This window comes from Thalia democratica, chromosome 8 (genome assembly GCF_965202585.1).
Source record: "Thalia democratica chromosome 8, ktThaDemo2.hap1.1, whole genome shotgun sequence".
In the NCBI taxonomy this organism is placed as follows: Eukaryota; Metazoa; Chordata; class Thaliacea; order Salpida; family Salpidae; genus Thalia; species Thalia democratica.
The window spans coordinates 6,311,792-6,455,970 of NC_139172.1; the positions used below are offsets into that span (position 1 = coordinate 6,311,792).

Here is a 144,179-nt window from a genome sequence, read left to right on the forward strand (position 1 = left end):
TTACATAGCCTTTTTGAACCACAATCATTTGTACCTAATTTGATTCTTTTTTGTTCTGTCCAACCTGAAAGTCTGTCGGCAGCTACAAAATAATACCACCCTTTGAACGGAAAATAATCACAAACAATTGATTTAAAAGGAACTTTTGAAATCAATGGTTCATTAGGAGGTAGGTGAGGTTTGCTTTGGGATTTGTGCGGTTTTCGTCGCCATCCAGTGTGTAAAAATACATTTTTCTGTCTCTGTACCTCCTTTTTCTTCTTTACGTTTTTACGCTCGAACATATTTTTACTACGACCTCGGATGCAAAAGCTATCAGAATTTTGTGTAGACAATCCACCAACCAGAAGTGCATTTGACTCATCAGCATTATTTTGGTGACTTTGATAAACTTTTTTACGGGACTTTATCCAGCATTGTTTACAGGCAGAACACTTAATATACTTCTTATTTTTACTGCTCCAAACAAATTTAAAAGTTGATTTACTACATATGCTACAAGCTATTTTACCACTTGGTTTTTGTGTGGTTTTCTTTAAGGATTTGTATGAGAAAACTGAGGCTGTAACAGCGGGTTTTGACATTGCATCACGTGCCATCTCTTTTCCTTCAATAAAATCGATTGTCTCATTTACATTTTTCTCATCTAGATTTTCCCATCCTAACACCTCTTTACGGATATCTTCATCGGCTAAACCTGTTACTATGAAATTTTTTAGGATTATGTCTGTAAAATCTAACATTTGATTACAGCCATCCTTTGGACATTTACATGTGTACGAGCATGTACTGGCTTTTCCCTTTAAACGGGCAGCAAATGATCTAGTGTTTTCAGTCAAAGCCTGTCTTGCACTAAGAAAGTCTGATCGTCGTACAACAACTGAAACAGGAATAACTGCAAGCTGCTTGATCATCCTTAAAAGCTCTTGCTCACTTAAATTTACTATATCTTCATGTCCCTTCAGAATAGTATCGCCTAGATCTTCCTCACAGCACTGATACAGTTGACGACGTTTTTCTACCTCTGTCATCTCCATGCTAATATGTTCCAACCCTCTTCATTGCAGTCTGTCCCTATTCGAGGACGGTCCATCTTTGGAGGTTTTGGTTTTGAAGAATTTGCATTAAAGTGAACATTGTTGTGAATGATAAGCAAAGAGGTAACTACAGAAGCATCGACATATGTGCAACTCTTAAGAGGGCATTTAATCACAGGCATTGTTGATTCAATTCAGCTAGATTTTATCATAAAAAAATATATCTTTCTTGGTTGAGTTTATTTACAAACTAATTACAAGAATGATAAAGTCTGTAATACAAAACATAAATAAAACTAGGTAAATACTTATACATTTTTCTCAGATAAGGGATACTACTTAGAGATTTGCAAACAGGAGGGGTAAATCTTCTTAGAAACTTACGATTTTCAACAGTTAAGCGACCAGATCCATCAACATTGACAACATATTGATGGCAGTCCTTCACTACCACTCCACTTTTCCCCCACTTCCATGGTAAATTTATCGTTTTATCGCCTTTGTAGATAAAATCTGGGGGGAGATGTATAAGTATTTACCTAGTTTTAACTATGTTTTGTATCACAGACTTTATCATTCTTGTAACAAGTTTGTAAATAAACTCAACAAAGAAAATTATTTTTATTTAATTATCAAAATTTAATTAACACACTGTTATTTTGCTAGCCTTTTTTTAGATACCTTGTTATGTTAGTATTAGATAAACAAAAAAAAATTATTTATTTATTCCTAAACAAGTACACTGTAAGTAACATTTACTTCCTACAATAATAAACAAAACTATAATGAATTTTACAGTTTAAAAATCTTAAATTTTTAAATTCTAATAACTATTAAGTAAACTTTGTACCGCAACAACTATATTAAGTTTATGTACTCTGGCCTAAATGTCTAGAAACATTGTAAATTTCCATTCAATAATTTCTGATGTAACTATTTATCAAGTGCTGTGATCAAGTGTTAGCATTTAAAACCGTAAAAGATTAATCAAACAAGCTGTTCAACAGCTAGACTAAAATATTATTTTTGAAAAGTTTTAATAAAAGCAAATATTAAAACTACTGTGTTACTAGCTGTTTTCAAAAATGTTGATTGTAATTTAGTATACATTTGTAAAAAACAATTATGTCGCTCGCTTTAAAAAGAATTAAAAAAGTATTAGGTATTTAGAAAAAAGTTCACATTATTTCCTTATAAATAAAAATGGTAAGAACCATTAAAAAAAAATCAGTCACAGTCTTTTACAACCACTTAGAATAGATCTTTCGTTTATTAAAAAACAAACATTTTCAATTCTGTAGAAAACAAAAAAATATACTAGCAACTAGAGAAAATTAAGTACGTAAATTAAATATTTTTAGCAAGCTTTAAAATAAAACTAAAAACTACCATATTATTAAAATACTGAATTTCATACTATTACTTTAAAATTAATGGAACACTTATATTTGAGATTAGTCAGTAAAATTTGATATAATTTTTAAATTTGAGAAACTGAAAAAAAGACACTTTGGAAAATTATTTTTGTTTACTGTAACTAAGAAAAACTATTTCTATAAACAACAAACAATTAAAATATTCTCTAGTATTGTACTTGATAAAAAAAAAAATATTTTTTTGATGACATTTTCAATTTTTTATCTTTAAAACTATTCCTTAAAAACACTGTTTAAATTAATTTTTGCCTTAGTTTTTTTAATCCACCATTGTTCTGTGTAATCTAAATTAGTTCTTATAGGGCTTTCTAAAAACTGGACTGTGTAGGCATTTTCTATCTTTTCTGGTATATAGTTTTTGTGAAATTTATTATAATGTATAATTAGAGCAAATTGATCTTTTATTTCATGGTTTAGTTCAGTTTTATTGTTTTTCCATATGTTTCTGTGGGCATTCCACCTCTTAGTAAAGCTATTCATAGTCTGTCCAATGTATAAATTTTTGCATATGTTGCATGTAGCTGCATAAATTCCATAATTTTTGCAATTTAATTGTTGTTTAATTTTCATATTTTGTATTGTTTTGTTATTACTTATCATACTTTTATTATAGTTTCCAAAATTTCCACACAAAGCACACTTTCCACATTCAGCTGTTTTGTTGTTTTCTGTTTTTGTAAAATTATTTTCGTTTATTAATATATTTCTCAGTGTTTTTGGTCTCTTATAAGTTAATCTTAATAATTCTGTACTGTAACATTGTTCATTTTTGCTAAAATTTATAAATTGTTTAAAGCTGGTTGCCCAAGTCACTTTTTCATTTTGTTCTGATTTTTTTATGTTATTTGTACTAGGATCTTTATTACATACTTCATCTAATTCATTAAAGGTATTATTTATTAATTTTTTACTGAAACTTGATCTACTGCATTTAATTTTTAAGTTAATTAGTGCCTTTTCATAATCTTCTGTTTTTTCATTTAATTTTTTAAGTCTATTAGCTTCTGATAAAATTATTCCTCTAAAAACGTGTGTTGGATGGTAAGAATTGCCATTTAAAAATTTTGCTAATTTTGCTGTGGGTTTGGTGTGGTTTACTGTTTTAAATCCGTTTATTTCTGAGCTATTTATAATATGTAAAATATCTAAAAATTCCAGTTGTTTTCCTTCTTCTGTATTTGAGATTTTTTTAAATTGTAAATTTAGATCATGAGATTGAAATTTTTTGGTGAGTTCATCTTGAATAAAAATAGCTTTATCTGCTGGGCACAAAAAAATAATGCAACATATGCAAAAATTTATACATTGGACAGACTATGAATAGCTTTACTAAGAGGTGGAATGCCCACAGAAACATATGGAAAAACAATAAAACTGAACTAAACCATGAAATAAAAGATCAATTTGCTCTAATTATACATTATAATAAATTTCACAAAAACTATATACCAGAAAAGATAGAAAATGCCTACACAGTCCAGTTTTTAGAAAGCCCTATAAGAACTAATTTAGATTACACAGAACAATGGTGGATTAAAAAAACTAAGGCAAAAATTAATTTAAACAGTGTTTTTAAGGAATAGTTTTAAAGATAAAAAATTGAAAATGTCATCAAAAAAATATTTTTTTTTTATCAAGTACAATACTAGAGAATATTTTAATTGTTTGTTGTTTATAGAAATAGTTTTTCTTAGTTACAGTAAACAAAAATAATTTTCCAAAGTGTCTTTTTTTCAGTTTCTCAAATTTAAAAATTATATCAAATTTTACTGACTAATCTCAAATATAAGTGTTCCATTAATTTTAAAGTAATAGTATGAAATTCAGTATTTTAATAATATGGTAGTTTTTAGTTTTATTTTAAAGCTTGCTAAAAATATTTAATTTACGTACTTAATTTTCTCTAGTTGCTAGTATATTTTTTTGTTTTCTACAGAATTGAAAATGTTTGTTTTTTAATAAACGAAAGATCTATTCTAAGTGGTTGTAAAAGACTGTGACTGATTTTTTTTTAATGGTTCTTACCATTTTTATTTATGTTTATCTAAAATTCAATCCTGTCCGGTCTTTAAAATCAAAAGAGGAAGACTACCTTCATCCCATTTTAATTATTTCCTTATATTATACTTTAAAGGCTAAATTTACCAGTTTTCGGGTTTTACTAAAAAATGCAATTCCTCTATATTTACAAAACTAATTAACTTATGTAAGTTTTTTTTTACTTATTTTATAAAACATTCTATTTTTTCTCGACTTTTTATGTGTTTAACATTTTTAGCTTCTTGTTTTCTATCACGTATATTGATCATATGTAACAACTGCTACTAATAAATTACCAAAAACATATACTTAACATTATTTTTAGTATCTTAACAGCACAATTAAAAATACTAATCAACTTTTGAAATAAAACTAAAAAAACTTTTTCTAAAAACTATTTACTACATACTCCTCTAAATCAGACCTATTTTATATACTCAAAGTTATAGAAAGTATTTTTGATGCACTTTTTTATTTCGCTGTTAAAATAGGCCTAATAAAGTTTAATGTTAATAAAAACACTTTTAATCACTTTTTATTTCTAATTAGAACAAAACAGAGGCGTTCTATGCTTTTTAAAATGGTTTAGTGCAATTTTATACCTGTTAAAAATTAGTGTATAATCAATTTTATCTTTTAAAATGAAACACATTTTAAAATGATGTAAGTATTTACTCAAATTTTTATGCATTTGTTTAATATAATTAAAGCTAGTTAATTGAGGCCATAGGTATAAAAAATTAATTGAAAAAATACTTTAGTTGTGGTGTACGACTCGATAACCGAAAGGTTCCTTTGTACACCAGGTCCTTAGATTAAACTTTTTGAGCGCTTTTTTATCGTTCAATAAACAATAATAAAAAAACAATAGTTTAGTCATTTAGTTTATAAAAGTCGTAGGCAACATACGGCCCGCTAATGTTTACAAAAATCCATACCGTAAAAGTAAAATTGCGGCCTGCGAGTATGTAAACATGTCCTGCGTAACAAAGTTTTGAAACCTACCGTGAATATTCTTGGAGTTACGAGTTAGTAATGCTCAATCTTCCTTCCCGGATCTCAGCACTCAACATGCCTTTAGATGTGTCTTTTGATAGATTTAAGCATCCTCCCTTCTTTTCATTTAATTTAAGCATTTTAGCTGTCCATATCGTCTGAAAGAAACATTGTATTATATAACAAACAATTAACATTTAACTCTTTTCACTAAATAGATAATAACAAAAATCACAGTTTTTTTTTCTGTAGAACAACTTAAGGAGCTAACAGACATTAAACTTATTTAACATACTTTTGCAAAAGTTTTGTAACCAAAGAGGAGTTTAGTAAATGTACTTCCTGCTTTAAGTTGTATTCTTTTTTTCGTATACAAAAAAACTTTTATCCAGATGGGATATTGAGTCTTCAAACTCCAATCTTAAAACTGGGCTAATAGACAAAATATCCCACCTAGATACAGTCGTATACAGATTTTATTGCTTCTGTTTGAGAAGTCGTCATAGGTCGTCTATGTTATTAAAAGTTTTATAAAGTACTGTTACATTATTAAACGTAATAGTAGTAGTGTTTTAAAAAAAATCATACTTTTTAAAGCACAGCTAGTAACAAAGATAAAGTTCAGTAATGACAGACACTTTTTTAGAATTAATATACAATTGATTTTTCAATAATGAAACTATTATTCTACCTATGTTTACAGAGATGAACTAACTAAAATGAACGAAAAATGTTAATAGTGTGAAAAATGACTTTTTCAGGGTTTATTAGTATATACTTATTAAATTATATATCGAAAATATGATGTTAGTAACTTTAAATACTAACTTTTCTATTAGGTACAATTTTTTTTAGCTTTTTAAAAATACTTTTAATCAAACACCTAAAACTCAGTAGAACTGCCTTATTAATTTTAAGTTTTAATTTTTCAAAAGCAATTTTGACAAAAAGTAGTTTAAATTTTTACAGTTTTTAGTTAATTTACTAACAAGTCAAAATGCCAAAAAAAACCTCTCGGGCGATTTTAGTAGGTTTGGTGGGAGTAGGGGATGATACTTTTAAATTCAAGGCAATAAGGGGCGATAACTAACTTTTACTAGATACTCTAGGGTTAAAACAAGTTCTGAAGATTATTTGACGAGAAATAAAAACCTTTACAATATTTTCCGGGGTTTCTTAAAAAGAGGGCGATTGTTTTTTGTATCTTTCTGAAAATAAGTTTGTTGAAACCCTGGTTTAAATAATAAGTATTATAGAACCCCTACATGACACGTTTTTTTGCTATAAGACTTAATACTTTTATATCTTATACAAAAATGTGAAATATAACTACAACTGATTGTAGCAGTTTAATCAAAATAATTCGGTAACGATTTATACATGAGCTTGTATAAAATACAAATCATTATAGATATATTAACAAAAACTAAAATAAATGCGTCATATACCTTTATTACAAGCTGAGTTAGAACAGCTTATTTAATTGAACTACATCAAGTGATTGGAAAACCGAATGACTTGATTAAAGTGAGAATGAACTTCTGTTTGTTTTAGAAAACATATTAAACAAAAAAAAAATTGTATTACACGAGCTCTTGTCATAATCTTTTTGTATACTATTTTTAAATAACAAAATTTTCAAGTGGAAATTTGTCGTAGAGAAATTAAAAAAAGTTTCAAAAGCGTTTTCGTGTTTTATATAAACTTTTTGTGCCTAGTAAAACTTAAAAAAAAACTGTTTTCCTTTAAATTAATAAGTTTACTTTTGTTTTAATGCTCTACTTATATTAGTGGAAAACTAAAAAAAAAAGTAATCAAAACTAAAATATGAATAGCAAGTTGTTATCATATAAACGTATAAGTTACGATAAAAAAAAAAAAGAAATAAGTTGAGACAGTTTATAACTCAATTTAAAATTATTTTTTGTTTCAAACGCCGTACAGATTGCAGTAAACTTAATCAGTCTTTAAGAATTTTATAAGAACTTTTTATTAAGAATAATTCATGCTTTAAACTTATAGTAATAATAAAAAACTCGCATTTTTGTTTGCATAATATTTTATTAGTATATTTTGAAAATGTAATGTATTTAAATTTGAATTTTCAATTTTATAGATTTATCTTCATTCAATTGCTTGTTTTCCTGATTTCTTTTTTGTTTTAAAATGATAGAAAGGTTGTCAGCAGCACGACTCAATTTCGACATCTAATTTCAAGACGATATTTTGTCTTCTGTTTTTTTGTTCTGTTGTTTAGTTTAAGACGATGTTTTGTCTGATTTCAAGACGATGTTTTGTTTTTTGTTGTTTTTTGTTGTTATTTAGTTGAAGACGATGTTTTGTCTTCTGTTGTTTTATTCTGATGTTTAATTTAAGACGATGTTTTGTCTTCTGTTGTTTTGTTCTGCTGTTTAGTTGAAGACGATATTTTGTCTTCTGTTGTTTTGTTCTGCTGTTTACTTCAAAACGATGTTTTGTCTTCTGTTATTTTGTTCTGATGTTTAGTTCTAGACGATTTTTTGTCTGATTTCAAGACGATTTTTTGTCTTCTGTTGTTTTGTTCTGCTGTTTACTTCAAGACGTTGTTTTGTTCTGCTGTTATTTTGTTCTGCTGTTTACTTCAAGACGATGTTTTGTCTGATTTCAAGACGATTTTTTGTCTTCTGTTGTTTTGATCTGCTGTTTAGTTCAAGACGATGTTTTGTCTTCTGTTGTTTTGTTCTGCTGTTTTGTTCAAGACGATGTTTTGTCTTATGTTGTTTTGTTCTGCTGTTTAGTTCAAGACGATGTTTTGTCTTCTGTTGTTTTGTTCTGTTGTTTAGTTCAAGACGATGTTTTGTCTTCTGTTGTATTTTGTTGTTGATTACTTCAAGACGATGTTTTGTCTTCTGTTGTTTTGTTCTGTTGTTTATTTCAAGACGATGTTTTGTCTTCTGTTGTTTTGTTCTGCTGTTTAGTTCAAGACGACGTTTTGTCTTCTATTGTTTTGTTTTGCTGTTTAGTTCAAGACGATGTTTTGTCTTCTGTTGTTTAGTTCTGCTGTTTAGTTCAAGACGATGTTTTGTCTGATTTTAAGACGATGTTTTGTCTTCTGTTGTTTTGTTCTGATGTTTAGTTTAAGACGATGTTTTGTCTGATTTTAAGACGATGTTTTGTCTTCTGTTGTTTTGTTCTGCTGTTTAGTTCAAGACGATGTTTTGTCTGATTTCAAGACGATGTTTTGTTTTCTGTTGTTTTGTTCTGCTGTTTAGTTCAAGACGATGTTTTGTCTTCTGTTGTTTTGTTCTGTTGTTTACTTCAAGACGATGTTTTGTCTGATTTCAAGACGATGTTTTGTCTTCTGTTGTTTTTTGTTGCTGTTTAGTTCAAGACGATGTTTTGTCTTCTGTTGTTTTGTTCTGCTGTTTACTTCAAGACGATGACATATTTCTTTGATGTTGTTGAAAACACATAAAAAAAGACAACATAAAACATGCAATTTTTTCTTTGGATTTTACCATTTCTTTAGAAGGCGTTCTGTAATAACATTATCATATATATTTTATTGGCTTTATAGTTTGTTAAAAAAAACTTTTAATCCATTTTAAAACATTTTTTACACAACAAATTACTTACAACTTTACGAAGTCTTTTGTTGTGTAACTTTAATTAATTAAAAGTTAAATTATCAAATACTTAAATATAAGTTTGTTTCATTAACTAACAAAATTAATAAAAAACTTACTCAAGCAGCCTGCTTCTTTCATTCGAACCTGAAAAAAATAATGTAACAATAAAAACAAAGAATGCATCAAAAACACATGTAAAATTTTGTTTTAGTTTTAACTTGATAATATTTTTCAATCCAATTTTTGAATAAATATTCATTATTTTAAATTTTAATTAAGTTAACTTCTTTTTTTTTTAATATTTTAAACAAAAACAGTTTTAAGCTTTTATTACTGTTGCCTTTATGTACTTTTATGCAAGATTTACTTAAAACTTGTTTTTAGAAAATTTCGGTTTTAAAAAGCAGTACGTTTTTTTGTAAACAATTGATAGTTTTATATAAATTTATATTTTAATTGCTTAAGCTCTATATTAAGTATGCTGCAAATCTTTTAAGCTTTTTTTTATAAGTTAGTCTGATAGATCAATACAATAACAGTTTTAAAGTACATAAATATACTTAATTAACTTCTTTTTTTTAATATATGCAGAAAAAAATAAACAGCTAGAAAAGCAACGGTTTCGATTTGTTGGATTTTAAATAAAAATTACTTTTTTATTATTTAAAGTTTTAGCTAAGTCTTAATAAACTACAAATAGTTTTGTTTTAAACTTACTAGCTCCTTTCCAAAACTAATATTTTCTTCAAAAAGCGTTTTATTTCTTCTTTTTGATTCGTATAATTCAAAATACAATTTTTTACTTCGTTTATGTTCTCTAAAGTTCCAGTCTTTGAGACTAAAGTTTTAAAAACTTCAATTAAATTCACTAAATTTACAGTTTTAAGTTATAACTTAAAAAATAAGATTACATGTTATTTTCTGTTTACATGTTTTTATTTTCAATTTAATTTTCAAATAAATCAGATTATTAAAATATTATTTATTTAAATTAGTTGAACTCACCGTATAATTTTCCATTTCTTTCTTTGAAGCTTAGATTCCTTTTCTTCTAGTTCCACTTTAGCATTTTTAAGCATCTCAACATTATTCTCTTGTTCTTTTGAAAGTTCATCTGCAGTTTTTGTTAACTCATTTGTCTTCTTTTGTTCTTCTTCGTATTGCGCTCTGTTAATTATTTTAATTTTTTTAATTTTTATGTTTTTATTAATGAGTAATGCAAGCACTTTGTTCGACTATTGGTTTCTAAACTTTTCTCACATGACACAAACTTTTGATTATTTTATATATTTGTAGTATAAACAAACCTGGTGTTTTCCAATTCTCCTTTTATTATTTCATTTTCTTCAACATTTTCCTTCAATTGACCCTTGATGACATTTAACTTCTCTTCCAAATCTTCTTTTTCTCTCACCACCTCCCTTTTTTCAACAATGACACGTATGTGATTCTTCAACAGAGAGCTACTTTCATTTTTCAAACTCAAGATTATCTCGTCTTTATTTTGATTGCTGTCTTTTAAGGCAGCTTTCTCTTTTCTCAACATAGCTAGTTCGTCAACCATTTTCATGTATTCCGAAACCTAATCGGTTTTATTTGTAAAAGTGCAGCTACAGTTGCTTTTCAAGCAAATAGTCGCGTCAATTTTATACAAACTTGCTATCAACTTTATCATACAAAGACTAAACATATGTTTATTATGTAATCAAGAATTTTATTCAACTAAATATCGAATGTCGTCAAAGTATCTTGCGTTTGAAAACATATATATCCTTTTTTATATTATGTTTTACTAAATTATCAAAGACTTATATGAAGTAAAAACTCACATCAATTACAACTTGGTGTCCATAAGCAAAATTCATTGTTGAAGCGAAACACGGATTCATCTTTCAATAAGTTTTGTTAAAGTATTTTTATCTAGCTATAACAAATTCGGATTATTAAATTAATATTTTTGAAATTTTTTAAAATGAATTTTAGATGTTTGTTATGACGTACGTAACTTAGAATATATTTTTATAAAAATGTTAGATTTTAGAAAAATATCAAAAACTATCTATTTGAAGTTAAGTTTTGCATGAAAGTTATAAAAATACTGCAATTTTAATTACCAAATTGCAAAATGCAGTGAAATCCGCTGAGCAGCGAAATTATTTTTAGCATAAAAATGTTTTGTACATATAATCAGTTTTTTACAATTGACTAGAATAAGGGATGATTTTTAGAAATAAAATTGCTGGCCGTACTTGTTAGAGAAGTCTTAACGGACAGGGTACTGTTGAAAAGTTCTATATAGATTATTAAATTATAAGTAAAATTGCTAAGATATAATGATTTAGTTAACACTACCAAGTAACAAAAACTAGGTATACTATCAAAATCCACCCGCGTTTAAAATCCCCCGATCAAAATCCACCCGATCAAATTTCCACCCAAGTTACAATCAACCCGATCAAAAACCTCCCGAGTCAAAATCCACCTGGTCAAAATCAACCCGAGTCAAAATCCACCCGATCAAAATCTACCCGATCAAAATCAACCCGAGTCAAAATCCACCCGAGTCGAAACATTCACCTTGCTTTTATTTTTTTTTTTTGAATCAAAAACCATTTTAATAATTCCCCTCCCACCCCCTAAATACCATTCTCAAACAAACCTCATCTGTAGGAACAACTGGCACTTACTAAATTCTTATTTTTGTGTCCTTTATAAAACGACTTGAGAATAAAGAACTGTACTACAGGTGCAGATTTAACTTACTATGTGATGTTTTTGGAGTTGTTATTTAGTATTTTTGCTTGTCATATGGAATTTTTGACAAAAATATTTTTGTTTTCTTGATTACTGAATATATTTATAAATAAGTACAGCCGGCAAGCAACTTTTAAAGAAGTTTAATTTTTAATAAAAATATAACTAAAAGAGCTAATAAAAATTATGTTGAAACTTTTAAGTAACTAATGGATGTCCAATGAAAAATAATTTTGTACGATCCCAATCACAATCACACGACAATCAATTAAGTTTTACTGTTTTTTTAGTTATAAAAATTTAGAATTTATAATTATTTTAAAGTAATTTTCAAAAAAATACGTTACACAATAAGATTTTTATAAAAACTGTGTGCTACAAGTGAAAGCTACCACTTTTACTACAAGTTAATCCATTTAATCCAGGGGTCGGCAAACGGTCGGCCCTCGAGCATCGAGAATTTTTTTAAATTTAAATGGAATGCGGCCCGCAAAATAAAAAGCTGCAGCCCGCGTGAAGCATGTAAGTATGGCCCTCGAGCATGTACATTTGGCCTGCCAAACTAAACTATATTTTAATCTAAACTCATTTCTTTGTTTTGGTTTTGGCTTTATTTTTGCAGCCTTTTTGAGTTCCTTTTGTTTCTTGGTATTTATTTTGTAAAATTTTATTGCAATTAATTGATTTTTTAAATGGATTGAAAGTTCCAAGCTTACCAGATATTGTTATGTTTTGAAGAATAATTCTTTAAAACACTGTTTTATACCTTTTTGAAGTAATGCTACTGGTCTTGGTAAATCTGTTAACAAACGTTTGTTTGTTTTAACTTAACGTTTCATAATCGAGTAGTTTTAGTTAATCAAATAGAATAAAATTTACAAATCTGCTTTTCTTGTTCCATCAACCAGTAGTTAAGTAACTAATGTTGATTCTATTTTTCTTTCCTAAAGAAAGGGGTCGGCTGAAGTTATAAGGTTTAAGTTCTTATTCATAACATTATGCAATTATGCAAATGAGGTAAGTGATAATACAGCAGATTATTAAGAACATCAACTATACCATTATTCATAATCCACCTTACCCAAATATATAAAAATAAATTAATAAAAAAGTGTTATTACTTAAAGCTTGAAATAGAAATGAGTTAAATATCATCTAATCAGAACTTCTAAAAACATTAAATTTATTATTTTAAACCTTACAACTTGTAGTTACAAGTACAAGCATTGTTACTACAGTTTATAAACTTTGATAAATTATTTTTAATTCCCCTTTACGTTTACGTGACTCCCCTTTAGGCTGTTACGCTATAAAAATCAAAATTTGGGTTAAAAGAGGTTTATGCTAAGCTAGCAGCTATTGTGGAAAATAGCTCATTGTTTAACAAATTTTCCGCGTTTCAGCTACATTTGGCTTCTATGATTCAAAAGTGACCTTAGATCTGCAGCGGACGCTAAAGAAAGGTATAAAAAGTGTTATAGCTCAAAAAATAACTTAAAAATTTTAGAAAATATTTCCTTTACTGCAAGGTTAACATAAATAAAGAAACCTGAGTACTTTATATCATGCTAGTAGGACTAATAGTATAATATCCTCTTCTGGACAAGACATTAAACTGTATCCGTGGTGCATGACTCGATGACTGAAAGGTTTTTCTTACACTTTCTTTTTAAACCAAACTTTTCGAGCGCTTTTTTTCCGTTTAATAAACAATAATAATGTAAGCAAATCTCTAAAAGTCACTCAAGCATGATGTTTTAAGTTAGAATAAATAATTTTGTATACAAGATCAATTATTTTAATTTTGGTAGTTTATACATTTTGTTTTCAATAAATGTTTGTTTGTAAAATATGTTTTGAAGTTTTTGGCGATACTCTCATCGCAATAGTGGCAACTATGCTTACCAAGTTAAATTGAGTTATTTGGATTTGATTCTGAATTGGATTTCTTTAGATGAAAATTTTGAATAATTTAGATAAGAAATGGTAAATTAATAGTTTAAAAAATGTCTTGGTAATAGTTTAATGAAATAATATACTTTTTAATGGTAAGTTTGAAAAAGATCTTTTGTTAAAAGAGTCAAAAATAATGAAAATATTATAGATCGTATAAATTAAAAAAAAAGTAGTACAAACTATTTAACTACATATATGCTTCAGTTTATAAAAAAAAAATGTTAAAGATATTTAATGTTTCCAAAATTACTCAGCTACATTTTAGTCAAATTGGGCAAAATCTACAGAACCTTTTAAAGAGTATATAACATGCTCTTTAAACTTCATATCTACTATTTAACAAGTTATCCATAAATGTATATGTAAGCTGAAACTGACCTAAATTTAACTTCTAATACTTTATTTAAACACATATAAATTCCAATATATTCTAATTTTATGTCTATAAAAACATTAAATTTTTGAATACTCTGTTATAAGGACTTATAAAAGTTACAAAGAAACTGAAAAACAAAGTTATCTTACAAGGAAGCAAAACTAAAAAAGATTATATAAACAAATTGGAGATCTTAATAAAGTTTAAATAAATATTATAAAGTATAATTAAACTTTAATACCACATTTTACTTGAATATGCAAAAGTAAGTGTAGTCCGAGGACGTAGGGATCCTAATGACAGTTCTGAAAATTTTCTAAATTAAACATTGCAAAGTCGAAGCCCAGTGGTTGACACATATACAACATCAACTTAATTTGAAAGATAATTAAAATATATGAAAGCAAATTTCAAATTATTTGTCTAGATCAGGGTTTCCCAAAGTGGGCCACGAGCAGCAAAGGGGGAAGAGGGGGACCATGAGCAGTAAAGGAGCCACAGGGGGGCCATGAGGCCATAACTTGAAACTTACACTAGATATTCTTGAGCTGCAGACAAAGAGCAAAAACAAAGGTCTTTGGTGTTTTTTATCGTATTTAATGAGTAATCTTGTTGAAGGGGGCCATTGCTTTTTCAATTTCTTTAAAGGGGGCCATTTGCAAAAAAGTTTTTGAAACCCTGGTCTAGATCTTAACAGAAGTCTCCTCATTAATGAAAAAGTTTACAAGATTATTTTCTTTAGTTTTATTTAAGTTGTCCCACTCTCAAGCTAACTGAGTCTAGTTTATTTTTTTTTAGTCTAAAAAGATTTGATTTTTTTTTGCATAACTCAGACTAGTCTTTATAAGTTTTAAGTCCTTATAACTGTTGTTCCTAAAAGTTATGTCTTTTTCTTCAAATTAAATCAGTATAATTTATTGAACCACAAAAAACGCTTTAAGTATTTGGTTCTAGGACCTGGTGCAATGAAAAAACATTTTGGTTATTGAGTCACACGCCACAGATACCTTTTAACGTCTTGTCTAGGATCTCTTCTTGATAGTAAGTGCCTTTGTTCTAATTTTTTTTTATAGTTTTTCAGCATAATTAACAGTAAACATTTATTTTTTTGTGTATACTTAATTTTTTTGTAATTCTATGATAAACTAATGGTGGCCTTTTTGCTTTAAATTGGTTTTAAAACGCTTGTTGAGGCAGGGGTTAGCACTCTTTTATAAGCTACAGACAATTTTCTCTAAGGAAGTTGTTTGCTGTTCACACTTGATAAAAACATGTCTTCCATAGGGCACATTTATTCAAAATAGTTGTATAAGTTTTATAGTAGTCAAATATAAAACACTACTCAAACCACAGTGTAGTAAAATAAGCAACTTTAAAGCACTTTTAATTACTTGTTTTTCAATTATAAGCCTAATTGTAAGTTTATACCAGATTAAGGCCATAAGAGGGGGAAGCCATGTTTTTTTACAAGTTGATCATATTTTATAGAGTTTTTTAAGCTTCAAGATGCTTTTTATCATTTTGAAAACTCAAATTAGTTTTTGAGATATGTCTAGTCAAAGTTGGGCCCCATAGTAGATTCCCTATATGAAGGGAAAACTAATAAAACAAAAAAAGACTATTTTATTTAAAATCTATCTCCTACATTTTTCAAGCAATCTTCTTCAAACTTTCACAGTCTAATCTTTATACAATAACAAAAAAAAACTTTACTTTAGACATTCAGAAATTTTTAGTAAAAGTATATATAAATAAAAAAGACTTTTATTTTTTTTTTTCTTAAATTTCAATTTTTTTTAAACAGTTTTTTATCAATTTTTAAAATTTATAAGAAGCGTTTTTTTCTTTTAATATAAGGAACACTTACTGAAAATTTGAACACTATTGCTTGAAAAATGAAGGAGGAGATAGATTTTTAGTGATTTTTAAAGTTTCTGATAAAATTAACCTAAAAAATTGTATGGTCAATTTGTTTGTATCAAAAACTTTTTACATAAAATAAAATATCTCATAAGTAAATGATATTTTTGAATTCTATAAAAACTGGCTTATAGTTCGTTTTTTTAAGCTTCATATAAAAGCCAAAGTTACTTTTTGTAAAAAAAAAAGTGTTGAACCCCCCTATGGCCTTAATTTCCCTTGAATAAGTATGTATTTGTTCAAAAGTACATTTTGGGCTTCAAAATTTTTGTTTGATTGGCTGCATTTGTGCTTGAACTTCTGTTTGCCAACTTAAGTCCAAGGCCTGCAACTGTTACTGATTTCAAGATTGAAGAAGTATTTTGTTAATACATTATCTCACCTCACCAACAACTTAACATTTCTTACCCCTAACCACATTAATTCTTGGGTAAGGTTTAGGATAAAGGTGTACTACGTGCAGCCAACAGTATAAATGACTGGTTTGCCAATATTTGCAAAGTTTAAGTAAAATCCTACCCCAATCATATAAATATGGCTTGCTTAACCAAATTTTGAAATTTACGTTAGATATTCTGGGATTTGAAATAAAGACCAAAAAATGATCTTAATTACTATTTACAGAGATTTTAAACTTACACTAGATAAAATAAAAAAGGTCACATAGAATAAATGTTTGAAATAAATTGGATAATCGAGTTGTTTTGATAAATTAGACAAATTACAGGTTTATTCAAAAGTATTGAATTCCAGGGTTTTCCATATTTAGCCATGGACGAAAAACTTTGCCCACTTCTAGTATATAAAAAAAAAAGTCATTTATAAACAGGATGGCCCACTTAACCTCAAATCCTGAAGTAACTCAATAACCTAGTATTTGAAAACTTAAGTAAAAAACTATCTTGAAAAACTTAGAATTTGATACGTTTTGAAAATACCTAGACTTTCAAACAGTTCTACATGTAAAATAGAAAAATTTAGGCTAGATAGGAAAAAAACAAATAAATAATTTACTAAAAGAAATTTTTAGAATAACATTGCAGTATCCTTTCAGTAGCTTAATATAGTTTTTTAAATCAGGGTGGCCACTAATCCCAGAATCCTTAAAAATAAACTGGAATTTTAGAAACTAGATAAAAATTTAAATATTTTACCCATTTATAACTATTATCTGTAGAAAATATCTTATTTTAATGAAAACATGTATACACCTACTTTATTCTATGCTTCTATTCTCTCATTACAGTAATTATTTTTTTACAGAACCCAGTTGAAGTGTGTTGATTTGTTAACACACAGAAACATATGTTGGTAGAATAAAGGAAGATTACTGTATAATTTGTTTTTATTTATATTCCAGTGAAGTTACTTCACTAGGATCTTTTGTTAGCAAACAATTAAACCTATATTTTGAACAGTTAAATTAGTTTTCATCATCAAATTTTTTTTTAATTAAACACATTTAAAGTAGCTTTACAGTATCTTTTTAATGTTCTTGTACCGTTTTAACACAGTTATTTACTTTAAACTTAATTTTAGACTAAAAAAGACCAAAAAACGTGTACTTTCAAGAACCCAGAAAAAAATTCTCAAAAGTCAGTGGCCACCCTCTGTATTATAATTCTCAATACATATGGTGGGAAGAACTTATGCTGCCAGAAAGCTGAAAGCAGAGCTGTTAGAATTCCAGAAATAAAGTGTTCTTAAAACAGGGTTGCCACTTTACCTGGAAAAACCTTGAAAAACCTGGAATTTGACAATTTAGGAAAAATAACCTGGAAAAACCTGAAATTTGAGAAATTTTGAAAAATCATGGAAAAACCTGGAAATTTGATCATAAAACCTGGAAAAACCTGGAATTTTTGATAATTTTAACATTATCAGTAGTAAAATTTTGATTTGACACAAAAAATCTATCATATAAATAAGATTTTTTTATCATCATCAAAAAATTTTTTATTAAAAACTCAATTAAAGTAACTTCACAGTATCTTTTCAATGTTTTTATACTATTTTATACAGTTTCTTATATAGAAATTAACCTAAAACCAAAAATAAACCCAAAAATGTGTACTTTTAAAAACCTGGAAGAAACTTGGAAAACCTGGAAAAAAATTTGAAAAAACAAGTGGCAACCCTGTTAAAACCAAATGAATATTTGCTTCTATTTAAGTAAAATTTTAAAAATATATAGTTGGCCTTTTTTTTTTGCTATATAATACTTTTTATAAAACATAGAAATTTTGAATACTGTTTAAGATACAGTCACTTTACTTGTACTATAAGTCTCTGATCAGAGTTAGCTTTTAACTGAATACTCAGGGACTTGAAATTTTGAAATTTAGTTAAAAGCATCTGAAAAGTTATACTTATAGAATAAATCTGGAAAAACCTGATGTTTAAGACTATGTAAGAAGTAGCTATTACAAAAGAAATAAATATTATAGATAATAAAAAAGTAGTTTACTTTTTACAGTTTTTTTATTGCTTATAATTTTTTATTGCATTACAGTCATGTACCATTATATTATGTTTTCAATATATTATCATTCAAGGTTTTTTTTCTTAAATTTATTCTTAAAAAAGAAAAGATAGATTTTACTTTTAAATAGAAGAAAATCAGAAAACCTTGAAAATGTTTCTATAAATCCAGTGTACAAAGAATAACTTATTAGTTAAGAATTTTATATAAATTTTGAAAAGTTTACTATTATTTCCTTCATTTCTTAAGCAATTAACCTCCAGTTTTCAGAATTGTAATCTTTGCAAAATAAAAAAGGTTTTAATTACAAAAAATATTTAGACAATCACTTTCTGACCAAAAAATATTCTTCTTTATTAAGTTGAGATTATACTGAAAAAAATTGACACTGATTTTTAAAACTATAGGAAACATTTTTAGTAAAACTTTTTTAAAAACTTTTTAGTTTATTCATTCAATAATGAACGTACTGAGCTCTCTAAATTTAAACCCTTATATTTAAAAAATTAACTAGAACTTAACTTCAGCAAAAAAAAAAAGTGTTAACTAACATGAAGATCTGTAAAATGAGATCAAGTAGTGAAAAAAAAGTCCTTAACTTATATAACCATGCAATGAAAAACCAAAAGTTTTCAGCCTAAAAAGCCATCGGTAAATCAATTTAGTTAAGGGCATAATAGGGGGTGTACTTTGTTTTTTACATGTTAATCTTATTTAGTGAATTTTATCCTAGCATGTTATAGTTACTAAAATAGATCAATATATTTAGTTTTTGATATATTAGCAATTAAGTTGTGAGTTAAATAGATTCTTTATAGAAGGCACAAACCAAAAACACAAAAGAGACTATTTCACTAAATTTATAGCTTCTCCTTCATTTTTAACAAGGTTAAAAAAAAAAATTACCAAGCCTATTTATTACTAATAATTAAAACTTTTTATTTTTATTTTTTTAATAATTTTTTTTTAAACCACAAATTATTATTTTTTGTGTTTTTGTTGTTATTATTTTTTAAATTCTAACATTGAAAGATTTTTTTATTTTACAAAAACTGATGAACTACAGCTTGCATTGGAATAGCACACATTTTAAATAGCAATTCAGTAATTTTTGTAATTTTAGTAAAAATACATTTTTATTGTAAGTTTTAATCTTTAAATAACATTGATTAAAATCAGTAAACTTAGATAAAAATTAAAAAACAAAATATAAGAAAAAAAATTGTCTTTTGCTTGACTAATATTATTTAAATTATCTTTCTTAAACATTGAAATACCAACAGCCAACAATCACAACACTCAAAACTTATTTAAATTAGATTAAATATATAAAGTAACCTTCATTATAAGTCAGCAATATTATAAATGAATTTATAAATTATAAATAAATATTTGTTTTTTTAGTTTCATCTTTTGCAGTCTTCTCATTCCAGAGGTTTTCTTTGTATTCTGCTGTTTTAGCATTAAAACATGCATTAATAGTTAAAACTATAAACAATTCTTAAAAAATTTAGTATTTATTTTAGTATCTTGTCTTAATATTGTTTCAGGCATTTTCATTACTCTCTCATTTGATCTTGATATAGTTAAAAATGAATATTTTTTAAATACTAAAAACTTTCTAACTTGTTTTAATAAACTGATTATATTTCTTAACTTTAGTTAATCAATTTTTGATTTTTTTTTTAAGTTTACTATAACACAAAAACTATTATATTTCAAAAAAAAACAACAAAGTTTTTATTTTATACTCATACTTTAATTTTATATTTTAAGTTGCAGAAATAGGGTAATTAAAACATTAATTCTCTTTTATGGTTCTGAATTTGTTGATTTTTACACAAAAGTGCACAAATTTTATCCTGAGTAATTTTTTTGTAGCTTATTAATTTAAAAAAAATAAAGTTTGTTAAAGTTTTTGACTAGTTTAAACTTTTTTATAATATTCAATATTGAATAATAACTGATATTTAAAAAAATTGTACAAATAACTAAATTATTAAAATGTTGAGTACATACTATTAAATTTAGATACCAAGTGACCTAAATTTACCCTAAAGTTATTTAATATGTAAATCTTATACATAATTGTGTAAGAAAAGTATTAAGAAAGTTCATTTCCTATATTAATTTTGATAGGTCTTTAAAGTAAAATTTTTAATTGATTTAATTATACTCAATTTGTATAGTATCAAACTAAACTACACAAACATTGAGAACATCTGTAAGTATATTTTGTGAATATTTATTTAGTATGTTTTTGACCTAATAATCTGCCCTGTGACTACACTTAAAAGTTTTTAAAAAAACATAAGTATTAGTTTTTTATTTCATAAAAATAAATTTAATCATGCTTAATGACAACTAGTCCTCTTTAAGATTATTTTGAAGCTAAAATTTAAGGCTGTTCATAACTAAGTTGAATAATTGTTATCCAACAAAAGTATTTACACAACAGATTTATATATAACTTAAATTTTTATAATTTTAGTAACTACAAGCTATTAGCTATAGTTGATATGAACGAAATTTTAAATAAGCTGTCATCATGGTCAATTTAAAAAACATTTATAATGTTACTAAGATTTTTTTATTTTTAAAGCAAGAAATGACAAAACTTGAGGATTTTTTTAAAACCTGTCTAGAAGAGTATTTACTGCAAATATAAACTTAGCTATATTGTAGTTATTTTTTAAGTTTTAGAATTATTATATAGTTTTTAAACTTTGCTAAAAGATTTGTAAAATTATACTATAGTTGTATTTTTTACCTACTTAGTTTGCTTTCTTTTTAACGAATGTATTAGATGTTCATTCTACCAGAATTTGATAAATTTACTTAAACAGGTTAAACTAATAAACAGCGTTTAAGTTTTTAAAGCATTTAGTTGCACTTTAACTTAAAAAATGTCAAGAGACGTGCACCTCATAAATCCAAATGAAGTCGGCAAGCTGACAAAAGTTCCAGTTGTTTCAGCAACTAGCAGCTCAATAAAACAGTTCAATTTGAAAGATGGCAAAACTGAAGATAAAGTGAATGGCACTTCCTCACTTCCCCTTCGCTTTGTGAAGAAAATGGATTCTAAACTGCCATCAAATCAGACCAGGAATATAATACAATTTGTTAAAACTGACGTAAGTGGTTCATTTAATGCTGTAATATATAGAATTACACATTAAACATTTTCTTGCATTCTTTAAGAACTTGAAGATAAAACAATGTAAATTGAATTTTAAAAGTTGAGTTGTTTTGTTAGGCCCACTATTAAATATATAATTTTGTATTATAATGTTTTTATATTGTATCAACAAATTTTTCTATACTTACTTTTTATTTGTTAAAAAAAATTGTTGATGTTTGCAAACAAAACTGGTTTTGTTTACAATAATTTTTTTATGAATAGAGTGATCCAATTTAAAACTTTCAAGTAGAAAATACTCTCAAAGTTTTACATTATACTGTAAGTATTAGTTATATATTGTCAACTAAAAAAATAGTCATACTCAATATTATTTTAAATTGCTGTAAAAAAATTAATTCCAATAAACTTATGTTCTTTAAAGCTAATAAAAGCATAACAATTAGTTTTGTAACATATAGAAGTATAATAATAACTAAATTTGTTATAACTTTATTTTATAAAGTATTTAAAATTTTTACAGGGTTCTCAACCAAGTATTATTCAAATAAGCCCAGTTAAAAAACGTGAGTTTAAGTCTTTTTTATTAATTGTACCGTGAACTGTTGCTTACACAGTGTTTTTGACAGAAAAAGTTTTGATATTAGTTACGGTTTTAATTGAAATAAAAATTCTGTTTAAAAGCTTGATTATAAAAATTAAATTATTTGTATAAAATTTTATTTGCTTATTGTAGAAAAGTATTGTAAAGTTACCTCCCAGACAGTTAATACATTTGAATGTTTTTTTTTGTGGTAACATTTTAATTTCTTCCTTTTAGAAAACAATTTTATCGAGATACAACAAAGATTACCAAATGCAAAAAATCTTAAATTTGGGGAAAAAGTGAAATTACCAAAAAATACTTCAATTTTTCCTTCAATGAATAATTATTCAGTAAGTATTTTGCTTGTTCAAAACTTTTTAAAAGGTTTTTTTTTTAAATATTTTATGACACCGACAAAACAAATTATGTTAGAAGTTTGTAAAAAGTCCGTAATTAACTGCACTGGTTGCTATTAGTATAAGTAGCATGAGAATACCTTGATTCGACAAAAAATATATTGAATATAGATTGGTTTTAAAAATTGTTTTACTTATAAAAAAAGTTAAATAGTTTTATGCTTACCATGCATTATCTTTGTTTATTATTGTGCTAGTACTTAAGTGTAATGATAATAATATCAGTAATTTTTATAGCAAATAAGAACTACGAAACTACAATTTCACTATTTTTTAGTGCTTTGAGATTATATTTAGAACAAGCAACTTTTTTTAATGCAAAGATGTGGACTTTTTATTTTTACAACCTGCTAGTTGAAAAAAAATACTGTTTATTTCATTCTCATAAAATAAAAAGCTGATATTTTTATTTTGTTTTTTCTAAACAAAGGTAAACAACTTAATGCTAGACTGGTTATCATATTTATCAAACCTTTTGTGTTATTAAAAGTAAAACAAAGGTTTTCTAAACAAAAAAATATACTTACATTTTAATAAAAACTTTAAAAATGTTAAGTGTTTTCATAGTTTAGAATTTTTGATATATTATATTTTAAAGTTTAAAAATTTTAAGTATTCTGATCATAAAAGAAAAAAAAGGTATGTTGTTTTCAACTATGAAACTTTTAATGAGCTTCTTTACTTGTTAATTTTTAACTTTACTTTGGCCATCTAACAGTTTTACTTTTTTTTTAAAGTAATACATTAATAGTTCAGCTTAAATTGTTTATTCCTTGAAAGCTAAAAAAAATAAAACTTTATTAATGTTATATCTAACATAACTTTTTAATTAATTTTAATAAGTTTTCTATAAGTTTGACATAGCAATAACAGAAAAAAGATATCTAAAGGGTTTAAATCTAAAATCGTGTATTTAAAATGTTATGTACATTATGTACTCATATGTTTTTGACTTAAAAAACAGCTGTCCACCAAAATAGTCCTTGTTTTTAGATTAATATATTTAATAAAAAATCACTACTACTAAATTTGTTTACAAATGTTAATTGAAAAAATAATTAACCTAAAACTAAAAGCTAAATATATCTCTAAAGAGCTATTACAAAATCTTAGCAAGTTTGTTTCTAAAACTACAATTTTAGTTGAATAAATTCGTGTTGACTTGTTGTTTGAAAATATTCCGAGTAATCGTAGTTTTATAAGTAAAGGCAGTTTTAATAGTAATTTTTTGTATGAGTTAGACCGTATAAGTGTATCTACAAAAGTAATACCTTTGTTAAATTAAGACTCCGTCCATTAGTGATATAAATCAAATTGTATATCAAACAGTGTAATTTCCAGTATTTCATCGAATTGTCAAAAACAGGGCAAACCGACGCCGACGATAATGATCGCGTCGCCGAAGCAGCAGAACTCCCAGTTCAAGCAGAAGCCCATCCAGGCGTCGCCGAAGCAGCCGCAAGCCTTGTTCGTTCCAAACAGCCAGCTCAACACCAACCAGTACACCAGCTTCAACATGAAGAACAACCAGCACCCGTCGATGGTGGTCCACACCCCCAGCAACCACTTCCCGCAAACTTCCCCTCTCCGGCCCACCCCCTACAAACCTTCGCCCAGGTGGAACGCTGCCAGGTAATAAAAAAAAATTAATATTTTTTACCATTAAAATTTGTATGATCGAGTGTAATTTTTTTATTTGGCAAAATATGTTTTTGTAAATAGTTTCACAAATTAAAAACTTTCAAAAACGTACCTTTATTTTTTGTAATAATGATTTTAAAAATAAAAATATTGTTTGTATGATACTACAATAAACTTATTAAAAGTATCTTTTGTCTTTTCAGTCCAAATAGAAACAAACGACCTTCTTCTGTGAACAATCTTCAAATGGTAGAAAGGTGAAGTTTTGTAGATATTTTTTTAGTTATTTGATTTTACACTTTTTAAGACTTTTTTGTTTTATTTTTACTAATTAATAATTTGAGTTATTAATTCTATTCTATCTATGTACACAGAAGTTGTCTTATAACAGTATAAAAGCATTAGTTAAAATAAAATTTAAATAATTCAACTTATGGAATGTCATTTAAAAAACAATTTTTTTTTCAATTAATTTTAACAACATCAAATTGATATTATTCGTCAAATATAGACATTGAAAAAAGTGATTATTTCAGCAAATATATTCAGATATAACTCTATCAAAAGCATTTTATAAAAAGTAACAAGTCAGCTTAATGGAAACCAATACTTACATTAAAACTATTCGTTGAATACATCTTTTATATTAAACTTCATTCCAGCAAGCGCAGAAGAACGCCCATCAACGGTGAGAAATCGGGGAAGGGTTTGAGGCACTTCGCGCAGCTGGTATGCGAGAAAGTCAAGCAGAAGGTGACGACCACGTACAACGAGGTTGCAGACGAACTCGTGTCAGATTACGCTGAGAGGCAGAAACTACACAATCCTGAACAAGTTGGTTGATTGGTTGTTCTATCCAATATATAAATTTTTGTGTATTGCTAAAATAAGAGTTGTAGCACTACTTTGAAATGACTAATGAGTACTAGTTGGATGAGTACGTAGTAAACTTAAGCTTTAGAGACATATAGTTTTTATTTAAGCATATTAGTATATATATCATAGTTATTGAACTTACAATAACTCTTTATCAACCTATTAAATAAATAGATAAAGTATTGAAAATGACGATAAAAATGAATAGTTAAGTAGCGTCTATAAAAAACTAGTTATGCACAGTTTTCAATGTTTTTTCTTATTTCAATTAGTTATTTTATCCAATGTCTAGTAAGTTTGTTTACATTAACTATTTTTAGTTCTTGTTTGATTTAATTATATTTTAAGTTTGTGTATTTTGTTTAAAAAATACTTTCTGTTTAAAAGGTTTACTTCATGTTATTGGTTTTTCTTAAACCTTATGTAAAAGCGAAATATCTCTTATTTTTAAATTGATTTTAATTTTTTTTTGTAGCATAACCACCACGCCTTTAACAATTATATAAGCAGTTTTAGATAGCTACGATAGAAATAATTCTACTTGTTTGATCATTAAAAAGTTGGTGCAAATGAAAGAAAATTAAAGTTTAAGTGACGTTTTCAAGTTGCAAATTAAAATAATTAATTTCTATTATCTTGCATTATTTGAACCTCCGGTTTAAACTTGTTACTTACTTGTTTTTATCCATTAATAGCTTTTTTAATTCACTTTGCCCTTATTAGTTTAAAAAACATATTTTACTTTAATGGTAATAAACTGAATAAATCGTAATATTCAGTCAGCATAATACTTTATTGAAAAAAAATATTATAAACATTTAGGTAAACTATTAAATTTTCATCCTTATAATGTTTTACATAGACTTTTCATCTTATTTTTTGATTTTTTTAGAAAAAGAGACTTCAATTTTGAAATTTTCAAAGTTTTAGAGGATCAAAAAAAAATTCTTTAACGTTTGATATTTTTTATTTTTTGTCAGAAGAACAAACATGAGTATTTTTATACTTTACTAAATAGGTTTATATAAAACGTAAAACTCTATCTAGGTGGGTTCAACTCACTATTTTAACGACTTATTTTAGTCTACTCACACTTAGCAGATATATTTCTTTAAATTAATGTTTTGATTGTTACATTAAAAAATAAAGAAATAGCTCTTATTCAGTTGAAATAAAGTATTTTACAGTAGTTTTAAAATTATTCAACTTTTGTGTTTATTTTTAAATTTTATAGTATTAAAAACTTTCTAAAATAATTTATGTCTATTTTTTTGTGTAATTTTCAATGTAATATTAGTTGGAAATTTAAAAACAAGGTTTTACTGAACTTATTTGATTAGTTTGAATATTTTATTGTACTTATTTTTTTTTTATAATTGTGTTTTTATCATCATGATATTAAGCTCTTTTAGTATATAATTGAAGTAAAATTAAGTTATAAAATTAAATTATATTTTGTATTATATTTACAATTATAGTGTGGATTGAGTGCGAAATATAATAAACAAATAAGTTTAATTGTGTTTACATTTTCTAAGTAAAATTAAGTATTTTAACCATATCATTACTAAAACCTATGCAAGATGAATTGAATTTAAATTTTAATAAATGATATTATTTGTATGTAAGACACTATTAAAATGATAGAGTTACATAGAAATATTTTGACACCAATCAGATTTAAAACTAAATTAATTAATATAAAACTGTAAAAGGCTCAGTAGTCAGTACACTAGTTTTTCTGTGAGGCACTTATGTAAGTGGACTCAAAGTTGTTGTCACGACAACTACTCGGCTACTGTATTGTTTTCAGCAACGTATTTTGCACAAAACAAAAACTTTTCTAAGTAGTTATAAAACTAGCAAGATTTCAATCTTAAAAGTTTTCCTGTGTAATATTTATAATAGCTTTTGAAATATCAAAACTATCCAATTTTCTTTCCTTAGAAAAACTTGTAATTAATGTTTGTTTACACTACTTGACCTATTTAAAAATCTTACCTAATATATTAATTTCAAGTGTTTTTGACGATTTGTAGTTCACCTAGTATCATGCTATTTTCGATACTCCTAGTTTAATTTTTTTGTATGTGTAATATTTATCATTTAATTGCATTTTTTTTCATGAGATTAGTAGTTTAACTTTTGTATATTCAAAGTACAATATATATGCCTTTTGTTAGATTATTTGGTCAAACAATACAACAAACTTTGAAATAATTTTTTTTTAATACATTTCAAAGAAAGTCTGTGTATCTTCAGTTATTAAAAAATGTTATAATACTTGATCAAACAAAACAACAATCTTTGTTATGAAATACTTCAGAAAATACATTGAAAGCCTGTGTAAAATTATACAAATATTACAGAACTACGATCAGAAGAACATCAGGCGTCGTGTGTACGATGCGCTGAACGTGTTGATGGCGATGAACATCATTTACAAGGACAAAAAGGACATCCACTGGGTCGGACTGCCCACCAATTCGGCTCAAGAAGTTCAAGCTTTGCAGGTAAATGTTAAATCTTCGGTAAATAAAACTGATTTTTTAACTTTTTAGTTTATTTTTGCTGTTCATGGTATTTAAAAATTTTAAGACACTTGCTTTTAGTAAAATTAGTGTAAAAGCAGGGTTGCTACAAAGTCAGGAAAAGAAAACAAATACAAAAGTCAGGAAAAATGGGGGTTTTTGAAAAAAAGTCAGGAAATTTGATATAAACATGCTCTTAATAGGAAAGTTTGTCATCAATAAAAACTCCATTTTCTTATGTTTTTCTAGAGATTTTGACTGATGAGAACAGGTAGGAATACTACTTCAAAGCTCTTTTTTTAGAATAAACTTAGAGTCACTGAATCTTTTATCTGAAGCTATATAAAGTTTTTTAAATTGAGCAGTGTTATATTAGCTGATTCAAAAGTGATTGAATAATGTTAATGTTTTTGTAAAAAAATTTGCTTTTGCAATTTTACTTGAGTTGAATTTTTAGAACGAATTAAAATATTTTTTTAATATATTTTTAAATTGATTTTAACTAAGAATTAGATTTGGAAAAGTCATAGTTTTTTTAGCTCAAGCTGTGGCAACCCTGTATGAGTATTTAAGGCTTATATTTATTTTTATTTTACTTTGAAAAGTTAATGTTGAACAACTATTAATACTGATTATACCATAAAAATTCCAAAAAAAAACCACTTAGATATATATTTGTTAAATTTAGTTGTGTTTATCAACAGAGTGAAAAAATAAGAAGAGAACAAAGCATTGCAAAGAAAACAAACCAACTACAAGAGCTAATAATACAAGTTAGAAACTTTATAAACTAGTCCTTCATGTTTTAATGATCTTTTCTTTCATTTTATCAAGACTTGAAAGTTACAATGACTATGATATTTAGTTAACAGATAAGACTTAGCATGAACGCGACAAAAATTTTTCATTACCTAAGTCATTTGTTCAAAAATTATTTAACACACAGTTCTCTTTTCAAACTAAAAGTTAATTTAATCCAAACACAGCAAATAGCGTTCAGGAGCCTGGTGGAACGAAACAAGAAATTGGAGGATGTTAGCGGCCCGCCTAACGACAATTCTTCCATACAACTACCCTTTATAATTGTCAATACGAGCAAGAAAACTGTCATCGACTGCTCCATATCTAATGACAAGTTGGTTGTTAATTTTTATTTTGTGATTTAGGGTTCACGGATTCGAAGTAGCGTGCCGACCACTGGTTTAAAGTACAACAGTTTTTAAATACCTTTATCAAAAGTAAGTTTTATACATTAAAAAATATTGTACTGGTAAAAAACGTTAAAATAAATAAAATATTTAGAATTATATTTAGTTTAATTGGTCTCAAACAGAAGGTTTGTATTTAACTAATCATCAATAAGCATTTCTAACATCTTAAATTTATATTTTAAGAACTGTAATTGTATTAAAGTTATAAAAGCGCATTCAGGTTATCTATAAACTATAAAAAATATATAAATACCAAATATAAAATTATGCTTGCAATTCTTAAAAAGTTATCAAGTATTCGAAAGAGAATTTTATTTGAAGAACTCTTGTTAGTGTAGTTTGTAAGTTTTTTAATTTTATTTAATAGTCAAAAAATACAGTTACTTTAAAAAAAAAGACATTTTAAAAATTACTTCAAGAAATATGATAGATTTGTAATTTACATAAATTTTAGTGTTATGTTTTAATAATAAACAAAATAAAACAGTTAAATAAATGTTTTTATCAATTTAGTTTTAGGTTATAATTTAAATTCATCTAATATATATATTAAAAATTTTTAGGCTAATATAAATGACACTATCATACAATGCAGGTACGAGTATTTGTTCAATTTCAACAACACGTTTGAAATACACGATGATATAGAAGTGCTGAAACGAATGGGGATGGCGTACAACTTGGATTCACCTTCCAAATGCTCAGTTGAAGATTTGAAGCAGGCCGTCAAGCTCGTACCATCCAACCTAAAACCTTATCTTGAAGGTTTTTTTTTGAATATTTTTTTGTTGAAACTAGTCACATATTTCACGACAGAACTTATAAATGATAAATCTTGAATATCTTGAAGGTTTTAATGTCTTTGATAGATGATATTTTTACTGTTTTGAGTATTTTTCTTGTTGAAACTAATCACATGTTTTAAGTTCATGACAGAATTTATAGTTGTTAAAGTTACAACAAAACCTTTATTTTTAACAATAGTTAAATCCATGGTTTTATTTTTTAATAATATAAAAATTTGCTCCTCTAAAAAGTAGGTTCTTAAATATTTTATACAATTAGACAGAAGTATGACGTACCAATTGTTTAACAATGGCATTTCAATATATCTTTAAAAAATCCTAGTTTTGAAATTTATATATAAACTATGTTGCTGATTTTATAACATGAAAAAGTAAAGGAACATTTCGTTCAGACAAATAAAACTTCTCTACACACGTGAAAATATTGTTATGTTATAATTTATTTTAAATAAATATAAGTGTCTTGCTCAAGACTCTTTTTATCGAAATTCTTTTTTATACTGCAGGAATGGCTGGTTTTCGAATTCCGGATCCAATTCCAGAAAATGGACAAGCATTTCCTAATAGATTCAGGTTTGGCTAAAATAATATTTATTTTGTTACTTACATAATCCAAAATAAGGACCGATTATTTTCATTTCAGCATAATATGATATAATCAGTACGGTTCAGTTTTTTTTTAACTAATTTTCAATTTTTACTTAAAACAAGCTTGAGAAAATTTTAGTATAAGTAAAAGAAAGTATTATTTGAGCTTACGTACGTGAATAGATAACTTGAAATTTTTAAGTTAAATTTGAATATTAAGTTTTGGAAATTGTTTTAATACGAGTTTATTGTCACAATTTTTTAAACGAATTTTTATTTTAGCTTAACATTTGGATGATGATCACACATATAATTTATTTATTTTTTTTTTATTATCAAATTGTGCAAAGCAGTTTGATTGATTTTATTTATATTTCAGCACGTGACAAAATGGCAAATGTCTACAAGTTTGTCAATAAAAATTGTTAATCTAAACATTCAATTTAAATAAACTAATATTTCAGCATAAAACTAAATAAGTAAAATTTTCAGGTCGGAGAAAGAAGAGCAGGCGGTGAAGCGAGAAACTTACAGTGACGTCACACCCAAGTTGGACGCGACCGACCGCGAAGTTGCCATGGTGACCACCAACGTCATGCAACGTCACGTGTCTTCCAGGTCCTCATCCGCCATGACGTCACTCAATGACGTCATGGACGACGGGTCGACTATGACGTCATCGATCTCCATGTCGTCAGAGGAATCGTTGCCGGGCAACCAAGGTGTGGCCAGCCCCAACGAGGTCGGAGAGGAAAACAAAATTGCATGATTTAAAAAAAAATAAGAGCAAATTAACTGTAGTTTTAATTGAAAAAACAAAGAAAAATTTTTTAATAGTTTTATTTCCAACGAGAACTTGAAACTATTAAGTGTGTGTGTTTTAATTTTTGCTTATGTTTAAAATGTAGTTTTGAAAAATATTTGCCGTTTTTAACTAGTAATTATAAAAAATAAAAAATATTCTCTGTTTAAATCTAATTAACAAAGTTAAACTTTAAGTAAGTCTTCAACTTTTCAATTCTTTAACTCAAACAGTAAATGTAGTTAAGTGTAACAAAAATGATTTGAAATACTGACAAGTATTTAAGCAAAGTATTATTTTCCGCTAGGGGGTGTGAGTTTTTTTTGTGTTCAGTTTGTATTCGCGCGCTATTATATGAGAGTTTTTTTTTTCTTCTCGCGTTTTCCTCGCTATTATACTCAGGATTTTAAACTTTTGAATTGTGTGCACGTTTTAATATTATTGCGCAGTTAGACATTTCATGCTTTAGAAGATCAAAATGTAAGAAGTATATTTTAAGTTTAGTTTTACTAATTGCGATTTTTTTACTGTTTAAGTGTGGTATTAGATTAATGCTAATAATAACAAGTTAATTCCACTAATCAAAAAATAAGAATTTCCTAGTAACGTTATACAATTAGTTTTCACTGATATATAATAAATAACTTTTATAAAGTTTATAATTGAATTCCTTAAAGTTTTCTTTCTTTTTTTTTTTGAGATAATTTAGGTTTTTTTTAAAGTCCCGATTCTAAAATACTTCGATATTGTGTAAAGTGCTTAAACTTTTAAACTATTATATACTCTAGTGCCTATTTCTATTTGAATAAATTTGATTAAACTTATACTTCTTTCTTTTATAAATCTATTTTTATTAAATAAAACATTAATAAAGTTTTTTAAGTGCAAAAAAAAAATGTTGGTATTTAACAGTTGAAAGTTTATTGGTTTATAAAACCTTTAATATTTGCTTGAATACATTTTTAAGCAAATCTAATTTCTACAGTGTTTTAAATGTTACTTAATTGTGTAGTCTAGCATTGCTACAATTACATTTTTGTGGTGTTTTGTTGCCGCAAATATTCTTTGTAAGTAACTACAAACAATTGAGCTTTTTATAGGCTTAATTAAACCTTTTAAAAAGAAATTTGTAAGCAAATTACTAAACTTAACGGAAAAAATTCGAAGATAGTTAAGCTACATATATATAAAATTTATGTTAAACTGCAGAAAATCATTGCATTGTTAAAAAGCTAATATTTTTTACAACATTTGATGAGATTGTTGCAAATAAGATTATAATTAATAAGCTGTAATAAACTCCCTTGAGAATATTTAAACAATTATAAGTTTTCGTTTTATGCTTGTTCTTATATTTATTTGAGTAAACTATTTCTGATTAGTTACTTTCGGTCATCAACTATTTTCTGCTTTAAAAAATAGATATAAATTTATTTTAAACAAGACAAAAAGAGTTTTTTGTTTTACAAGTTTGGAAAGCTAATTCATACATAGAAACAAATTAAAACTTTACGAACTAAAACTAATCAGACTTAAAAATTAAATAAGTTGGTATAATTCTTTGGTTTATAAGTATAGTAAAAATATTAATTTACAATCTTGGTCAACTAATATATTTCAACAATAATCAATTATTCGGACTTACTCAAAACTATCGTTCCTACATTTTAAATAACTTAACTTATATAACAAACAGCTTAAACTATTATAAAACTAGCTTCTTTTACTAAGAATATTAATAACATGAAACAGTTTTAATGTTTTTATCTTTTTTAAACTATGCTTCTTCTATATAAAGTATTATACATTAAAATGTTTATAAAGTTTTTTTCATTTTTTTTTAAATGCTATTGCTAAGTTTAATAAAGCAATAACTTTTAAGCACTGTGCGAAAGGTTAACTTTTATAAGAATCGGTCAATCAAAAAAAAACTCTTTGCGTACATTAAGAAGCAGCATTATCGCAAAAAAAACTTTTGTTATAAAAAATCTTCAGCTGTTGCTTTAAAAAATAAGACAAAAAATCTGCCTGGTTGGATTTAACTCGATATTTCAAACCTTGACCTATAATTTACTTATAAAATTTGATTTCCTTAGTTACTGGCTACTATTTTGAATTTATTACTTACATATTTATTGAAGTAAAAATCGCATACGAACTTCGATTTTACCTCATTAAATAACAGAATATAAATAATATACCAGGAAACCGTAAAGATAAGTAATCCCTAAAGCTTAGAAATTGGTTTGAAACATGAAAACAGAAGTGATTTTTGTTTCGTTATCAAAATTAAATAGTTTACATAAACAAATAATCGAAATTTTAGTTTAAAAATTGTAGAATAAAAAGTCAAACTTATAGAAAGGTTATCGCATATTTTCTGGATAAATTTGAAACCTATTACATGCATAGGTGCAATGTTTAGATGTTATGTTGTTCTGTTTTTAGAATAGTTAAGAACAGAGTTTTCTTTTTAAGCAATTTTAACAAATCAGGGAATAGAGTATGTTTGAATATAAATTGCAAAATTAGGGTCAAATTTAAAGATTTTTTCCACAAATGTTACCAAAACATAATCTTAGTATTCTACTTTCATTTCCTTAGGACACATTACAAAAACAAACATTTTTTTTAGTTAAACTAATACAGTTTTATAGTTTATTGAACGACAGAAAAAAAGACGCTCAAAGTATTTGGTTCTAGGACCTGGTGCACAAAGAACCTTTTGGTTATCGAGTCGCAAACCACGGATACCTTTTAACGTCTTTTCCAGGACTAAATCATTATAAAAGTTTTTAACAAAATAAATGAACAACTAGGTTCCACTTTAGCTAATATTCTTATGGAATATATTGACCACAAAGTAATACCTAAACTCATAACCAAGTATACTAACATTTAAGTTAAGTTAGGTATATAAGGTATATAAATGATACTATATAACAAAACTAGCTTCTTTTACTAAAAATTATTTGTAATTATTTGAAACAGTTTCAATCTTTTTTAAACTATGCTTGTTTCTAAATAAAATGAACGATTTGAAGTTTGTTACATACTTTTTTAAATGCTTCTGCTAAGTTTAAAAACTCTACAGCATAAGAGCTTTTGAGCACCATCAAAAATTTATTTTGTAATGATAAAGTAAACCAAAAATAATCTTCGTGTTCCACAGAATAAAAAATTTTACTATAAATTAACATAACAGTTTATTTATAAAAAATGAATAAAGTATATAGTGGCTTACACACCATTAAAAAAATAATTTTGTAAACTTTTATCAAAAAAAGCTTTAGCTGCTACTATTTAGCTAAAAGCCAAAAAAAAAATCAGCTTGGTTTGTAAATTAAACCCGATATTTACAATGTATAACTATTGACCTATAATTTACTTGAAAACTTTGATTTCCTGAGTTATTGGCTACTATTTTTAATTTATTACATATTTATTGAAGTCATGCTCAAAATCGCATACAAACTTCGAAAATATCAGTAAATAACAGAGTATAAATAAAATGAAAACCAAGAAACTGTTAAGAGTAATAATCCCATAAGCTTAGAAATGATTTTTACTCACAAAAAAACTAATTTTTAAGTCGTAATAGAAATAAAATAATTTAAAGATAATCGGTTTTTTTTTTTAATTTTTAATATGAATTAAAAAAAAAAAAAAAACTATCACACAATTTTACGTACATTTAAAACATGTTACAATCGTTAGTGCAATGTTTCGATTTTTTGTAAGTCTGTTGTAGAATAGTAAAAACAGTGTTGTCCTTTCAAGTAGTTTTAACATATAATTGGGAAATATATGTCTAAATATAAAATTGCAAAATTTGGTTAAAACTAAACTTTAATAATGTAACTAAACTGCAAAAATGTTGCCAAAATATTAGCTTAGTATAATCTTTTTATTTCCTCGTTTTTAACACGTTCAAAAAGAAATTTTACTTAATTAAACTAATAAAGCATTATATCTTTATTTTACAAAATTGATCAAGAACTAGGTTCCACTTTAGCTAATATTGTTGTTGGATATATTGAACACAAAGTAATACCTAAACTCATAACTAAAAATTCTAACATTTCATTTGAGAAATATAAATTTTTGCTTCATGTATGTTTAGTTATAACAACTAATAAAAAGAAAAAATCACTTATATTCGAACGACTAAATTAAGTACACAACTACATAAAGTTCACTAAAGAATGTGAAGCAATCAATCAGTTAGCTTTCCTTGGTGTTTTAGTCAAAAAGAGAAGGATAAATTAAAACAAAATTTACAGAAAACTAACTTTTACAAACATTAACTTAAACCTCATTACCTTTATAGCAAGCGAGGAAAAGTTAGTTTCATTAACATTTTATACAGTATAGCACACAAAATTTATTAAACATAGTTTTTAATTGACGAATAAAACAATATAAAAGTAATTCTCAAACTCAGCTAGTACATTGAAACGCTAGTGAATAGAGTAATAAAATAAGAGCTAATTTAGTCCAATAAAGTCAAAGCTTTTGTTCCGAAAAATGCCAAATATTACCGAGACTATTGTTTATTGAGGCTGATTCTAAATTTATTAAGAAAAATATAATATATATAACTAGCAGAACTTACTTTTCATTTAATCCCAGAGTTCTGTTCACTTCCGAGCCAATCTTTTTCGACCGGTAAAAGACCCAATGACACTAGAAGAAAAAAAAATGTTGTCTACAAGTTTAAATGTCACTATAAAAGTAGCTAAATTAGGCAAACTTCCAGACATCTGAAGTAAAGAATAAAAAAGTATGTGCAAAAGTGTATAACCCGTTCATTGGTGATAGAAAGAAAAACTGTCTATTACTCAGAAATGACATTCTATAGTTGAACACCTAGTGAACAATCCTATTCGTGAAAATAATTAGAATTTTTTTTTTCTTCTCGCGTTTTCCTCGCTATTATACTCAGGATTTTAAATTTTTGAATTGTGTGCACGTTTCAATATTATTGCGCAGTTAGACATTTCATGCTTTAGAAGATCAAAATGTAAGAAGTATATTTTAAGTTTAGTTTTACTAATTGCGATTTTTTTACTGTTTAAGTGTGGTATTAGATTAATGCTAATAATAACAAGTTAATTCCACTAATCAAAAAATAAAAATTTCCTAGTAACGTTAAACAATTAGTTTTCACTGATATATAATGAATAACTTTTATAAAGTTTATAATTGAATTCCTTAAAGTTTTCTTTCCTTTTTTTTGAGATAATTTAGGTTTTTTTAAAGTCCCGATTCAAAAATACTTCGATATTGTGTAAAGTGCTTAAACTTTTAAACTATTATATACTCTAGTGCCTATTTCTATTTGAATAAATTTGATTAAACTCATACTTCTTTCTTTTATAAATCTATTTTTATTAAATAAAACATTAATAAAGTTTTTTAAGTGCAAAAAAAAAAATGTTGGTATTTAACAGTTGAAAGTTTATTGGTTTATAAAACTTTTGTTATTTGCTTGAATACATTTTTAAGCAAATCTAATTTCTACAATGTTTTAAATGTTACTTAATTGTGTAGTCTAGCACTTACATTTTTGTGGTGTTTTGTTGCCGCAAATATTCTTTGTAAGTAACTACAAACAATTGAGCTTTTTATAGGCTTAATTAAACCTTTTAAAAAGAAATTTGTAAGCAAATAACTAAACTTAAAAGAAAAAAATTCGAAGAAAGTTAAGCTACATTTATATAAAATTTATGTTAAACAGTAGAAAATTGTTGCATTGTTAAAAAGTTAATATTTATTAACTTAATAAGTTTTTTGAACAACATTTGATGAGACTGTTAGCAAATAAGATTATAATCAAACAAGCTGTAATAAACTCCCTTGAGAACGTTTTAACAATTAAAAGTTTTCTTATTATACTTGTTTTATTTATTTGATATTTCAGTCATCAGCTACTTTCTGCTTTAAAAAATAGATGTAAATTTATTTTAAATAATACAATAAGTGTTTTTTTTTTAATATGATTTGTACAAGTTTGGAAAGCTATTTCATAAACAGAAACAAATTACAACTTCACTAACTAAAACTAATCAGACTTTAAAGTTAAATAAGTTGGTATAATTCTTTGGTTTACATGTAAAGTAAAAGTCTTAATTTACAATCTTGGTCAACTAATATATTTCAACGATAATCAATTAATCGGACTTACCCAAAACTAATGTTCCTACATTTTAGATAACTTAACTTATATAACACACAGCTTATACTATTATAAAACTAGCTTCTTTTACTAAGAATTTTAATAACTTAAAACAGTTTTAATGTCTTTATCTTTTTCAAACTATGCTTCTTCTAAATAAAGTGTTATACATTAAAAAAGTTTACAAAGTTTGTTTCAATTTTTTTTAAATGCTACTGCTAAGTTTAATAACTTGTAAGCACCATCTGTGCGAAAGGTTTCTTTTATAAGAATCGGTCAAATCAAAAAAATCTTTGCGTGCATTAAGAAGCAGCATTATCGCAAAACAAAAAACTTTTGTTATAAAAAAGCTTCTGCTGTTACTTTAAAAAAAAAGACAAAAAATTTGCCTGGTTGGATTTAACTCAATATTTACAAACACTTGACCTATAATTCACTTATAAAATATGATTTCCTGAGAAAATGGCTACTATTTTTGAATTTATTACTAACATATTTTTTGGAGTCCTACTCAAAATCGCATACGAACTTCGATTTTACCTTATTAAATAACAATATAAATAATATACCAGGAAACCGTAAAGATGAGTAATCCCTAAAGTTTAGAAAATATTTTTACTCACAAAATGTAGAAGTAATTTTTGTGTCGTAATCAAAATAAAATAATTTACACACCAACACAAATAACCAAAATTTTAATTTAAAAAAATTATAGAATAAAAAGTCAAACTTATATAAAAAAGTTATCGAAAAGGTTAAACTTATAGAAAGGAAATACTTTCTGGATAAATTTAAAACCTGTTACAATCATAGATGTTATGTTTAGCAATTTAGATGTTACGTTGTTCTGTTTTTAGAATAGTAAAGAACATAGTTTTCTTTTTAAGCAATTTTAACAAATCAGTGAATAGAATATGTTTGAATATGAATTGCAAAATTAGGGTCAAACTTTTAAGACTTTTTTTGCACAAATGTTACCAAAACATAAGCTTAGTATTCTATTTTCATTTCCTTAGAAAACGCTCCAAAACAAATATATTTTTTATAAACTAATATAGTTCTATAGTTTATTGAACGACAGAAAAAAAGACGCTCAAAGTATTTGGTTCTAGGACCTAGTGCACAAAAAACCTTTTGGTTATCGAGTCGCACACCACGGATACCTTTTAACGTCTTTTCCAGGACTAAAGCATTATATTTTTTTTACAAAATAAATGAACAACATAATATTCTTATGGAATATATAGACCACAAAGTAATACCTAAACTCATAACCAAGTATCCTAACATTAAAGTAAAGTTAGGTATTTAAGGTATATAAATGATACTATATAACAAAACTAGCTTCTTTTATTAAAAATTAGTTTTAATCACTTGAAACAGTTTTAATGTTTTTTAAACTATGCTTGTTTCTAAATAAAATGTAATACATAAAACGTTTTGAAGTTTGTTACACACTTTTTTTAAATGCTTCTGCTAAGTTTAAAAACCCTACAGCATAAGAACTTTTGAGTACCATCAAAAATTTCTTTTGTAATGATAAAGCAAACCAAAAAAAATCTTCTTGTGCCCCAGAATTAAAAATTTTACTAAAAATTAACATAATAGTTTATTTATAATAATAATAATAATAATAATAATAATAATAATAATAATAATAATAATAATAATAATAATAATAATAATAATAATAATAATAATAATAATAATAATAATAAATAAAGTAGAACAAAATAGTTTATTGAACAAAAAGCGAAAAAAAAAACAAAAATTTTTGCTCAAAAATGTTTTGGTTCAATGACCTGGATAGCAAAAAGACCTCTCGGTCATCGAGTTGCATACCCAAACTTAATCAATATTATAATGAGCTAAAAATGAAAAAAATGAAAAATTTAAACTCTAAAACGAAAAGCTCTATAAAAAGAGACTCTATTAAACTTTACAACATTAAATATTTTTCTTAAGAAAAATAAATAGAAAAAAAAAAATAATTTTCCAAAAAATTAAAGAATTTTTACACACTCATATATCTAACACTATATACACATAAATATATATCTAACTTTACGTTAAAAGGTTAAGTTTTTATCTGAAATTTCAATTTTAAAATTAATCCAGAACTTTGCAAATAAATTACCCTGTTATATAATTTAAAAAGAAAAAAAATATATATATATTAAGTTATTTCCTTTTTTATGTGTGTTTAAGAATTTCGACTCTACTACCAACTTATTTTAACCTATCAAAAAGTAAGTAACAGTAAAATATAACTATAACATTGAAGAAAAAATAAATAAAAATAACGTAAAACTGCAATATTCAAACAAAGTAAAATAAAGCTGTATCCATAAAAAAAATTGCTTAAACTAGATAAAAAGTATAGAATAAATATATCATTTTAATTAAGTATTTTGTGCTAAAAAGTTTTTTTTTTCCTTTGATAATTTAAGTTGAAAATAAAAATATTTCACATTTGAATAGCTACATAAACTATTGTAAAATTATTTTTTTTTATAGAATATTAAAGAAGTGATTTTTACAATAACTGAACTTAACTTTTATAAATAAAAACATGAAAATACGTTACAACAAAAAAAAAAAAAAAAAAAACAATAATAATTTTAACAACAATGATATTAACAACAACAAATTTCTTACCACTAAATCAATCAAAAAAAAAAAAAAAACTCTGAAAGTGGTTTACAAACCATTAAAAAAAAAAATTGTAAACTTTTGTCAAAAAAAAGCTTCTACTGCTACTATTTAGCTAAAAGCCAAGAAAAAATGCTTGGTTTCCACATTATTGACCTATAATTTACTTATAAACTTTGATTTCCTGAGTTACTGGCTACTATTTGTGAATTTATTACTTACATATTTATTGAAGTCATGCTCAAAATCGCATACAAACTTCGAAAATATCAGTAAATTAAATAACAGAGTATTAATAAAAAGAAAACCAAGAAACCGTTAAGATTAATAATCCCTAAAGTTTAAAAATGATTTTTACTCACAAAAAAACAAATTTTTGTGTCGTAATAAATTATAAATAATTTAAAGATAATCGGAATTTTTATTCACAAAATTTGAAATAAAAATTAAAAAGTTTAAAAACTATTACATAATTTTACGTACATTTAAAACATGTTACAACCATTAGTGCAATGTTTCGATTTTATGTAAGTCTGTTGTAGAATAGTAAAAACAGAGTTTTTCTTTCAAATAATTTTAACATATCATTAAGCAATATCTGTCTAAATACAAAATTGCAAAATTTGGTTAAAATTAAACTTTTATTTTTGCATAAATGTTACCAAAATATTAGCTTAGTATAATGATTTCATTTTCTTTGGACACGTTCAATAAGCAATTTTTTTTAATTAAACTAATAAAGCATTATATATTTATATTACAAATTTGATCAAGAACTAGGTCCCACTTTAGCTAATAACCTTGTTGGATATATTGAACACAAAGTATTACCTAAACTCATAACCAAAAATCCTAAAATTTTATTTGAGAATTATAAATGACTGCTCATGAATGTTTTGTAATAACAACTAATAAAAAGAAAATTTCACTTTTATCGAAAGGCTAAATTAAGTACACAACTCCATAAAGTTCACTTAAGAATGTGAATCAAACAATCAGTTAGCTTTCCTTGATGTTTTAGTCGAAAAGAGAGATGGAAATTTTAAAACAAAAGCTTTCAGAAAATTTACTTTGACGAACATTAACTTAAACCTCAATACCTTTGTAGCAAGCGAGGAAAAATTAGTTTCATCAAAATTTTATACAGTATAGCACAAAAAATTTATTAAACATAGTTTTTAACTGACGAATAAAACAATATAAAAGTAATTCTCAAACTCAGCTAGTACATTGAAACGCTAGTGAATAGAGTAATAAAATAAGAGCTAATTTAGTCCAATAAAGTCAAAGCTTTTGTTCCGAAAAATGCCAAATATTACCGAGACTATTGTTTATTGAGGCTGATTCTAAATTTATTAAGAAAAATATAATATATATAACTAGCAGAACTTACTTTTCATTTAATCCCAGAGTTCTGTTCACTTCCGAGCCAATCTTTTTCGACCGGTAAAAGACCCAATGACACTAGAAGAAAAAAAAATGTTGTCTACAAGTTTAAATGTCACTATAAAAGTAGCTAAATTAGGCAAACTTCCAGACATCTGAAGTAAAGAATAAAAAAGTATGTGCAAAAGTGTATAACCCGTTCATTGGTGATAGAAAGAAAAACTGTCTATTACTCAGAAATGACATTCTATAGTTGAACACCTAGTGAACAATCCTATTCGTGAAAATAATTAGAAGCTTTTAGGTTTATTGTGTTGAGACAATGTTTTAATATTTTATAGTTAATAAGACGCGAAGTCATTTTAATACATTAAAGCAAACATAAGTAGTGCAAAAATAAAAAATAAATTATATTACAGCTTTTTTATACAATTTTGTGTTAGTTTACAAAAAAAAATTGCTTATTATACTTGTTTTTAATTAATTGATAAATTCCTATCAATTTTTGAACATATATATTTTGTATTGTATCGTTTCAATTGTATATTTCCCTAAAAAAACTAGATGAAGTATATAAAAAATTAAATTTGAGCTGTAATAAAAAAGTCTGATGTTTAAACTTTTTTTTAAGTCTCAATTTCTAAGTTAAATGTATTTCATACTTTTTAAAGTATACATTTTTGATACTTTAAGATGATTTTTCTTTTATAGTGTTTGTATCAGTACATTAGAATTAAAAATATATTTCTAAGGAATTTTATTAGTATGAAATATGAACAAAGATTACTATGCAAGTCTCTTGTAGCTACTTTTATTGTCATTTGTAGATATAGCGATTTTTAAGTGATCTTTTTTGTTATCAAGATTGCCATATCAGCTATTCATGCTAAACAAGGAGCTTAATAAAATGCAGATTTGATAAAAAAAAAACAATATTCTTTGAACATAATATAATTTTTAATTAAAAGTAAAATTGTTTTACTTCACATTTTTTAACCCTATTTTTCTAACCTTCGAAGTAATTAGCTAATTATTATTTTTTGGTAGCATAAAACCTTTTGTAATGGTACTACTAGAATTTATATCCAGTGTACAAAATATAGTTTATTCGTTTGAAATATTTAGCTAAAAATACACTTAATCTAGGGCATTTTTTTCTTAACTAAAAAAGGGCGATTTAGTCAGTGAGTTTTCGGAAATTTTGTAATAAACCTTACAAAAGTAGTTTTTGCCTGTCTGCTTCTAAAAGACATTTTTAAGTAAAGTTATAAAAAATATCAGCGACAATTAAAACTCAACAGCAATTAATTACTCAATACTTATTTTATTCCTAGAAACTAATAATTTCGCACTGATAGTTAGATTCAGATGGAAAAAAACTGGAGTAGATACAAGTATAATTGATTCAACGGAAAAAAATTGATAAAATTAATTTTAAAATTTGATCAATAACTAAGAAAGCATCAACCTAAAAAACAAAAATGTAGAAGTAAAAACAGCAATGTAAGATTACTGATTTTACATGCTGGTATATTGCCGATTTAACTATCCCGAAATAGTGTTACTTATACGCGCGATGTTGGTTATTATCTGACTCCGTGCGCGTTATAAGTATTTATCGGTGATGTTATTTAAATGTTTAGATATGACTTAGCTAAGTTATTTAGCTAAGTCGACTTAATGAATTGCGAACTAAACTTAGACTATCTTTTAAGCTTAGTTTAATTAAATAGTTAGATTGTTAGAATGCTTAACTAGTTGTATATAAGAAATCGAGTCTAGAAACACAAATTGTATTGAAATGAATATAAACTGCGATACATGATAACAAAATATACAAACAAGCTATTCCAATTTACAAGTTAATATAAAAAACAGTCGCCTTCGTACAAGAAGTACGAGGCGACCACAATCTTTTCAAACAATATACTATCAGTACAAAGGTAAAACTAGACTGCCCCCATGCTAAAGCAGTTCGATAAGTAAACAAAGAGATAAAAAGTCCCTAATTTGAGAAAACTCTCTAGCGCCCTTTTTTATTTAAACGCAGAGTCGTTACACCGATAAAAAACGAAAAAAAGAACGCAATAAATTATTATCAAAAACGAATAGTTTTTTATACATATAGCGCACGTTAAATTTTTTTTTTGAGAAGAAAACATTTATAATAGTTTTAGGTACTACTTTCTGATAATACCTGGTGAGTCTTTTTGCAATATGTTTAGTAGAAAGAGATGGAAGGAATTCAATATGAAATGCGGATAACTTATTTACGCTATATAAAAATAAATGATAAAATATTTTTACTTGGATTTCACTGCATAAAGCTTTTGAAAAATTTTAGAACCACTCAAATATATGATAAATATAAATTTTATTAGTTTTAACTTTTTGTATTTTATTAAATAAAGCGAAAAGTTTAGAAATATTTTTATATGAAATTTAAACAGTAATTTTTAAAAACCAAATATTACCACCATTATTCTAAACCTTTAGTTTACCTTTACAAACTATGAATTACTTGGTCCAAGCAATTGTATTTCAATTTAAGTTCAATAAATTATCAGAAACGTTTAGTTTTGTATAAACATATTTCATTTTTCAAGATTTGTTTTGCTAGTGTTTATTTTAAACGCATATAGTTTTTATACACCGTTCAAGTAAAAATTGCTCAAGTAAAAAGGTTTATGATGAGCCATAAAAGTTTTATCAAATTTATGTCGTTAAGATTAGTTCGAACACTTACAAAACCCAGTAGAAGAAATTTATTTTTAATTTAATGGCAATTTTATGTTACATTCTAAAACTTAAAATTAAATTATAAAAAAATTATTACCTAATAAGATACTAAAAGAGTTCAACTAATCTTCTATAAAAATAATTAAAACAAGTTTTTTTTTACTCCTTTGTAAGTAAAAAACTTCAACTTATACTACTTGAATTAGTTTTTAAATATAATTGCGTAGTGCAGAATTTCCTGAACTTATTTTTGCCTACTTGGCAAAAAGTTTTGCAACAACCATAATTAGATATTGCCTCTTACTAGTTAATTTCTCATTTAATTTTTGCCCTTATTCTGGTTATTTTGCCCTGATAGCTAAAATCGTCCCTAAGTTTGGAAACCCAGGTAGTGTATTTATTTTAATTTTCACAAAAATATATTTTTTATAATTAAAAGTTTGTGACTTAGAGTTGAATCGAAAAAATATTGTTGAAAATGATAAGATTTTATTTAAAAAGATTAAGTTTCAGTAGACTAAACTTTTCAGTGATATGAAATACTAAAGTATATATTTTATACTAAAAATTCTTCAATAAAAATTGAGAATCAAAATATTTTTAGATATCTGTTAGTGTTTCTCTTTTTTAGATTATTTCTAGGCTGTTTACCTTAAGAAAAAGCAAAGTAATTGTTGTTTTTTGTAAAACCTCAGAAAAATTGTAATAGATAACTGTTGTAACAAGATTTTTTAAGTCTAAGTCTACTATAAAGTTTAAATCTAAAAGTTTAGTGTACTAAAAGTATAAGACGTAGTTAAATGGCGTTTTAAATTTCAGATGTCCAAACAAGTAGAGCCCATTGAAAAACCAAAACATTTGTTTTTGTAGGCAAATACTTTATTAAGTTACATAACTTTATTAGTCGCGAAACGCCGAAAGTTATTAATTTTGTACAAAAAAAGTAATTTATTCAAAAAATATTACATATTTGTAAAATAACTTAAGTAAGACTGAAAAATTGTTAAGCTTTTACTAAACTTTAGAATTAAATCAAAAACCAACCAAGTTTTGATGTTTTTTTAAGCAAGAAAAACTAATTAGATACGACTTTAGGTATAAATTTTTCAAAAAAAAAAGCTTATAATTAACTAAATTTTACTTTTTTAGTTAATATTACTATAATCTTTATAAAGTAAGCTTTTGATGACATTTTTAGTCAAAATTGTAGTTAAATTTTAAGTTTTTTTTTTTGCATAGTTATAGTTTTAAAACATAAAAAACACAGTTTATTAAATAGAATAATAAAAAATTAAACAAAAATATAATATTCAAAATTTCTTCTGAAGTCTTTTTATCTTGGTATTTTTGAGTTGCGATAAATGTACCAACTGTAAAAATAAATTTTTTTAGTTATGCTGCTTTTCACAACTTATAAACGATCTACAAGTTATATTTTAATTTAATTACATAAACTAAATTATTTCTTATAAAAATTTCCTTTATGCAAAAAAGGGGTCAGCAGTCTTTTGAAAGTGGCTGGTCGCATTATAATAATTGAAAAAAAATTGTTCAGCTCAGCTCTTTTAATTATTGTAGAAAGCAACATAAAATACTATTTAAGATAAAGTGCGACTAAATATACATTAATTAAGTACTAATAACTAGTATATATATAAAACTCCTTATATAAAGGGTCGGCACACTTCAGCATGCAAAGCTTAGTTTATTTAATTTTATTTATCTGTTTTATTAATATTTGAAACTCATCATGTAAATTCTATTAAGTAGAAAAATACTGTACTTTAAAAATTTTCAAAAATTGCTCGCTAGTGTTTGTATCATATTATATAAACCTAATTTGACTGATATAATGATCTCTGCCTCCCTTAAAAATTTATTTGTATCAAAATGACTAAACTTCAGCCTAATTTATTAACAAGGTAAATTTTTTCTTTTAAGCAAGCATTTCACAAAAGAAGTGTCTACCAAAGGAGTGTTTTGACTTGTTTTCTGTTTCCCGTGCGACCCCTTAAAACAACTGGAATAAATGTAACAAAACACGATTTAATATATTTTTAAATTTTTAGTAAAAATTCATTTTATATGTTAAATTTTTGATAACAAGTAAAGTTTAGTTTTAGATCATATTTTTGAAAGAACTAGTAAAGTTCAAGTTCTAATTTTAAATCAAAAATTCTAATCTTTTGAAAAACTATTTTTGAATGATTTTATAACTTGAAGTGTTTCATTTTTAACTTTGAATTTACGTTTGATTTTTAGGTAAACTATTATATACGGAACTGTTTGACTAGGTAATTTATTTGTATATCATTATATATGTTTTTTTATTATTTAAGACAAGTTAATAACTAATTTTGACTCTACTTTGATTTCATTTTCTTATGTACCAACTATTTCGTTATATGTTAGCTTCTCAACATAGGCAAAGTTTTCACTTTGTCGATAAAAACAAAACTTGAAATTGTATTTAAACTTTTTAGTAAAATTTCAGAACTTAATTACATGTTAAAGTTTTTCAATTTGTTTAAAATTTGATTGTTTTTATGTATCTAAGAAATTTTAGACAGCTGTTTAGTTACATACAATTACAGTTATGCAAATTTCTAAAGTGTAATATTAAAAGCACAAAAAATAATCTGTTGCTGAACAAACAATTGTGCGACCCCACTGAAAAAAAGACTTGTATTTACAAGAACAAAACTAAGTGTTCATTTAAACTGTGCCTAATAAGTAAAATAATTTGAACTTTTAATCTAATAACTTACTAGTCGGCTAGGAGCGCAGGAAAGTGAGTGAAAACAAACGATCTTATGGTCCAGTACCCTTCCATCGGCTGGTATCTGATGAGGGGGTATCTTGAAAGCAGTGCGTCCTCATACGCTGATATGACCGGCATTAGATCTGACATGCCTTTGTCGCAGTACGAAAACATTTCGTTAACCTTAAACAAATTGCATTTAAAATTTAGTTGAACTGTCTCGATTGAGCTTTTAAATACAATTGGTAAAAGTTCTAAATTTGGTTTGTATTAGGTAAAAGTAAAAATTTCAAACTGGTTCTAAATACTTATTAACAACAAAAAAAATGTTATTTATAAAAGTAATGTGAAAATAATCACAAAGTTTTCTTTGTTGTTATGTTTTTACTTCATGCATAATTATATTAAATTATACTGAGACTTCAAAACAAGACTTTAAAATCACTTATATCTAAGAAAAAAATATAATTTAATAAAATACAAAACTAAAACCAACTCTGTAATCGAACCACTTTCTGCCGTAATCCTGCTGCACTTCTTTAGTCATCTTTCCCCACATTTCATCAGAGAGCTTGGACACACTCTTCTCAGTGAAGATGTTCGTACCAGATATGTAGTTTCCAGGTTCGATCATCGAAACCTTTTTTTTTGGATTTGAAATTAGATGGTTATTTTTCGTTTTTGACTATTTTATTTGTTTTTTTTTTGGAAACTTGTTTAAAAGTAAACCCATTTACTTTGGTCACCTAGGTTTAATAGCACTTAGTCAAGAATGCATTAACCTCAAATTAGTAAGTTACTACATAATTTATACTTTTAGAGTATTTAAATTTTAGATTGGAACAGTTTTGTAAGAACAACTATCTATCTGTTTATTAATTAAATGACTTTATAATAATAACTAGTAAGTAGGTAAGTAAACAGGAAGTATTAAATGATTATATGAAAAGTTATGTAAGTATATTTTATACCTTTTTTTTTGTTATTTACAAATTTTTTTTTCAAAACTAACCATTTTCATTTAATCTTTATAGCCAAGGTTTAATATTTTTTAAACTTAGACAATCTATTCTAGGTACTTAATAATTGTACCAATTTATTTTTTATTTAGTGTATAACCAATATTTCAGATTGTAAAAGTTTTAAGCACATTTATAAATTAACACAAACACCTTATTACTGACAAAACTATGTTTTGAAACAAACTTGAACATCGAAGTTTTTCATCTCGTATCGGAGGCAGTCGGAAAATCCCTGCATTGCGTACTTGGTGATCCCGTACACAGACCTGGATGGCGCCATCATGCGGGCTAACCCGCTTGTCATGTTGACAACCCTTCCTTTCGAACTTAACATTTAATATTTTATTGAATATGGTTTGTTTAAAAAATATTGACAAATTAGTTTGAACAACTACTGTGCAATTATTTTTTTAGTTGTAAAATAATATTAATCAATATGAATTGTCACTTAAAACCACATGATTGTATCATACGCTGGAAAATTTTTTTTAGAATAACTTAGTAATTTTTAATAAGTTTAAAGACTTTTACCATCTTTGGTTTGATGAGTTAAATTACGATTTGTAGCGTAAGAGCTTTGCTTACAAAATTTATGATGAAGCTTTTTTTCAACTATTATAAAAAAAAGTTAAAGTTTTACAAATTAGCATACTTTTCTTAAACTTTAACATTAAAAAAAAATTAATTAGTTTTTCATTTTTCAAAATATGTAAGATAAATTTTAATTTAATACAATTAAAAAAATAAAACATAAGGACAAATATAAGACCTTTTAAACAAAGGAATAAGTAACTTGTGTTTTTAAATATAAAAACAAAAAAAAACTTTATAGTTTTTAAAAGCTTTACTTTGAAATTTGTATGTTTGTGTAATGATATAACTTTCAATAACATAACAAAAAAGTTTATGAAAAATACAGACTTTCTGATCATGGGCAGGCAAGCTTTAGTGCACCTGATGACACCGAATATGTTTACTTCACTGACAAATTTGTACAAATCAATTGAGCTCCATTCTACTTCCCCGTATGCTGAAGCTCCCGCGTTGTTAACGACTCCCCACAAACCTGAATGTTAAATGTTTAAGGTAATGTACCGTATTGTAATAGCTAGTATTATTACTGAAAAAACGATAAAAATAATATCTAGTACGAACAGTTTAATTCTTTAACAAAAAGTTAATTTGTAAATATAGTTTCGAATAAAAAACAAACTACAAAATACTTAAAGTTTTTACGTCTTAAAGGTAATGTGTATTTGAAAAACTTCAATCTATATTTAAATATTTTTACTTTTCGACGTAACTTAGTTTTCACGTTAAAGTTTGCAAAAAAATTGCAAAAGGATAAACATTAAAAAAAAATTAAAGTTCTAGTTACAAAAAATAATTAAAATACTAAATTGTCCTTATAGTGTTCTTACTTTCTTGTTCTTTAAAAAACCTGTTTAAGCTTAGTTCTAACAACTATTTTTAAAGTATTTTTTTAAACTAAATTACACTCGTACCTTTCTTAAAAGTCTGGAACATTAAACGAAAAGGCTTTGTAAGGATCTTAATACATTTTAATAAAATGTTCTAAGTACAATATGTACTATGAAAATAACAAATCAAAAGAATAATTACTTAAACTAGTCTTTTGTCAAATAGATATAACTATTCATGAAAATATTTTTAAATCATTTTCATATAGGAAACAAATTTAAAGAGCATTGGTAAAGTAGGTAAATAAAAATATTGTATCGCTCTATTACCAAAAAGTCTTTCTATGCATTAGGTCCTTTAACCATAATTTATACTTTAAAAACTATTAATAAAATTCTAAGCTTTTTTTAATGATAAATAAAAATAAATATTTAAAAAGGCAAAAAGGTTCTTAGTTTATTTTTTGATACAAGCAATAAATTAAGCAAAAAAAAAAATATATATGTCCTGGACAATGACGTTAAACTGTATCCAAAAGGTGTACGACTCGATAACCGAAAGTTTCCTTCGTACACCGGGTCCTAGAACTAAACATTTTGAGCGCTTTTTTTGTCGTTCAATAAACAATAATGAATTTATCACAACTAAAAGTTATTGACCATAAGTAAAGTGGTGTACTTGTGAATTTATAAACTTTTCTTAATTTTTTACATATAATCAATTATACTTAAAAAGTGTATGTATACAGTAATTAGTTTGAAAATAAAATTATAACGAAAAAAGTGTTACACAAAGTTCAAAATAATAATAACTGAAAAACATATAAAACTTTTTATTTCTACAAATCAGCTATTTATTTTAATGTTTTTTAACCATTTTAACGAGCAATAAAAGTCGTCGTACATTAAATAGTTTTATATTTGCTGAAAAATATACAAAGCATAAAATTAAAAAAACTAACATCTTTATGCATTAAAAGTTTATCTCAAATATTTAACCGTATATATATATATTTAAAGATGCTACGTGTAAATAGAAAACGTTTTCTACTATGAAACCCACAACAAACATAACAACAACCTTCAGAATGAAGCTTTATAAACTGAACTGCCTTCTCAACACTTTCATCGCTAGTTACATCTAATTGTAAAACATACAAATTGTCAGATTTTATTTTCTGCAGTTCCATCGCACCTTGACCGTTTTTGTCTTTCAAAAGGCAACCTAAATAACAGTTACCATCATCATAGTCTGCACTTTCAAAATGAATATATTCAGGTTAGAAAAAGTACACATAAATTAGTGACCTTACAACTATCAATATATTTTGAAAATAATAACTTACTTATATATTAATAGACATAATTAAAATTTATTTCTAACTTAAAAATAGTAAATACCAACTTCAAATAAAAAGGTTTATAAGTTTAATCTGCTTTCATTGAAATACTTTAAAAACTATATAATTTTAAATGTAGTTTAGATATATTTAAAACATTTATTAAAAAAATACTATTTATAAAGTTTAAACAATCTAAAGTATTCTAGGTTGAGTGAAATACTTCTTCTTTTAATATTGCTCCAAAAATATCAGCCCATTTAAATAAATCTTTAAAACTTAACCTTTCTTAGATAAGTTGAATAAAAAGTAACTAAGTAAAAAAATATATCTTAAAACGTTACTAAAATAGTTTTTAGATCTTTAGCAAAAGCTTAAATACAACTAATAAAAAAAAGTTTAGTAAGAAGTGTTTTGTTTTTGCATACTGTAGAACAATCGAAGTTTTTTATTTTAAATCTAAACCTGCAAAAACAGTCATTCCTAGCTGGTGCAGATGTTTTGCCAAGAGCAAGCCGAACCCACTGTCGCAACCTGTGATCAAAACTGCTTTTCCTGCAGGGTTCAGCCTGCCTCTTGGAAGTACCATGGGAATTAGCATGACCAAGAAACAAATACTGTAGAACAAAAGTAGCTGGAACACATCTGCAATTTATGTGAAACAATGACCAGTGTAGTTTATGAAATGTATTTAAAAAAACTAAATGTAAAAGTTGTGACTAATTTTTTTAAATCAACTATAAGTTTTGAGTAAACTATACTTTTAATTTAAAACATTGATTTTGACGATGTTTTTAGGTACATATATATCTGAATTATTAACTACCTTTTTAAACAATATTTTCTAAATACACCAACAAAATTCACTGACCTAGAAAACCACTTAGAAAAGAAAACGGGTGTCCGAAAATTACCATCCATATAAAATTTCCCAGGAAAGGAACTGCGACTTTAAAAGCTAATGTGAAGCACAATGCAGCAAACGCGCTTCTACTCACGTCACCAGAAAGCATCCTTGCAAGGTTGCAGCTTGACAGTAATTTAAAACTTGTTTATATGTAAGGTCAAAATAGTAGTCGAGAAAAAGCAAATATTTGCATGAGGGAAAAGCATCTGTCGATTGAATAAACAAAAATGCGGCTATTTAAGTTTAGTGTTGTGCATTAAATTTGCCGTAAAGTTTTTTTTTTATTTAACTAAATAAAATAGTAATCAGTTGTAATGGGCTGCATCACGTAAAAAAGTACTTGAGTTCAAAAAAAAAATTTTTGCTTTTACATAAAATTTTAACTGAAATGTTTTTAAAAAAAAACTTTAGATTGAAACCATAAACTTATACTTAAAAAAACACGAAAAAAAGTAATAATAAATTGACAGAAATGCGAAAAGATCTTCGAGCTAAATTTATAAAAATGTTTAATAAAATATAGAGTTTGTAAGCAACAAACATATACTAAGTATGCTATTAATAAATGACCAAATTTACAATGTGTAGTAAATATTGTTTGCCTATCTAGTTTGATTTTTCGTTTGTTAATTTATATTTTTCTGGCTTTTTCTTAATCTTAAAGTTAATCAACAAAAACCTTAACATCAACAATTGAGTATTTAATATTAAAACTTGGTTTTGATTTCAACCTCCAATAATAATAAAGTAAGTGAAAACTTCAATATCTAATATTTTTATTTATACAAAAATTTTCTTAATTGTTTACGTTTACTTTTTTATCTCAAATAAGTTTTAAAAACTATTACATAAAGTCTTCACTTTTATATGTCTTTCTTACTTAATCCATTTTTCTAATAACGATGGAAGTATTTTGAACTATTTTTCAGAATCGTTAAATCCAGTGTTTGTTATTTATCAAATTTACTTAAACATTAATAAAAATAATTGACTTACAAATTCAAGCAACGACAATTACCCAGTTTCTAGTAAAAGGTAATTGCAAGTTACAAAAAATGTTCGAAAGTTATAATATCAACATTTCATTTTTTAGATATCAAAGCCCAGTGCAAGTTTCTACTAATTTAATGTTAAAATTTTTATAAACAAATATAACTAACACAGAATTACAGTACTAAAAGCTAACATAACAATATCGTACGTAACTGTTGGATAACTAAGTCATAAAAACAATATTTTTTCAGTTTTTGAATTTATTAAAACTGCGAAAAAAACCAGGTATAAAAACAATACAGTTTACTTCAAGGTCAAATTCTAAAAAACACTAGTTCTTTTAACTCTCCATTACTGTTAAAGAGCCATTGTTATAATGTCACATGCATGTAGAAACGACACATGAAACCATTTGTTAGCTGAAATATTCTATAACTACTTTATTTTGACAAATTATATACAAAAAAAAATTAAGTCTATAGTATCAGCTTGATGGCAACAAATACATTATTGACTGTTAGCTTTCACCTGACCATGTTTCTCTTTGATCGATCGATATTTCTTGTAGTATTTGACCGCCACAAAAGCAAAAAACACGGAAGCGACGCCGCAAAAGCCGATGACAGCAGCTGCAGCGAAATTCAGCTCATTGTTGGACTTTATGGCTTGCGGCTTGAAGCTGCACGTGTCACTTTCAGCATTCGCCTTTAAGGCAGTTGAAGGTTTCAAGCACAAAAACCTGTAGGAATCTTGGTAGCAACTTTTCGTCGGGACTTCGAGCCACGGCCTCTCGCCCCAAGTTGCCAGTTCCGCGTAGGCACAATTGGACCTTTTAACGTCCCAACGGTCCGCGTACAGTTTCCCGTGGACATCCTCGTCCCAGACCACTCCGTTCGTGAAAACCCTCTGTTGTTTTCCCCGACCGCAGCTGGTGATGTCCAGACCGATTATATAACGGTGGTCTCCGTGGTGGAGGGGACAACTTGGGTGATTTCCCGCCTTTGCAACCTCGACGATGGCGTCGAAGTCTCGCTTGTTGGTGATTGGCGCCAAAATTCCGTCGTTTCTGGCGCATATCTTTTTAGCCTCACACATCGTCACTTCTTCAGCGTGGAAGATGAATTTTCCGGAGTGAAAACTTCTGACGAACAGTTTGATCTCATTTTGTGCAAAAGCTTCTAAAAATTGTATGATTTTCTTTTAAATTATAAAAATGAAATTTTCACACCAAATAAAAAATGATTTTTTCTTATTTAGTAAATTTTTTTAGTTTAATAAGTTCTGTTTAAACTTTAGTAACAGTTCAAACTTTTAAATCATAAATACTAACCTTTAAAATCTCAATTTAATATTATCAGTTGTTAAACCAATTAAACATTTTTTCAATTAAAACTTTAGTATTTAGAATTTAAATTTATTAAGTTATTATGATTTTATCACAAACTATATTTAAACTTTGTAGAGTAATAATATAAAAGTAGAATATTTAACAATGGTACTTTGGGAAATACTTAAGACTAAAAAATTGTATACAGGCATCTGTTATTGTATGACCGACATATGAGTAAAAACAACAGGGTTGCCTAATGATTTTGGCAAATTTTCTCCAGGCTTTCAAAATTTCTTCCAGGTTTAAAATTACACATTTTAGGGTCTATATTTAGTTTAAAAATAAGTTTATGGTAAAGTACTGTGTTAAGTAGCAAAACAACATTGATAAGGTACTGTAAAGCTACACTAAATCTATCTGTTTTTATATATAAAAAAATTTGATGATGACAATTTATCTTTACGATAGATTCTATGCGTCAAATCAAAATTTTACTACTTAACATGTACAAGTTGTTTCCCAGCGTTTTCAGTGGTTTTTGTTCAAAATTTCAGGCTTTTTTTTTAATTTCTCAAGTTCCAAGTTTTTCCAGGTTATTTTAGTCTAAATTTTCAAATTCCAGGTTTTTCCAAAATTCCAGGATATTTAGCAACCCTGAAACAATTAAAAACAAAATTAAAAAAAAGTTCACCTATACGCAATAGTGTGTAGACTGTAGAGAATTTAATTGTCTGTACATAGATATTTTATTAAATAAACAAAACTTTGTTAATTATAAAACGTATAGTTTTTAGCCTATACTGTATTTAAGTATTTTGGTGATTCAAAATTTAAAGTATTTAAGGAAAAAAATGTACTTTTTTAGAAAATACGCACTTTATTTATAATTTAGTATGCATAGAGTTATATCACCAATGACTTACCATGCACAGCTTTTATTATTAAAAATAAAAAAAACATTTTTGATTTATTTGTAAAAAGATTTGTAATTTTTTTTTGCAGATAAAACTTTTACTAGAGTTAAAAATTCTGTCCGAAACTTAACAAAAATATTGTTTTATGCTCTAAACAAAACATCTTACAAATTTTGAATAAAACTATTTGTTATCTAACTAAAATTTTGTGCACTGTTTTGAAGAAAATTTTAAATAAATTTAAAAGGATTTTTTATTAAAGTTTTAAGCTTATGGTCATAAGTTCTTTTTACACAAGAGTTTCTATTCTTTTTTCATTATTACTAATCATAATAAGCTGTTTTGTGAAACAAAAACATTAAGAAAAAGTTTCTTTGCAAACAGCTAGCAATTAAAACTTTTATTCAACTAAATTTTAACCTAAACCAGTTTTTTTTTCTAATGAAAATAGTGTTTAGTAAAAATTAATATTCTGTAAAGTTAAATAAGAAAAGAAAAAATGAATAATAATTCATAAAAAATAAACTTTTCAGTCTTCAAATGTACATGGCTTGCTACTAAAACCAAACAAAAAGCAGCAACTATTAATTTTGAAAAATGAATATTTGATAAGTTTAAAAGGCTTCAAATGTAAAAATATTTAAAGATATTCTATTGTTATTTTCTAAGAACTTTTTCTTAAAACATTAGCTTTAAAAAACTAACACTGATAACAAAATACTAATATTTTTATATAAAAAAGAATTAGATTTTTAAAATCGGTATAAACTTTACTGATGCCGATTGGAAGGTTTTAGAAACCAATTTTATTGACATCTCAAAATAAAATTTTTGTAACATAATGCTACAAAAAGTTCTTATATGTCTCAGGGTTTTTAACCAAAGCTTCAAAGCTTTGTAATTTAAAACAACTGCTTTAAACTGGTGAAAATGTGTTACTAAAAAATATATGCATATTACAAATAAATAAAAAATACACAAAAACCTCAGGCATTAACATAACTGAAGATTTTATTTTAATATGAGAGTAAAAACATAAAACAAAACAGCTTAGACAAAACTTTTGATTTTATTTAGTTAGCGATTTTGATAATAAACTAGTTTATGTAGTTTAGGCAACTCTTTCTATTATTTTTTTAAAAGTTATGCCTAAAGTTTGATTTATCAAGGTCTTTAGCTTTGTGATTTAATTACAATAATTTGAATGTTTTTTTTTTTAACTTTACGCATCATTTTGCTAGATATTTTTAAGTAAAATAAAATAAATGTTTTTATAAGTACAAAATTCAATATTCTTAATCGGACAAAAGGTTAAGATCTAGTATAAACTAAAATACCTAAAACATACTAAAAAAAGAAAGTTTGCAAATTGAAATACTTGTATTTAATATTTTTATGAGTGTTATTACAAACTATTTGTTGTATTAGGGCAGAGGAAAAAAACGTAGAGTTAAAAGAGTTAATATGCTTTAGAATAAAGTCGTTTTATGTCAAATATAAATGAAACGATGAAATGAAAGTGTATAAAGCTTTGTAATGAAAATAAAGCAATATTATATATTAAAAATTGTTGAACTATAATCGAGCAAGGTATTTTTATGTAGTAAAAAACTAATATTTCAATTGACAATTAGGAAGTCTTATCAAAAAAAATTACATAAAGTACAAGATAATATAAAAAAATTCTGATCAATTATTAGTTATAAACACAGATAAAGTTTTCTTGGTTGTACACTGTGCACTGAAAATTGAAATCCCTACTAAATTAAAATACGAGGGTCATATTAGAAGGTTCTCGTTTCGTCTGTGAGATATTTTACTGAAAAGGTATTAAAAAAATAAGTATAAACAGTTTTCTTACAATTTAGAAATATATTAACAACTATTTATTATCTAAGGAAAGTCCATAGTGAGTATATTGACAGAAATTCGTAACATATGATTTTAAATGAACTAAGCTTCAGATCTAAGTAAAATTTAATTTAATAATTAAAACTGGACATGACTTTAAACTGTATCCTGGTGTATGACTCGATAACCGAAAGGTTTTTCGTACACCAGGTCCTTGGACCAAATATTTGAGCGCTTTTTTTTTCGTTCAATAAACAATAGTTATCGTAATAATTAACATAACACTATTTTTTTGAATTACGCAACTAAAATTTTAATTTTTGTTTACATTTTAGGGTGATTCCCTATTAGCGGGAAAAACTTTAAATTAAACATCAATACAACATTTAAATAATATTTTTCTTATTAAGTTAATTATTTTTCTTTTTAAAACCAAGATAGCTTCATTTTCATATACTATGCTTTGCAAGCTTTTTTAGACTAAAGTAAATGCATTAAATCATGTGTAATTTTATCTGTCCCATTACCATTTAATTTTTAATTAACCAAGAACTATCTTTTTATTAATTTATTCTATTTTTTTTATGGTAGAAAAAAAAGGTAATTAATTACATGATGTTTCACTAATATTGAGCTAAAATGTTATAATTAGCCTCATACTTATGCTTAGTATCTTTATTAACCATATTTTAAGGTCAAAAATAAAAGTTTTTAGTCTATTTTATGTTTTGTCTAAAGAGATACTTGGTCTAAAAAGATACTTTGTTTTAAACAAGCTATATATACTTAAATGGAATTAAATTGATTCATCAAAAAATAATAAATTTGAATATTTAATTGCTTTTATTTTACAATACAAAGCAATATATTGCTTTAAGTTTTATGTACTAAGCTTGTTCTTAATACAATTGGACATTGAGTAAAAAATCCTACTTTTTTATATCTACTAATATATAATAATGAACTAGATTTTAAACTTTTAATTGTTAAAAGCCAAGAAGTGCTTTTTTAGTCTAATGTTGTTTGTGAAAAATTAATTTTTAGCATAAATTTGTAGTTAAAATTCCCGAAGCATTCACAAGCAACAAAGCAATATGACAAAAAACCATCAATAATCAGTTGTTGACAAAGTATATTAAACTAGTATTTTAGTAAATACAACAATCTCTAAAGATTATTTTAACAAAAGACATTGTATAGATATTTTACTTTTTTTAAAATAATTTTTGAGCTCCTAAATCTCATTTATTATAATTTAAAACAACAAACAATGAACTTTACCGCAAGATCAACAACAATAGCATCCTAGACAATCTTATGACCGGTTTTGTCCTTATTAGGACTCATTAGGCAGGAATAGTCACAAGAAACCGCTATTGTGATCTTAAACAAGCTCGCTTAAGTACAAAGTACTGAAGCAACTGCTTGTGGGTAAAGTTAAAAAAATGACACAGCTAAATCATTCACAGCCCAACGTCTCAGACATTGTCAGATTATAGTCTGCTCTCGTTTGATCAGTTTTACTGGCTAATTTAAAACATGTGATGAGAATCTAGTTTTTAAGTTAAGCATAAAGTTTAAAATAAAAAGTAATGAACTAGCAACATAAATCAGTTTGAAAAATAAAAAACAGTGAAAATACACTTATACATATTTGAAATCTCAAAAAAATTAATTTTTTTTATCAACAAACTATAAACTAGATGTAATTTAAGTAAACACAAAACTAACTAAATAATAAAATAAACACAATAATTGACGTTTAGTTTATAAACTAAACATCAATTAGTGCAACACATTCTCTCAGAACACTGCCTAAAAGATTTTTTTATAACTGTATATCTCCTATTTTATTAATAGTTTTTAATCCTGGAATTTGACAATGTAGGCAAAATAATACCTGGAGTTTGGAAAATTAAAAAAAAAAACTTGAATTTTGATCAAAGTTTCAAGAAACATTACAAATAAAATTTTGGATAAATTTTAAATTTAAAACAAAAAAAAAACTTTGATTTATTCATAAAACAATCATATTTTTAAATTTTATTTACATTTTATTTATTGTAAAACATTTTTTAAATAGGTTTACAGTGTTTTTTATTTCTTTTAAAACTATTAATAGAGTTGCCACATACTCAGGATAACTAATGGTTTTTTAAATTTATTTTTTAGGCTGAATCAGGATGATTTTGTTTTTCTATGTAAAACTTTAGATAGTTTAAGCTTTTTTAATAATCTCAGGACATACTTTTTCCAAATTTTTAATGATATTTAGTTGATCTAGTTTCAATATTTTATAACCAGTGTTGTTAAGAACTTGACATGAATTAATTATGAAAAATATCTTTTTAAGAGTTTTAAAACTCAGGATGACTCAGGATAGTTTTTTGACTTAAAGAGTGGCTAATCCCTGTTACAGGATTGCCACTTTACCTGGAAACCTGGAATTTTATAAATTTTGAAAAAATACTGGAATTTGAACAAAAATCACTAAAAAAACTTGGAAAAACTTAGAATTTTAACATTTTTAACATGTTCAGTAGTAAAATTTTGATTTGACTCAAAACATCTATTATATAGGTAAAAAAATTATTGTCATCATCAAAAAATTTTTCTCTAAAAAAATACATTTTAAGTATCTTTACACTATCTTTTTTACAGTATCTTACCTTAAACTAAAAATAGACTTATAAATGTGTAATTTTAGAAACCTCGAAGAAATTTGGAAAACCTGGAAAAACTTTTGAAAAAACGAATGGCAACCTTGCCCTGTATAGACTCTTTACTACCTTAAAATTAGTTTTATACTAAAATTAAACAAAAAACTTGTACCTTCCGAAACCTGTAAGAAGTTTATAAAACCTTGAAAAAATTTCCAAAAATGTATGGCAACTCTGGAACACTGGACCATTACTCATGACCCAAGTAGAGTTAAGAGTCAAGCTAAAATGTCAAGAGTTAGATATCTACAAAATTACCTTTTTTTTTATATGTCTGGTATTGTGCTGTTAAAATTTAGCATTTACTTATTTGTATGATAAAATTAAATTTGTATACTAAAGTTTTATGTTAGCCGTGTAAAAAACCTTTGCAATATCCAAAAACACAGACAACTTATTTTTCACCAGCATCAATCAGTTTCACAAAAATCTGATTATCTGTTAACTCAGTAGTACCATACAGCTTACAATGCATAAATGTTTCAAGATAAAATTACTACTCAGTCTGTGACACACTAATAACTTTAAATAAAAAAAAGAATATGTTTAAATAACATAAGTTAATAACCTTCAAACTATGTAGTTGAAAAACTTTAGTTGAAATAAAGGCCTAGGGGAATAGATTACAGTTATTACAAATTGTTCTTAATATATACAGTTTTAACTATACTATAAGTTCCTTTCTACAGCTTTTTAGTATTCAAATGCAATTTTTGAGATATAGCTTGTCAAAGTTAGAGAGTAAAATAGGTTTAAATTTAAGTGAAAATCACTAAAAATATATCTACTTATGATTTTTAAATTAAATGTTTCATGAAATGTTCCTTGCTGTACAGTATTAAGAAATCTGTTTCAAGAAGTTTGACAATGAATAAAAAATGTTCAAAAATTAACAAAAATAAAGTACTTTTTTTATTTTAGTCATAACATTTTAGTAGTTAAAAATTCAGTTTTAGTAAAGTAGTTATTTAAAAAAGACAAGAAAACTTGTAATTTAAAAAACCTTGGAAAGCTGGACTAAATTTCTAAAAAAAATGTTTTGCATTTATTTCATAATATTAAACAGCTGTTTGCACTTGTTTATTAAGTTTACTTTTTATACTAAATTTTTGAACATAAAGGCGTTTTAATAAAAATATTTCAAATTTTTACCTGTTTTATTGAGTTTCATTTTTTAAAATAATTTTAATACTTGTTCTTGATGACATTTTAATTAAATAAGCTTTCACTTGTCAAACCGTTTTTATGTTAACAAGGCTCTCTTTAATTTGCTTACCAGCAACTTTATTTTAAAATTGACTAGTTGAATTAGTCTTTTAATAAAACAAATTGGAAGTTTATTTTTATCAAAAATGCTCTCAAATTCAGAAAATAGTAGATTTCATTTAACATACTGTTTTGAAATTACACAGCTTTTACTTTTTATTTTAACATCTTTACCTACTTTTTAAAAATAATGTTTCTTTGAGTATTGTGTAATCGTTAATTAAGTGATGTTATTAAAAAACCAGAAACTTTAATTGGTTTATCTGAAAAGTGTAGAGGTCAAGGCATATACTACAAAGATTAGCATTGTGTTTTATATGACATGTTTAAGTACTATCTATAAGTCACATTTTATATTACATAAAAATTGCAGTAACATTTGTTACTTTTATTAAGATTATGCTTTAAAGTTTTTTTTCTATTTTTATTTACTACCACAAAATTATTTAATAATTCCTGTTACTTAAGTTTTTGAAAAAATTTTTTTAAATAAAAGTTATGGTTCTTTTTAACTTTACCCTTTTGTTTTAAAAGTTGTATAATAGTTGTTTACAAGAGGTATACAATATATTGAGTTGTTTAAATTTAATTACTACTAATAAATCTTTTTCAAAAAATATAACAAATCACATTTCATTTTTTTTAAATTTATTTGAATACCTTCAAAGTAAGGCTTTTCAAAAATTTTATCTCATTAATTTAAACTGAATTGAAATTGAAATAAAACTGTAGTGTAGTTTAAATATTTAAAATATAAAATGATGTAATAGTCCAGTGTAAAAATTAAGTAAAATATAAAACTTTGCTGTACTAATAAAACTTGTTAGATTAATTTAAAATTGAAATTAACCAGAAATAAAAATAAAACTAAAACTGCACATTTTAGAAACAAATTTTGAGGAACTAATTAATTTGAATTACTTAATATAAGGATTTGAAAAGTCTAGTTTGTTAGACCAACTGTTCTGGTTACATAAACTGGGCCTTAAATATTTAATGCATAAGGCTTCCAGAATATGTAGCTGAAAAGAGTTCACTGCTCTCACTAAAACTGAAAAGTTCTCTTCTTTATAGTTTGTTGCACACTCATGATTGTCCAATTGCAGAGAAATATTTTTTTTGCAATTTTCTCCGAATTACCATCAAACCAGTTTTTCAAGATTTTTGGAACATGTTAATTGATTCTTACATAATCCTATGAGATGTTTTTCCCATGTAGTCACTACCACAGTGACAACTAAATTTAAAGATAATGTTACTTTTTTCTTGGGTGGGAGAAACATTTTTGTAAGGTCAATCAGTATACAAAATTTTCACTGTGGTAGTGACTACATGGGAAAACATCTCAAAGCTTTCCCGTAAGAATTGATCAGCATGTTCCGCAAATCTTGAAAAGCTGGTTTGATGGTCATTAAGAGAAACCTCAAAAATATAGTTTTCTACAATTGGACAACATTTCTTGGACAATCATGAGTATGCAAGAAATTATAAAAAGAGAATTTTCAGTATTATTGAGAGCGGAGAACTCTTTTCAGTTATACCAAACTAGACTTTTTAAATCCTTAATTAAGTATTTCAAATTAATTAGTCCCAAAAGTTTATTTTAAAAATGTATAGTTTTATTTTTATTGCTGGTTTATTTTAATTTGATTCTAATCTAACAAGTATTATTAGTATAGCAAAGTTCTTAGTATTAGAATTTAGTTAATTTTACACTTGACTATTACATCATTTTATATTTTAAATAATAAGTTACAGTACAGCTTTATTTCAATTTCAATTCAGTTTAATTTAATGAGATACAATTTTTGAAAAGCCTCACTTTGAAAGTAAGTTTTATAAACTTTTTTATGTAGTACTTATCACTTTCATTTAATACTATCTTTTATAAAAACTATAATAGCAGCTTTGTTTGAATTTTAGATGCATATTAAAAATATAACGATTGATGGGTTCAAATCATATGCCCAGAGAACTGAAGTAAAAAATTTTGACCCATTTTTCAATGCTATCACTGGATTAAACGGAAGTGGAAAATCGAACATTTTAGACTCTATTTGCTTTTTGTTAGGAATTACAAATCTTTCTCAGGTACATTGTTTTTTTATAATTAGTTTTAAACAGAATTTGACTACTTAAGAATTATTTGATTAAGGAAAAAGATTTATAGTAATGAACTTAGTTTTAATTAGAACTAATAATTATAATTTATTTAACTTAGCATAATCTGTTTTCCTTTTTGATAATAGTTAGTTATATATTTTTTTCTTTCTATTCTTTTTTGTGTGGTATTATGATTCTTAATTTTTGCATCAAAGTTATTTATACATAGGTTTGTCAAAAATTTATTTTTACAAGTGTTAATGTTAGCACTTATATGAAAGCTTTAATTATAAACTACTAGCCATGTTTTATAGATTTGAAAAGCTTAAATTAAGTTTTGAGAAATTGAAGTAAAAAAAGTACCTGATACAACAAACGTACAATACACAAATTTGTGATTGTCAGTTTTCTAGTAAATTTAAAAATTCACTAAAAATACATATTCTTCTTCATTTTTAAGTAAGAGACCTCAAATTTTTAAGAAAATATCCTTTACTAGTTAAAAAGAATTTGTAAGTTTTTATTTAAAAATTTTTAAAATACAAAAGACAAAATTTTAAATAAAAAGCGAAAAACAAGTAATCTTTTTAAGAATACAAATAATAAGTCTTTGTAAATTTATCAGTTATATAAAATACTCCAAGTATTTTTTTAACATTTTAATATATTTTTACTGCTTGTTTTTTGAAAACAGAAGACTACTAAAAACAAAAACATAGTTTTACAACTAAGAACAACAAAAGTTTTAAAAACTAATAAGTGATTAGTAGGATTTATTTAAGTAAAATAGTATTCATCACAACACCAATTATTAAACAGAGGGTAGTACTTACAAAACAAATTAGTCAATTAACTAAATAAAAAACTTTTTTAAAACAATTTTTTTTTTCAACATAGTTATAAAAAACTCTTGCATTGAAAAGGTTTAAATATTTTAATCAATTGGTTAAAAAGAAGCTAAGGAGAACATAAACTTCAATAAACTTTTAAACATTTTTCATGTTCTATAATGAACCTAGTGAGCTGATGGAATTTGTTTGCTTATATATTTTAAAGAATAAAAATTTTATAAAAATAATTAACAAAAAAAAAGTTTTTTTAGATTTTTGTTATAAAAGTTTTGTTTTTTAATTTTTTTAAATTCTGTTCCAACAGATTTTTTTAAATATTGCAAGGAACACATCCTAAAAATTTGAGGTAGTTATCTAAAAAAACGTAGGAGAAGATAGATTTTTAGTGAAATAGTCTATTTTTGCCGTTTTAGTTTGCACCTGCCATAAAAAACCTCTTGTTGCCTCCAACTTTAACCGGCTATATCTCAAAAATTATTTTGAATTTTTTTAAATCTGTAAAAAGCAACTTGTAGCTTAGTAAAAACTGTATAAAATAAGATTAAAAAAAAGGGTTATTACCCCTCTATGCCCTTAAACCTTTTTTAAGCTATAAGTCTATAACATATATCAACAAACTTTTGCCCATGTGCCAAAACATTATTTTAACCTATTAAGTGTTTTTTAAACTGTAGTGTTATGTTTAAAATCAATCTTTCAACTAACATATTTCAAAAAAAAACTTGTTGAAAGTTGTTTAATATTGTTATTTTTTAGACCTGCCAGCCCTTAGTCTAGATCAGGGGTCGGCAAACTGCGGCCCGCGGGCCAATTGCGGCCCGCGAAGGGTAAATCTGCGGCCCGCGAGCATGTTATTTTTTTGAATTGAATGCGGCCCGCGAAAGAAAATTTTGTGGCCCGCAAGCATGTAAATGTGGCCCGCTGAGCAAAATTATATTTCTGGTTAAATTTTTTCGGTAATTTGGCTAAATTTGATTAGTTCGATTTTAAGTCTCTCTATAACATTCTAAAATTATTTCAAGTTATTACTGTTTTAGTTTAAAGTGTGAAAAAAACAGATTAGCGTTCTAACAGGATATGTTTCTCAGTTTCATGATAACTTCTTTTTTACAACAGTAAGTAAATATCTGAAAAAATAGTGTCAAGAGTGCTTGGATTTAATAAGTTGGTTATATAACACCTATTTATTAAATAAACTAAATGCAAATATTTTCCATTTTGTACAAAAGTAATGAACAGTAATTAACTAAAGTGTCATTTCTTTATAGCTTAGATATTCTTTTTCAATATTTTTTATACCTCAGTTTCTTTTATAGTTTTTTTATTTGTAAATGTTATATTTTAGTGTGAATACATTTAAAATAACATAGTAATAAGAAATAAGGTTCATATGACTTTTGTTTTGAAACATTTAAATTTTTCATAAGTTTTCTATGCACACCAACTTAAAAAAATGCTCATATTTTAAACCACTTTTTATTTAATACTTTAGTTAGTTTAAGTTTAGTTTATGCATACTTTTCTAACATCGTATTTATACATGTCATATCTAAATTTGTACAGACTCATTTAAAACAATATATATGACATAAGTTAATATAATTTTTGTTAGGTATACATTCCATTTTTCAAACATTGTTTTTTTCAAGCTAATTTAATTTTTATTCCTTGCATATCAATAAACACAATTGCTGTTTTTTCGAGCTACTTATTTAATATAAACTTGATATAGGGATAGTAAATTTATAAAGTTTGTACATTGTTAATTAAAATAGTTCAAATTCAAGCAAAAAAACACTAAACATTGCCACACACTCAGACAATCACTATTTGAAGACTTCAAAACTCAGGCAAACTAAGCCATTTTTTAAGTTTTTAGCTAGAATTGCTTTTTTTTATCCAAAAATATCAAATGTTTTTGTTAACTCAGGCTGGCTTTTTTGCTTCAAAGAGTGGCAAATTAAACTTATGATGTATGTTTTGCTCAATAAACAGTGTTAGTTTGAGTTTTGTTATATGTTAAATTTTAAGTCTTGCAGTTGATATAATTCAAAATTTTATTTATATTATTGTGTACATTAAAGAATGAACAATCAGTGTTGCCAAAAAAGTTGAATCCCGGAAAAGCTTTGAATTTGTGAATTTACGGTTAAAAATTCTAGAAAAAAGCTTTAATTTGAGAATTTTTGAAAAAACTTGGAACTTCAAACTATTTTTACATTTAAAGTAATGAAATTTCGATTTGACTCAAAAAAATTACCAAATAAATGTTTGTTTATTAAAAATATATTATAGTAGCTTAACAGTATTTTCTAATATTGATAAATGTTTTAAGACATTTTTTGAAACTTTAATTAAACTTTATACTAAAAATAAAAGAAGAAATTGTACTTTCAAAAACTCCGTGTTGGTACATTGCGCCTTTACTTAAAAAATTTCAGCGATTGTTGTGCTTCGCGTTGGAACTAAACCAAGAAATTCTTTTAAAATGTCAAAGTTAGTAAAAACATCTCTAATAAAAATTCTCAGATGAGCAATAGTTTTTCTATCAGTGCTCTCATGTTAAAAGTTTGATTAAGTCCTAATTTGATTTATGCGACTTTTTAACCTTAACGCATTTCCTAAACACGACTTCATGTTGTCATTGAAGAAACAAAAACAAAAGTTTTTCATTACCGCCAACATCGATTTTTTATAAAAATTTTCAATTATAAACGATAACTCATTTTAGGTAATAAGTTTTGCTACTTTGTTACTTGCCTTAACAATTTTTTCTGATTATTCTGTAGTTACTGAAGATAATAATGTGCTTTGTCGGAAATGACTTCGGTGATTTTTTTATTGTTTTTCGCAATAACTCCTAACTAACGCTTTTTTATTCTTGTAGCTCGTCTTATATTTTACAATTAATATTTTTAAATGCAATATTCTTATTGCAAATAAAGAATTGCTATCATGCTTAATAAAAAAAATTCTACTTCGCTAATGACTCAATAGAATTATATACTTTTGTTAAACTTGTGAAAGAAACTCAATTGTCCATTCCAGCTGACTTATATATTTTTGGTATGTAATTTATTTACTGTTAATAACCTTTGTTATTTCTTTATGTAGTGAACTTTATGTTAACTGGATTGCTAAACAAACAGGCTATTTTAAAAGCTTAAAAACTCAGGTGTGTGTGAAGCTTTTATTTTAAACACTTTAAAGAAATCTTCCAATTCTCAGAATAGTTTTTATGACTCTTGTGTAGTTTACTAATTGTATTTTTTCTTGTTTTCCTACACTTTGTGTACTTTTTGATAATGATGATATTTTAAATAGGTAATTAAGCTTGATTAACCACTATTTATTAGCTTTTTCTAATTTTAATAAATCTAAGCTGGTTTGATACATCTCAGACATTTTTGCTTTTTAGTGGCAACCATGTAAAAGTCTAATTACTAATAAATTATTTTATTAAAGTATTTGAGAATTATTTATGTTAAATCATTTGTTTTAGTTTTCTGGAATACAAACAGGTATTAATTTTATTATGTTAACTAATTACTAAATTTCTTAATGAGTGTAAATTATTTAACTCGCAAAAACTTTTTTCGAAGTAAATATTCTTAGAAATATGATAAGGTGTTGATGATATAACAAATGTATAAAAGTAACCCATAAATTGTCTTTCAAGTTAGGTTTTTATAGAGAGTTAGGTTGTAAGTAAAATTAAAAAAAGTATTAAGTTTAAATTGTTAAGTGCTTATGAGAGTACATATTTTATTAACAGATAGTACATATTTATTAAAGTATATAAGTCAATGTAAATCATAATCTAATGAATATTAATTTTAATAGGCATTCTATGTATAGCTAAAAGTCATTTTAAATAATAAGGTGAATAAAAATAAAACTTTTCTCTAGTGTGACAAAAACTAAAACCATAAGATTATAAATGTCACTAAAACTAAAACTGCGGCCCGCGAAGACTTTGGAAACTTGAAATTTGGCCCGTGACCACCAACTGCCTGCCGACCCCTGGTCTAGATCAAGTTTTCCTAAACTCATTTACAAAATCGCCCCCTTTTTGGAAAAAAAAATTGCACCCCAATCATAATTTATGCAGTAATTTTCCTCTTGAGTACGCACTTTTGAGCCAAAAAAGTTGTGTTTGAAATGTAATTTAGACTGGTACTTCTTTTGCACCTACTTTTGGGCTGTGTTCAAAGTAATTTGCAGGGCTTGAGAAAATAATTTGCAGTTATTTTATTATAAGCCTGGTAAATTGTTTTAAAATACTTAGTTATTAAAAAGCCTTATGTAATTAGTCCTGTTCAAATATGAATTGTTTTGAAACTAATTATCCCTTTAGGTTAGTGGTGGACAACTTTTTTAGTCTGCAGGTCATATCTAGTAAAAAATTCTTTCACGTGTCGACTTGTTAAAAAATATCCTTGCGGGCTGCGTTATTTAAAAAACTAACATAAAAGAAATTAGAAAATCTAGAGCAAAGTTGTAATAAAATGATCTAGTATCATTGTGATCTAGGAAGTGCTATTGTGCACTGAAAAGCAAATTGAAAGCCTATTTCAAAATAGTAAGTATCAAAAAACTAAATTTTATTTATTTTGCACAAGTAGTTTTCAAGTTACTTAGTGGACCAAAATTTGACTTGATCTCGACCGTACATTACCCATCTGAAATCTTAACTGAAACCTGACATTATAATAGTATCTGATATAATGAATTTTGGACATAGTGGTTAATGTGAAGTAACTTATTTTTGCCGCACAATATACTTAAATTATTGTGATTATCAAATACTTATAATAACAAGTAATTTGCATATACACTACATATTTAGAATATTTGATTACCATGTGAGTACATGATAATCAAAAATTACTTTTTTAAATTTTAGTAGTATAAGCTAAAAAACAAAATATTGATTTCAAAACTTAACTTACAAAATATATCTCAATTAGTTACAACAACTGTTTTATTCTATTGAAAAATTGACTTTAATATAGTTTTAATTTTTAGTCTAACTAAGTGACTTTTCAAAAAATAATTGAGAAAAACATCATGAGGTGATAGTTTACAAAAGATAACATAGATTTTTCAAACAATTTATGATCCCAAATAGCATATATGTCAGGTTATGAAATGGTGAGAGGGATTCCATTCATCTATGACCTATTTAGTTGTTAAATGAGAAATTTTATGAATAGAAATATATAATATACTTGAAAATAGTAGTCCTAAGCACTTGATTTTTTTTTTAATATTTAAGTAAACAAAGTGAAATTTTTTGTTTAAGTTTTACCTCAGGGTAAAATATTCAATAGCACGCTACAATTAGTAAAATAGCAAGCTAAAAAGTAAAATTTTATGACTGCCCAAAATTTTAAAATCGCCCCCCTTTTGCCATTTACTAGTTATTGCCCACGACTTACTAAAATCACCCCCAGGGGGCGGTACCGCCCACTTTGGGAAACCCTGGTCTAGATAAGCAAATAAATGTAGCACTTAACTTATAATTTTTTTATAGACTCAGTAAAAATAGTTTTAAACTAATATCATCAGTATGAAGTATATTTTAAAATCATATGCAAGATAAATGATCCATTTTATTATTTCAAAATAGTTTTTTTTGAATTTTTTATGTTAGAATTGAATTTATATTCTAATAAATTGTTATTAATATATGGTGTATATACGGCTTATGACATTTTATAACTTTATACAAACTTTATTTTAATTTTAGCCTTTAATTTTTAGCACATATATATATATATATTAAAGGTTTTATACAAAGTTCTGATCGATAGTGCTCGACAAATCAAATTGGAGCTTAATATTTATTTATTTAATTATATAAAAACTATAATTCAAACAGCTGTTTCACACATTGAAATGTAAAATTTCATGTGATCTTCAGTGAGTTGTAGTTGTAGTTGAAACAGCGTATTTCAAATTCAACTAATCGTACAATAAACTGTACCATTACTACGTCATAATTACTATCAAAAATTCTAAAATCGAAATTTCTATTCACTATTATAATAAACTACAACTCACTGAAGATCACATGAAATTTTACATTTCAATGTGTGAAACAGCTGTTTGAATTATAGTTTTTATATAATTAAATAAATATATATATATATATATATATATATATATATATATATACTTTCCAAAAGGAGGTACAAGCTGACGTAGAGGCTGTTATAATTTACCTTTGTAATTTAAGTAATTTTCACTTATTTCAAATAGTCACCTTTTCAATTATTACTATTTTCAAAAAAAAAAAAGGAATCAAACTTAAAAGCTTAAAGCAGTACTTAAATATCAACACTAACATAAGTTTGTGAATTTAGTATTATATATAGTTTTATTTTTACTGTTGGGTTTTGATACCTAAAAGTATTAATTGTTGCACAAAGTTTCTTAAATATAGAAATAAAAGATATAGTAATAAGAAATTGTGCTATTCAAAAAAAAAAGTTAAGTATATTGAAGAATAGTTGAAAAAAGTTATATAAGAAAAATTTCTTTTTAAAATTGTATCCTTGAGATTTTTTGTATAAATATTTGCTGTGGTGTTTTAATTGTTTTTCAAACTGTGTCATCTTAGAACTAAAGAGCGTCAGCTAAGTAAAAATTAAAATACTGTAAGGTTTATTTGTAACATAATTAGTCTTTCGTATACTTTATCATTGAATATAAAAAGTGTTGAAGATAACCAAGCATCATGTTTTAATGAGATTGAATTAAATTAAAACCAAAAAAAATATTGGGATTCAATTTATTTGCTTTTTAATTTTTTATATAGATTTATTTTTAGTATTACACAGCTTGAGTAAATAACATAAGAAATAAATATTTAGATAATTTAATTTAGACTTTTATTTAGACTTTAATTGGATTTGATTTTGGCTAATTTTTTGTATTTAAAGTTCGAAAATATAACTTTTAAACTAATTTATCCATAGTTTGTAATTTAAAATTAAATTGCTTAATTTGCATGGTTATAATAATTATCAATTTTGTTTAATTTAAATGATTCTAATTATTAAAACTTAAGTAAAATTCAAGTTCAATTACTTGTATAACTACAATTATGTTTATGACTTTAACTCTTATGAAACTAAAGAGTCTGTATTGAGACTATAAAAGCTAGTATTGATAAAAGCCTAATATAATTAACGCACACTAAAACTCAGTATAAAACAACAGTAAACAAAGGTTTTTTAATTTTATTCATTAATTTATGATATTTATTAAGTTGAAAATGTTATACTTAAACTCATCACCCTTCTTCTGGGTTAAAAGGTTCAAATGCATATGATAAAGTACTTTTTAGGTTCGTGCTTCATCATTGCAAGATTTGGTTTATAAAAATGGACAAGTTGGTATTACTAAAGCAACCGTATCTATAACATTTGATAATAAAGATCAATCGAAAAGTCCGATTGGCTATGAATCATACAAAGAAATTACTGTTAGTTTTTTTTTGTAATTGAAATATTAATTGTTTAAACTTGTTCATTAATTAAACTGTTCAACAACATAAACTACTTTTATTTTTCACTAAGACGTTTTTTTAACATCATAAAATTTAACAAATATTACAAATGATGATGTGTTAAAGGAGTGATGATGTTATAAGGATTGTTGTCATAGAATTCTTAATTTCGATTATCACTCATCCGTATACGTTTTATTTTGTATTTTAATATAAAGTACAAAACATTGATAGCTTTAATTTCTTGACACCCCAATGACATTATCAATTTTGCTCCTGCTCGTGACACAATGTTATTAAACTTATTTTTAATTTACATACAAACATTATACTTCTTAATACATTGTTAAGTAAATTAGAAAACGTTAAATTTATTAACTTTTTATTTTACAAACAAACGTTTTCATTTTAATTTCAATTGTATGTATGTAATAGTTTTAAGTGAAGGTAAAATTGACTTGTTGTAAAAAATAATAAATTGTTTCAGATAACGAGACAAATAGTGATAGGAGGAAAAAACAAATACTTGATAAATGGTGTGAACGCACAAAACTCCAGAGTTGCGGATTTGTTCAGGACAGTTGGTTTGAACGTCAATAATCCCCATTTCCTCATCATGCAGGGCAGAGTTACTAAGGTTATTAATTTTTTTTTTACCTTAATTATATTAATGCAAGAAATTTAAAGTGTTAATATATTAGATTCATTGAGCTACAGTTGTACATATACAATGTTTTATTTTGCTTTCAAGTACTTTTTTGTAGCAAACAGAAATACCTTAAGTACTAAAGGTAAATTAATAGATTACTGTTTGAGCAAAATTTTTCTTATTATCACCTTTTTTGCATTGAAAAAGTGTACTAGAAATAGAAAATATTAAAAAATAATTTAACATAATATTTATCTCCAAACTATAAGATAATAAGGTAACATTATAATAATATAACAATAAAGTAAAAAGTAAATTTATTAAATTAATTTTTTACTTGTTTGGTATGTAAATAAACAATATATATAGTAACTGTTAAAAAAGAATTAAACATGAGTATAAAAAAAAACTAACTTTTCAAATAGAAATCTGTGCAATATAAAATGTGATGGCTTTTACTTTATTATGTTTAAAACTAAAGTATAGTATTTGAGACTTAGTTAATGCAGTGATTTTTTACCAACAACTAATGTACTTAACTGAATAATTAATATCAGTCTGAAAATTTAAACTAAGTTTTAAATAACAATTGTTAAAACAGGTGATGAACATGAAACCACCTGAAATTTTGTCGATGATCGAAGAAGCGACAGGTACCTCGATGTACGAGCAGAAGAAAATCTCAGCTCAAAAAATGATACATAAAAAAGAAACAAAACTACAAGCCATAAACAATGTAATTTGATTATTAATTATTTTAATTTGTGGAACTATTTTTATAAGAACATGTTGTAAGACCCTCTAGACCAGCGGTTCTTAACTGAGGGTAATTTTCCCTGTTTTAGGGGGTAAATATTTTTATTACAAGTTACGTAAATAAATGTTTTTTAATTATCTTTTAATTTATAAGTTAGTATTTAATTGTGATTCTTTTGAAGTTAAATAAGTTCTTTCAACAGTTACTCTTTAAATTTTACGATTTTTTATATTAATAAGCTTAAAGTTTAAAAAACTTATTTTTTTCCTCAAAATTGAATACTATTTTGTATATTGGGGGGTAAATTTGGTAATAACCTTCCAAAAAGGGGTAAAACATGAAAAAAGGTTAAGAATCGCTGCTATATACGTTTACTTGCATCACAGTTTGGCAAAAATTAAGCTTTTTGGAATCGAATGGTTCTTAAAGCATTGCTTTCTTGCACTTAGATTATCTGGTCCCAATCAAGTGCAAAATTTATAAGTTTTATAGCAGCTAGGTTTTAGTAAGCTTAATTTATAAAGGCACTGCTTTGAAAACAAAATTGAATATATCTATAAAATTGTAGTCAAATGACATTTGTGACTTGCAGTAGCTTTAAAAATAGCTATTGTCACTTATATTACCACATAAATAAACTTATTGACTTTTTATTAATAACATTTAGTTTACTGCAGATGTTTTTGTGTCAAAACTTTATTCCGACTAAAGGCGTTTCACTGCTCTCAAACAAATCTAAGAACATATTCATGTATATTCCGATAAGCTTAGCTTATCAGGATCTCTAGGATTTAACGCCTTTTAACGTTACATCTTATAACATTTAGTTTAAGTATTTTAAAGAAATTATTTCAAAGAAATGAGTTAGAGTATACAATTTGCTGGTAGTCATAAAATAAGCTTTATAATAAAGATTATTATAAGATATTGATCTGCATGATAAGCTTTTTTATAAGATAGAGGGTCTTCTTACTATATTTCAACAATGTATCACAGATTTGTTCATACTACATATATAAATATCATTTTTTACTTAAAGTTTCATTTTTACCTGACTTACATTTTAAGCATCAAATAAAACTTAACAGAATAAATAACTTAAAAAGGTTTATATACCCTACAGATATTAGACGTCTTTTCACTTTGCTTAAACAATAATACAAGATTTGTACATACTACATGATATTTGTTAAGTTGTGTTTTTTAATGTAGTATAATACTTTTCCTTACCTCACCTACATTTTAAGCACAAAAACTTTAAAATAATCATAAAATTCAGACATTGGACGAGGAGTTGCAGCCGACGCTGAAGAAGTTGCGAGAGGAGAGGGCAGTGTTCATGAAGTACCAGAAACTGCAGAGGGAGCTGGAGAGAACTCAGAAGTTCCTGCTGGCTTACAAGTTCCACATCGCCACGTGTCACGTGGAAGGAGGGGAGGAGAAGCTGATGCAACTCACCAACCAGAAGAACGAACTCGCCAAAAAGGTACTTTATATTGAGTGGCTACAATTTAATTAGTTTGCTTTGTGTTTCAACTCGTTTAATACAAGTTGAGAAATAAAAGCAGTCATCTTTTATCAAGTTGTTTTAAATAAAATTAAAATTGTTCACGTATCAAATTGTTATTATAAGTGAACATGTAAAATACATTAGAGAATATAGTTAGTATAAATAACTTAAACATTATTATTTGTTAAAATACTCAACACCATTAACCATCAACTTAATTTTAATTATCTCAAAATTAGTTTTCAGGTTTTTTGGTACTAAAATTCAACGTAAGCTATGATAAATACAATATGTAGGCTTGCTTATGTTTTGTTACAGTCTTAACGATGGTAATACAAAAAATTAAGTTATATTTATTTAAAAATAATCAGCTTGTTATTTAATTAGCTTATTATTTTCAAAAGGCAGGTCAACTTCACGATCAAAAGGAACAACTGGTCAACCTCATCGAAAGTCAGGAAGGCATTTGCAGTGAGGTGAGTTGACTTCTTTTGTACTACTTAATTGAATCATTTTAAATAAGTGTTTCATCAATTTAAGTATTGTTATATGTGTTAAACATGGTTTGTTTTTTTTATATAAAGTTTTAAAAATCAACAAAGTTCATTAATAGTCTCTTTCAAAACAATTTTCAAATATTGGTTGTAAATTCGTAAGGACAATGACAAACTGTCAATAATGATGTTGTAAATAAAACTGTTTCAGCATTTAATATGATAAACACTAAAAAGGTCACATTTTAGCAAGCTCTGCACATCTATCTTTAAAAAAGTACTGAATGTGTTTAAAACTGTTTTATGAGAGTTATTTTACTTACAAAATGGCTAAATTATTTTAAATGTTTATTGTTACATCGATTCTTTCATTACATTTAAAATGATTCAAAAACATTCACATCAAGCCTGACTGATAAGCTAATGCGTTACTACAAATTATTTATTTTGCAACATATATACACTCAATCACAAAATACTACAGGAAGCGGAAAAGGCGTTGAGAGAGCTTTCAGAGCAGCTGCTGGAAGTGCAGAAGACCGAGGCGAAGGTGCAGTCCAAGCTGAAGAACCAACAGGAACAGCTGAAGAGCGACAGGAAAGATCTGAAGTTTGTTGAAAAAACCGCTCGTGATGTCAGTTTGCTCTTGTTTTATATATAATATAATAAATATTAAAATAATAATATAAAAAAATTGTCAATTTTATTAAAAGTTATTTTAAAATAGTTAAAATTTTATTAAAACTGCTCGTGATGTAAATTTCTCCTTATATATCGTTTGTCTATTGCACAGTATTTAGCTTTTTGGTAAAATACTTTGTTTGTACAAGTGCATTTATTTTTTCACAAACAGTGCGAAAACGAGCTGGCAAAGAAGAACAAAGCGTTGGAGGACAAGTTGCTGACTTGCCAGAAATCGCAGGAGGAGTTTAAAAGTCAGGAGCTGGCGCACGCGAACGCTCAGAAAAAATTTCAGGTTAAAGCACTTCTAAAAATAATATGTTTTTGATTTTTATGTTGTATGTATAAAATAAGTTTAATATCGGTTTGTTTTTGAATTAGAAGTACATAAACATAATTCATTTAAAAAAGGTATATTTCACATGCTTATGTATTACGTTTCTAGTAATTTTTATTTCAGGCAATATCAGCGGGACTGGCCATAGCGGACGACGGAGAGGAGGCATCTTGGAAGCAGCAACTGCTGAACACAAACAACAAGATATCCGACCTCAATACCGCCATCAAGCAAGTATGTGAAAATTTCCATGATTTGTTGAAGTTTGTGTGTGTGGTAGCAACCAAGAAAATGGTTTTTAGTATTTTGAAACTGTAAGAAACCATAAAATTAAATAACAATGAAAATGTTTTTAGTTGTTTGCTAGTTCAGAGGTGTAAAGTAATAAATGTTTTCTTGATTTATACTAAATTTCATGCTTAATTAAATTTCACAAAATAGTTATGAGTTTCTCAAAAACTATTTCATACTAGTTATTTATTTTAAATATACAATTACTGTTGTTTTTATAAGTAATTTCCTTAATAAATACAATTTCATTATATGTTTAAATCATTATCCTTCAAATTCGATAAGTTATTTCTTTTTCGCATTTTTCAGACGCGCATGAAACTGAACCACACGAGAGCTCAGCTGAAGTCGAAGCAGGCCGAACTAAAGAAGCTGGGCAGGAGTTCGACCAATGAGACGAGGCTTCTCAAGGAAGCCGAAGGAAACCTGCAGAAGGTGCAGAAACAAATGCAAGCCATCCATTACAGAGGTTTTATGCAATGAAATAAAACTTGATACTTAAATATTTTATCTGTACAAGTTTTATTTAAACTATAAAAATTAATTTAAGTTTTTTTACTTAGATAGCTGATAAAAATAATTGTTTTAAATGAAATAAAGGTAAATATTAAGTTTATAAAATAGTAAAGATCTCTTCTTTTCCATGTAGCTGAGATTAGCATATGTTAAAAACTGATATTCTATGTTGGAGCATTATTTGTTTTATTAAAACTTTTAAGTCTTGTATTAAAAGGAAACTGATTTTAATAAAGTAAAACTAAAAATAAATTTGTACAGATTCTTTTACTGTATAAATAAATCAACAAAATAGTTATTACTTTATACCTTTAAGATAACTAAGAAATATTAGTTACTATTTTTTTTTCTACTATTTGGTTTAGTATAATAATTTAATCAATATTAGTTTCTTAAACTCTAGCAAGTATGTATATACTAAACTTAATTTTAAACAGAAAACGAGTATGAGGAGTTGTGCAACACCAAACACAATCTAGACGGTCAGCTGAACCAACTTTATAATGAAAGAAGCAATTTGCATTCCAAAATGAAGCTCGAGTTTGATTTCAGGTTTTTGTTGTTTGTACGAGTATGGTGCGGATCTAAATTTAATCTTTCATATATTTTTACTTTCTCATTCACTTTTTTAGACTTTAATTGTAGTTTCATTGATGTGTCACAATAAAACAGTTTCTTACAAAAAATTATTTTTTCTGATGTAAACTTTAGGTATGATATATGAGTTAGAAACTTCTTATTTAATTGAGTTTGATTTCAGGTTTTTGTTGTTTGTACGAGTTTTATGTGGATCTAAACTTAATCTTTCATATATTTTTACTTTCTCTTTCACTTTTTTAGACTTTAATTGTAGTTTCATTAATGTGTCACAATAAAACAGTTTCTTAAAAAAAATATTTTTTTAATATAAAGTTTTAGGTAGGATATATCAGTTAGAAACTTTTTTACTTACGTTTCACTAAACGAAGATTTCAGTCTTTATAAGACAGGAACAAAACTACGAATACTTTTTTTTTTATAAATTTTTTTTTAATTTTTTAGAAATCCTGATAGAAACTTTGATCGCTCAAGAGTCAAGGGACTCGTAGCTGAACTGTTTACTGTTACTCACAATGAAAACACCACTGGTTAGTTTTAAACTATCTTTCAAGTTTTAATATAAAGCACATGAGTTTAAGAGTGAACTAAATATTTAGTTTTTGTTATTAAAAATTATTTAGATAGGATTTATTTTTGTATAAAAAGTTGATAGTTATTAAAAAAAATATTATTTAAATTAAACAAAAAGAAAAAAGTGATACAAGATTCGATGCAGCTTGAAAAAAAATTAGTCATTTAGTAATTTATTTTAGTTATAATCTACTTGTCAAAATTAAAGTTTTAAGTTAAAAAAAAAAGCAAGCAAGCTAAAATAATTATTTTTTCAAAACACAAGTTTTATACTGAACTTACAGCATTGGAAGTAACCGGTGGGGGGAGGCTGTTCAACGTGGTTGTGGATACAAGCAGCACCAGTCAGCTTCTCATTGATAGAAGGTGCACCAAGGGAAGAACCACTTACATTCCCATCGATAAAATGCCCGGCCACAGACTCAGCCAAAATGTTTGATTTTTTGCTGTATTTTGTAGTAATTTAAATAGTTGTAAAAATCTACGTTATTATTACTTAGTATTTTTTGTGTAAAATATTTTGATTTTAGTGATAGAACTAAAATGCTGTAACAGAAAACCATGTTAGATCAAGTTATTTTATTAAATTATTTTTTTAAATTATATTCGTGACATAGTTATAATTAACGTGTTATGTTTGCAGTTTTTGTTTTTATCAAAAAATATCTTTATTTAAGATTTTTCATTTTTGCAATATAAGCATTTAACTTTCTACTTCTTTTAAAGTTTTAAATAGACCAAAGTATCTTTATTGAATAAGTTGTTTTTAATGTTTATAGACACGTTGCAAAAATGTTACTTTTTTTACATTGATTTTTAAACGTCTTGAAATGTTTTCCAAACATAGTTTTAAGTAAATTCAAATTTTATACATCGTGTACTTACCTTGTAAAAATTGCAGATTATAGACAAGGCGAAGAGGTTAGTGGGAGCAGCAAATGTTGATCTGGCTCTCGATCTTATTGATTACGATCCTTCGCTTGAAAATGCAATGAGATTTGTGTTCGGTTCCACGCTGGTCTGCACCGATATTGAAGTTGCCGCTAAGGTTAGTTGTATATTGATTTAAAAAAATCAAATGGTTTTTAAAAAATTCTTTTGTTATATTATTTATATATGGCACTGTGATTGTATATTGTAGAATCCAAAAATGTTACCCTTTACAACAGTATTTTGAAATTTTATTTAACTGGTTTTTTATGAAGTAAACATTAAAATTGCTATTTGAGATGTATTCAATAACTAATGTTTGCTAATTTCTTATAGTTAGCATACCATCCGGAAATAAAATGCAAAACCGTCTCTTTGGACGGTCAAGTAGTCAATCCCTCTGGTAGCTTGTCTGGCGGTAGCAAACCTACCAGTTACTTGTGGGCATTCACGAAGAACAGAGAAATAAAAAGACAAATATTAGATATAGAGGTTTGTCATTATTTTTATCACATGGTTTTGAAATAAAATCTTTTTGCATTAATTTAAAATAAAATTAGTTTTACCTAACTCTAATTACAAACACTTGTTAAGGTTATCAATATTGATTTTTAAACTTTTTGCGTTTTAATTAAAGTTTGTTTTTTTAGTTTTTTTTTCCATAGATTATTGTAAATAATTTTGAATTTTGATTTACTATTGTGATATTGTACTAGATATCAAAACTCATTTTTGCAACTTAAAACAAAATTTAAACAGCACCAACTGAAAGCTCTGGAAAAGAGTTTGATTCAAGCGAACGAAAGCAGAGACAGGTATTTCAAGCTGAAGCCGAAACTGAGTCAGTACGAAGTGGAAATTGAAAACTTGAAGGCCAGATTGGTGAACACCTCTCAAGCTAAACTCGAGCAGCAGTGCAATGATCTCTCCAATGATAAAGGTATTTTACAAGTGATAACTATGACTTATGATGTCAAATAATTATTAAACTAAATTTTTATTTTTAGTATAATCAATATAAAAATATTTGTTTACACTAGTACTTTGTATATTATTTGTTGCTAGCTCCACTTTTTAATTACTTTTTTTTAATTAAATACCAATTAAAAGTTGCGTACTGAATTTTCACAGCAGTCGAAATAAATATTATGACTTCAGACCAGCAAGTAAAGACTTCTTGTACTGAATAAATATCAAAAAACATTTGTCAATAAATTGTTAAAGTGTTTTTTTTTTTTGATCATAGTTCATTGTACATATTTTTTTAGCTCTACGTATTAAATTTGTATTTTATTCTTAATTAAATAATAAATAATAAAATCTCTGAGTACTAATTTTTTTCATCAATTAAAACCGCTGATTTGCAGACCAGCAGAGCGAGCTGCTGCTTCAATCAGAGAAGGAGCTGGGCGAGGCGACGGAGAAGTCGGAGGAGCTGCGGCGGAAGATAGAGGACGCGCCGGCGGAGAGGGAGAAGGAGCTGAAGAAGGCGGAGCAGGAGGTGGAAAGATCGCGGAAGATGGTGGAGAAGATGCGGAAGAAGTTCGATGACAACGAAGAAGTTTGTTTGATGTTGAATATTTTTGTTTTGTTTGTTGAATAATTTTAAAGAAGTTTGTATTGTTTATCTCAAGTGCATTTTCTTGCTGTTTGAATTTCTCCGGTTGCAACGATGAGTTATTTAAATGACGCTAGAAGAAGTTTGAACATTTTTTAGCTAGTATTATACATTTCAAATTCATTAGTGCGTTTTTCGTACTTCTAGCCTACTAATTTCGTACTAATGTGGGCTAGAAATCCCACATTGATAATTGTCGATTTATTATACGAAGATTTTGTAACATTTTTCTTGTTGTAAGTATTCTAAATTTTTGTGTGCGCTTTTCGTATCTATAAATTCAGACGGTTGCGCCGATAGTTTATTTAAGTGACGCATCAACGGTCGGTGATTTGAAGGAGAGTTGGAGTAAACAGAAATATGTATATTTTTAAACGTATAAAAAAAAAGTATTTTACTGTTTGTACTTAAAAATCGTTACTGTGTTGAAAGATTTTTATTTTGATAAGATCAAAAAATTTAGTTGTTTTGTTAGTGAAGAAATTAAGTTTGCTCTGCTTATAATTTTCTGAGGTTAAACTTATTTTACGAAACGAAAGATATCTAATTTTAGGTAACATTTTTTAAATGATATGAACATTTATATAGATTTAATCGTAGTGTAGTTAGTTAAAATTAAAATAAATATTCAACAACATTAAAATAAACAATAAGCGATCGACAAATACTCAAATAGTTTAAACATTTATAAGTCTTACATCATAGTATGGTCGACAATTGATAATAATAATCAAGATTTCATTAAATAAATAACCAACCAACAGATACTAAACACACTGAAGCTTGAGATCCAGGAGCTGGAGTCGGAAGTGGCGGGGAGTAGTGAGAAAGTTGACAAGGCCAAGCAGGTCATCGTCGATTGTGAGAAGAAAATCGAGGAGTTGACGTCGATCTTGAAAGAAGAAAACGTTAGTTGAAAAAATTATTAATTTACAAGATATGTTATTGCTGTGCAAAATTCGTATAAACTTATGAAGGAAAACTAATATGTTGTGTATTAAAGATCAAGATTTATTTACTACAAAACAAAATGAAAATAACTTTCTAGTACTTATGTTTATTTCAGTACAAATTGTATCTCTTACTTTTTACCAATAACGTAGCCTCTTACGTGCAAATCATATTAATGTATACTTTTTTGTGAAAAGCACGCTTTTGTTTCATATATTTAGCTTAAAAATAATCAACTTTTTTAGCTTTAGTATGCATGCATATTTATTAAATCACTACTAAAATATAACATTTGAATATAAAAGTTTTGATAAACTCTTTAAATATATATAAATATGTATAACAAAAGTTTATTAATTTTTGCTTTGTGGGGAAAGTTGAAACAATATTATTAAAACATACTTTAGAAGAAAACTAGTCTTTTTTAAAGTTAAAAAACTGTGTTTTTTACTGTATACTGTGTTTTTTTAATGAAGTAAACATTACTTCTTGCACTATTTTTTAATCTTTTATTTTGTACTAGTATTTACTATACGAAGATACTTAATGTTTAATTCATTCACAATACCTAAAACAAAAATAGTTGAAAATTTTGAACAAAATGCTGTAAAATCTCAATTTTAGTAACACTCAATTCATAACATGTACACCATTTAATCAACAACATGTATTATTCCAGTCAAAAGTCGAGGCTTGCTCCAAGACCATGGAGGACCACAGGAACAAGTTGCGGGAGGCGAGGAGGGAGATAGGGAGGCTGTCGCAACAGCTGAAGCAGCTGGAGAAGGAAACCGACAAGCTGAAGGAGCACAACCAGGACATAGAGGAGAAGATCGGCAAGGCGGGAGACGACAAGAGAAACGCCATCAAGACCGTTTGTTGTTATATTTGTTTTTTTACTTAAATTATTTTTTTGTTTATAGTTTAGATGTGCAAACAAAAATGTGCAGATTAAATATTTAATTATTAAAGTTTCGGTAGCAAAAAAGTTCGACCTTTTCACGTATAATAAAACATTATTTTATATTTTATTATAATATTTTATCAACTATTTTATTATACGTGAAAAGGTCGTTTTTTTTTTGTCTCCTAAACCTGGTAGTAGATAAAATATTTAATTTGCACATTTTTATTTAAATAAGCTCTTTAAATTTCAGTAAATCAAGCAATCTTTTTAAGTTAAGACAAACAGCTCTACAGTTTTGATGTGTAGAAAATTTGAATAGCTTCAACTGTGCAATTTATTCTGATAGAAAAAGGATAAAATGGCTAAAAAACAGACAAGTTTTTAATTCAACGCTGAATTTTTGTTTGGCTTTTATATTCTCAACCATAAATACGTTTTGTACTGCTACTTAAGCTGTGTAGAAAAACTTGAATATTTATAAGTGTAAATTTTTCTGACAGAAAAAGTTTTTAACAGCTTTTTAAAAACAGACAAGCATTTCAAATCAAACTCTTTTTTTATTTCACCTCTGGATACAAATTTCAATGAAATATAATATTTTATAATTAAAACATTAGATATCAAACAATTTCTTACACTGCCGTCATTTAACGTCTGCTATTGCGTTTCTTACGATCAATAATTAAAATTAGTTTGCAAAAACATTCAACTCAATAAAAGTGAAAGATCTAGCAGCTAATTATTTCTAAAATTTTCGATAAAAAAGGTGCAAGATCTTCTGAGGGATTGCGAGTGGATGGAATCGGAGAAAGAGAACTTTGGGGTTTCCGGGACAATATACGATTTCAAGGAGAACGATCCAAAAGAGGCGAACAAAAAGTACAGCAAGTTGAAGGTGGATGTGGAAAAACTGGAAAAAACTGTGAACGTCAAGGCCATGCAGTTGCTTGATAAGTGCGAAGTTAAGGTGAATTTTTACGTAAAATAAAATATTAAATACCATTTATTAGTTGTATAATTTTTTTTAATTATTTTTTTTAAAGTTTTGAATGTAAGGGTAAAAAAAACTAAAAAACTAACACCTTAGATTGGTGATAGCTAAAAACCTTTGTGTTTGATGATCGAAATATATTTTTAGTAATTTGACCTTGATCAGAAAATTAGCTTCCAACTCGTCTTTTTTTACAGTGTAACGAATTGCTTGAGAAGAAGCGAATAGTGGAAAGTGACAAGTCGAGAATTGAAAAGACCATTTTCGAGCTCGACCAAATGAAAAATGAGGCAGTGACTCAAGCTTATGCTCAGGTTCAAATAAAACATTTTTACATTTTTTAATTAATAATATTAATAGTGAAGAAAAATTATATTTTGTAACAACTGTTTACCAATATTGTACTTTCTAAACTAAAGTTGTTAAGCTTATTAGTAAATGGGTATAAAATGATTTGGTACTACAAGTCAGCTTAAAAATATTATGTAATCGAAATAAAAAGAAGCATCTTAAGTATATAACTATAATACAGTATTTAAAGTAATATGCTTAAAACAAAAAAAAAAGATTTAACCTTGATCTGTGTAAATTTTTCAATTTATACTGTGTGACAGGTGAACAAGAACTTCGGAAGTATTTTCTCCACACTGCTGCCGGGAGCCACTGCCAAACTTTCTCCCATGGAGGGCTGCAGCGTGCTGGCCGGGTTGGAGTTCAGGGTGGGTTTCGGAGACGTTTGGAAGTCAAACCTGAACGAGCTCAGCGGTGGACAGAGGTGAGAATTATATTTTTAGTTATTTATTTATATTTTGTCGTTGTCATGCGTGGCTGTAACATTTTATCATTATATTTTTTATCGTTATCGTTTATCATCATTATATGATCGTTATATTTTTTTTTAAGTTAACAGTATCTTTTAGTAGCTTTTTAACTAAAATATTTTAAACTCTGACGATGCTATTGTATTACTAAAGTTACTAAATTTTTTTGCCAAATAAAACATATCATGATTCAGATCGCTGGTGGCACTCTCGCTCATTCTCGCCTTGCTGTTGCTCAAACCTGCTCCCATCTACATCCTCGATGAGGTGGATGCCGCGTTGGATCTCTCCCACACGCAGAACATCGGCAGGATGCTCAAGGATCACTTCAGGCACTCACAGGTTTGTTTTGAGAGGTGTTTAGCGATAGTTTTTTTTTCATGCTTAATTTGGAATAAAGTTTTAATATTATATTAGTTTTCTACGTTAAATTATTTTTTGTTGAACAGTTTACTAAAACTTTTATTACAGCATACACCTGCTAGATTTAGTGTTCAACTTTATATAAAAGATTTTTACTTAAAAAGTTCTTTGATTTTCTTTAGACTCAGTTATTCTAACTCATATGAATTAAGTCTCACTAATTTAAAAGTATAAGTATAAGAATAAAGTAAAAGTCTCACTAATTTTTCATACAGTTTGTGGTGGTATCGCTGAAAGACGGAATGTTTGACAACGCGAATGTTTTGTTCCGAACCAAGTTCGTAGATGGTGTGTCCACAGTGTCAAGAGTCAGCAAATAAACATGTTTGTTTTTATTTTAGTAGAGATCTGTTTGGTTGTTTTGATGGATTATGAACTTTTTATTTGAAGAAGGTAGTTAAGAATTTGGTTTTGAATTTTTTCATACTTATTGAGTTTTACCTTTAGTTACAAAAAAAAATTGAAATGAGGTATATAAAATTTAAGGTGTTACTTTTTATCTTTTGCATTTCTATAATGTTTGCTTTCTATATATTTCAATTATAAAAGAAAACATTTTCTAACTAATATTTTTTAGGCTGTAATAAGCAAGTATGTATATATTTTTTCTTATAGTTTAAATTTTTTAAAAATCTGTTAATTTGAACATTTAAATCATAAAGGTTATTCAAAACAAAAATATTGTAGTAATAATAAGTTTAAAAACCTAAAAGTTATATAGTATTCAGCTGATCGTTTATTAAGTTTAAACTTAAAATTTATTTTTTAATGATTCAGGTAAAATTGAATTTTTATTGTTGTTGTATAAAAGTCATTTACACTCGTTTTTGCTTTGCATTAATAAATACATTTGTTGACATTGTTTTGCATAAGTTTCTTGTTTTAAGATTGTATTGTTTGTAATTAGTTGTATAGCTAAATCTTTTATATTTTATAGCGTATTATTTAACTTATAGAAAGTGCTATTTAAAAGTAGCATCACATTTTGCCTTCATTACTGAATCTAATAGTTTTAATTGACAATTGGGTAAACAAAATAAAAGTTTAAAAAAATATATTTTACTTTTGTACCATTTTCTATAAAAATATTAATAAATTGACGCAGTTATAGTTACACTAAAAGGTTCTGTTTAAAAGGTCCATCACGTTATTACTATAAGTTAACATTTGATATTATAAAAACTCTATTTAATTTACCTTTTTTTTATAGAACCATTACACTTTAACTAACGCGTTGTAAAGAATGAGGTAAAGCTTAAGAAACAGTTTGTCTTTAAAAATCAAATGATTTTTAATTCTCGTCTCAAATTGAATACAATTCGTTCATATTTATTTATTCAACGATTTGCAGATATATAGAAGCTCCCTCTTTTAAAAGAATAGGATTTAATATTGACCTAAAAGTTTTGTTTGAAATATAACCCAAGCAGGTTTAATGAAAATCTTAATAAAAAAATGAATAAAAAATTTAACTTAGTTTTTTTTTATAGTTAGTTTTATTTTTAAACTAGTTTTAGTCAATGTATTGTAAATAATAACATATTAACTTCAAATAATGAACAAAAATTAGGGCGTTATTAATTGTTTGTTTTTTGCAAGTAAATTAAATAAATATTTTTAAAGTTATTAAAAAATTCCAATAAATATCATCATAGTAAAAAAATAGTAAGAAACGTGTCATTAAACCCTAGGAATAAAAGCACACCTTCAATAATAAAACATAGTTTACCTTTTTTATACAAAACAGTGTCTATTTACCTTTAATAAAAAATTATATTTAAATAGACTTTGCAAATGTTTTTTTAAATAAAGTTGTGTTATATATGCACTAATAATGTGTTAATTTGTTTGATTTTATTCGTCTAACAACTTGCAATTAAGTTTTATTTTTTGTGTCCACTCATTTTAAATATTTGCTGCTTGGGTACCTTATCGATGCCCGTTGCATTTTAACAATTAAGTGTATAATAAGTTTTAAAAAAAGTGTTAATGGTTTTACAACTCGATATCCGAGTTAAGATTTTTCCGTGCACCAGTCCGTGGATCGAAATAAAACTAAATTTAAAAACACCAAACTAGTAAATTAATAAGTGTATAATAGGATGTTTATAAAAACGGTGACCTTTGAGTTATCAGCTAAAAAAATTGCACTTGGCAAATACCACAAAAACTTAGATGATTTGAAGAAACTTTCACCTTGGCAAAATTCGATTTTTTGATAACCCATTGCAAACTGTTTGGGGGACAAAAAAATCGACTTTAAATCTTTTAAGTGGCCAATTATCGCAAAAACACATTGGTCACATTTTAAGACGACTTAAGGTAAGTTCTTTTTTTTTACCACTTTTTGTAAGTTTTTTTGAATTTCCAGTCTTTTTACTAAAAAAAAATTATTTAAAACATAAATCTCTCAATTGATGAATCTACCAAATCTGTATAAAAAAACAATTAGTTAGAAATAATATTTTCACTTCTCTAACTTAAAATTTCACCAAACAAAGTTAGTTTGTTTATAAAAACCTGGTTTTCTCTCATTCTGTGAAAAAAATGCCCAATCGAATACTTTTTAATTTAACATATTTGATTTTATAAAAATAGTTTTGTATTTTATTGCTAGAATCATTCTTTTATAACTTCAAGTTATTGTAAAGACTTTTCACCAAAATGTGTTTTTGTAAGTACAAATCAGACATAATAAATTTTTTAATAAGAATAAGTTAATTTATAGTAAAATACTTAATAATTTAAATTATAATAAGAATTTATTCTGACACTGTACTTTAGCTTTTTGTTCTATAAATTGTAAAATATTAATCTGTTCGTTTTAATACCTAAAAAATTACATCTTTTAAAAACTTAAAAAAAAAATACGTAAAGGTATTTAATCTCTTTAAATTTTATTATTCAAAGCAAAAAAAGTTGTTATTCTAAAGTTTAGTATGCGTTTTTATATTGAGTTAAATAAAAAATAATTAATCAACTAAAGTTACATTTTATGCTTTGAACTGCGTGTTAAAACAAAATGAGTTAAAAAGTTAACGGTTTTTGAAATTATTAAATTTAATTATTAAAAACTTTTATTTGATTGAAGTTCAAAGAGATTTTTTTTTCTTTAAAGCAGATTAATCAATTTGTACAACACAAAAGTGGAAAAGCGTTTATTTTATTATTCTATTTTGTGTCTATGAAAAATAAACTGGTTCAACCTTTACAGGCATACACTTATTTCTTGATGAAACTTTAGTAAAAATTAAAAAACAAGTTGTTTCTTAAAGTTGTTTGTTCTTAGATCTAATGTGTAAGTTATAAATAATAATAAGAAAAAGCACATGTAGTTATATAATAATAGCGTTAAGTTTATTTTAGAGTCCTCAGAATAAACTCTAATAAGTTTATAAAACTTTATTTTTTAATGGAAACAAATTGTACAACTTACACATTCACAGAAAGTTTGAAAAGTTTTTACAGTTTATATCTTATTTTAAGCTAGTATTCTTCAAAGCTTTATGTTTTGAATTTAAAAAGCAGTTTAGAATCTTTACAGTTGTTATTACAGTAAAATGAACAACAAAAAAGGACGCTCAAATATTTGGTCGTAGGACCTTATGCACGAAGAATCAGTTATCGAGTTGCACACCACGAATACCTTTTTACATCTGTTCCAGGACATAAAAAATATTTTAAATAAAATAAGTCGATTAAATACAGTTAACAAACTTAATTTAGTAGCAAATTAAATAAAATTTATCAATGAAATAAATATACTTCATAGATATGCATTGATTTCAATAACTTACTTAAAAATTTTTGGTTATTTATTATTATTATGACAGAAATTAAATTTAGATGACAGATGAGAAAACAATTTTATTAGTTATTTATTTTAAGCAATAAATTACAACCATGAGCACTAAACCTTTATAATTTTAAAGTGAAGGAAAATTCAACGACCATTTTTTAAATACAATACAAGTGTCGATTTTTAAAATGTAATTTATTAGTAGTTTTGACTTTTAGTTTACTTTTTTTCTTTACGCTTTAAATTGTATAAAACCTTATTAAAAGCAAAATTGACAAAAAAATATATCCAATTAAAGCGTAGCTTTTTTAGAAAGTAATGTATTTGTGAACTATTTTTACAAACAGAAGTTGGTGAAAATTAAAAGAATTTTCGTAGAAGTAAATGAAAAATTTCAAACTTTAAATACTAAATTTTTACAGTAACTTAATAGTGTGTTAATTATTGTGAATAGAAATTAAGTATTATAGAAAGTTATTTGTACAAATGTTAACAGTAGTTTTAACAGCTTCAACTGACGATTGTTTTTCAACATTTATGTAATTTTATTAGGCTAAGAAAAGTTGGGCTAACGTGGTGCTATTTACTAAAAATAATCTTGTATTGTTTAATTTATTATTATTCTACTTTTGTACAATTATGACAAAAATTAAATTGTTAAAAAGTTTATCACTTAACAATTGTTTCATGCTAGAGCGATGATCACAAGTAAAAAAGCAAACAAACTTTTGTACAGATTGCCTTTACAAACTTTTTCATACTAAAATTTAACTTGCTTTTGAAAGGAATTGAATTAACATAAGAAATTTTTTTTTGTAACAAAGTTAAAAAAAAAATAGATTAGTGGAAACTTTATTTAAACAGACTTATTCTGGTAGTATTTGTTTTTTTTTTTCGGTGTTTTAATTAAATTATACTGTTATCTTGGAAAGTTTTATTTAAATATTATTTATGTAAAATCTATTAATAAAAGTGTTCCTTATTAATAAAAGTAGGAAAACATAAGGTTAATAGTAGTATACTTTTATTATACAATTGAAATACATTTATTAACCTGTTTAAATGTTTTGTTATTTGCTTTTAAACTTCTTATCAGCCTAAATCGTTGGTACTTGAATGTTTTGTAATTTTCTTGACAATAATTTTGGTTTTTTTGGCAACAATTTTTCGTTAATTTTGCAGTTCAATCAGGTCGACAAAATAAAATATAAGTAAATAAGGTAGACAACTTGGTTAACATTATTGTTTTTATTATTTTTTTTTTTATATGAGTAATGTGCTAAGTTTTTTAAAGACATAAAGTATCTGCTATATTTAAAATTACAGTTATTACAAATAAATTTTCAAAACATCTCATTTAAACATCATCTCACTGTTCGTTAGTTTCGTCAAAAAAAGTTGTTTTAGTATAAGTTTTTGTAACCTTTGGTGTTAAAACACTCCACTGTAGAGGATAATATTTTTTAGTGTGCTTTTCTTTCAATTTTTTTTTTTGTTTTAGTTAAGACTTTTGGACATATATTCTAGTTTATGTTTTTATCCTGAAATTCGTAAGTTGCACTACACCTTATTTTCATTTAATTTTCAGAAGTATACTGATACTTTAAAGTTAATTTTGTGTTTGGCTTTGGTCTACTTATTGCTTGTTTAATTTCATTATATATAAGGAAAGAAAATAAAGTAAAAAAAAAATACTTGAAGGTTTTTTAAATTAAAGTAAAAACTATAAATGTGAACTTTTAATACATCGTTTTAAAAAAGCGTATGGCTGTTGCAATGGTGTTTGCATTTTCTCCTCTTTTAGAGAACGTAATTTGTTTAAAAGTGCAAACTACGCTTGAGTAGGTTGACTTTTATTTTTTGTTCTAGCTTTAACATAAAACATACAACATCGTTACTCGGGTAACGATGTTGTATGTTTTAAGTTAAGCTGTTAAAAGACGTTGTATTTTGATTCGTTGTCATTTGTAAAATTAAAGGTTTGTTATATTTGTTATTACTATGTGTTAGTTTTTATTGTTACTTTCTGTTCGCATTTACTCATTGTAAAATTCATCGTTCTATTCACAAACTCGATTCCAGTTACATTATAGTATAAGTTTAATAAAAATTTAAGAAACTTATTAGATTAAATAATGCAATTAGTTTAATAGTATAAGTTCAATATTCACTTAACAAACCTATTAGATTAAATAACGAAATTAGTTTAATAGTATAAGTTTAATAAACACTAAATAAACCTGTTAGATTATTTAACGAAAGTAACTTTAGAACTATCTTAGGAACTAGAACTGTGCATCAGGGGCGTGTCTAGACATTTTTCAAAAGGGGTTCACAATTGTTTTTGTTCTTAGTTTGCCGCTAAAGTACGTAAAATTTAGTTGAAAAACTCTGTGTTTAAAATGCTTTTTTTTGCCTAGAAATAAAAAAAAAACATATAAGTAGTAATAGAAAAATATTATATATTTTATTTAGTATACTGTATTAAATTTAGATAAATTAAAACTAAAAGAACCAGAAAATAGTAATAAACTTACAAATTGTATATAAAAATTCAAATCCGTTATTTAAAACAAATATATTACATAAAGTTTATTTAATTAACGAAAATAACAAACATTGTATTATGACTAATTTAGGTAATTAAAGACCAAAACTTGCAGGTAGTCTTAGTATATTATAATCATTGGTTTAAACTTTAAAAAAAAACTTAAAAAATCTGTTGTATAATACAAAACTCAATAAAATACCTTTAAAAGTTTTTGGAAATAAAATTGCAGGTCAGTAAAAAAAAACAATTTAGAAACAAATTAAAAACATTATTTTTACGAGCATTATCATTAATTCATTAATTTACATATTTTTTTGGAACAGAACTAATAAAAAGCACAGCTGGAATAAAATTTTCTGATATAAATAAAAACTTTTGAACTTTAAACAATCTAAAAATGCCAGTAAAACAGAATGTAAAATCTTGATAATAAATCATTCAAACAAGTTTCCCAGAATAGAAAATCCTACTTTAAAATTTTTACCTATTATCACGTCACTATTAAAGTTTTAATTGTAATCTATTTCAGCTGGGGGAAACAAGCATTTTTTGTCACGGAAACTTACTATCTTTCAGTGTTATAAATTCAACATTCATTATTCAAAGTTTATCAAATTACCAAAACAAAGTCAAAAAACAACGTATTTAGTGATATTCTAAGAATCTTTTTTCTTTTAATTTTTCTCAGGGGGTCCACAGGAAACAAGAAACCAGTCAAAACACGCCCCTGCTGTGCATTTTATATAAAAAACCGTTATAGTCAGTTATAAGTTATAACCAGGCCCATATCAAAATACAGTTTTACTGTGTTTTCTTAATCTAGAATTAAGAAACATTTATGTTTTTTTTCAGTACTTATAGTTTAATCATAAGTTAACTAATCCTGATTTTTAGAGCTGTAAAGTCTAAGTAAACAAGTAGTGTTGTTTAGTTTAATTTGAATACAGAATATTGTCTATTAAAAAAGACTCTTTTAGAAGACACCGCTTTTTTTGCTTACTAAGGCGTTTAGAAGTAGCCAAATACAAGCAAAAACAATAGGGAAAAGTCAGTAAAAGTTCATTAAAAAAGGAAAGTTAGCGCATCCTCCTATGCAATAAATAGAAATGATTTCAACCCTTTATATGAGTTACTAAATAGTGTGTTTCATGGAAATTTTTTATCTCCCCTTTGATGAAGTTATTATATCACTAGTATAATCTATTGCAGTTTTGTTTTAACATTAAATTTCTTTTCACACCAAAAGTTGTAATACACAGGGTGGCCATTTTAATTGTAAAAACTAGTGTTTGACAATTTAAGCAAAATTAACCTAAAATTTAAACAGTTTTTATGTATAAGATTATGAAATTTAGTTAGAAAAGAAAGTGTGAGCATAGACAAAAATGTTTGAGTTTTAATTATTATAAAACACATTAAATTAAAGCATTTCTACAGTATCTTTTTAGTAATTTTAAAATAAAAAATTATCTAAAATGATGTTGCACCAATATTGAACTGAAACTATATTAGATGTAAACCATATCTTAAGAATGTGCTTATAACAAATAAGTATATCTTTCAAGTTACGCATTTTAGAAGTTTGTATTAGTGTAAGGTACACATCTGCATTAACACATTCTACGCGTTTTTAGGCAGTTTGATGAAAGTTGCTTGGAGGAATTTCCTGGTTCTTTAAAAAACTTTAATATGACACAATATGATAAAAAATTACATAAAGTCTAAAATTACTTCAATAAAACTTTTTTCAAATGGTCTGAAAACGCGCAGAATGTGTTTTTGTGATGATTGCTACATGTGAAAAGATTTTCATCTAAAAACATGAAGGTCAAAATTTTAAGGTCCTATACAACTTACATTGGGGTTGTTTTCAAAAAAATGTAAATAGTGTGAAGGTGGTAAAAGCTAGGAAACTATTGTTTTGTGCTGTCTATATTTATGTGATTTTCCACACACAAAATGTTAGACTCTACTATTAAATTTTAAATTTTTGAGGTAGAGCAGATGCACCCTAATGGCCACTCAACCTGGAATCCTGAAAAAACCTGGATAAAATTCGGAAAAACCTGAATTTTGACCAAAAATCACTAAAATAACTTGAATTTCGTATGTTAAGTAATAAAATATTGATTTGACACCAAAAATCTATCATAAAAGTGAAAATTATTTGTCATCATTTATTTTATTTTATTAAAAAAACTTTTAAGGTAGCTTTACAGTATGTTTTCAATGTTGTTAATAATGCAGTTTTCAACCTTAAACTAAAAATAGACATAAAAGCATGTACTTTCGAAAACTTGGAAAAAAATCAGAAAACTTGGATGAACTTATTTTTAAACCAGTGGCCATCCTGACTAGCTTATATTAGGGTTGCCACAAAGTCAGTAAAAAGACAAAAGTTTGAAAAAAAGGCAGTTTTTGAAAAAATGTCATAAAATTTTATATACAAATGATCTTAAAAATAAATTATGTCATCACTATAAACTGCATTTTGCTAATGTTTTTTTTGCTTTTAGAATTCTTTTTTTCTTCGGTATGTAATTAAATTTTTGAATAAATTAAATTCTTATATGGTCTCATATTAGTATGTAGTAGAGATACAAGTAATTTGGTTATAGAGTTGTTTATTGCATATACATCGATCATACAAAGATGGTTTAAGGGCATACAAAACAATTTGATCTTATTTTTATTACAGTTTGATAATTTCACAATTTGATCTTATTTTTATAGTTTTTATTAAGCTACAAGATGCTTTATACAAATTTAAAAAATTAAAATAATTTTTGAGATATAGCCAGTCAGTCAAAATCAGAGGCAACAATAGGTTCCTTATGGGAGGCCAAAACTAAAACGGCAAATAACAAGAAACCACTAAAAATCCATCTCCTCCTACATTTTTCGAGATAACTACCTCAAGTTTTCAGGAAATGTTCCTTGCAGTATTTAGAAAATTCTGTCAGTACAAAACTTAAAAAAATAAAATAAAATTTTATAACAAAGTAACAAAAAATCAGTTTTTTTTGTTATTTTTAATATAAAGTATTTTTGTTTATTAATTTTTTAAGTTTTGTTCTGACACAATCTTCTTAATATTGCAAGGAAAATTTCCTGAAAACTGAGGTAGTTATCTAAAAAAATGTAGAAGATAGATTTTTAGTGAAATAGTATATTTTTGCTGTTTTAGTTTGCGCCTCCTATAAGGAACCTATTGTTGCCTCCAATTTTGACCAGCTTTATCTCAAAAAATATTTCAAATTTTCAAAATCTGTAAAAAGTATCTTGTAGCTTAATAGAAACTATATAAAATAAGATAAAATTGTGAAAATAGTGTTTTACCCCCACCTTGCACTTAATCTATTGCAGGATCCCAAAAATATTTTAAAAGGCCCTCTTTAAAGAAATTTAAATCACTATGCCCCCTCCAGCAAGATTACTCAACACCTGAGAACTTTTTTTTTTGCTTCTATCAACTCCTCTAGAATATCTAGTGCAAGTTTCAAATTATGACCCCTTTACTGCTCATGGCCCCCAAGGGGGCCACTTGGCCCACTTTGGGAAACTCTGATATAGTGCTATTACAAATATATTAACCTTTAAAACTATCATAAGAAAGAATGCTATACAAAATATTTTACTGTTTTATTAATAAAAATTTAAAAATTATGTGTAACTTTAATTAACTTTATGTACTTAAGTTAGAGAAAAATCCAAAACAAGTGAATAAAAAAAAGTTTTTAAGTAAAAAAAAATATTGCAACTTAATAAACCCACAAAAGCTAGTATTTCTTGTCAACAAAACAAAATAAGCTAAACATAGATTAGTATAATCATACGATAAACTAACTAAACACATGACAAATGCCAACTAAATACAATTAGGCTACATCCACATGCAAAAAAAAAACAAAGCATTCTCAATTTACTCAGCATAGCAGCTCAACAAGAATTTTTTCTAGCTGCATTTTAAATTTATATTTGTTTAAGTTTTTATGATTATTGTTACACTAGTTTATAACATAAGACCCAAATAGCTCAAGAAGTTTAGGCTAAGCCCTGTTCTAGGTCTTAAAAATACAAAATTGTTATTTGCTGAATATCTAATATTATATTACAGTATAAATAATATTAACTTGAGTAAAGCAGCTGTGATCAATCTCAAACCCTCTCAAAGTATTCACCATCTTACAAACTTGCACAAATTAAACACCTCATTAAATTTCATTTTTTAGTTTTCACAAACAAATTTGTTGGAGCAAAACCTGGAATTTGAGAATTTGTAAAAAAACTTGGAAAAACATTTTCAAATTTCAAACAAATACCACTAAAAAACCTATAATTTTGAAGAATAATTTTTTTTGTTTACTTATAAAGCTTTGATTACATACAAAAACTCTAACATATAGATATTTTAATTTTTTATCATATGTTTTTAAACACATTAATGTAGCTTTACAATATCTTTCTAATGTTGTTGTACTATTTAAGACATTTTTTAACTTAAATTTATTTTTGTATCAAAAATGTACCAAAAAAACTTGTTGTTAAACAAAAGACCCAAAAAAAGTTTGAACATCCTAGCATGTAAACCTTGTTGAAGTCAGTGCAGGCGCAACAAGCATATCTTATTATTCAAATTTGCATACTAACAATTGACTTTAAATGAAAACTATTAAAACCACACAAGGCCACTTCATATGAAGATAAAACAAACTTTAATTTACCATTTTAGAATGTGTCTTAATAATATCTCATTTTATCATAAAACAACTTCTCAAAGCTTAGGTTTCAACAATTATCTGTGATAGGTTGAAAAAATATTTTTAAAGTTTATAGTGAAGTAAATTTGTGTAAATCATAAAAAAAGTATAATAAATTTAATTTAAGGTTTTTGGCTATAAAATTTTACTTATAAATTATAAACAGGGTTACAACTCACACACTCAGGCTAATTATTTTTGAAAAACTCTGGTTGACTTATGCTTCTTATCTTTTTTGATTTTATCATAAACTTAGGCTAGTTTTCGGTTATTCAGACTGATTTTACGCTTCAAAAAGTTGCAAAATCTTTTATAAAATAATAAGTTTAATTATTTCAAAACATTATGTAATTTAATTTAATAGTATTATTGTGCTTTTGTTTCAGACTTAGAATAAATATAGATTATCATGTCAGCAAGCCGTGTTGGTAAGTATTTTTATATTTTAGATAAACTTATTTAAGATCTAAAACATTTTAGTTATAAAATGTTTTACTTGTTTCCCATAAGGGTATACTACTATTAAACTTCTACAACTCATTTTAAAATCTTAAGTTTTATATTGTGATTGATCCTAGGAAACTTAATTGATAAATTTTAAGGATAACTAATTAAAATAACCTAAATGATGTAAATTTACTTAAAAAGCCGTTAATGATATCATAAGTCTTGAAATCTTAATAATATTGAAATCTTTTAAAAATCAAGCACCACTGCAACTAAAAACTACACTCTTACATTCTACTCAAACTATTTTTCTCATAATAGACAATATTATTTTTTATTTATTTAAAGTAAACTTAATATTAATAATAATCTCAGGAAAGTTGATTGCAGTAATGGGAGATGAGGACACTTGTACTGGGTTTTTGTTGGGGGGAATTGGCGAAATAAACAAGCAGCGAAAAGCTAATTATATGGTTGTTGACAAAGATACTCCCACTTCTGATATTGAAGCCCAATTGAAGTTTGTTTGTTTTAAATACAAAAATACAAATTAATAAATTGCAGTATTTCCTTATTCTATTGAAATGAGCAATAAAGATAAGTATAAACAAAAAAGATGTTACATATCACAACCAAGCATCAAAACTCCCATTCTGTCTAGGCAACTCAACTATGAAACTGTGAATCATTTTAAGCTAATAGAAAGATATTTACTACCAATAATTTTTAACTATATGCTAAATTACCACTCACTATTTTTTTTAGTTGTTGACTAAATATTATATGATTTTTACAAATGATAACCTAAAAAGGGTTGCCACATGGTCAGGAAATCAGGAAAAGTCAGGAAAAACTAGAAAAAAATTACAAAAGTCAGGAAAAATGGGGGTTTTTGAAAAAAAGTCAGGAAATTTGACAAAATTTCTAAAAAAGTCAGATTTTGTCAGTTTAGTTTTACAAAATTCCTTATTTTCCAAAGCCTTAAAGTGGTAAAAAATTAATAAAATTGTCAGAAAAAAATTGCAAAAATTTACAAAATTCAGGGTTGCCACTCGGTCAGGAAATCAGGAAAAGTCAGGAAAAATTTAAAAAAATGACAAAAGTCAGGAAAAAATGGGGGGTTTTGAAAAAAGTCAGGAAAAGTCAGGAAATTTGATAAAATTAAAAAAAAAAAAAAAGTCAGATTTTGTCAGTTTAAATTTACAAAATTCCTTGTTTTCCAAAGCCTTCAAATGGTAAAAATTAGTTAAAAGTCCTTTAAAGTCGGAAAAAATTCCAAAATTTTCCTAGAAATTTACAAAAATATTTAATTTTATTTTCAATGCCTTCACCTGGTATAAATTAGTAAAATATCCTTTATAAAACTGCAAAAGTTTTCTATTAACATATTGAACAAGTACCCTGCTTGAACAAGCAGATTTTGTAAGCTTTTTAGTATTGATGATCTGTAGCAAGGACACTTCCATAGTGAAACTGTGATATATACACAAAAGTTTATCTAGCATAATTTTAGAATCAAAGTGTTTTTTGTTTAAGTAAACAATTGAGTTCTTTATAATTAAGCAGTTAGTTTAGTATTTTATGTGATAAGTTAATGTGTATACTTTACCTCTTTATAATTTTTTCAAAACAGTTTAAATTGGTAAAATAAATTATAATAGATGTATATGCCAAGATTAAGTTTACTTAATGTTTGTATTTTTTGTAGAGTAACTTAAATTTCAAAGTAAATAAGAGTATATTTATTTGTTACAAATTATTACTAAATGATAAGAGGAAATATTTTATACAAAAGATATATAGTTTACTTTTTTATACTATTTTTTTACAGTTACTTTAGTATATTCTTTTTTAATTGATATTTAATTTAAGGTTTTTATGAAATAGTTTAGGTAGTATTTTATTAAACTAAGTGAATAATTTATATGAGTAAAACTGATTTAGAAAAGTCAGGAAATTTTTCTCATCTTCATCAGTGGCAACCATGTATATAGTTTATTTTTTTATATCTTTTTTTTTTTTTCAGTTACTTTACTATATTCTTTTTTTATTTGATATTTAGTTTAAGGATTTTATATAAAATAGTTTAGGTAGTATTTTTTAAACTAAGTGAACAATTTATATAAGTAAAACTGATTTAGAAAAGTCAGGAAAAATTTTTGTAAAAAGTCAGGAAAAGTCAGGAATTTTTTCTCAGCTTGATCAGTGGCAACCATGAAAATTATATAATTTCAAATGCCTTTATCTGGTATAAATTCATAAAATATCCTTTAAAAACTGCAAAATATTTCTATTAACATATTGAACAAGTACCGTACTTGAACAAGCAGTTTTTGTAAGCTTTGTAGTATTGATGATCTGTATCAAGGACACTTACATAGTGAAACTGTGATATACACACAATAGTTAATTTAGCATAATTTTCGAATCAAACTGTTTTTTGTTTAAGTAAACAATTGAGTTCTTTATAATAAAGCAGTTAGTTTGTATTTTATGTAACAAGTTGATGTGTATACTTTACCTCTTTATAATTTTTTCAAAACAGTTTAAATTGGTAAAATAAATTATAAGAGAGGTATATACCACATATTCATTAGATGAAGACTTTGAAGTGCTAATAAAAAAACAGAAAATAAATTTAAGTACATATATTTAAAAAAATAGTGTTTGATTAACTTCTTTATTGTTTTAAGGTTTTATTTGTAAAAGTTCGTTATTGTTTTAAGGTTTTAGTTGTGAAAGTTCGTTATTAATTTAAGGTTTTAATTGTAAAAGTTCCTTTTATGTCGTTTCGTTTATGTTGGGAAATGCTAAAAAATGGTGTCTTTTTTCAGACAAAATCAGTTTTTATAAAGTAATAATAAAAGTATTTTGCTGATAGAGCTGTTTATGCAAATACATCAATCATACACAGATGGTTCAAGTAATGTAATGGAAGTTTGATGATTGAATATTCAGCAAAAAAAAATTGTTTAATCTGTATTAAAATTAGATTGAAAGCTTTATATAGTTTCAAGAGTTAGATTATGTATTTTAGAATAAGTTTAAATTAGAGTTTGATTTTAAAAAGTCAGGAAAATTCTCCTCAGCTTGACCTGTGGCAACCATGCCTAAATTATGGTTGACTTAACATAGTACTGTTTTGTTCTATTATTTTGTTTTTGTTAATTTTATACTAAATACAGGGTTGCCAAAAAGCCTCAAAACCTGGAAAATCTGTAATTTGATAATTTAGGCTAAAAAACCTGGAATTAGAGAAATTCTTGAAAAACCTGAAATTTTAAACAGTTCTTACATGTTAAGTTGTCAAACTTCAATTGGACACAAAGATGTAGTGTTTAGTTATCATCAAAAAAAATTTTTTATTAAAAAAACACATTTAAAGTAGCTTACAGTATGTTTTCAATGTTTTTATACTAATGATGAAATTTATACATAAACTTGATGAAAAAAAAATCTTGTGTTTAAATACTTTATTAACAATGGAAAATTTGAAACGATGATAAGTATAAATACAAACACTAATATTTAATAAAATGAGCTATGGTTCAATTATGCTACACTTGTTCTATATTTTATACTTTAAATAGTGAACATCCATTTATAAGTTTATAATTGCTTGTATCGTTTACTTCACTTAACACAGTTTTTGACTTTAATATTAACTTTTAACTAAAAATAAACCTAAAAATGTATGTTTTTGAAAATATGGAGAAAATTTGCCAAGAACATTTGGCAACCCTGTAAATAAAGTTAAACAAGGCTTTAAATAAAAACAACTTGGTCATTAATTCTTATTTTTTTTTTTTTTAACTTAAACATAAACTTGATGAAAAAAAAAATCTTGTGTTTAAATACTTTATTAACAAGGAAAATTTGAAACGATGATAGGTATAAATACAAACACTAATATTTAATAAAATGAGCTATGGTTCAATTATGCTACACTTGTTCTATATTTTATACTTTAAATGATGAACATCTATTTATAAGTTTATAATTGCTTGTATCGTTTACTTCATTAAGTTAAACGTTTTAATTAAGACAAGTCATGAAATCAACTAAAATCTAAATAAAATATATTACTTAGAACTTTTTATTTTAAAGTGCTTTTTAAGAAATTTTTAGCATGTGTTTCTTCGCTTAGTACAAAAGTAGAATTTAGTCAAAATGAACTTAATGCACAGCTAAAAAAATGTTTATTACAAAATTTCTAACTATAATAGCTAACGTTTAAATGGACAGAATTTTTTAATTATGATCTGTAACTTTATTATTTATGCTGCTGTTATTCTTTAAGGCCATAGGGGGGGGAGGTAAACCAAGTTTTTTACAAGTTAATTTTATTTTATAGAGTTTTTTCTAAGCTTTAAGATGCTTTTTATCGTTTTAAAAAATTCAAATGATTTTTTGAGATATGACCGGTCAAAGTCGGGCCGCATAATAGGTTTCCTATGGGAAGGGAAAACTAAAACAGCGAAAAAAGACTATTTTATTTAAAATCTGTCTTCTCCTACATTTTTCTAGCAATCTTCTTCAAACTTTCACAGTCTAATCTTTATACAATAAGAAAAAAAACATTACTTTGGAATTTTAAAAAAAATTGTAAAAATATATTTTTTTTGAAAAAAAAATACTTTTTTTTAAATTTTTGTGATAAAATTTTTTGTTTTTTAAATTAATAAAATTCTAAAGTAACGTTTTTTCCTTTTATTATAAGGAATGTATCCTGAAATTTTGAAGAAGATTGCTTGAGAAATAAAGGAGGAGATAGATTTTTAGTGAATTTTAAAATATCCGAGAAAATTGACCCCAAAAAATTTGCGGTCCATACGTTTGTATTGGAAAATTTTTACAAAAAGTTAAATATCTCAAAAGTTGAATGATATTTTTGAATTCTGGCTTGTAGTTTGTACTTCAAGCTTTCATATAAAAATCAAAGTTAATTTTTGTAAAAAAAATGTTGGACCCCCCCATGGCCTTAAATAAAAAAGTGGTATTGGTAATGTACACAAATACTTCTATTGTTGGCTACACAGTTTTGCTTTACAGTGACTTTTTGGTTCGCAAGGACATAGGAATAGTGCTAATAACTCAATCGGTGGCTGAGATGGTTCGACACATAATAGACAATCATCGTGAGGCCATTCCTTCCATACTCGAAATTCCCTCCAAAGAAGCTCAGTACGACCCCAACAAGGTTTGTATTTGTTTGAATATTTTTTTGTATTTTTAGTTTTAAATAGCGTTTTGTATATTTTTAGACTATACACAAAAAAATCTAACTGAATTATCTTTAATACATTAAAAGCGCTTTAAAAAAAATCTTTACTTTTCATGTGATAAGTATACGTTTTTTTTTGAAAGACAATTTTTTAGCTTTATTTAATACTAATTTAAACTTTATATTTTTGTAAGTGAAAACAAACTGAAAGTTATTATCTGTTTTATAGTATACGAAATATATTAACTTTGTAACTTATATAAAAAGTTATAAATTATAGTTTTTATTGTCTAAGTTTATACATTATTGTAAATTATCAACACTGTAAGTTATACAAAAAACTATTTACAGGATACTGTTTACCGCAGAGCTAAGGCAATGTATGGCGGTGATATGTGATTCTTAATATGTTTATTACGTTTTGTTTGTGCAATAAGCTTTTTTATTTCTTTTGCAAGAAAATGTAAATTTTTCATAAATTATTTTTTATTACTTTTTTTTTCAAATGAAAATCGTTCAAACCATTTTAATTGTAGTTAAAAGTATGTAAATAATTTAGAATTTACACTCTTTCAAATAAGTCAGTTTATAGTTTTTATAAATTTTAAATGTGCATTTTATCAAGAATTATTATTAAGTAAGTTTTAAAATATCTTGTAAAATTGTATGATTTTTGACTTAACCATTTAAAACTTACATTGTTTTCATAATAAAACATTATACTTTGTTCCATATCTTTCTTACTTTATAAATTATAACTAGTAATGAAGTGATATTTCTCTATCAATGACATTGTGTCAAGTCAGCTATAATTTTGCAATTAGATGTATGTGAATGTCAATATCAGCTCAATTACAAAGAACTGTTTATTAATGGTTTTTATAAAAACATTTTAATTTAAAATTAAAATAGAAGTAATATCAATTAAAATTCTAAAATTTTGGAAAGCAGTGCAAAGTAGATAAAACTATAATAAATCTTACTAGACTATAAACAAAACTTTGTTTACTAAAAAAGTACTGTTTTTTTATAGTTAGTTTTTCTTAAAAGTAAAAATGTTTTCGTTTTTGATCAAAGATATCTGGATGCAACTCTTAAAACCTTATAGAGAAATATATACCTGGCATCGAAATTGTTTTATTCTATTGCACAGTTTAAAAAAGTTATATCAAACATTAAGTTAAAGTTTATTATTAAATACATATTTTTAAGGAAGCATAAACTAGAATGTGTGATTCAAATTGTCTTAAGTTGATTTATACAATATTTTTAAATTCTTCTCAATTATGAAACCTAATTTGACTAAAGTTTTAAGTTTTGTGCAACCTGTTTATAAAAAATAAAATAGTTATTTTGTTTTGTCTTTTTAGTATCTTGATTATTTTAATAACTTATTTTTATGTTTAGCTTGAATAAACAATACTTATTTACGCTTTGATGTAGAAACTTTTTGTAAATTCCTCTGCAATTTCATCATTAATGATCTGTTAGATCCAACAATATTAAAAATATTTACATAGTTTTCTAATTTAACAACAACTTCTAGCTTCTCACCAATAGAAAACCATCTGCAATTTTCAGGAAAAAAAACATACAGGGACGCTCAAGTCAATCATTTCAGTCAATCATTTGTTGCAAAAATCAGCAGCTTAGTGAATCACTCACTTCTACATAAAAATATGATCACTTTTATCCAAGTCAAATAGAACACACTAGGATTTCAAAATACAAAACAATAATAAAAAATTCAAGACTCATTTTTCTTCTTAACAAACATCTATCAGAATTTAGTTCTACACATTTGTTTTACCGATTTTTTTTTACTTATTTATAATCCTTTCCCAAGTCATAATCGGTACAACTGAAGTCGTATAACTTCATAATTAAGGTACAGAAAACATCAAATATTTAAATGCATTGACAACAAAATAAAGAAAAAAATTTAAAAAGGACTTACCATTCATAGAGGAAAGGCGATATTACTTAAAATTATTAACAAAATTTACTGTTTTAGCCGTAAATTCTTTATATTTAAAAGCTGGTTTATATATTTACTAAATACGTAAATTTACGCGTTTAGTACTTTTAAAGTTCAATTAAACAGATCTTTGAGTATATTACAAGAGTAAAAAAAGCATTGCTATTTTAAAACTAAACAAAATTAGCCATTATTGAAAAAGTAAATCTATAATAATCTAATAAAAATTATATATGAGTTTTAGAAATTTAAGTTAGTTATTATTCCAAAAAACTCAAATATGTCAAAAAAATTGTATATACTCAAAAAATAAAAGATTTAACGCAGCTTAATTTGTTTGTACTGTTAGTTTGTTTGATGTTTAAAATATTTTGCACAATTTTTTTGGCTACTTCTGTTGCTGGATAAAGATTAAAAAAATTTTAGGATTGATCTTTATTGCAAATTAAGTTTTGTGTACTGTTAGTGTGTTACATGTTTCAAATTTTTTTATAAGTTTACTACTATTGCTAGGACTACCATTAAACATTACATTAGCTAAATTTAACATCTCTGAATTCCCACAGAAATAGTAAACAATATTAAGTAAACTAAAGTACCTTATGTATTTCCAAAAAGTATTACATAAATTATTACCCTAACTTTTTCAGAAACATTTCATAACGCTACTAAGCATATATTAATTAATCCTTATTAATGGTTTAGTAACTTAAACAACTAAATAGTCGAAATGAAATAACTCTTATAATTTTGTTTGTGTTGTTTTACCTTTATAGTTTGATTTATAAAAAAGTTTTAATGTATTTTAAATTTGAATGGTGATATTTTATGAAGGTAATTTGTTTAAGCTCTATGACTTTAGAGTATAAGAAACATATAACAACTCTGCAGATTTTTTATAATAATAAACAAAACTAAGTTGACGTTTAAAAACTGACTAAATTTACTATAAATGCAACAAGATGTAAATGACCAATTGGCTATTGTGAAAGTAGTTGTGAAAAACGTGTGTGATAAATTATTAAGAAAACCAGATATATTACTAAAAAAGTAAAAGTCTTTCTAAGTGAAGTAATGCATTTACACTATAATTAATTACATTTACATACATAATATTAGTTTAATGAAGAAAAAATATATATTACCTTTATAGGTTTAATTTGTTAGAAATACTTCTAATTTTTACAATAAAATAGTTTTTTCATATAAATTGCTTTAACCCTAAGTTAACTTTAAATGTTAGGTAAAGTATGTATTCATTTTAAAACAATTTTATTGATAAAACTTACGTAAGGTTTACATTTTGGATAAAAATAATTAAGCTTAAAGTTTTCCAGTCTAAAAAATGTTGGAGAAATTTGGATTACTTTTGTTAATAATGTCTTTAAGTATAAAAAAACGTCTCAAATTCATTAGCTTGATTTGAAACTATAAATAAAGTTGAAAAACATTTTATATAAAAAACATGAAAAAAGAAAGCAAAGGTTTCTCATTAAAGTAAGTGGAAAATTTTTGGAAAAAATACACTATTCCAATTAAAATCATTAATTGTTTTATTGCATGTTTAGTCATGTGCTTAGTTTTAAACGAAAGTGTTTCATTTAATATTTGTTTAGATGGCACAATGAAAAGTTAAATTCATTACTAAAAAAAATATCTTTATTTACTTTAACAGAAAAAAAAAACTTTTTTATTTGTAATTTATTTAAATTTATAGCTTATAGTTTTACTATTTTAGGTTATTTTTATAAATAATGAAGGGTTTTTTAATTTTTCTGGTTTAATCATAACTCCTACAACGGGTTCGTTTGTTTTTAAAAAACATACGTTAAGTTACTTTTTTTTATTTTTTAGGGTTTTTCATTAACTTTATAAAAACTAATTTAGCACCTTTAAAGTTTATATTTTGTTTTTAAAATTGTATTGTATAGCTAGTATTAAAAAAGCACCAATGTATAGCTAGTTTTGTATTTAGCTAGCATCTTTTTTTTAAGTGAAGGAGTAAAGTCATAAATACTATACTAACTAATTTTGTCTTGTTTCAATGTAAATACAATATGATTTTTTTTAATACTAAGAAAACATTAGCTACTTTCATTGATATTTAAATAAAACTAGATAATTTTCTTTGTTGCTATGACTTACAAGTTCTGTTAGATATCTTAAAGATAACTAAAGTTTATTTTTACATACATTAGCAATTTTTAATACATTTAGCTGAAAAAAAACTTAATCAGCTAATTCTATTTAGGCTTTTTTTTATTTTATATCCTTATCCCTAACCCACCTTACCCATTTATATTAAAGATTAGTCGAATAACAAAGTTTGAATAACTAAAATTTAAAATAACATGAAAAAAAGTTTCTTTTTTTCAACTCAGACTTACCTCTAAGTGTACTAGCCCTATTAGTTAAATACTGTCACTAAAAAAATCAGAAGTAGTCATGATCTTTAGAATAGTTTTAAAAGTGTTAAGGTTTCTTACTAATACTTTAAATGATTTTTTTTACATTAATATAATTAGTACATAGTAAATTTTAAAACTTTCAGATTGCAATATTATAAAGCACCATGAAATTGCTCCTACAAATTGTTTTCGCTTCTCTAGCGTTCACATTAGCTGCTAGTCTCGGTCAAAAACTAAGTAAGTAAAACTCAAGCTTATACTCTGAATTTACTTTACAACTTATTTTGTGATACAAATGTATATTTTAATTTCTAATTTGAATGACCGCTTATTAAGTTATTCTATTTCACTCTTTTTTTTCTTTTATAAACAACTAAAAGCAAAATATCAAAAGTTTATAGTTACTAATTCAAGAAAATTTAACTCTAAAATAAAATTTAATAGAAAAATGCCATAAGGATTTTGACTGCAACGACGCTGGTATGTATTGCAGTAAACTGAGCAATCTGCAAGAGTCAGGAACTTGTGTGTGTAGAGAAGGACTTTATGGAGAAAAATGCCAACCAAGTAAAGTTTTATTTATTACAATTTAAAAAGCATTGTTTTCCTAGGTTCAATGGTAGTGTTGATAAGATAGAATTTTAAATTAGTTGTTCTGGCTATCATTAAAAACAAAGTAAACACTGTTTAAATCAACTGACTGCTAACAATTTAAAACGTACTTTATATAAATATAAATTCAAACAGAGGTATGTTATAATGATGCTCAGTGCAAAAATGATGGTATGCGTTGCAGCAGACTAAAAAGTCTTTATCAAAAAGGAACTTGTGTGTGCAAACACGGATATTTTGGAAAAAAATGCCAATTAAGTAAATTTTTACTTTAATTTTTTTTTTATTACTGTTTATTATTTTCTTTTTTCAAATTTTGTAAAGAATCAAGGCTAGATTTTAATTTCAAGGTCAGTTAACTAACTAAGAAAGTAAACCATAAAACTAAATAAACTAACAGTACAATTACTTTTTGATAAAATAAAACTTGAACAGAGGCGTGCAGTACAAGTTCTGATTGTAATAATGAAGGCATGTTTTGCAGTGATCTGCACAATAGCGGAACTTGTGTTTGCAAGGAAGGACGCTTTGGAGAATCTTGCCAACTTAGTAAGTTTTTCTTGTTTTTCTTAACAGATAAAAGTTTAGGGTCACAACATAAGTAAGACTGAATTTTTTTTAAGTAATAATATTGCAACTATTCCATATAAGTGGAAAATAATAGTGATAGCTTATGCTTATATTTAAGCAAAAACTGATAAAACAAACTGATTTAAACAAATGGTATCATTTTGGCTATTCAAGTTTGGTACAATCAAGTTTTTGCTTTTTTCAGCAAACGAAAAGCTTTTTTTTATGTTGAAACAGAATGTTATAAATTAAATTATCGTATTTTGGGTTTCTGAGATATATAACACTTAGTAGTTGACATGCTTATCAACTATCTACTTAAAACTATATAAACTTTATTCATCTCTTAAACTTTTATAAAAAATTAATTTAACACTTAAAAAGTTAATCAACCTTATTTTACACAAAGTTAGTATCTTACTTGTTAAATTATAAGTAGTACTATCTGTTTATTTACAAATTACAATACTAGTTATAAAAACAAAAAGTCACTAAAAATTAGTTATTACCAATAAATAAAATATATTTTTGAAATTAACAAAAGTATGTTGAAAAATCACATTTATTTTTTACTTAAACAGAGGTTTGTAATGAAACAATGGGTGTGGATAATTATGCTGTCCATGCAAGTAGAAGCTGTAACAACACCGGAAGTACTTTGAGTAAGTTAAAAAAAATGAAACTTCATTGAAAGTTTCTTAATTTTTCAAGTTTGCGTACAAATTTCTAGTTTATTTGTTAAACATTGTTACTTAAAACTCAACTTTTTAAATTTGAACTATGCGACAAAAAGTGTGTAACAAAAGTTTACACTTTTATCTTTACAGTTATTATTTCGTAGGTAGCTCAAATTCTGTACCTGAGCAGAAAAATCAAAGTACTTGTTTTTTACTTAATAGTAGTAAAATTAATTTGTTTTTATTATACGTGTTTAATTGTTTATTATTTCTAGTTTATTTAATACTTTTTGAAACAGTTTGATAACGCATCTCAACAAAAAGCTAATAATTTACAGAAAAGTGCTCTGTTGACAACAAATGTAAGTATGGGGAATGTTACGAAGATGAAAACTATCTTCAGCTGTGTAAATGCCCATTTGGGTACTTTGGCCACGATTGTGAAAAACGTGAGTAGCTATTAAAACACAAGCAACAGTTGTTTATATATATTATAATACTAGTTTTTCTTTGATAGTTGTTTTACTGTTAGAATTTCTATTATTTGTTTTAAATTAAAAATTTTCAGTATATTTTCAAACTCGAATTTCAATTCAAAGAAAACTTTTTACAGACAACTCCTTTATGATATTAAACAAACTGCAATCCAAATTATGAAATAGTTTTATTACTTCATTCTTTTTTTTTGAGTATTAAAAACCAACAGTTCTTTCACTGTTCTCACGATAAGCTCACAAAAAACTAAACATAAAACATTTTCAAGACGTAAACGACAAAGGGTTCTGCCGGATAAACTGTCCGGGCATGGGTGGTTTCTGCAAGGCAAAAGATCAGGTTAGAGGACGTTCTTACTGCTGGTTCGCTTGGAAATGGGATGATGGTTTGTTATTTGTAGTAAATATTTCCCGGTTTTTCTTTTCACGAAATTTTATTAATGCGGTTTATTTATTTAAAAACTTTTTGTTACTAAATTATTACAATGAAGATTTGCAGCGAATAGTTTCTTTTTTTTTTTTATAAAACCCTAAAAGTTTTTTTATAATAATAAACCTTGATAAGTAATTCTTCTGAAACAAGTTGTTTCAAAAAATGTTGTTACTAAAACAAAAAAAATTAATATTTTATATAAAAATGTTTGTGAATAGTTTTATTTTACATGTGTTATCTGACTTATATTTCTTAATGTATTTCTTTATCAAAAATGGATTAAAACTGATTGTCTAAAAGGGTTAAATCAAGTATTGAAGTAATAGTTAGACCAATAGTATCTCTTTTTCCAGTACATGATATTTAAATACAGTTTATTTAAAACCAAGACTTTTGCTTTTTGTTCGATGGAAGTGAGTGCAATTCCGATGAAGTTTGTCTCAGGGCTGCACAGATGACCAGAGGAAAAAACAGATTTTATTGCAAAAAACCAGAATATACTTACGCCGTGTCAGGTAAAAAAAAGAAGAGTTGTATATGATTTTTTAAAGAACTATGTTTTTCAAAATATCTTGTTAACAGGTGAAAAATGCAGTCCGGCTTGTAAAGTCGGTGAACAATGTGTTAGAAAAGGTTTCTTGTTGGAATCTTTTGCTTATTCCGATTACAGTTGCGTACAACAAAAATAAAGGTAAATATCAATTTAAGCTTTAAATTCCTTCAATTTAGACTTAAAGTTTGTTTCAATCTTTTATTTACACAAACGTTTAAATTGAATTATTCTAATGTATCTGTTAATTTGTGATACAAGTTGTATAAAAATTCTATGCTAATTGTTTTTTATTTTGTAGATATTGAAGACCATCAAGGTAAGTTTTCCAGTGAACAGATTCTAACAACTACGAAGACTCAAAACAACAGCTTTTGTTTTGTCAGATTTTTTTTTAATAAATATGCTGGGTACGTTTAACATGAGTGAATTTTGTTTGAAAATAAACGAGCGTAAATGATTTCAGCGCAACTTATAATTTTTGGCCTTCACAAGTTTTGTCCGTAAGAAAGATAAAAAAGTTAAAAGAGAATTCACCTCTTTACCAATACCAGCAACTATACTGGCTGGCCGTTGGGTTAAGTTGGGGGAAAGTATTGGTTTTGCCCTGACACCTTACTAAGTCGTTTGATTATCAAATATGTTCAAGTTTTACAATGTTTCAAATGTAAACATGAACAGTAGTGTTGGCTGAATTGTTTAAAAAGCTCTATTAAAGTGAATAAAATTAAATACAAAAACTTTGTACAAATATTGTTAAAATCCGAAAACCAAGTTAGATTTAAGTAAGTAAACTTAATTTAGTTAGTTTTGAGTTTAGCAAACTAGTTGAAATCAAAACCCATTCAAATTTAAAAAAGAACTTAGCGTAGTTAAGTCAAGCTATCCAACTAATTTAATAGAAAGTAATTAAATAGACTAAAAGCCTTCAAATAAAAATTAATTACAACGAAATAGAAATACGAACAAAACTCTGTTTTTATAACAATACTATAAAATGTTTAAAATCTTAACTTAATGCAACCAAGCGCAACCCGTTGAACCAAACTGGACATTTCTAAACCAGTGCTGATAGCAGACAATGTACTAATATATATCAATGCAAATAGTTCACCGAGTCAAGGAACTTTTAAAATCAGTACAAACAGCGTAACCAAAACACTGAAATATGTTAACACGATTAGCTTTGCTAGTATCAATCTGCAGATAGCAATACTAATTGTATAAATATTTCTTGAGTTTAACAGTGAGCACCTTTATGTGCTCAAAACATTTCGCACGTAACTTGCTGAATATACTTATTTAGTTTTACTCACACCAGCTATATGTGTGCTATCAAATCTCGTTAATGACATTTTTAAGTATACATTACTTATACTTTATTTCAATCGTTTATAATAAAAGTTGCTCAGTTGTATTAAACTCACTTTGCAATGTTTTTCTACCATAAACTTAATTTTAATTTAATGTTACTTACTACAACCTAGGCAAAAAATTTTCATACAAATCACAACTTTTAGTTTAAAGGAAACAAAATTAATGATTATAATTGTGAGCTAACTTTTGGGTAAGATGTTTAAATTTGATTTAAATTTACTCTCACCTAATAACTATAGTAAACTGTTAGAACTTGTTCTAAGAAAACTATTGTTTACTAAACGACAAACAAAGAAGCGCTCAAACTATTTGGTGCACTAACAAACTTTTCGGTTATCTAGTCGCGGGAACCGCTCATTTCCAACCCACGATCAAGTCCCAACCGATCAAATTCCACCCGGTCAAATCTGAGAACCGCTTACAGACCAAGGGTAAGGTTTAGGGGTAACAGTGATAGTAAAAAGTAAAAAAATAAAACAAAATTGTTAAAAAAATTAAAGAATAAATAAGGAAAAATGAAATAATTTTTAGGTGGGAATTTTCAGTATTCGCACACCATTTAGATACCTTTTAACGTCTTTTCCAGGACTGGTGATGTGTGTAAAAAACATTTTATTTATAAGTTTTCGAGAAGTTTTGCTTAACTTCGTAGTTAAATTAGTTAACTTTGTATCTCAAAACACGTAAGTAAGCAATATTTTATATTATAATTTTTTCACCGCCTATATAGTTTGAAACTAGATTTAAGCATAAGAAAAAAAGTAGAATTCTTTTGAAATTTTGAAAATTCTACAATAAAAGCAAATGAAAACTGTTCAAATGTCAACTTTTAAACAACTTTGCATATTTTACAAAGTGCTGTATATACCTCCGAATCATTATACATCATAAATCTAGTATGTGGCCAATAAACTGACAAGTTGCTATTCTTCCGCTGTAACAACTTTATTTAAATCAGATTTATTTTAAACTACGTAGTACTGAAAACTTTCTTTAAATTTTCTCGACGCTAAAATTTTTAGACCAAGTTCAGTTCAAAAATTGTATACTTGATTGAAAGCATCTTTATTTTTATTTTTTTATCTTTAATCAAAAAATGTTGACAAAATTTCACAGCTCTTAATTTCAATACTAATAATCTTAATAGTAAACTTTTTTTTTTTACATTAATCTTTTACATACAATTTAATTTCATATATGCATTCTTCTTTAAAACAAACGTTATAATTAGCTAATTTAGAAACTGTCGAAAACAACAATCTTAATTTATTTGTTATAAATTGTAACGCGCCAAAAAGCAGAAAGATTTTTATAAAAATAAGTTTTCTAAGCAAAAAACAATTATCTAAGTATACAACTGTTGATTGTGGAAAGCTAATTCTTTCCGAAATCCAAGATCCGAATCCAAGCAAAAAACAGCATTGTGTAGAAATAAGAATTTACTTTTTTTTCAAGAAACAGCTTTAATGAATCATTATAAGCTTTCCAGATCTTTTTTAGAAAAGCAGACTACCTTTAATAACTATCCTTCTTTATTCTAAAAATTTCAAATCCATTTTTTATATTTGCTAACTCATTTTAAAGCAAAGCAAATGAATGTTCAAAAAATAAGATGTTTTAAAATAAAATTTTTAGTATTAACTTGTCAAGACTATATGCTTGATGATCTAAGTCTAAAAACGACTCTTATATTTACAGAAACCTAAATTTTTGCAAATAATCTTTAAATAATTATGAACATACTTATATTTCTAAATAAGACAAATAAAAGATTGATTAAAAAATCAATGAAAAAACAGTCGTAATTCTTTAAACTCGTTAAGAGATCTTTCGTTTTAAAACCATTCAATTAATATTTAAATGTGTTTTTACATAAGACGATTATTTTTGTTTTAACTAAGTTAATAGATTTTAAAGCACTAGCTGAAAACGTTTTAAATCGAATAGTAGTATAAAGTATTTTTACTTTACTTTACTAACGGTTTTTATTTTCGCTATCAGCTAAATTAAGCTAGCTGGCTTAAATTAAAGTATGATAGATCAGTAATGGTTTTAGACTTAAGGAGAAATATCATTCTGGTTAATTCCCTAACTTAGTAAACGTTTCAAATTGTTAAACTTGATTAGCAAGATATGCTTATTTTGAAAGTTATTTGAAGCCCCCATATTAATTTTATAACTATATGCTCATTAACTTTACAAAATAAGTTTCTATTCAGAACTGCACTCTACCTGTCCGAAAAAATAGCGCATTTTAGTTTTTTCATTAAATTATTTTTTATCTATTTATGGATTAAAAGAAAAAAAAATCTTAATTTTTTCTTTGAAAAGAACACAGTAGTTTGTAAGATGGATAACGCAATATCTAGTATACTGCAGCATATGAGTATAAACTAGATAGTATTTTTTAGAAACAATAATCATAAACTTAAATTAAATTTCAGGTTTTAGTTTAAACCAAATTTATTTTTAGGATGGTTAATTTTTCTGGTAGTCTAGTAGTTCCTAAAGTCTTAAACAAAAACATTAAAAACCTACAACTTTAAACACTTTTTATTCATAAAATGATAAAATTTTGACTAGATAAAAATAACTGGTATATGCTAAAGAAAAATTATTTTGAGGAGCTTAAAGTAGGGTATCTTTTTAAATAATTTATGTACTCTCAAAAACCATATTTATACATGCAATTTAGCTTTCTACGACAAAAAAAACTTGTAGTTTTAAAAACTTGGAAGAAAACAAAAAACCTAGAAAAATTTTGTAAAAAACAAGTAGTCACCCTGCATTTAAGTATTTTAGTATAAACAAAGGCTTAAATAAAATATGATATAAAATTAAAAATGTGGTAATATTCAAAGCCATTTGGTTGAGTCATAATAACACTTTTCTAAAGGATATCATTTTTCTAGACCTCTATTTAAAAAATATCCGAAGTAGAAAGACAAAGGTTATATATTAATACATTTTTAAGGTTAAATCACTATTTTTAACGATTTTGTATAAAATTCAACAAGTTAATAATTACTTTATTTATTTTAGTTAGCTTACCAATTAAACTAAACTAACTAGTGTATATTCAAAAACGCGTTCAAAAATAACAAACCTTAGAAAACGTAATTTACATCGTAATTTAAAATACCAAATGTTTTTGTATTATTTTACACAAGTAGACGTTTTAAAGCTATAAATGTAAAAATGTTTATACTCCTTTTTATAACTACATAACAGTTATTGACGTTTTTTCATTAGAACAATAGAAGTAGTACACTAGCAGTAAATTTTTAAACTGCTTTTTTATACTTTATTAATTAATTTATTAACAGATAAAATATTTGTCCTATACAAGTCCTTAAACTACATCCAAGTGGTGTACGACTCGATAACCGAAAGGTTCTTTTGTGCACCAGGTCCTAGGACCAATTATTTTGAGCGTTTTTTTTTTGTCTAATAAACAATATATTATTTAAAACAGTATCTTAAACTTTTAAAGCGTCTTTTGTTAACGAAAAGTTAAATCCTCAACTCCCGTATGCCTACAGACATCTACACTGCATGGTAGTAATATTTATTTCAATCTAAATTCATCATATAAAATAAAGTCTATAGTAATATTTCATTTCTAACAAAGTTTTTTTACAAAATTTAATGATACTTACTTTTACTATTGAAAAAGCTACTAAAATCATAAATTAGTTTTGATCAATGTTTCACTTAATAGGATAAATACTTGAAAAGTTTTTTATGAAGTTGGCAATAGAAAAATTAAAAAATGTCTAAAATAGTAAAATATGGTAGAGAAAACAAAACTTTCTTTTGTTTTGTATTTTAATATCAATGACTTTTACTAGTTTTAGCAAAATGCTTGTACATACTTTTCTTTAAGTCTGAACAATTGCTTCACTGTAAAATTACAATAAAAGTAAACTTTTTGTAAATTCTTAAAACACTGATACATCTCATTTAAAAACTTTTATTTAAAAAAAAATATGACGGAATTGTGTATAGTAAAAGTACAAAAAAAAAATTAAAATAATATTTTTGGTTTTTTTTTGTTTTTGAATTTTACTCAAAGTTTAGAAAACAATTTAGGACAACAAAACTAATTAACAAGCATTATAAGAAATAAATATTTCACTATTATAACTTAGAAAAAATCGCAAGTTTTTAAAAATATATAAATTCAAATAGACAAAACTTAAATGAAAAACAAACGACTAAAGGTTAATAAACTAATTTTCTGATAAATATTTTACATATAAGGTTGGAAACTACATAAAAATAAAATACTATTTTAGAACGAGAAAAATAAAATTAAAAAACAATGTGAATTGAAAAGTAAAAACTATTATGTTATTAAGTTCACTAAAATTCTTAAGCTTCATTTTTAAAGTGTATAAAATAAGCATTATAGTTTACTAAAAAAAAATTTAGCATACTTTATTGTTCATCAATTTTTTTAGAACTTTTAAAATTTATATAAAATATTAAATATACACGTTAAAGTTTAAGATTATAAAATTAAAAAAAAACTAAAAATTTTCATACTAACTAAACTATACATTTATAAAAACTTATGATATGATAAGAAACTATATTAAAAAACAGAAATAATTTTTAAAAACTAAACGTCTCCTCAACGTCAGTTCAAGCTCTTCTTCTTCTTCCTGTCATCCTTCAGCATCTCCGCGAACTTCTTCATTGCGTCGTGGACCCCGGTGCCCTTGGTGGCGCAGCACCCGCTGATGGTCCACGGGTGCTCGCTCAGCACCTCGTCCAGCTGCATCTCCGTCTGAATCGTCTTCACCGCCACCGCGCTTCCCATGTCCTGCTTGTTGGCCAGCACGATGACCGGGATCAGGTTCTTGTGGATGTGCGCGTCCTGGACGACCTGCGTCAGTTCCGCCTGCGCCTCCTTGAACCGCATCCGGTCGGAGCTGTCCACCACGAAGATCATGCCTGTTGAGTTGACGTATTGCAATATCATGTACGAAAACTCCTTATATAAAGTAATACAGATTTAATTCTTGTGGTATAAAACTGCTAATTGATAACGAAAAAGTAACAATCTTGAAAATTATGTGCGTAAATTATCAAAAAAATTTTTTAAAGTCTGACTTAAACTTTTTAGATGAATAAAATTAAAGAACATTGTAAGTTAAACTATTAAAGGAGTTTAAAATTTTTAATAAACTGTAAATACAAAGTTTATAAGATATTTGAATTTAAGATACAGTTGTACAAAATTTTGCTGAAGAAAATAAAAAAGTAAGAACGAGATTTTTCTAAATGTCGTTTGTGTGTTTAAGTTACTTTTCCGCCTTTATCTCTTTATAGAATTTTAAATACTTACGTAACTTTTTTTATACAACAGAATAAAACTTTATTTGAAAAGCTTTGAAAATGTATACTATTAAAGATACCAAACCATTAAATTAAAACAAGTTTTATTGCATATTGTTCTACACAATTTTTTTTTCAACTCTAAGTTTTTACTACTATCATTTGAAATACTATAATTGAAAATAAAATTGAAGCTAAACTTGAAAATAAACAAACAAACAAAAATGTAATCAAACATTTTCATACCAGTAGCATCTTGGTAGTAATGTTTCCACAGTTGTCTCAACTTGTCCTGACCCCCCACATCCCAAACTGCCATCTGAAGTCCCTTGCAGATCTTCACCTTCTCTACGTTGAAACCGATAGTAGGGATCGTCTTCACTTGCTCTCCAAGCTTCATCTGGTACAAAACTGTTGTTTTTCCTGTAAAAAGTTAATCGTTTTGTTAGTTAACTTGTTAAAATTATTTTATTTCATGTGAAATGTTATTTTATATTATCTTAAACAAAAAGGATGTGTTATTAAAGCTAGATAAGTTCTCCAATTTTGTTTAAATAACCTTTAAATTCAGCCCCCTTAATTTAAGCATACTAGATAACAACTAACTTATAGAGAATACTACAAAAATATTTACTTAAGTGCTGTTTGCCTGAAAAAATCTTTAGTGTTTTTGGTTTTTTAATAATTAAAACCAAAGTTAAATTTAGTGTAACTTTATAGATGAAGTTAATAAAGTTATAATTATTTTTTTTCATCGTTTTTTTTTTTTATTTTAATCAAATCTTGATTGCAGAAAAAATCTCGGTATGATCGAAAGATTAAACAAAAAACTTTGATCATTACAAAAAAAATCTATACAAAATGTTCAAAAAAAAAAAAAACTTTTCAATTCCAAAAAAATACACTAGAGTTACTTAATGTTGTGTTTATAGTTATAACACTAAATATGCAAACAATAGAATCATTTTGAATAAAAAGACTTTGTTTTGTTTGAAATGATAATTTACAGAGTAATTTATGTAATTAGTTACGCTACAAAAGAACAATTTAAAATAACTTTAAACACTAATAAAATTATTTCTTGCTATAAGTTTATAAAATTAGCATCATAGATCTTAAACAAATATTTATTTTTTGTTATTATTATAATAGTTAAAACATCCGTATAGTACTTTTTTTGTGAATTAAATGCACGAAATAAAGTGTTTGAGTGAGAATAAAGTGAAAGTTAAAAATAAATTTGAGTAACATTAAAATGTTGAAATAAAAAATAAAAAGGATATGTTTGATAATTAGCATCATACAAAAGGTATAAAAGACGTTATCATATTTTGTAAAAGTTTATGTGTACTTAAATAGTTCGTATTCTGTACTTAAAATACTTGTGTTTTTTAATTAAATAATAATTTGTGTTTTATTATGATATGTTTTTGCCTATTTTTTAGTTGTATTTATTTTCTATTAATCTTTTTTTTAGTTGTCAAGCTATGTAAGGCGGTTCAAATAACTAAATACTTAATAAAAGTTAAAATTAGCATTTAACTTACTTGAATATCATAAACTAAAACCTTGAAAAAGAAATCATTTTACTGTAATAATAGTAAAACAATAAAGTTAATGTTTTCTAAGTGAATTTTACCTGCGCTGTCGAGACCAAGCATTATTGCACGACTTGGTTCAGCTTCAAAACTACTGAACAATTTTTGAATCATTGCACCCATGATTTATTAGTTGTATTAATATCTGGTACATAAAAAAACAACAATCTTATTTTAATAATTGTTTAAAACTTTATTGCTTTGCTACTTTACATACATAGAAACAACTAGTTGTTGTTAATTAATAATCATGTCCTGGGCAAGACGTTAAAAAGTATCCGTGGATTACGACTCGATAACCGATGGTTTTTTCGTGCACTAGGTCTTAGGACCAAGCATTTTGAGCGTTTTTATTTGTCGTTCAATAAACAATATATATTATCATCTAGTTGTTTTATTAATAAGAGTATTTTTCACACATTTTTTAGTTTTAAAAAAATAGCATGTTTACTTTTTTTCTAAAAAGTTTTCGAAAACCGATTTTTTTCTAAAGCCGATCGGTATAAGTGTTTAAAAATAAATAAAAAAATTTTAATTATTTGGTTAAAATACTAAATTCTTTTGTTGATGTGAAAACAAAATACAATTTATTAAAATTTAGTTCTAATAATAGTATTATTTTAACATTCTTTTAAGAATAGTATATAAAACAAGCTACTCACCAGAATTTAAGTTTGAAAAACTAATTACTTGTTAAATATTTTTTTAGCAATCAAGCTAAGTGTTAGTTAAAGGTTTTAAGCTAAAAAGTTAACATAATTAATTTACATTAAGTTACGTAAAGTATTTGAAGTTTAAAAACACTGTTTATTTTATTCAAAACTTATCCCAAGGTAGACGTTATTAGATTACTGCAAAAAAAACTTTAAAATTTTAATAACTTAGTATTAAGAAAAGAGAAAATGTTTAAAAATAGTAATTAGCATGTAGTTTATTGAACGACAAAAAAAAGCGCTCAAAATATTTGGTCTTGGGACCTGGTGCACGAAGAGCCTTTCGGTTATCGAGTCACAAACCACGGATACCTTTTAATATCTTGTCCAGGACGCATATTATAAACATTAACTAGTAACAATATAGAAAAAACGCAATATCTTAAATAGATAGAATAGCTAGTTAGTCATGGGTGTTGTTACTTGTTTTTAATAATTTTGATTAAATTTGAATTCAATAAATATGTAAGCTACAAAATTTTTAAACGTCAACATCTAGTTTTAAATTTTTAATTCTAAAAATAGTTATGTTCTTTTTCTTTTTAACTATTTGCAAAAAAAGATATTTAGTATCTTGTTTATGATAAAAGGTATACCTATACTATTTTTTTTTCTACTTTAAATAAACGAATAAATAGCAACATTGTGTAAAACAGTTAGACTACATTTTTTTTTTCAAACTAAAGTTAGTGCTGAATAAAACTAATTTACTGAATTCAAAGTATAACTTAGATTTTTTTGTTTGTAGCAAAGCTTTATTTAATCAAAATAATAAATTATTTCAAACAGCAAAACACTGTTTTACAATTTTTAAGCAATTATTTTGAAATCATTTTATGCTGCATTATAAACGTTTTAAAATTAAAAGAAAAAATTAGCACTTGGACAGACATCAAGTAAAAAAATACTGGCCGCTTTTAAACACTACAACTAGAACGATTAAAAATTAACTACAATGAAACTATTTTGCTTAAAATTAAGATTTTTAATTCTTACAAGATTGTTTTTGTACAAATACTTTAACTCATTGACTTCATGAGTTTTGCATACTACCTTAAACTAAGATAAAACAAAATCAATTTATAAAAACGTTGTATTCTACTTTGTCTTAAAAAAAAATTGCCATTTTTTGTAATAAATAAACTTAATAAAATGATGCATTACACTTTTAAATATAAATACAGTATTATAAATGCTTGAGAATTTACTTAATTGTCCTAATAGTGATTCATAAGTTGAGCGTCACAATTACGTGTACAAAACAATCTTTGTCGCTTATAAATGATTATTTTCGCTGTTTAAAACAAGTTTTATAAATAAAAAAGTCATATGATTAAAAAAAAAATACATATAAAACTTGCAAGTTATTACTTTTTTAGTAGACATATTTACATTACTCAAAATGTATGCAGTGTCGTAATTTATTTTTCCTAAAATTGTGTATAAATGTAAAATAAAAACATGCTGTAAAAAGCGAACAATTATCAATTTATAAAACAAAAAAAAATTATTATATCAAAAGTACTTCGTAAAAAACTTTTACCTGTATAGTTGTTACTATTCTACTATTTATAATTCAACTCTATACCTTGCTTAAAAATTTAACGAGTTATCTGTAAATTTTGTTTGTTTTTAGTGTTAACTTAGACCAGATTCAATGATATTTTAAAGATTTTCTAAGAAAATAAAAAAATATTTTGAATTATATAAGTTTATGAACTGAACATTTAATAAGCCGAAATAAATAAAAGATTATTGCGTAATAAATTAAATTGACGTTATAAACTTAAGATACAAGTTTTAGTATTTTAATTCCAGTTCCAAAACCTGTTGTAATAAAATTCGACCTATTTAAGTCACGAAAACCTTATCTTTTACCAACTACATGTATTATTATTAGCTAATTTTAAGAAATAAAAGGAGCGTCAATTTTTTATCAAAATATTCTACTTTAAATATTAATTACCAAACTATTCATTTCATTTATTGGATAACAAAATTTCAAAGCAAAAAGGTTTTAAATTAAAAAGTACTTAACTAAAACAGCTAAAGATTGTGAAAAAATGACGCTTCGTGCAAAAGTGATATTAATAGAAAAGTGAAGCTCCGTTCAAAAGTGACCCGTTCCTAATTTAATTCAACAAAAAACTTTCTCACTGAGACAACCAACATAAACCAAGCCACAAATATTAACTATCGCTTGATGCCTTTTTTAGAGAAATATTTATTTGTGTTATATACGGAAGTTTAGTAAAGCTTGTTAATTTTATTGTTGTCTTAGAAACCATTTCGAAACAAATTTAAAAGGAATTAAATTAATTTGAAAAAAGAAGTAGCTATGAATAAGATATAATATTGAAGATTATCAAATACATCTTCATGGTTGTTTTTGGAAAAAAAGGTAGGTAATTATAAGATTGTGCTTTTCAATTTCTATTTAAGTATAAAATTATTCAAGGTCAATGCCACTAAAAGTAGATGAAGTTTATTAAATTGCATAAAGATCAATGGCTTTCATTTTACTTAAACAGAGTTTGGACTAAATAGCGTCTCCTATACTAAACTGTTAATTATGTCTAGAAATACATTATAACTTACTTTTTCTCACATTTGTTTTCAATCAAAATAAAGTTATTATAAGTAGGGTGCACTGAAAAAATGAAAAACCTATTTGATAACGAAACTGAACAACTTTCTGAGTAGGTTTTGAAAAAGTAGTTTTTTGTTTTAATTTTTACATATTTAAATAAGGGGTGAGCAAGCTGCGGCCCGCCAAACGGAAATATGTGGTACGCGACGTATTCAAAGTTTTACAAGAATATACTCAAAACAAGCATCCTTAAAAAAATTATAACTACTGCTTTTGAATTTACTTTAAATGTTAGTAAACGTAGAGCTTATATAAAAACTTTTCAACGACAATTTTTGTGTGTAAAGTTTTTTTTTTTTTTTTCAAAAATAATTTTCAGAGTCTGACCCGTTAATTGTAAAAGGCTGCTGATTTTGAATGTGGTGGAAAGTACCCATTATTAAAAACTAATTCTAATTTAATAATTTTCTGACTATTCTGAAAATTAGTTTTGTAAATTACTAGTTTTATACAAAAATTAATGAGAAAAAATCAGAATTTAATAATTTTTAAACTTTTTATAATTTTAATTTAAGATCAAAAAAACTTTCATGTATGTTTTTGTATAACTAGTAACACTTTTCTGAAGTTTTAATAATGTTTTGACCTTGTTGTTTCTGAATTTGTTTTTATTTTAGTATTTAAGAATGTTTTCTAAATACATAAGTGTAACTTAAAAACGATATAAAAACAGATTAGTTTTAAATTAACCTATAAAGTTTATTAAAATATATAATAAAAATTTTGGAGTATAAATTGTATTTGTTGTTTATTTAATTTTTTATTAAAATTAATTTATACATAATTTTTAACCTCTGAAAATGTTTTTAAGATAAATCAAAAAATAGCTTTAATAAAAAATATTTTAAAGTTTTATCTTAATAAACCTAATTCTAGATTGATTACTTTTAAGACTAATACTTAGTTATTTAATATTTAGGAATAAATGCTTCTAAAAGAAAAGTAAAAGCTTTTGTATTTTTAGAAGTTCTATTAAACTAAACAGATCTAAAAAATAAATTATTTTTTGTTTTATTAGCCTAATTCTTGAATACTTATTTATCAATTTTATCACTAAGCCTTAATTTTATATTTAAAATTACTTATGTATTATCTAGATTTAAGTTTTTATATTTTGTTCATAAACAGACTTCCAAAACAAAAAATATAAATAAACACTTAGCAAATTTTTCTTAAAAATTTGTAATTGAAGTGGTTTTAACAAAAGCTTTTTTTTTTTGTTATTTAAGAGAACATAAATTTTAAAAAGCTAATTGGTATATGATATAAAATATTTAAAAGGCTGAATAAATAAGCATTTATGTAAATTTGCTTCGTTTTATATAAAAAATTAATCTTCAACAGATCCCCAAAATGCCTGAAAATGTGAAGAAGAAAAAGCGATGTGGTTGTAAAAAAACCAATCTGGCTTGCCGTAAGTTGTAATATACAAACGTGTTAGTGGTTGTAATAAATTGTTTAAAATTTTAGCATTGTCTTCAATTAGCAACGACTATACGAATATGTGTAATGACTGTCGAACAAAAAAGAATTGCTCAAGATGTAAAAGAAAAAAGTTAGTTTTTTTTGTTACATTTTCATGAACAAAATTTTACTAGTTCATTTTTCTCATACAAAAAAATCATTCTTTCATTTACCTTTTTGAAAACAATTTGTAAAGTTAAAAAAAGTACAACTTTTTTTTTGAATAGTTGAAGAATATAATTTTTTATATGTATTGTTTTTGTTATAGTTTAGTTTATAAATTATGTTAATAATTTATTTTTTGATTAATAAACAACTTTAGTATTTTTTTAAACTTAATGTTTCTTTTAATCATAAACTAATATTTTAAGAAAAAGTTCTTGTTATATAAAATTTACAAGTATATTTTTCTTGCAAGTTAAAAGTTTAAAGTTATTTCAAAATCTTCTATTCTTCAGTAAACCCTTTCAGTACAAGTTTCAAAGCTAAATGATGAAAGTAGTTCTAGGTTTATATGATATATTCAGAGTTTATTATTCAATATGCACGAAATATATGTATTTAACAAACTACTTTTTAATGATTGATAATTAATAACAATTACATAAGTAGTGTTTTTGTAAATGTTACTTTTATTGTTATCTTATCTTGAAAATTTTTAGTAAGTTTAAATTTACAAATAATAAATTTACTAAGTAAGTCGATCACCATAAGTATTCTATTTTACAATTGTATACTTATTTACCACAACAAACTGTTTTAGATATCTTAAAACTCCGACTTTTAACATAGCTACAAACTAAATTGTTGGCATGATTTAGTATATAAGTTTGTTTTTGTCATTATGATTACAATTTGCAGGTATGAAAAACAATTTAAGAAAGATTTTTGGAAAGATTTAGAAAATAAATTTAATGATAGTTCACCTTCAAACTCATTTGAAAAGTTTCTGGAAAAACAAAAAAGTTAGACTCCTAGATAGTTTTTTTTAGGTATTTTTATCATTTAATTTCTTTTATATAAATGTTATAGAGTATTTAACAAATTTACTTACACGTAAAGAATTTCCAAAATTATACATTTTTGACAAGTACTTTAAATCCTTTTTGAAAATTATACCTTTATTTACAATACCATTTTACCTTAGTTTTCTTTCAAAAGCCAAGTTTTTTGTTAACGTATAAAGATAACTTTATTAGAAGTTTCCCTGAATATTTTAATTGTTGATATAATGTTTACTAACAATATATATACAACTAAGTAGATAATTTTGATGTGATATTAGATAACATATATATTATAAGGTCTACATCTGAAAAGTATGTTTAAGTTGTACTGGGGATCTCAAAATATCCGTTTATCTTTTTATGATAGTATTGTTTGTGCTTTAGCTAGATATGATACTTTTTATGTCTTAGACTAAATATTGCTCAATAATCTTTTTAAACGTCAGGAAAAACGTTTATAAATTTATACTAGAATTATTGTGTTGTGTTTAGTTTTTTTATTCAATTTCAAAACATGAAAATTTAAAACTATATATTACTTAATTGCGTCTAATATTAAACTAAATAGCATTAAAAACTTCAAGAAAACTGTGAGTTAAGCCATATTCGTTCACTTTTTTTGAATCTTTATTATAAGTATTAGTTTTATATCAAATGTTACTAAATTTTTTCATTATTTTTATTTCTTTTCTTTTAACATTACTTAAAACTTTTTTCTAAAAATAGATTACATCAATCCTATTTTTCTATTACTTGGAAATAACTTTTATTAAGTATACTAAATAACTTTAAAAGGTCTAAATTAATTCGTTTTATTATCAACAATCTATCAAAAGTCAACAAATGCTTTTTTTTTAATAAAAGTAAGTAATATTGAGAGTAATAATAATAAAACAAGTTAAAAAGTTATATCAGCAATGGAAAACAATAGAAAAAAAAGATATCTTCTGAAGTGTCTAGAAGTTTCAAACTTTTACTTTGGTTTTGAAAATTATAGTCTTTGAATAAGTACTAGCAGCTATGCGTTACTATAGTTTGTATGGCTTTTAAATTAAGTTTTAATTTAAAGAGAAACAACATTACGACACAACATCTCATCCTAGCACAAGCAGCGATGCATCAATTGAAAGCAAGAAGTACAGAAATATTCATAAAAAAATAAAAGAAAAATTTTATAGTAGCAAGCTGCAGAAAATTAAAAAAATCAAGCAGGAAGAAAGGCGAAAACTGTACAAAATTCAACGTTTGCAAGAAAAAGAAAAGCAAAAGCTCAAAAAGCTACAAAAAAGAGTTTTAAAAAAGGAGAAGGAACTAGAAGAAAGCGCTTCAGATAAAAGTTTGTCATCCAGAAAATGTCCATCAGAATCCAGCGGTGTTTCGAACTACAAGCTTCGACAAAACATCAGAAAAAGAAACAAAAGTAGAAACAGAGCTTCGAAACGAAGGAGAAAGGTTAAAACATTGCAGCCGTTGTTAATAGTACAGAAGAATGACGGAGAGAAAATAAATATAAAGAAGTTGATGAAAAAAGTCAGATTGGTTTTAAAGAGCGATCCGAAAAAACTGGAGAATCAGCAATTTCAAGAATCTCAATCAGAATAAGTTTTAGTTTTGTTATGCATTAAATGTTACCTACAAAAGTGATATTTTATCAATACTAATAATAAAATTTTCAAGTCACAAACTCAAATTCATTGGATATATACTTTTTAGTCAACAAAATTGTTTTTTACGTTTGCATTTCTCAACAGTTATTGATAAAAGGAATTCATAAAACTTGTAGACTTGAATAGTTTATATGAAAAACCATTCGCAATATGTTCAAGTTTTTTTCTAAAGTGTTATAGCTAAAACCGTAAACCAATACTTTTGTAAAAAAAAATGTTAGGCTTAAATTTAACTTAGTTTAAAACTAAAATAGTTCGCTATTTAAATGAAGCATACTTCTACTTCAATATGACTAAATGAACAAAAGTATTTTTCCAAGCTTAACTTTAACTTTTCGTCTAAACTCTAAATAGTTTAGTAACATAGACTATTAACGAGAACTTTTATACAAAATTAGTTTTATAAATACAACTTACTTAATATTACAACATCTCTAAAAGTCTAAAGTACAGTCTAGCTAGAAACTAATACATTCTTTATAAATGCGTAAAAGTGTACAACATTATTTACAGGTTATATTGTTTATTGAATGATAAAAAAAAAGCGCTCAAAAAGTTTGGTCTAAGGATCTGGTGTACAAAAAAACCTTTCGGTTATTGAGTCGTACATCACATGCTTGAAAAATTTATTACGAGCTAAAACATTCAATTTTTTAATATAAACTTTTAAACCTTAAGAAATAAGCAATAAATAAAATGAAAGAATAAAAAAGAAAGTTAACGGAAAACACCTAAGCTATATGTTTACTTAAAAAAGTTTTATTTATAATGTACTGAAAAACTTGACTAATTAGATAAAAATGAAAATACGATCTAAACCTAAAACTCAAAAGAATAAACAAAGAAGTAAATAACGTTTCTAGACTTTAAAAATTAACTAAAATTTGATTTTAAAATCGAGAAAACAATACTGATAGCAGACATGAAAATACTTGATAAATAGGTCACAACTTTTTAAATAAGGTAAAATTGTAATAAGCTAAAATACTTTTACGTTGAACTTTATCAGCATTTTGTGCAAAAGTTTATTAAATAAAATACTTAAAGAAGGTTATATTTGTGTAAATAAACAAAAAAGTATAATATAAATTTTTGTTACTTTATAAAGAAGTGAATTTGACCATAAACTCATTTTAACTTTTATAAATAATAATATAAAAAATGAGTAACGTCACATTTTTACACTATACACTTAATGAGAAATGAACAAATAAAAAATTTAAAAATAAAGTAAATCATTAACAATGAATAATTGTAATAACAATAAATTTTCTTCAACAAATTTATTTTTATTATTTTTCTGAATACTTTTCTACTCTAAAAATTTAACTATAAAAAGCAAATATTATTTGCAAAGATAAAAAAAGAAAAATCTTTTTAGGTTACCTCAGAAAATTAGACTAGTTATAAGTTAACTTTAAATAGTAATCTCAGCTTAACTTTTATTTATATACTTAAAAAGCACATATATCACTAAATTTTTATATGGGCTTACTAGAGAAATAAACATATATATTGTTAGTTTGTAAAAATTCTGAATCTAAATCAAAAATAAATCTTAATAAATAATCTAATGAATAGCCAGATATAAAATGCTGCAATTTAGACTGAACCACTTTTATTGTAACCAAATTTTTAACTAATTTATTGGTTTAATAGATGATAATTATTATTAACCCCCTAAACAAAAGTTAATAAAGAAGTAGTAATTATCACTTACGACCTCGATAATCTCTATTAAATAAAAAAATTTAAGTTCGTCCTGAAACTTTTCAAAATAACTTAGATTTTTTAAACATAATTGTAGCTCTGTCCGTAATTTACTACCTTGCTAAGCTAGCAATTTGCGACCACTCTTGGTGTTGAATCTAGGTAGGAAATAATTCGTTTCTGAAGACCTCGTATAATAGTTAAGGGTGTTTTTAATACTTTTAAATTAATCATTAAAGCGAGCTGGTAACAAATTATTATTAAATTTAAACATAAAGAGACCTAACTCTTATAAATATAGACTTTCAAAATTTAGTTTTCTTTTTTATGGTTTTTAATTTTCTAACACTATCATCATATTTCTTATAATGTATGCATTTTAAAGCTCTGTTTATCAGAAAATTAATATCATTTAAATATTAGATATTTTTTATTTGCTCTTCCCCAGCAAAACAAACCTATCTAATATTGCTCATATACAAAGAACTAAAGACTAAATATAATGCTTTTTTTATTTAAAAAGTGTGTTGTTTTATATAATACACCCTATGTTTATTGTAATTAATGAGGTCGAAAAATACATGACGAGCTCAAACTTACTCGCTTGACCTTCAGAAAACGTTTATCGTTGCAGAGGGAGAGTGAGTTCTGATGTGTTTCTACCTTAAAAATTGTTTTTATAGTTTCTATATGTTCTTACCAATCTAAGTTTTTGTCTATAAATACTCCTAAATATTTATAACCATTTGTTTTTTTTATAAATTTCTTACCTATATTTATATTAAGATCTGTATTTTTCAAAAAACTTTTTTTTGATTGATGTAGTAGCATACTTCTGGTTTTATCGGGGTTTAGTTTGAATTTGTTTACCATAATCCCACCTGGTACCTTACTAAGTTCAGTTTCATTTAGGTATGTTGAATACGTTAAGACTAGTTTATTCTGTAATTCATTTGTATGTATTAGGAATAAGAACGGTCCTAATACTAAACCTTAGGTGCTCCAGCTTCAATTTTTTCCTATCCTCATCTCCTAAAGCTAACAAACTGTTTCCTTGCATCTAGATATGAGCTGATAAGTAGATGCTTATTTCCTCTCACACCATAACATTCCAATTTTCTCAGTAAGATATTTCCATCTACACTATCAAATGCTTTACTTAAATCAACAAAGACTGCACAAACTGCATCTCCAGTATCAAAATTTGACAATACCCCTTCAACAAATTCGAACAAAGCCAAGGTGGCGGAATGACTCTATCGAAAGCAAAACTGAGAGTTACTAAAAAAATTTTGAAAAGAAACTGTACAGGCGGTTGTATACTTTTTCAATTATTTTATTTAAATTAGATAGAAGTAAAATGGGTCTACCATTTTCTGGTTAAGTTTGATCCTGATAAAAAAATTAAATATAAAACTTAAATAGCTTAAAGATTCTTATAACAAAAATTACTTCAAACTTTAAAAAGCACAAAAAGTATTAGCTTTAGGTTTCAAACTCATAATTTTTATTAAAACTAATTTTTAGAAAACTAACATTTAGCTATCAACGTCTGAAAAAAAATGTAACCATCTTTTTTTTATGTTTTTTTTTATCGAAATAACTTTAAAGTTTAAGGAAACTAAAGTGTAAAGGTTTTACTGTACTTACCTATAATTTTAAAAACAACAAAAAAACCCATAAAAACTGAATATGATTTTTCAATTACTAAATAGCTGTCAATTATGTTTTAATTTTATAAAGTTATTATAAAAATTTAATTTATTATATGATCTGAGGAAAACCGAATATTTTTACTACTAATGTTTTTTTTTCATCTTATATTTTCTTAAGTAGCTTTAACAAAATAAGTAAGTTTAAAGAAATTTATTAGTGTTTTTTCAAAGTTACTAACAAACAAAGTACAACTTTAAATTTACAAACAAGTGTGTTTAGTCTTCGTTGACAAGTATTTCAAATACTAGCTCAAATAAGTGAACTTTCAAATTAAAAAATTTTGAACTTTAGCCTTTTTTTTTTGTTCGATGGTGTTAAAAACAGAACATAAAATGCTGAAAAACAACTAAATATACTAGTTTTGTAACTAAATTTTTAGTATGTGATAATGGCTTTATAATTATACGCGGTAACTCAAAGCGCTAAAAACTTTTGCTAAGAACATTCTAGTTGATATGTTATTATTGTATAAAAAGCACGATACTTTTTTTGTAAAATAACTTATTGTATATGTTAAAAGAAAACATTTGCTATTTTAGATTTATGATGTTTGTCTTAAAATAATATTACTTAACACTATTAAAAGCAAGTTAATTAATAAAAACGTTTAGTTTAAATCGTTTAAAAAAATCTAAAGCAACAAAACTATAAGTTTTTAACTTTTTTTGTTCACTTTTCTTTTTAATTAACCAGGTAAAATTTAAATTCATCAACTTATGTATATTACGAGAACGTAAGCATATAAACAGCAAGTCTTTTGTAAATCGTAAAAATGCTAGTTTATTATCTCAAATAACATTGATTACAACTAGCAGTCCATTCATGCATGAAAAACGTTTTAACACCAGCAGCGCTAAAGAGCTCACGACTTGAAAGCATTTCGTTTGGCAAATTGATTTAAATCATCAGTTGCTTCTTTAAAATCAGTTATATAAATAAACCACATTTGTGGACACCAGTTTCAACCAAATTTTCGTTTTTTATGTTAATAGTGATAGATGAATAGTTAATTAAACTTTTTTTAAATGTTACTAAAGATTGTTTTCAAGGTACAATCAAAAAATTACATAAACCAACTTGATGTTTTATCTAAAGTTTTATTATGCAACACTTAAATTACATATCAAATTCCACTATGTATTAAAACTTTTCTACTAAATAAATCGTATCTTAATATAATTTTAAACTAAATTAATGAAAAAAATTATAATTTACAAAACGATACTCAGTTAGTTTACACATGAAGATAAAAAATAGAAACAACTACAAAATAACGTTAAGTAGACAACTTTATTTAATTTGTTGTAAATACTTTTATGGTTAATGTGGTCAGCTTGGAAATAATAAGCAATTTGAGGTCTAAACAATTTTTGATCTTTAATATTAAAATAATTTCAACTATTTTCAGGGTTGCAACTTTTTTTTTGCAAATTTTCTCCAGGTTTTTAAAAGTACACATTTTTGGGCCTATTTTTAATTTAATAATAAGTTTATAGTAAAAAACTGTGTTAAACAGCATTAAAAAGTTACTGTAAACCTACTTAATGTGTTAGAAAAAATTGATGAATACTTTTTGTTTTGATCTTTCTGATAGACTGTCAAATCGAAATTTTACTACTTAACATGTAAAAGTGGTTAAAAATTCCAGTTTTTTTTTACCTAAATTATCAAATTCCAGGTTTTTTTGCAACCCTGTATTTTTGACGTTTATTTAGTTTATTAACTGAAATACAAAACCAATAATTTAAAAATTCTACATCTACCATTCTAGGGATAATTTTTTCAACAAACCACATTAGATAACTTTGTTTATGATCATGCTTAGTTATATAACAAAAGACAGTTTTATGATGTAAAAGTTTATTATCCTTCAAACACATATATAATCACTACAACTTCAGACGGTAAAAGGTAATAAACAAGTTTGTCAATAAAAACAAGAGAAGATATAATGGCATGACAAAAAGATAGAGAGGTCAATATAAAATTCGTACGCCGGTCCTAAACACTTTTTATGTATAGTTCTAAATAACTTTATTTAACTTGATACTCTGCAGCGTTGATTTGAAAAAAAAAAACTAAGGGCTCGATAAAATTCCGAATAAATTGCGAACGACAAAGCTAATAATACCTTTCATTTCACAACCGTGTTAACAACCAGTTTGAAAAGCCGGTTGCTTGTTTCACAGACTGTCGTTATAGATCGAGCAACTTCAAAGTTTGAGGGCAAAATGAAAGTTTTCAGCTGATCGTTTTGTTGGGCAGTCCGCATCTGAATGGCCTGACGTGTCTTGGTTTGCGAGGCTGGCTGCCCCCACTTTCCAACACAATTATCAGCCTGAGAATGCAATCGTGAAAATTTGGCCGCGTGAAAAATAAACAAGAGTTAAGATGATGTCAGAGTTGAACGCACCGGTACGATATGAAGTTTATCTGGTAATATACAATTTTTAAAATTAACTTTTAGTTCACTGATAGTTGAAACTTTCCCGGAGCTGAAGAGTAGAGCTGGTATACATAAACACGACGAAAGCCCAAGATAACCCAATTGAAAACTTACAGAACGCGCACAACAAATTGAAGCAGCTGAAACATTCAATTTATCACCGCAACTCACAACCGGAATTATTAGCAAACAGTGAAGTGGCAACTCACGTCATCATATTAGCGTGACGTGGGGCGCGTCGCGACGAGAAGCAAAAATATCAAATGTGACGTCACAAACGAACGGGATTGCATCAAACAGAGTTACAGATGTACATCAAAACTTGCATTGTAAGCCGAAAGAGTTAAAGTTCATTGAAACTTGTTTTTAAATTAACTTTTCAAAATAGCAGCTTTTAGCAACCTGTGAAAGAATGACGCTTGAAGTTATCAACTTAGTATTACTCGTGTGCAAATACCAAATCTATTGAGCTTTGACGAATCACAAACTTAATTCATGACCAAAACAAAAATAAACCATGATTCTGTTAGAAATATATATAAAATTAAACTTTTAATCAGTACGAAAATTATAAATTTGTTACAAAAAATACTATAGTTTACTAGAAGTGTTCGAAAGTACAAAGACATGATTGAAAGGGGACATTGTCTTTTTTTTCTTTTGGGGTGGATAGATAATTGTAAAGACAAAATATGAAACTCAAACAAGGCTGCAAGGTGAAATTTGTAGACCTTTGGATCACGAAACCTGCTTCTAAAAGATATTTTTCTACTATATATGTATATATTGCGAATCCGTATTGCTTGCCCGCACTTTAACAAGTTTGCTTCTCGTTACGGCACACATTGCAACAAGCAACTTTTACCCTAGATACACAACTTTGAAGTTCTGCATACGAAATATTTTACTTGCAAGGTAGTAAAGTCGACGACTGTGGAGAAATATTTGATTGTTAGCAAGTTGTGTTAGGACGACAACTTTCCTTCATTTGTGACATAAAACTGTGGTGGATGAAGGCAGAAAACTCACAATATATATACTTGTTTTTTATGTACAACACCCCGTATAATAAATCGTCTCGTTGTAAAAAAAAAAGAGTAGCAAAACTATATATGTAAAATAAAAACGCGCACACGGAAATCATAGTAAGATGGGATAGAAGGTTGCAACTCTGATTCAATGCATTGACTTGGCATGTGGATGACACGTTTTGTGATGAAAACGTTTTTGTTATAAAGGTACGACTTTTTGGCGAGTCGAATAATTGAACCGCATAAAGACTGGTGTAAAACGACGCCTTTCTACGTATTTACAAGGCTCAAAAAGGAAACGCAAGTTACATTTTTCAGCTAAAAACTTGTTTGTACTCGCGCACAGTCTAAAATGTAAATTGACTAAAATCATAATCGAAAAAGTTAAAAGCAAAAAGGAAAATAGCTGTTAAAACTCAATCACAAGCTCATCGAGAATTGTGCAGTGGTGTGACGTCACACAGCGAAAATGTACGAGGGCGCGACGTCGCGTTAATTAAATGGCAAAACTTGGATTAAAAACGATTCATATGTAACGACTGTTGAATAGCAGGTCGTCGCTTTTTTTTTTCGAACACAGATCACATCATTTCGTTTTGAAGAAGGTCGTTTGGGAGGAGAGAGTGGAGGGGGGTGTCTTCCTGCTGGGCTGTTAATTTAATTTGTTTAGTAAATGCATAATTTTTATTTTAAAAAAATAGTGATTTAAGAAATAAGGCTTGGAGTAAAAATAGTACTTAAATATAGTATTTAAATTTCTTTAACAGTGATGAAACAAAATAATATTTTAGGTAAAATTAATTTATACAATAACAACAATAGTAACAATAAAAGTAACATAACAAATATAGTCGGAATAAAGTTTTAACACAAAAACATCTGTGGTATATATTCCGATAAGCTTAGCTAATCAGGATCTCCAGGATTTAATGCCTTTTAACGTTACATCTTAAATATAGTTATACACAACATAACACCAATAACATAACAGATTTATTACCTGATTGAGGTTGTCCCTGCTGCCACGGTTGCCCTCCTTGCTGCTGCCCCGCCTGTTGACCCGACTGCTGTCCCGAGCTCCACTGCTGCTGGTTCCACATCTGCTGGTTGAACCCGCCCGCTCCGCCGCTGCCCTGCTGCCACGAGTTGGCGCTCTGACTCGCCGCCTGGTTGTAGTTTTCCACCTGCGTTTCAAAAAAACAATAAAAATATTCAAAACTATTTAGTGTAGTTTTCCTTCTGTGAAAATTTTATGAGTTAATTATAATAATCAAAAAGTTAAAATTAATTATAAATAATTAGAAAAATATTTTTGATAAAGACAATAAACAAATTATAATAAAAAAATAAAACTTTTCTGATTTATAAAAAAAACATAAAAAATATTAAAACTTAATAAAATGGTAGAGATTAGAGAATGAGAAAAAATAATATTCCAACTGTGCTTTTTACAAACAAGTTTCTTCAAACAACCTCGCTATCTGAAGCGATGGAGGTGAGGATCATGAACTGTCCGAAGCGGTGGAAGTTCATGCTCTTCTTGGCGTTCTGCGCCTCCATGGGGTTGCTGTACCTGGCGATGGCCGTGTTGATCGGGTAGTGGGCGGTGAAGTTGACCAGCTGGCCGAAAGTCTGGCACAAGTTCCTCACCTCTTCCACTTCGATCTGTTACGTCACAATATCACACTTGTGAATTGAATACTTTACATTTAAATCTTAACTTATAATCATTGATGATTGTAGCAATGAGCTACTTGAAACATTTGCACTGTATTTTAACAATTTTTTTGTTTTAAATAAAGTATTTTGAAGCGCTTTCAAGCGGGCTCAGTGAAGGTTTATTCAGTTGAGTAGATCGAATACTATTTTCTTTAAATTTATATATTTGTGTTTTATCACTTATTATATTACTTATTAAACTAAATTGATCAAAGTTATCAACTTAATTTAAGTATCATTAATAAAAACAAACCCCCTGCATAAAGTTGCTGATGATCATGCAGCATCCAGTAGCATTCGCGCCCTGATTACTCCAACCTGAAATATTCAATTTAAACTTAACTGTAATACTCGGTAGAGTTTAAATTAGTAGATAAACAAGAAATTTTGAGTTTTGGAAATTAAAATTGTAATGAAATAATGAATAAATTTTGAGTGTGGGATTTAACTAGGCAAAAAAGTAGTAACTTTATAAATTTACATATTTGTTAAGAAAAAGACTCAAATATGAAAAAATAAACACTGTCAAGTTTAGTTGGATAAAAGCTACAGATTTTTGTATGACCTAAAAAGGAATACTAATGTTGCAAAACTTGTTCGATAAAACTTATTACTTGAGAAAACATTAAGCTAGCAGCTAGTTACAGAATACTTTTCTTTAAATCTAGTTTTAATTATTTAACTTACTAATTTACAGCATTTATTTTTCTACTTTGACAACAATAAACTGAAAAAAAACTTTAAGCAATTTCAAAAAATAAAAATTTTATTCGGTTCTTTCAATATTAAGACTACAGTAAAAGATTTATAAATTTAATAAACAAAACTATAAACTCACCTTGTTCGTTAGCAGATGCGGTGGGCTTGGCCTGTGGAAATAAATTAAAAAATATTTATCATTGTTTATTAAATCAATTTTTTAATTAATTGCAAATTAAATCAATAAATTGTTTTGTTTTTAAAATTCGAACATGATATATTGATGCAGGTTTCAAATTAGTGAATGATAAAGCACTTTTAAAAGATAAACAGGTAATTAATAAAACAAGTATTTTTATGTAATGTACTTAGGCAGTAAAACAAAAATTGACAAGATATACATTTAAATTTAAAGTGCTGTTAGAATTTACTGTAAAAAAGAATACACAAAACTTACAAAAAAAAAAGAACTTATTTTTATTTGTACGACTCAAAAATCTCATGAAGCTTTTTTATTAATTTATTACTAACAAGCTAAAATATCATAGGCACAAAGTAGTTTTCTATACACTAAAGAAGAATTATTTGTATGGTTCAATTTATTTAACAACATCGCAAAAAAACAATGAACAATATTAGTTAAAAGTAAACCTTTACTATTACTAATTGTAAACCTAAATGAAGCTAGTGCATCCAAAATTTTCATTAATATGCAGTTATTTATCATTAATTATTAAATTATATTTCACCTTTATTATTATTGCAAAATTGGCAGGCAAACTCCTTAAAGGTAAATTTCAATCCAAACACAAAATGTTCTCAAGTTCTCACAAGTAGCTAAAGCGGTGAGAAAAAAAACAATTTGAAATATTATAAATTTTACATTAAATTCAAACTATTTCATATGTCAATACTTTCAGCTATTTAAAATTTAAACAGTATTTTTAGGACTCCCCAAGTTGGTCGAAAACTCCTGGGGTAAGGGGTGACTAGTAAAGGAGCCATAAATTGAAACTCACACTAGATATTCTGGAGTTTATAGTGAAGAGAAAAAAACCGTCTTAGCCGTACTTATGGGTAGTTTTGAAACTTATACTAGACATAAGGAAATAGTTTTTAATCATTACTGTACCATGGCTTCCCAAATTGGGCCATAATTCGAAGCTTTTATTAGATAAGTTGATGATGAAGAGCAAAAATGTCTGAAGGCGCATTTTTTGAGAACATTTATTGGAGGTGTCTATAGCTTTATATTTCATTAAATAATTTTAAAAAACCCTGATGAGAACCATAACTATGTATTATACTTAACTTATAAGCTTAATATATGAAGAAATAATAAATCTACTTCAATATTTTATTTAACGAATAAATAAATGGCATCAACTTTTAAATTAAAAACCAAAGCTAAATATCTATATAAGTTTTACATTTTATTTCAGATTGAAAGTTGTTCATGGAATTAGTTGTAGTTTATTTATCAAAATATACACTGTATAGTTTCTTTGTTTTGATATAAATTTTGAAATAACTGATTCTTAAGTAAAAGTTACTCATATTTTTCTATATTGATAGTTGCTTCCAAAAATATTTACACTAATAATCCTAATAAATACACCAAAGCTCTAATTTCTGAATTTCTAAAATACAAACACTTTTTAAAACATTCTGGAACGCCGTGTATCTTCAATAAAAACAAAAAATAGTTTTTGCTAACTTAATTTATTCAATTTTTAACAAACCCAATTATTGATATAGTTGTTCTTATTGTTACAAATTGATATTAAACTGAAAATTACTGGATTGTATTAACACAAAATTTTCTTTTTACTTTAAATTCATCAAAACTTTTGTGTTGGTTTGATTTAATATTCTTAATAGATCATGGTTTCTAAGAAAAAGTTTTGAAAATTTCTTACTAGATTACCTAGTTAAAAAATTGAAAATCTAACTAGACAGTTATAAACATATACTTTTCATTTGAAACTATTTCGTAAACATGAAACTCTGCGGACTACAATATCTAGAATTCAACATTTGTTTATGTAAAACTATGCTTTTATCAACATAAGAAGTTAGTATCCTATGACAAGAAATCCTTTTAGACCAGGATTTTCTAAACCTCTAGTCTGCAACATTTTTGGCTATCAGGAAGCATTAAATAGCAAGGTGGCGAAATAGTAAATGGGTAATTAAGTAGTCGAGAGGTGATATCTAATAACAGCTGTTTTTAATTTTTCTGCGAAGCAGCGGAAGTTTGGGGAACTCTGTTTTAGTTTAACAGAACTACACACATAACATATTTTAATGAAAGGCTGAAATAATCTAAACTAGATGCAAATATAAAAATCAAGCAAGCGATGCATATTTAAAAGATCAAGAAATTGATTGTTTAAGCCGTGGTTTCCCAAACTGGGCTAAGTGGCACCCTTAGGGGCCATTACAGAAAACTAGGGGATGAGCAGTTAAGGGGCCATGAGGTCATAATTTTTAACTAACTTTACATATTCTGGAGTTGTTGATAAAGAACAAAATGAGGTATTAGGCATTTCTGTAAGTAGTTTTAATAAAATTTGTTCAATGGGACCATAGCTTTTATTATTTCTTTAAAGAGGGCTTCTAAAAAAAATTTGGGGGACCCTGGTTTAAGCTAACAATTAATTATGTGATGCTACTTCCGAATTAATTAAAACACAAAAGATTATTATCAGTACTTTTTAAGGTTTAATATTTACATTTAAAAGTCTAATTAACTTATATGAATCTTAATCCACATCCTAAGAATTGTCAATAAAACTTAGTGAAGTCAAGGAAACTACTAAATTTTTACTAAGCCAAGCGTTGGCTTTTTGAAGTACAATGTCAATGCTTCAAAAAAACTTATGTACTATGTTTATTTCTTATAAAATATTAATTTAAAAATCCAGACCATTTCTGAATTTTACCGCGAACACATTCACCTGTGGTTGAAATGCAGTTTTATTTCTTTACACTGAAGTCTTTCGTGTGAACAACTGTAATTGAACAGGTCATTGCGCCGGTATAACTAAATTGGTTGGTTTGGGCATATACATATTATTTTTCGATTAACTTTTTCTGGTGAAACGGTGAATAAACATATACTACTTGCAGCTACTGGCGATTATCACATAACATTCAAGTTTTAACAATAGCGACACAAAACAAAAATTAATCATTTTCAATCAAAGTATGACTGAAATAAAACATAAAGTTGTAGTAATTGAGTTGTTAGTTGTTTCATGCAAGAAAAACATTTTTCAGTAGAAGTAGTTTTTTTTTTGTACATCTACCATTTTCATTTAGTTTTTATACTTGCAAAAATTAAGCCTGTATCTTAAAATTTAATGAAATATCACGACAGCAAATGAAAAAATATAGTACTAGTTAGTTAAATTGTAAAAAAACAACAAATTAATTTTTTGGTTTATTAAATCAATTACTATGTTATTTAAATTTTGTATTTAGCATTTCATAATCATTTTCAAGTGTTTAAAATTCATGAGAAGCATCAAAAAGTAAGGCATAATTGTTTAGACTTTCACTAAAAAAAAAACTGATATTTGAAAATAAATCATTATAATCAGACTGATTTTGGTTTGGTTTAAACTTGAAATACATTAAAGAAACCATTATTAAAACACCAAACGTGATTACTACCTAAGCTTGCCTTGGCGTAAATAAATGTACCATGTTAGCGTTTGTCATAGGTAATAGCAATTAATTAAGTCTTGAGTGTGGAGCAGAACGTTCCACTTTAATTAACACTTGGAAAAAAAAAACTTGGGAAAAAAATAAATGCCAAACTTGATGATTTTTTTACAACTAAACACGGCGCGCGAAATTATCTAACTGGGCATGCACAAATCACTGCGGATCGTAACCCACTTGCTCCTGCTGCTGCGCGCCCTTCGAATCCATCTGCTTCATGAGGGCGGGGGTGATGTTGGGGTCGTTGTCGGGGTCGATCTGCGTCGTCAGGCCCGACCACATCTTTCCGGGCAGGAACTCCGGCACGCTCACTCCGTTGTCCAGCGTTCTGCAATTTATCATTTGCTAATACTGAAGTTTATTTCAAAGTGGCGGTTATGAAAGTTATGCTGTTTTTTTTTTTTGCAAAAATAGACAAGATTGTTTAGGGCAGTAAAGTTTCAATGTTCGATTTTTTGTTTACAAACAAAATGAGCTTGACCTTAGGACTTGTGAAATTTTATACATATATATTAAAACAAACAACTCTATATACTTAATTAGTTTCAAACTTACTTGAAACCAAAAATAAATAATAATAAAATTATGCATTCTTTATTTTATCAAATACTTTATTTAAATAAAAGACGTGTTCAAATAGTAGAACTTAGTCTTTTTTAATATATAGTCAACTAATTAATCATTTCCATTGCCCGCAAAAAGCAAAGAAAGTCATTTTATTTTTTTGTTGCACTCAAAACTACCATAAAAATAATATGCAGTACTACAATCTATATACTTAAATATAAAACTAACATGGGAGAAGCCGGGTTTAGGGAATTTACTGCCTGATCCTCCTTCAGCAATTCAGCATTGGCGGCGCCTGTACAAATTATATTTGAATAAATTACAGTGCATCCATAGCAAATGGGCAAGTGTCAAATATGCACAAAGATTAACTTTTGCTTGACGTCATATTTGCATGAGGTGTCACTTTTGCAGGGGTTATTTTATTTTTGTTTTTATTTTTACTATCAATGCTATCCTTAACCCTTACAATTGGTCGCTTACTTATTTCTCAAGTTTTTCCTTCTTTTAATTTATTTTTTTAAGCTTATTCCAAAGTGACTCTTTGTGCAAAAATGTCTTAGGCATAATAGATCCTTTCCCATAACAAACACATATACAATTATTAACTTTAAGCATACAGCAATGAACCTAATAGATATTTGCTAAAATACGTTTTAGAGTGTTTCTACAAGTAACAATGAAAAATTTAGGAAACCTTCGTTCGGCTTGCTTGGGTCGGGAAACTGCTGCTTCAGCCTGCTCATTTCATCTTTCATTTGCGGCGGGTTGCCTCCCCAACCTCCCGGTCCCCCCATGGCTGAACTGAAACATAAATGATTTTTGAAAAAACTATATAAAAAATAAAAAAATTTCAAAAATTCTAAGCAATTGCTCCACATTTTTCTAAGGAAGATATTAATTATCAACTAACAAGTTGCTTTGTGTTCGGACTGGAGGCTGCATTCCTTGATTTTTAGGCATAAAATTGGGCAGTGAAATACCAGCAGACTGCATGAGTTGCATCTTTGCGTTCTGTGGAATATTAACATAAATGAACAAAACTAAGCATGATGTTTATTTTGAAGAATTTTTGATTAAAATCTTAATTATAATTTTATCATCTTTATAACTACTTGATAAAAATAACTAGACCTCCATGCTTTCATCAATTTCCTTTAGTCTGTCTGTTATTTGCCTAATCATCATTTGGTCAAGGGGGCCTTGGACCTTTAATTATTATCCATAATTACTTTTGTTGTTCAACTTACTGTATTAAATTCATTTTCTTTTTTTTTTAATTTCCAATTAGCTTTACTAACTTTAAAATTCAAACATATTTATACACTACTAATCTAAAATATAAAGCTAAGGTTAAATTCAAATAAGACTCACAAGTCGCGACTTATTGCTTTGCTGTTCCTGAGCAAGGTGTATCCAATTTCTCAAATTTGTAATGAAACGTTCGTTATTCTGCCAGTTTCCTTGGAATAAAGCATGTGGCATTCCAGCTTTTACTGCCTGTGTTTTAACAAAAGTAAATATATATAAACTTGAGATACATGCTAAAGTAAATTGCAGTCTTTTTTTATGTTATACAGTTTAGAATAAACATAATTTAAAAAAAAACATTACTGAATATAATTTTGTAATTACCTTGTAAAAAATTGGTTCAACATAAAAATGATAAATTGAACAAGTTTGGTTTCATATATATTACAATGCTTTTAACTATCTTTAGTTTAATTAAGCAACTAAACCTGTTCCATAAGCTGATTAGGGTGAACCATCTGATTTCCAATACTTTGATGCCTGTTCATAGATGCGTTATTGCCCATCATACCTGTTTTTAAAAATAATAGTTATGTTAAATTATTTTACATATCATAAATTTGTTTAAAATATAGCTATAAATAACCTTTTAATTATAATTAACAAAGCTGAATATATAGTATACATAATAATTATTGGACCTACTTCACTAAAACTAAGATTAACTCACCATATTCAGGCATATTTCTATTACCAGGTCCTCCGTACTTCTGCTGATTATGAGAACCCCATGTGGAATTGTCGTGGTAGTTATTTGGCCCATTCCAATTGTTTGGTTGCTGAATTGATTTGTTATTCCAAGGACTGTTTCCCTTCCAAAGATCTTGCTGTCTATTTTTATTCCAATTATTATTGTCATTCCAATCATTACCTTGTTTGTGATGGTTAAGACCGCCCATTTGACTTTGAGTATCCCATTTGTTGTGGTTCATATTGTGGCCACCAAAGCCCATACCTCTGTTCATTGGTCCACCTCCCCACTTTTGGTTGTCATTGTAGTCTGGTGGCTGACCCCATTGAGAAGTTCCGTTGTCAATGTGTCTTGAACGCATATCATTTCTACCATAGTTATCAGTAGCTGGGTTGTTCCACTGATTTCCCATGTTACTGCCATAGTTTCTGTTGTTCATGGAATTGTACCTTGCTCCACCATGCATTCCCATAGGTGGTCCATCCCATCTGTTGTTCATACCCTGGTTGTTAGGGTTCCACTGGTTGCTACCACTATTCCAGTTATCTCCACCCCTATGATCATTTCCCCATTGTTGGTTGTTTCCATAACCACCTGGACCATGGTTATTAGAGCTGTTCCAGCTGTTTCCTTGAGCGTTGCCATGCCAGCCTGAGTTGTTTGACATCCTTCTAGAATCATTCCATCCAGAATTTTGCATCTGTCCAGAGTTTCTTCCCCAGCCATCAGTACCGTTTGGGTTCGGAGGATAGGCAGCAGAGTTTTGAGAGCCAGGTCTTATAATGCATGATTGGCTTGTATCCCATTTAGTTTGCTGATTCACTGGAGTGATACCCCAACCCTCATGCATGTTAACTAATCTAACAACAGGATCAATTTTTTCCTTTGCATCAGTTTTTTGCTGCATGTCTGGTTTGGACTCAACTGCAGCTTCATTTGGTTGCTGTGGAGCAGGCTTAAGGTCATCTGAGTTTGTTGTTTGAGTTGGTGCTGCAGAAGTGTTGGGGTTCTCTGTGATGTTTTGGTTGTTAGGCGCAACAACTGCAGTCAGTTTGTTTTGACTATCTGAATTGGAAGTTGGAACAGCAGGGTTTTCAGAAGAACTTTGGGGGGTTGAAGTCTGGGGGCTTTGTTGGTTGTTAGAGTGGTTCCACTTTTGTGCTTGTTGTTCAGAAGATCCCCATGCATTAGTTCCATTGTCTGCTCCACCAGAAACTTGCTGAGGAGGCTGAGGTCCCCAACCTTGCTGAGAAACTGCGTTTGGTCCCCAACTCGGAGTTGTGGAGGAGAGCTCCTGAGAAGTTTTGTTGTTCCAGTTGAACTGAGGGTCTTTGGCGTCTTGCTGCTTTGTCCAGCCGCCTTCACCCTGTTGTCCAATTTGCACATTGGACATCATTTTGTTGATGTCGTTCATGTTGTTTATGCTGTGATCTTTGATCTGCTGCTGAGACTGCATTTTGGACCAAGAGTTGTTTCCGTTCCAGCCCTGATCGTCAGGAGGTGCGTTGGTGGTCGACTGCTGAAAACTGCCATCATTTGATGGCGGCCAGTTTGTAGGATTGTTACTCATGATCTAAAAAAAGCTTTTGCATTTATCTGTAAAAAAGTTTTTTGGATTTAAGCAAATTCTAAAATAAAGTTTTTTTTAAAATTGGTCATATAATAGCAAAATATTGAAAATGAGACAAGTAAATCTCATTGAAGATCAAGAAAAAAAAATTAAAGAGAATTTCAAAGAAATATAAATAAACAAACTAGTTTGAGTATTCTGAAGTTTATTTTACTTCAAACTAGTCTGAGTTAGCATGAGTCATCCTAAAAAATTTTAAAAACTCAAACTAGCATGAGTTAGCTTGAAAGTGTGGCAACCATCTTTCTACAACACTAACTTCTTTTAATCAAATCATCTTTGTCAACAACTTAAAAAGTTTTTTTTTCATTATCCAAAAAAAAACTTTAAATATGTCATACCAAGACAAAGCTACATTAAAATCAGAAACTAGTTCTGATTAAAACGAAAATAACAAATTTAATTTTATAATTTTTTTAAAACTTTTTTTGTTTATTTACAACCATACACACAACCTATTTTGTAGAGTGTAAACTAACTTAGTATACTTTTTATAGATTTCTTATGTTCAAATTAACTTTTGAGACATAGTCTGTTCAAGTAAGAAAGTACAATAGGTTCTACATGGGAGGAGAAAACTGTACCTACTCTGGTTAATATCAACTTATCATTAAAAATTTATCTTCCACATTTTTGAGATAAATGCCTTGAAATTTCAGTATATCAATATTTGAAAAAAATACATGTTGTAACGATTGTTTTTCATTCAATTTCAAAGGTCAGGGTTGACAGAAATTTTTGGCATGTTTTTTCAGATTCTTAAATTTTTTCCAGAACTTTAAAATTACTTGTTTTAGAGTCTATTCCTAGTTTAAAATTAAGTTTGAGGTAAAATAAACTGTATTAAGTAGTAAAGCAACATTGAAAAGATATATTAAAGCTTCTTTAAATGTGTTTCTAAAGAAAAAAAATATATATACAATAGATTTTTGTGTCAAATTGGAATCTTACAAATAAACATTTAAAAGTTGTTATTCTTCTAGGTTTTCAAGGTTTTTAAAAACTTCTAAGAATCCAGATTTTTCCAGGTTTTTTTAGCCTAAATTGTCAAAACTGAGGTTTTTCCAGGATTCCAGTTTTTTGGCAACTCTTAAAAATGTTTAAAAATATTGCAAAAAAAATCCTGAAAGGTTGAGATATTTATCTCTTAAAATGTAGGAGATTAACTAATAACAATATTTATTTATATACCTTTATAGTTTTGTTATCTCATGAGGTAACTTTTGTACATTGATCAGCTAAAATTGAATATATTATTTAAATATTGAAAATCTATAAAAAGCAAAATGTAGCTTAGTTAAAACTGTGCAAATTATAGTAAATTTATTAAGAAAAATTATTATTATTTACACTATAACTATAGCATTAACAAAAATTAGTAACATAAGGGATTGCCACTCTTTAAGGCAAAATAGAGAGTCTGATTGACTTGAGTTTTAGAAAAATAATAATTTAAGTAGGGGTAGGGAGTACTTGGGTGATGTTTGCTGGACTTATGAGTCCATATGATTTGGATGTGTTTTTGTTTCATTAAGAAGAATCTTAATAAAATAATTCAAAAAAAGGAAGCTTGCAGCCAAAAAAAAATAATTTCAACCCTAAAAATCACATACTTTTTAATTTTTTGATTTAAAAAGTAATAAAATCTCTTAATTTCTTATACATGTCCTAGACTTATAATTTATGTCTTAAATGAAAGTCTATACTTAATGACATATTTTAATAGACATATTAACTACTTTTGATGTATTAAATAAACCTAAATGTGCAAAATTTGTCTGTAAGGGGTGGGAGTACAGCACATTTTTTGGTTATATTGTAAAATTCAAATAAGCAATTTATGATTCAGATGTGTTTGTGCTAAGTTAAAAAGAATCTTTAAAAAACTTATTATTTTGCAAAAAAAATATTGCTGCCCAAAATTCAAAAAATATGTGATTTTTGGGGTTGAAATCAGTTTCTTGGGCAGCAACTTTTTTTGCAAAATCCTTTTTTTTTAAATTTTTATCTTCCAACTTTTCTGAACTTCTTTCAGGTTTAAAAAAGTACACAATTTTTGTGTATTTTTAGTTAACAGCTAAGTTCAAGGTTAAAATTGTACTGAATAGTATAACAACAGAGAAAAGTTAAGCTTCTATAAAATGTGTTTTTATTAAAAAATTTTGTTGACAAAAAAAATCTATTTGTATGGTAGATTTTATATGTCATATTAAACTTCACTACTTAACATGTAAAAATTGTTGAAATTCCGGTATTTAATAATTTTTTAAAAAAATTCAGGTTTTTTTCAAAATTTCTCAAATTACAGGTTTTTCTATGGTTCCAGATTTTTCAGCAAGCCTGATTATTATAAAAATTGGTAAAAAAAAATAAAAGTGAGTAGTGCATATGTTGGTGAAAATTTTGATAAC

General features: G+C 26.2%; 6 protein-coding genes across 6 annotated transcripts; 3 read left to right on the forward strand and 3 right to left on the reverse strand.

The window, feature by feature from the left end:
* Positions 1–21,497: 21,497 nt before the first annotated feature.
* Positions 21,498–31,930, forward strand: LOC145841884 (uncharacterized). Its single transcript, XM_082949177.1, has 12 exons — positions 21,498–21,739; positions 22,268–22,310; positions 22,565–22,680; positions 24,113–24,378; positions 24,591–24,644; positions 25,050–25,221; positions 27,633–27,776; positions 28,499–28,567; positions 28,781–28,929; positions 29,601–29,770; positions 30,318–30,384; positions 30,892–31,930. The coding sequence occupies exons 1-12, from the start codon at positions 21,512–21,514 to the stop codon at positions 31,166–31,168; spliced, it is 1,755 nt and encodes a 584-aa protein (XP_082805303.1). The 5' UTR covers positions 21,498–21,511; the 3' UTR covers positions 31,169–31,930.
* Positions 31,931–46,923: 14,993 nt separating this feature from the next.
* On the reverse strand, positions 46,924–51,331 carry LOC145842516 (D-beta-hydroxybutyrate dehydrogenase, mitochondrial-like). Its single transcript, XM_082949974.1, has 6 exons — positions 51,166–51,331; positions 50,442–50,585; positions 48,861–49,005; positions 48,124–48,265; positions 47,414–47,557; positions 46,924–47,100 (listed from the first exon to the last, which is right to left on the reverse strand). Exons 1-6 carry the CDS (start codon positions 51,299–51,301, stop codon positions 46,924–46,926), a joined length of 888 nt encoding a protein of 295 aa, XP_082806100.1. The 5' UTR covers positions 51,302–51,331.
* Positions 51,332–62,604: 11,273 nt separating this feature from the next.
* Positions 62,605–84,766, forward strand: LOC145842716 (structural maintenance of chromosomes protein 2-like). Its single transcript, XM_082950195.1, has 24 exons — positions 62,605–62,772; positions 70,990–71,127; positions 71,639–71,788; positions 72,402–72,536; positions 73,837–74,043; positions 74,472–74,543; positions 75,046–75,195; positions 75,415–75,537; positions 75,703–75,813; positions 76,180–76,339; positions 76,824–76,938; positions 77,428–77,513; positions 77,841–77,989; positions 78,458–78,604; positions 78,823–78,978; positions 79,246–79,426; positions 79,854–80,047; positions 80,869–81,012; positions 81,735–81,929; positions 82,729–82,929; positions 83,151–83,267; positions 83,568–83,728; positions 83,969–84,116; positions 84,413–84,766. Exons 1-24 carry the CDS (start codon positions 62,605–62,607, stop codon positions 84,515–84,517), a joined length of 3,513 nt encoding a protein of 1,170 aa, XP_082806321.1. The 3' UTR covers positions 84,518–84,766.
* A 10,855-nt stretch (positions 84,767–95,621) lies between these two features.
* Positions 95,622–101,707, forward strand: LOC145842074 (V-type proton ATPase subunit F-like). The gene is made up of 4 exons (XM_082949448.1): positions 95,622–95,735; positions 96,130–96,274; positions 100,807–100,954; positions 101,330–101,707. Exons 1-4 carry the CDS (start codon positions 95,717–95,719, stop codon positions 101,375–101,377), a joined length of 360 nt encoding a protein of 119 aa, XP_082805574.1. The 5' UTR covers positions 95,622–95,716; the 3' UTR covers positions 101,378–101,707.
* A 13,012-nt stretch (positions 101,708–114,719) lies between these two features.
* On the reverse strand, positions 114,720–117,162 carry LOC145842838 (ADP-ribosylation factor 4-like). The gene is made up of 3 exons (XM_082950318.1): positions 117,060–117,162; positions 115,667–115,843; positions 114,720–115,036 (listed from the first exon to the last, which is right to left on the reverse strand). The coding sequence occupies exons 1-3, from the start codon at positions 117,139–117,141 to the stop codon at positions 114,720–114,722; spliced, it is 576 nt and encodes a 191-aa protein (XP_082806444.1). The 5' UTR covers positions 117,142–117,162.
* A 12,632-nt stretch (positions 117,163–129,794) lies between these two features.
* Positions 129,795–141,730, reverse strand: LOC145841972 (uncharacterized). Its single transcript, XM_082949292.1, has 13 exons — positions 140,118–141,730; positions 139,876–139,958; positions 139,511–139,636; positions 139,271–139,345; positions 139,050–139,150; positions 138,834–138,940; positions 138,365–138,431; positions 137,747–137,897; positions 133,980–134,010; positions 133,395–133,459; positions 132,896–133,087; positions 132,423–132,606; positions 129,795–132,071 (listed from the first exon to the last, which is right to left on the reverse strand). Exons 1-13 carry the CDS (start codon positions 141,706–141,708, stop codon positions 132,004–132,006), a joined length of 2,841 nt encoding a protein of 946 aa, XP_082805418.1. The 5' UTR covers positions 141,709–141,730; the 3' UTR covers positions 129,795–132,003.
* Positions 141,731–144,179: the final 2,449 nt, after the last annotated feature.

Coding starts and splice junctions, on each gene's coding strand:
- LOC145841884 (XM_082949177.1), top strand. CDS start 21,512: ATGTCAAGAGACGTGCACCTCATAAATCCAAATGAAGTCGGCAAGCTG. Junction 24,645..25,049: donor AATCTTCAAATGGTAGAAAG/GTGAAGTTTTGT, acceptor ACTTCATTCCAG/CAAGCGCAGAAGAACGCCCA. Junction 28,930..29,600: donor TGCTCCATATCTAATGACAA/GTTGGTTGTTAA, acceptor CATACAATGCAG/GTACGAGTATTTGTTCAATT.
- LOC145842516 (XM_082949974.1), bottom strand. CDS start 51,301: ATGCTAATTCCCATGGTACTTCCAAGAGGCAGGCTGAACCCTGCAGGA. Junction 50,586..51,165: donor AGGAATGACTGTTTTTGCAG/GTTTAGATTTAA, acceptor ACTGTTATTTAG/GTTGCCTTTTGAAAGACAAA. Junction 47,558..48,123: donor TGAAAAACTTCGATGTTCAA/GTTTGTTTCAAA, acceptor CCAAAAAAAAAG/GTTTCGATGATCGAACCTGG.
- LOC145842716 (XM_082950195.1), top strand. CDS start 62,605: ATGCATATTAAAAATATAACGATTGATGGGTTCAAATCATATGCCCAG. Junction 72,537..73,836: donor AACTACAAGCCATAAACAAT/GTAATTTGATTA, acceptor CATAAAATTCAG/ACATTGGACGAGGAGTTGCA. Junction 83,729..83,968: donor GAGCTCAGCGGTGGACAGAG/GTGAGAATTATA, acceptor ATCATGATTCAG/ATCGCTGGTGGCACTCTCGC.
- LOC145842074 (XM_082949448.1), top strand. Junction 96,275..100,806: donor GATATTGAAGCCCAATTGAA/GTTTGTTTGTTT, acceptor TTTGCTTTACAG/TGACTTTTTGGTTCGCAAGG. Junction 100,955..101,329: donor CTCAGTACGACCCCAACAAG/GTTTGTATTTGT, acceptor AACTATTTACAG/GATACTGTTTACCGCAGAGC.
- LOC145842838 (XM_082950318.1), bottom strand. CDS start 117,141: ATGGGTGCAATGATTCAAAAATTGTTCAGTAGTTTTGAAGCTGAACCA. Junction 115,844..117,059: donor GCTTGGTCTCGACAGCGCAG/GTAAAATTCACT, acceptor AACTTTTTACAG/GAAAAACAACAGTTTTGTAC. Junction 115,037..115,666: donor TTACTACCAAGATGCTACTG/GTATGAAAATGT, acceptor TCAACTCAACAG/GCATGATCTTCGTGGTGGAC.
- LOC145841972 (XM_082949292.1), bottom strand. CDS start 141,708: ATGAGTAACAATCCTACAAACTGGCCGCCATCAAATGATGGCAGTTTT. Junction 139,959..140,117: donor TAGAAATATGCCTGAATATG/GTGAGTTAATCT, acceptor TTTTAAAAACAG/GTATGATGGGCAATAACGCA. Junction 133,460..133,979: donor CGCATCTGCTAACGAACAAG/GTGAGTTTATAG, acceptor TGAATATTTCAG/GTTGGAGTAATCAGGGCGCG.